Source organism: Oncorhynchus mykiss, chromosome 12 (genome assembly GCF_057628025.1).
Source record: "Oncorhynchus mykiss isolate SJ-2025 chromosome 12, ASM5762802v1, whole genome shotgun sequence".
NCBI classification, from domain to species: Eukaryota; Metazoa; Chordata; class Actinopteri; order Salmoniformes; family Salmonidae; genus Oncorhynchus; species Oncorhynchus mykiss.
Window position 1 is genome coordinate 17,348,977 of NC_143033.1, and position 118,941 is coordinate 17,467,917.

At 42.1% G+C, this 118,941-nt stretch overlaps 9 protein-coding genes across 50 annotated transcripts; 6 read left to right on the top strand and 3 right to left on the bottom strand.

The window, feature by feature from the left end:
* Nucleotides 1-390: 390 nt before the first annotated feature.
* Nucleotides 391-1,286, top strand: LOC110537063 (trypsin inhibitor ClTI-1). The gene is made up of 4 exons (XM_021622786.3): nt 391-520; nt 611-636; nt 776-885; nt 1,150-1,286. The coding sequence occupies exons 1-4, from the start codon at nt 469-471 to the stop codon at nt 1,193-1,195; spliced, it is 234 nt and encodes a 77-aa protein (XP_021478461.3). The 5' UTR covers nt 391-468; the 3' UTR covers nt 1,196-1,286.
* On the bottom strand, nt 1,284-9,014 carry LOC110537062 (COP9 signalosome complex subunit 4). Of its 2 annotated transcripts, XM_036937045.2 has the most exons (10): nt 8,496-9,014; nt 7,855-7,934; nt 7,552-7,703; nt 7,337-7,440; nt 6,905-7,209; nt 6,541-6,711; nt 6,322-6,437; nt 5,887-5,931; nt 2,997-3,081; nt 1,284-2,792 (listed from the first exon to the last, which is right to left on the bottom strand). In XM_036937045.2, exons 1-10 carry the CDS (start codon nt 8,759-8,761, stop codon nt 2,659-2,661), a joined length of 1,458 nt encoding a protein of 485 aa, XP_036792940.2. In that variant the 5' UTR covers nt 8,762-9,014; the 3' UTR covers nt 1,284-2,658. The 2 variants fall into 2 exon arrangements, with proteins under 2 accessions (XP_036792940.2, XP_036792941.2); XM_036937046.2 differs by lacking the exon at nt 5,887-5,931.
* Nucleotides 9,015-14,807: 5,793 nt separating this feature from the next.
* On the top strand, nt 14,808-30,613 carry LOC110537065 (protein lin-54 homolog). Of its 4 annotated transcripts, none has more exons than XM_021622790.3 (14): nt 14,808-15,085; nt 17,382-18,147; nt 18,633-18,744; nt 18,963-19,075; nt 20,483-20,611; nt 20,836-21,037; nt 21,241-21,314; nt 21,459-21,653; nt 21,732-21,823; nt 22,026-22,097; nt 22,254-22,356; nt 22,554-22,691; nt 26,245-26,447; nt 27,181-30,613. In XM_021622790.3, exons 2-14 carry the CDS (start codon nt 17,413-17,415, stop codon nt 27,374-27,376), a joined length of 2,364 nt encoding a protein of 787 aa, XP_021478465.3. In that variant the 5' UTR covers nt 14,808-15,085; nt 17,382-17,412; the 3' UTR covers nt 27,377-30,613. The 4 variants fall into 4 exon arrangements, with proteins under 4 accessions (XP_021478465.3, XP_021478466.3, XP_021478468.3 ...); XM_021622791.3 differs by having other exon boundaries at nt 14,896-15,026; XM_021622793.3 differs by lacking the exon at nt 14,808-15,085 and adding an exon at nt 16,178-16,450.
* Nucleotides 30,614-43,816: 13,203 nt separating this feature from the next.
* Nucleotides 43,817-50,118, top strand: LOC110537070 (transmembrane protein 150C). Of its 3 annotated transcripts, none has more exons than XM_021622819.3 (9): nt 43,817-44,187; nt 44,987-45,032; nt 45,223-45,304; nt 45,401-45,454; nt 45,549-45,581; nt 45,670-45,737; nt 47,722-47,849; nt 48,522-48,699; nt 48,954-50,118. In XM_021622819.3, exons 3-9 carry the CDS (start codon nt 45,231-45,233, stop codon nt 49,160-49,162), a joined length of 744 nt encoding a protein of 247 aa, XP_021478494.1. In that variant the 5' UTR covers nt 43,817-44,187; nt 44,987-45,032; nt 45,223-45,230; the 3' UTR covers nt 49,163-50,118. The 3 variants fall into 3 exon arrangements, with proteins under 3 accessions (XP_021478494.1, XP_021478498.1, XP_021478492.1); XM_021622817.3 differs by having other exon boundaries at nt 43,980-44,187; nt 44,677-45,032; XM_021622823.3 differs by lacking the exon at nt 44,987-45,032 and having other exon boundaries at nt 43,944-44,187.
* Nucleotides 50,119-50,256: 138 nt separating this feature from the next.
* On the bottom strand, nt 50,257-64,831 carry LOC110537069 (enolase-phosphatase E1). Of its 11 annotated transcripts, none has more exons than XM_090191859.1 (8): nt 64,379-64,792; nt 62,464-62,605; nt 58,201-58,296; nt 57,206-57,307; nt 52,525-52,727; nt 51,871-52,003; nt 51,649-51,772; nt 50,257-50,887 (listed from the first exon to the last, which is right to left on the bottom strand). In XM_090191859.1, exons 2-8 carry the CDS (start codon nt 62,491-62,493, stop codon nt 50,748-50,750), a joined length of 828 nt encoding a protein of 275 aa, XP_090047985.1. In that variant the 5' UTR covers nt 62,494-62,605; nt 64,379-64,792; the 3' UTR covers nt 50,257-50,747. The 11 variants fall into 11 exon arrangements, 8 of the variants coding, with proteins under 8 accessions (XP_090047985.1, XP_090047987.1, XP_090047986.1 ...); XM_090191861.1 differs by having other exon boundaries at nt 58,201-58,283; nt 62,475-62,605; nt 64,235-64,564; XM_090191860.1 differs by having other exon boundaries at nt 64,235-64,486.
* On the top strand, nt 58,229-63,659 carry LOC110537068 (heterogeneous nuclear ribonucleoprotein D-like). Of its 4 annotated transcripts, XR_002475564.3 has the most exons (9): nt 58,229-58,935; nt 59,687-59,855; nt 60,021-60,182; nt 60,416-60,547; nt 60,767-60,887; nt 61,127-61,288; nt 61,963-62,069; nt 62,482-62,585; nt 63,333-63,659. XR_002475564.3 is itself a non-coding variant. In XM_021622811.3 (8 exons), the coding sequence occupies exons 1-7, from the start codon at nt 58,847-58,849 to the stop codon at nt 62,031-62,033; spliced, it is 906 nt and encodes a 301-aa protein (XP_021478486.1). In that variant the 5' UTR covers nt 58,240-58,846; the 3' UTR covers nt 62,034-62,069; nt 63,333-63,659. The 4 variants fall into 4 exon arrangements, 2 of the variants coding, with proteins under 2 accessions (XP_021478486.1, XP_090047984.1); XM_021622811.3 differs by lacking the exon at nt 62,482-62,585 and having other exon boundaries at nt 58,240-58,935; XR_016484903.1 differs by having other exon boundaries at nt 58,255-58,935; nt 61,963-62,585.
* Nucleotides 64,112-69,226, top strand: hnrnpd (heterogeneous nuclear ribonucleoprotein D). Of its 17 annotated transcripts, none has more exons than XR_016484898.1 (9): nt 64,112-64,530; nt 65,271-65,439; nt 65,802-65,963; nt 66,103-66,234; nt 66,451-66,547; nt 66,710-66,862; nt 67,238-67,337; nt 67,690-68,180; nt 68,608-69,226. XR_016484898.1 is itself a non-coding variant. In XM_021622798.3 (8 exons), exons 1-7 carry the CDS (start codon nt 64,370-64,372, stop codon nt 67,306-67,308), a joined length of 945 nt encoding a protein of 314 aa, XP_021478473.1. In that variant the 5' UTR covers nt 64,112-64,369; the 3' UTR covers nt 67,309-67,337; nt 67,690-69,226. The 17 variants fall into 17 exon arrangements, 10 of the variants coding, with proteins under 10 accessions (XP_021478473.1, XP_021478474.1, XP_021478476.1 ...); XR_005034887.2 differs by having other exon boundaries at nt 67,690-67,791; XR_016484899.1 differs by having other exon boundaries at nt 67,241-67,337.
* A 675-nt stretch (nt 69,227-69,901) lies between these two features.
* LOC100305243 (vesicle-associated membrane protein 8 (endobrevin)) lies at nt 69,902-71,363 on the bottom strand. The gene is given in 3 exon segments (NM_001165148.2): nt 69,902-70,229; nt 70,409-70,570; nt 71,134-71,363. Coding segments are annotated over 3 exon segments (309 nt in total). The 5' UTR covers nt 71,137-71,363; the 3' UTR covers nt 69,902-70,085.
* Nucleotides 71,364-75,386: 4,023 nt separating this feature from the next.
* On the top strand, nt 75,387-117,935 carry mat2al (methionine adenosyltransferase II, alpha-like). Of its 7 annotated transcripts, XM_090191852.1 has the most exons (14): nt 75,750-75,979; nt 79,174-79,251; nt 79,389-82,223; nt 83,222-83,507; nt 83,621-83,818; nt 96,324-96,451; nt 96,577-96,685; nt 97,033-97,120; nt 112,036-112,148; nt 115,242-115,385; nt 116,421-116,639; nt 116,970-117,152; nt 117,303-117,436; nt 117,655-117,935. In XM_090191852.1, exons 10-14 carry the CDS (start codon nt 115,248-115,250, stop codon nt 117,755-117,757), a joined length of 777 nt encoding a protein of 258 aa, XP_090047978.1. In that variant the 5' UTR covers nt 75,750-75,979; nt 79,174-79,251; nt 79,389-82,223; nt 83,222-83,507; nt 83,621-83,818; nt 96,324-96,451; nt 96,577-96,685; nt 97,033-97,120; nt 112,036-112,148; nt 115,242-115,247; the 3' UTR covers nt 117,758-117,935. The 7 variants fall into 7 exon arrangements, with proteins under 7 accessions (XP_021478470.1, XP_090047978.1, XP_090047977.1 ...); XM_090191851.1 differs by having other exon boundaries at nt 75,751-75,979; nt 79,389-83,507; XM_090191854.1 differs by lacking the exons at nt 75,750-75,979; nt 79,174-79,251 and adding an exon at nt 82,507-82,623 and having other exon boundaries at nt 80,026-82,223.
* Nucleotides 117,936-118,941: the final 1,006 nt, after the last annotated feature.

A 118,941-nucleotide genomic window follows, 5' to 3' on the forward strand; every position in this document is an offset into this window, starting at 1 on the left:
TGTGGACAGGATGAAGCTGTAGAGAGCCCTTTAGAGATAAATTAATCATTGACTTGTCAAACAGAGCCCTACCATGCAGGTCTGTTTGAAATGTTCCCCTCTGTTGTGTGTGATTTGTGTTCCCCTGACATGATCATACTCAATAAGTACAAAACTATGGTTTGTCCTTCTGAATATTGCCTTGAAGAGACATCATAACAGCTAGCTGAATGAATGAACAGGGAGTGTGGTTGTAACAATAGCAATGTTCAACATTGGTCTTCACAAGAGCTTGGATATCTGCATGGTGCTACTGTTTGACATTTTGTTTTAAGACTAGAGCCAAAAATGTGTGTCACTGTCAATAGAACCGAAGGGGGACTTTGGCCAGAAATGAGGTCATTGAAGTTTCCCAAAAAACGAATAGAGTATATAGACATTTATTACTAGGAGAAACACTCACTGTAGCGAACTACTGCAGTTGCCAATATGCCTGGAAAACCTACTTTTTTCCTTCTTCTCATCATATCTTGCCTCTCAAGTAAGCATACTTCTCCATCATTGAAATGTACTTTTAGTATGTATGGTTAATGTTATGTTACTATATCAATGACAATGTTTTGTCCATCAGATGTGCAGGGGGCAAATTTTAAGAAGGTAATGTATCCAGTTATTCACATTTTGACACAAAGAGTTAACTAGTTTTTCTTGTGTAACTGATCATAATGGTCCATTCAAATGGATTAAAACTGGGCGGAAAGACAAAGCTCACAACACTTAAACATCTTTCCTTTAGCCAGCGTGCTACAACTATCAGCAGCCTGGCTGTCCCTTCCACTTTGAGCCTGTGTGTGGATCCAACGGAGTCACTTACACCAACGAGTGTGTGTTGTGTGACACAGTAAGGTACAACAAAGAAACACTATCAGTCATTGTTGTTATAAAAGGAGTTGTTTGGATCCTGGATGCTGATTATAAAGAGGGACTGGAGATGGAAAGTACATGGTTAAATCTAGTTGTAAAACCTTACGTTACCTGATTACTATATGCAAGTCATCATCTATAAGCTGACTATCTCTATCCTGCTGATTCCAATCAAACTGGTGAGAGTACAATGTCATTTATACTGACAGGGTCTAAGGAAATTGCAATTCATTTTTTCTCTTGCAGAGAAACCAGGAAGAAGATACTTATTGTCAAACATGGACCTTGTTGAAGAAGTCAGATACGGCAAATTCAACAGTATAAACCATGGCTGAAACACAAATAGAGCTGATTATTCAGAAGAAATAAAACATTTACACTGACTTCTTTTTTCATTTATTCATCTCTTTGTTGAAGTTGCACTCCAGGTCTGACAAAATGTTTCCAAACAGAATGTAACAAAATCATTGTACAAGAATACAGCAACAAATTAAGTGGCGGTAGGCATGGCCTGTGTGTCTTTCACATTTCAAATAGAAATCACTAACACCTTCGTTGTGGGACATCAGTGTTTACGTTCTCTGGTTTGTATTACATGAAATCAAAGTATATATGAGATTGCAACCACTGGTAACTTGATGAGCCTATGGATTCAAGTATCCATTTATTAGTCCTAGAAAGATGAATGGTAAACTCCAAGCATAATATACAGCAGACTTCTTCTGAGAAACATGCTAGAGAAGTACCAGATTGGAACATGTCTCACACTTAAATGGGCGAGACAGTGAGAGAGAGAGAGAGAGAGAGAGAGAGAGAGAATGTGGGGAGGAGTGGCCAGTGTTTCCCCTACCACTACTAAGGCCAGGCGCTCGGCTAAGCTCTATTAACCCCTGCCAAAATACAACAGAATTTGGCTTCAGCTGGTTTCAACTGAACAATTTCGTGTTTGCAGTCTTCAGTACAGTACGATCTTACAAAACTTCGCACTTAGCCCAGCCACCCAGCCAAAATCGCACCCTCCATAGTGAATAGGGAGTAGGGTGCCATGTGAGATGTGCCCTGGTGTGTGGGGTATTCCAGGCCAGGTGTGCCCTGGTGTGTGAGGTGATGTGAGATGTCCTAGGCCAGGGGGTGTGCCTGGTGTGGGTGTTCATGTGAGATGTCCCAGGCCAGGGGGTGTGCCTGGTGAGGGTGGTCATGTGAGATGTCCCAGGCCAGGGGGTGTGCCCAGTCATGTGAGATGTCCCAGGCCAGTGGGTGTGCCTGGTGTGGGTGGTCATGTGAGATGTCCCAGGCCAGTGGGTGTGCCTGGTGTGGGTGATCATGTGAGATGTCCCAGGCCAGGGGGTGTGCCTGGTGTGGGTGGTCATGTGAGATGTCCCAGGCCAGGGGGTGTGCCCAGTCATGTGAGATGTCCCAGGCCAGTGGGTGTGCCTGGTGTGGGTGGTCATGTGAGATGTCCCAGGCCAGTGGGTGTGCCTGGTGTGGGTGATCATGTGAGATGTCCCAGGCCAGTGGGTGTGCCTGGTGTGGGTGGTCATGTGAGATGTCCCAGGCCAGTGGGTGTGCCTGGTGTGGGTGGTCATGTGAGATGTCCCAGGCCAGTGGGTGTGCCTGGTGTGGGTGGTCATGTGAGATGTCCCAGGCCAGGGGGTGTGCCTGGTGTGGGTGGTCATGTGGAGTGTTCCAGGCCAGGTGGTGTGCCTGGTGTGGGTGGTCATGTGGAGTGTTCCAGGCCAGGGGTTGTCAGTCAGTCTACTGGGTCATCTGAGCCTCCATGGCCTGGGCTGTCCACTCAGGAGCAGCAGCAGTGATCTTTTCCAGCAGGTTGTTCACCTGAAAACATAGAGACTGGATCTGCTTGTCCCAGGTGGGCAGGGGCTCCCGTGCTGAGAGACAGAGAGGAAGGGAGAAAGAGGGTTAGGTATCTAATTTAAAATAAATAACATTTAAAAAAGCATAGAATTACATTAGCTAGAAAAGCAGAAACTTAAAAAGGAACCAGGCCCTAGCCTAGAGAGAGAGGCATTTCATCCTCCTAGAGCTAACTGAACAGTGGGTATAGCCTTCTGTAAATACGGCTAAGTACTCACTCTCAAAGTGGACAATTCCGTCTATCTGGTCAATAAAGCCGTTCATGCGTCCCTCTGTTATCATCTGGGAGGCGATCTTCTCAGCCTGGGGACAGGGACAGACACACAGGAATAGTTCACTGGCATCGCCATGGCACACACACTATACTACCAACTACACATAGGAACATGTCAGTAACAAGTTAACAGCCCTGTCCAGAAACAACCGTAGCCTCATGTGCTATTAGCCATATTGCTAAGTAGTGTTTGGTTTTTCTTCGGGACCCAAATTGAATCAGGTTGTTTCAGTCTTGACCCAATTTTTTGAGGTTCAAAATACAATCTGAATGTTTGTATTTTTATGCTATATTGATAGTAAATGTAGCAATTATATGACAAGGGAAGAACATTCCCACCTTTTTTGTTGTCAATAATTACATATTGAAATCAACTTATATTTTGTTAAATGCAGGTTCATGATCATTTCTACACACCTTCTACCTGGTTTTAGTTTTTCTTTTTACTCAGACACCCCTGACCAATCAACCCAAATTTGGGTCACAACCCACCAGTTGAGAATCACTGGCTTATGGTACAATCCTTTCAGGTCCCCATGAAGTGGGTAGTGGTAGGTACTAGGGGTTGTTTCTGGATCAGGCCAGTGAAACATGGTCAGATTCATTTCAGGCCAATACGACAAGTGTTGTTAAGTGCTAGTTAGTCTGTGTACATAACTACTGTAATATTTCACAATACAGCCAACATGTACAGGTAACTGCCAAAATACAGGAAACATGAGTAAATTAAATATATTGAGAAAAAAAAAATTAAAAAGGCAACATGCAACAATTTCCACGATTTTACTGAGTTACAGTTCATATAATCTACATCTTTCACACCTGACAGGCGCAGCCATGGGTGGGCATAGGCCCACCCACTGGGGAGCCAGGCCCAGCCAAACAGAATTATTTTTTTCCCCACAAAATGAGCTTTATTACAGACAGAAATACTCCTCAGTTTCATCAGCTGTCCGGGTGGCTGGTCTCAGACAATTCCGCAGGTGAAGAAGCCGGAAGTGGAGGTCCTGGGCTGGCGTGGTTACACGTGGTCTGCGGTTGTGAGGCCGGTCAGACGTACTGCCAAATTCTCTAAAATGCCGTTGGGGGCGGCTTATGGTAGAAAAATTAAAATTCAATTCTCTGCCAACAGCTCTGGTGGACATTCCTGCAGTCAGCATGCCAATTGCACGCTCAATCAAAACTTGAGACATCTGTGGCATTGTGCTGTGTGACAAAACTGCACATTTTAGAGTGGCCTTTTATTGTCCCCAGAACAAGGTGCACCTGCGTAATGATCATGCTGTGTAATCAGCTTCTTGATTATGTCACACCTGCCAGGTGGATGGATTATCTTGGTAAAGGAGAAATGCTCACTAACACGGATATAAACAAATGTGTACAGAACATTTGAGAGAAATAAGCTTTTTGTGCATATGGAACATTTCTGGGATCTTTTATTTCAGCTCATGAAACATGGGACCAACACTTTACATGTTGTGTTTATATTTGGTTCCGTATCTATTGAAAGCAGGTGTTTCCACACACGTTTCCTTAGTTAATTAAGAAATGAACTTCCCATCATGCTTAGGGTCATGTATACCATGGCTAGAATAGATCTCAGTGACTTTGAAAGCGGGTTCCCAAAGGAGCATAGGGGTTTAAATTGTGTACGTGTGTCAATCACCAGATTTCAATCTAATTGAACACTTATGGGAGGTTCTGAAGCGGCAACAAGACAGTGTTTTCCACCACCATCAACAAAACACCAAATTATGGAATTTCTCGTGGAAGACTGGTGTCGCATCCCTCCAATAGAGTTCCAGACACTTGTAGAATCTATTCCCAACGCCCTTAAAGTTGTCGTTTCCTTTATTTTGGCAGTTACCTGTATGTGTCAGCAGTAAATGTATGCATTACCTACAAATTACAATGTCTTTTGGTCTAACCCAGCCCAATGGAGAACTGTAGTGTAGTGTCTCACTCCCGTTATAATTGACTAACACCATCCCACTTTTCAATTCAATATGTACACTAAGTCCACTGTAACCAGACATGCAGTTCACAATCTTTCAACAACAAATATCTCATAGGTTTACTCTTTATTTGGACGTTGTAACCTAGTGCACTAACACACAAACCAATGAGTAGTTCACATAGCTAACTCTACAATATTTTCAATTCAGCAGAGTTGAAAAAGTCATACTGGGGAGAATAGCAACAGAAACGTTCTGTACTTGAAACATACTGTGGGATATAAGATATGCATGCAATAAATGACTGGGTAATAAGAATAAACTAAATATACAATAGGGTGGAATTCAGTTGGCGCTGTTCCATGATGATAGAACAGAAATACTAAGCTACCTTTCTAATGCCTGTATCATTAAACTTTAACAATCATTGCAACACAGGCTATTTATTTGTACAGTACAAGGTTTGTTTTCAGTAGAAACCTAATTTACTACTTACCACAGAGACAATAAATTACAAGATCAATGTCTTAACTAGGTGCCCCTTATCAACTTGATCATCAAATAAGACCACAATTTCACATGGTTCTGAGTAATGTATCCCCAATCCCACTACCCGAAGTAGCCTACTTCCCTAAATATGACACAATATGAGTCTTTAGGAATTACAAGGACACCCTTTACGTTAACAAAAACATCAGCCACAGCATTTAGCTGGTATTATAAGGGGAGTGCACATTCCGTTCTGATTACCTCTATCTTCAACCAAGAAGTTGCGAGAGAGAGAGAGCGAGCCAACAAGGCTTTATTTCACTGTATTTTAGTTGTGTATTTTTGGTTTCACACCCCATTCATTAGTAAAGTAGTGATTATGTTCCCTACCAGACTGCATCTGTAACCAGGGACCTCACCATGGAGATAATCGTCCTGCACAACAACATGTATATTCAAAATACAAGCCTTCTAGGTAATGCTGCTGCTTTAAAACTGACACTTCAACTTTCATAATAACAGACCACAAAATATTGGTTATGCCCTCAAACGCTACATTCATCATAAATTACATCCCGAACTCTTTCCCTGAAAAGTGATTTTCTCCATCAGATACTTAACGTCTTGAGGAATAAGATGATATGCATACACCAACTGTCAATCTTGATAACAAATTAAAGAATACCTGATTTTCAACATTTACAAATACACTAAATTAAAGGACGCATTACCAAAACCCTAGACCTACCTACCTACACCCCTCCGGGAAAAAAACGTACGCCTGTGAAAGTGCTGCTGAGTCTTGTATGTTGAAATCCATCTTACCTTAGCGGGAGGGATCTCCAGAAGCGCCCCTAGCTCTTCAAACGTGATGTTGTTGTAAAGTTTGCTAGCAGACAGCAGGTTGTGTTCAATAACAGCTCTGTCCAATATGCTGGAGCCTAAAAACAGAATCCCACAGTAATGCAGCAGAGCATATTTTCTTATTACACAATCAATGAAATAACTAGGGACTATGGAGAGAGGCTGAGTTGGGAGACTGACCATCCCCAGTGGTGGCTTTCTGGTGGGGCATAAGCATGGCAGCAAACTCCTGCAGCTGGTTCCCCCTGATTATGCGGTCCAGGTACATCTTCTCTAGGATGCCGTAGGCCGCCAGCTGCTGACAGCGCTCGTCTTTAAACAGGGTGGCTAACATACGGGAGCGCTGCTGGCCTGAAGAGAAAGAGGAGAGGGAGGGAGAAGAGAGAAGGAAGAGGGAGAGTGAACTTTACTGTTAATACCTTGCAGTCCAAATATAGTGCAACAAAAAACTGGAGCCAAAAAAGCAACGACACAGTTAGAACTGCTTTGACTACACGCCTTTCACAATGTTGTGAAAGACAATAGACAAACCAGTGGCAGGTACCTGCTGATGCCAGGATGGTGCAATGAAGAGCGTGCTTCAGGGCCTCTAGACGCTCTGTCTCGTGGACGATGGACTTGTAAGAGAGCTCGTTGTACCGCTGTGCAGCCTCGATAAACTTCCTCCTGTAGTCCAACACTCTGGCGTAGCACACTTTGTAGTGGACCTGTAGCTGTTCGTTGGTGGACTCGTTCTGGAGCAGCGAGGCTCTGTTGATGTAGGCCTCGGCCTGAACAGGGTCATCATCCTCCAGGTACAGACGGGCGATCTTCAGGTACGTGTCCAACTTATAGTCTACGTTGTACTGCCTGACCAAGAGGACAAGAGGGTTTATAAGTTGAATCAGACGTGTTAGTGCTCAGCTAGACCCAAATTGTACACTCCCGGCGAGTCGCGCAACATTATATTGGGAAACACTGGAGTAAATTGACTTACTTCTGTCCTGTCTCCAGAGGAATGCCCACTAGAACCTGAGCAGCGTTTCTCCAGTCCTCCTCCTTCTCATAGATGGTGGATAAGTGCTGTCTGATGGAGGCCACCTGGGGGTAGACATGGGATTTAAACATAGGGTAGACATTTGTAATTTATTTCAAACCAGTCTCTAGGCTAGATCTGGGAAACCAGGTGTGTGCAATGTACACAGTACTCACCTGTTCTTCAAATGAGATGACCCTGGGCTGTATCTTCTCTAGTGTGAAGTGGTAAACTGACTTGGCTGTGCTGTCAGGAAGACTGGGTATGTTTGTGCAGAAGTCTGTCAGCAGCTGTCTAGAGATCACTAAGCTGACATTCTCATTGACCACTGCAGGACAGGAGAGGATTAGTTAGAAAGGATATACAGTAATGTGATTTATGAGTAATGATTGTACAAAGGAAAAGGGGGACTTTATGTAACAGGTGAGTAAATGGTAAGCAGGATTTATTCCATCCTGTACTTTATACAGAATACGTACTTGCTTCGACGAATGCTTTTAATGATTCCAATTGTTCTGCATCTGTGAATTGGATGGCCTTCTCCAGAATCTGTCGATATCTACAATTGATCAAACAAGGGGAGTATTAGCTAGTTAGCTATCTTAAATGAAAAATGATATTCATGACTTGAGAATTCACAATTATTTTCAATTACAATGGAAATTGAATAGTAAGCCTGCAATACCAAATGCAAATCAATACACACATCAAATCAAAAGCCAACTACAGTTAGCTAGCTATATTTAGTTAGCCATCTACATTACTAAAAGCCATAGCTAGCTGACGTTAATAAACTAAACTGTAGCTAATCGACTAGTGCACACTTTTGACAACACAATATATTTGGCAATCATTTTATCCAGACACTGTCTAGCTAGCTTGATGATAATGTACATTAGCTAACATACCGGTAGATAACGTTAGATACATACAGTACCGGTAAAACGTCTAACCTATGCTAGCCGCAGTGTGATGCTAATAGCTATTGCTAGCTAGCATAACTAGCATCGGCGGGCTGCTCATTGACACTTTTATAATTCACTGTAAACGTCACACTCAGGTCTAAAGTAATGTATATCTCCACGCACATATATTTTCATCCATTTTGGCCAATACATACTTTCCAGCGAGATCTTTGTGAGATCCGCTTGAATTCATAAGTTGTGCAAGCTCCTGTCTCACTCCAGCCGCCATTTTCTCCGACGAAGTGTCAACGAGAATTATCAGCCGACAAGAGGGTATGCTGTCCACGCTACACAGGGAACGCCTAGAAGGTCCTCCAAGACTTGTAACAGATCTGTACAGCAGATTTAGACGTTGGTCTCTAAAACAGATATTCGTTTGCTCTTTAGACTTTTCTGATATTACTACGCAACAGCGCAACATTTAACAACGTTTTACTGAATAAAAAGTTATTTTCGTGTCTGTATTTTCCAAAGAATTAGACTCGTGTGCCTTGTCACGTTTTATGCTTAGGCAGCTGTCACTTTATTATGTTAAATAACACAGGTGTGATTTAAAAATATATTGGTCAACCTTGACACAACACACCTTAAGATAGATAGAGCCCATACAGTATCTGAACAACTAAATGAGACATGAGAAAAGAATGACTGCATGCCAAAACAAACAATGTGACAAGGCACAAGAGTAATTGCCAGCTGAAAGGTAAAAAGTTAGCTCTTAAGTTATAACCCAAATGGTACCATATTCCCTATGTAGTGCACTACTTTTGACCTGGTCATAAGTGTTGCACTTTATAGGGAATAGAGTGCTATTTGGGACAGACACTTAGATCGGGTGGCAGGTAGCCTAGTGGTTAGAGCATTGGGCCAGTAACCAAAAGGTTGCTAGATCCAATCCCCAAGCTACCAAGGTAAAAATCTGTCGTTCTGCCCCTGTACAAGTCAGTTAAAACGCTGTTCCTAGGCCGTCGTTGTAAGAATTTCTTCTAAACTGACTTGCCTAGTTAAATAAAGGTTTTAAAAAAATCTAATCAAAATGTATTTGCTGAATACAACCTTAACCAACAATGCAGTTAAGAAAAATATGGCAGTTAATAAAATATTTACTAAATAAAAATAGTAACACAATATAATAACGAGGCTATGTACAGGGGTACCAGTACTAAGTCAATGTGCAGGGTACAGGTTGAGTGTGGTAATTAAGGTAATATGTACATGTAAGGGTAAAGTGAACAGATAAACAGCGTGTAGCAGTGTGAAAAAAAAGCAATACAAATAGTCCAGGTAGCCATTGGATTAACTGTTCAGCAGTTTTATGGCTTGGTGGGTACAAACTGCTAAGAATCCTTTTTGACCAAAGACTTGGCACGCCGGCACTGTTTTCCGTGCGGTAACAGAGAGAACAGTCAGTCTATGACTAGGGTGGCAGTAGTGCTTGACAATTTTTAGGGCCTTAGATGAAATAGAACAAAAGAGGGGCATCTTTGGACAATATCATAATCCATAATGCTTCAGGAAGTGTCATATTTCTGGACAACACAAGTATTACAGTATAGTGCTCAACTAGCAATAACCATAGTTTGAATTTGACAAAAGCATATTCCCTGTGTTCTTTGTCTGAAAATGTCTTGTTGCATTTCAGCAGAATACCATTTTTTTTATAAACTAAAACCACACACACACACACACATCTGAACACCCTCCCCATTCCCTGTATTTTCTAAAGAATCATACTAGGACGGACAAAATACATGCCTATGTGAACCCTATGTGCCCTGGTAAAGTTTTACTAGAGGCAAGAAAAAGTATGTGAATCCTTTGGAAATAGCTGTATTTCCACATAATTTGATCTGATCTTCATCTAGGTCACAACAATAGACAAACAATCAGCTTAAACTAATAACAAACAATTTAATGTTAATGTCTTTATTGAACACACCGTGTAAACATTCCTAGTGCAGGGTGAAAAATGTATGTGAACCCTTGGATTTAATAACTGGTTGACCCTCAACCAGCAGCAATAACCTCAACCAAATATTTTCAGTAGTTGCGGATCAGACCAGTACAACGGTCAAGAGGAATTTTGGACCATTCCCCTCTACAAAAAAACTCAGTTCAGCAATGTTATTGGGATGTCTAGTGTGAACTGCTCTCGAGGTCATGCCACAGCATCTCAAATCGGGTTGAGTTCAGGACTGACTGGGCCATCTCAGAAGGCATTTCTCTTATGCGTTTTGGGTCATTGTCCGGTTGCGTTTTCCGTCAATGATAGCAAGCTGTCCAGGCTCTGAGGCAGCAAAAGCAGCCCCAAACCATGATGCTCCTTCCACCATCCTAGGGCTGTGGAACATCCAGGTGTAATTTTGCAAACTTCTGACATGCAGCAATGTTGTTTTTTTTGGACAGCAGTGGCTTCTTCCATGGTGTCCTCCCATGAACACCATTCTTTTTTAGTGTTTTACGAATTGTAGACTCAGAGAAGTTAGCATGTTCCAGAGATTCATGGAAGTCTTTAGCTAACATTCTATGAGTCTTCTTAATAACCTCATTGAGCATTCTGCACTGTGATCTTGCAGTCATCTTTGCGGGACGGCCACTCCTAGGGAGAGTAGCAACAGTGCTTTCTCCATTTATAGACAATTTGTCTTACCGTGGGCTGACGTCAAGGCTTTTAGAAATACTTTTGTAACCCTTTCCAGCTTCATGCAAGTCAACAATTCTTAATCTTAGGTCTTCTGAGATCTCTTTTGTTCAAGACATAATTCACATCAGCCAATGCTTCTTATAAATAGCGAACTCAATTTTGTGAAAACATTTTTATAGGACAAGGCATCTCTAACCAACATCTCCAATCTCTTCTCATTGATTGGACTCCAGGTTAGCTGACACCTGACTCCAATTAGCTTTCGGAGAAGTCATTAGCCTAGGGGTTCACATACTTTTTCCAACCTACACTGTGAATGTTTAAATGATATATTCAACATAGACAAGAAAAATACAATAATATGTGTGTTATTAGTTTAAGCACACTATGTTTGTCTATTGTTGTGACTTGGATGAAGATCAGATCAAATTTGATGACCAATTTATGCAGAAATCCAGGTAATTCCAAAGGGTTCATATACTTTTTCTTGCCACTGTATATAAAGGGAATAGGGTGCCTGCCTGTAAATAGCCTCATTATAGTTATTTTATTGTGTTATTTTATTGTGTTACTATTTTTTTTAAATATTTGTTAATTTGTATACTTTTTAACTGCATTTGTGGGAAAGGGCTCGTAAGTAAGCATATAACGATAAAGTCTACACTTGTGGTATTCGGCGCATGTGACAAATACAATTTGATTTGAGACGTGGCCCATCTCTCTATCTTTGTCACAGTAGCAGTGTGGTACAGAGAGCCTGCAAGACCATGAGGGCAGAGGCCCCAGGGCCCCAGCCTGGGAACGCTAAAGATGGTGTTTAGCCTATACTGAATTCAGTGTTTTTACATTGACTACTGTATGTACATGTTGTTACATCAGCGGTTAAATGTGACCAAATAACTAATTATTGATTTATATTCCAAAATTGTTATTTTTGTGAACTGTTCAGCCTTACTGCTCTACAGGTAACTGCCAAAATAAAGGAAACACCAGCATAGAGCGCCTTAATAGGGCGTTGAGCCACCATGAGCCGCCGGAACAGTTTCAATGCGCCTTTAAGACCCTTCTTTCAAAGTCACTGAGATCTCTTATTCTAGCCATGGTAGCCAAAATATTGGGCAACTGTACATTTTTATACATGATACTAAGCATGATGGGATTTTAATTAACTAAAACCACACCTGTGCAGAAGCTCCTGCTTTCAATATACTGAGGGGGTTAGATTATCTGTCCCAGGTTACCCTGGTGGGAGGCTAAAAATCAATACATATTTATTTGTCACATGTGCCATAAACAACAGGTGTAGACTAACAGTGAAATGCTTACTTACATACAGGCCCTTCCTAACAATGCAGAGAGAAAAATAGAGAAATAATTTAAAAATACGAATTTACGGAATAAATACAGAATGAGTAACGATAACTTGGCTATATACACAGGGTAGCAGTACTGAGTCAATGTGCAGGGGTATGAGGTAATTGAGGTAGATATGTACATATAACCAGGAATAGGGTGACTATGCAACAGGATAGCAAATTAACAGTAGCAGCAGCATATGTGATGAATCAAAGGAGTTAGTGCAAAAAGGGTCAATGCAGATAGTCCGGGTAGTTATTTGGTTAACTATTTAACTAACTATTTAGCAGTCTAATGGCTTGGGGGTAGAAGCTTTTCATGGTCCTGTTAGTTTCAGACTTGGCATGACATTTCCACCTTTAGATTTTGTGGCATAGAAAGTTAAGATATCAGACAGGGGAGGAGATATTAATAATACTCTGAGTAAAAGAGAATGTTTTTGGATTTTCACCCTCCAGACATTATTTCCTAAAGGACTTAATGATGAAATGCCTATGTATGTTATGTTGTGAATTTGCACATGAAATATGTGTCTCTTGTAGATTATTCTGACGTTTTTCGTATGATGTACCCTATGACTAATGAAAACTTGCTATGTCCTCATTGAGATTTTACAGACGTGTTTAATACGCCTTATTCATACACTTTTGTAATATTTATGAAATGCATATTGTTATATTTGGTAGCACTTATTTATTTTTCCTTTGCCTCCAACCCCCTTCGATGTGTAGAACGGATGTGGGTGGGGCCAGATCCACATAATGATGTAACTTTCAAAAAATCCCAAAAGCTCTGATGAAGGCCGTGTGGCTGATACGTAAGCTTATTAAAGATCGGTGATACTATCAAGAGCAGTGTGCTGTTTCCTTTTTCATTCAGTTTCAGACTTGGTGCATTGGTACCGCTTGCCGTGCGGTAGCAGAGAGAACAGTCTATGACTTGGGTGACTGGAGTCTTTGATAAAAAATGTTTTAGCTTTCCTCTGACACTGCCTGGTATAGAGGTCCTGGATGGCAGGAAGCTTGGCCCCAGTGATGTACTGGGCCGTATGCACTACATTCTGTAACGCCTTGCGGTCAGATGCCAAGCAGTTGCCATACCAGGCAGTGATGCAGCCAGTTAAGATGCTCTCAATGGTGCAGCTGTTTGGGGACTTTTTGGGGATCTGAGGGCCAATGCCTAATATTTTCAGCCTCCTGAAGGGGGAAGAGGCGTTGTCGTACCTTCTTCAAGACAGTGTGGGTGTGTGTGGACCATAATAATTCCTTAGTGATGTGGACACTGAGGAATGTGTTAATTATATTACCACCCTACCTTAAATTATTGGGCTTGAGTTACTGTAATGATGTTTTCCATACTGTTTAATTAGCATATTAACTACCTAATTTGCATAATACCGCATATTCATTTAATACATTTTACTTGTATTTGAATCATCTCTGTGTTCTACACCAACCCTGAAAATGTCATAACAATATGACCACCCTATCTTGAAATATTGGACAAAAAGTGTTGAATTTAAGATTTCAGACAGGTGCTTTATTGATAACAGATTATCAATGACCTGTCCGCAACCTTTTCGACCTTTTCCGATCACTTCAAAAAAATCTCAGCAATGGTAAATCCTATCCTCATGAAATGCGGAATTGCTGTGTTCACAAGAAGCTGCTCTTACAACATGGAATACAAAGTATCCCCCTGTGAACACACTGGTTGAATCAATGTCGTTTTCACTTCATTTAAATGACGTTGAAACAACGTGGAATAGACCTTGATTTGACGTCTGTGCCCAGTGGGATAACACAATAACCACATTGAGTAGGATTATGTTTTCACATGCAAATGTTATTGCTTTTGATTAAAAAAAACGCTTTTTCTGCCTTCCCAATGAAAAAAGGCAATAAGACAATAAGAACATATGTTTGATGGAAAATACATGTTTGTTTCTGGACGATGCATCATTGCTACCTTGATAACAGCAGATTACTGTTCGATTTGAGGATGGCCAACTCCCTTACCGCTTTTACCCGTTTGCGTCATGGGTCTAGACTGGTAACCCTATGACGTATGTAATCCCTGAATTGCCGAAGCTGTGTATTGGCTTTGGAGCCAACGGTCGGACATATTGGCACTCCCTAGTAAGAGTAGTTCATATTTCAAGGACAAAATTACATGTCTTTTTTTGTTGCAGTTGGGCCTGTAACATTAGTCATCTCTAAAAATTATACTTATATTTTTTCTGTTTAGCTCACATAATATCATTTAACAGTATGCATGAAGGTGTCTGTAATATAATAAATGTGGCAAAAACGAATGTAAACGTTAACAAATGATGACGGCTCATAGCGCCCCTTATTAGAAATATAGTGTATATATACATAATTTGGTGCACCGCGGCTCAGGTTAATTAATACAATTTGCCTCGCTCTATAACCCTCATTTACTCAAGTGTTTCCTTTATTTTGTCAGTGCCTACAGAGTTGTTGTGTAGATCTATCACACGCTGAGAGCGAGGCCGGAAGTACTTCGATCAATGACGCGCCATGTGGTTGTCAAGGAGTGCGTGACATTATTATGGGATGTTGGGGGTGAAATGGCGCTCGGCGCGGTATTTTGAACAATCGTCTACATTTCTGTGCTTTTTACCGATATGTTGCTCCGCCTGTATGGACCGGTGAAAGAGTATGTGAGTTAAGGCGTTTCGAGACACTAAAAATAATAGCTTCAAGGGGAAAAACAAACCACGTAAGAATCTGTTCGCTGTGTGAAAGGGGCAATACTTTGTGTTGCTGCTGGCTAGGCTTGCTAGCTAGCTAACAGCTGATGATATCAATTTGGCCAGTTAGCAGACAGCTAGCAGCATATGAAGATACAATATATAGTAACGTTACTTGTAGTATGTACTTACAAACTGTGGAAATACCTTATTCTAGTTAGCTAACGTAGCTTTGTTATAGGATTCATGTTGTTGAAGCAATATGAAGTTGGAAATATGCATTAACTTTATTCACCATTCATTCGGATAAAGGAAACTAACGTTGCATATATTTCATAGATAATTATTATTTTATTGATGTTTGAGAGTTACATTGATTATTCAGCCTGTAGCTTTGTGTGACTATAATTACCTAAAATTCATTGCAAATGCAGCCCTCTAGATAGTTTCCAGCACTCCGACAGATGGACAGCAATTTCTGATTTTGCTAAGCCAGTTTGCCATTCGGGCCTGTCATTGTTTAGCTTCCAGAGGTTAATGCCGCTGTAGTAATCCTGTCTATTCAATATTGGCTAGACGGAAAAATACCTTCCTAGTATAATCTGTGTGTCTGCTTTGTGAAATGACTTGAAGGCAGCTGGGGCTTTGACTGTCAAATAGTCAGATGATTACGTCGAGGGTTCCTCTCAAGGTTTCTTTCTTCCAAAAGGAAATCATATCCCCATTTGATTTAGGTCTCTGGGGGTTTGTTATTTGACAAATGACTATTAAGTGTTGGTCTAATGAATGTTCTTATTCTACATTTGAATAGGTTTACCAAAAACACATAACAGAAAAGTTTTCACATGTGGACATTTGAGAGAATTAAGATGTATTATTCGTGACGTTATTTACGTAAGTTGTATAGTTCTACACAGTACACAGAGTATCATGCAAGTATTTACATGCTCATAAGGCTTGTTACAGTATGTGACACAAGGCGGAGAACTCTTAATATTATTACTGTGTTGCACTACCAGGTAATCAATCTATCGCAAGCTGTGACCCCATTACTTTATTGGTAAACAAGATTCCTGACATGGGCGTTCATATCTATTGCTCGTTCTTCCTCTCATCTCTTTAGTTGAACTCATGACGAGGTGAAAATGGCGGATATTTCGAAATCCAACCCGGCCTGAAAATAGAAACGTAGCTAGCAAGCTATAGCTGGTCGTTTTCACAGTGCTGCTCCTGTCACAAATTCATGATTTTGACAGGCTGCTTAATAGTTGAGAACAAAAAGCAGGCCCCGATCATATATCCTATCGAAAATTGAGGGGATGAACATCGACCCCCTCCCCCTAGTTTATCAACTTGTATATTATCCTATCTGTCTTATTTTGCGTATGCCGGAGGTAGGACAAAGATTCATTTTCTGGGATGTCCAAAGCGGCCTAGCCAAGCTAACTAACCAGCTATCTACACCTCCGCTATGCAATCCATGACATGTTAGCCAAACTATTTAATTGGCACCGTTCGAGATTCGGCGGATTGTGTTGCAAAGTAGGCTTTTGATCTAGTTGTGTTGCAATCAAAGTTAGGATCATAACGTCGTTGCATAAACATGTTTGTTATTGTTCTTGGTGGCTAGCTAAACTAACGTTAGCGTATTCAGCTTCGTTTAGCTAGCTAGCTAGTGTTAACGACCATAGAAAGCACTGTTAGTTACCGCTGCAGAGCCATTGCAACACTGCTAATGCTAGCTAAACAGATTATTTATGAATTTATATTGTAACGTCAAGTACTTGATTTTCTATTGCCTGTGTGTGTGTTCTGTAACACCCTTTTCATTGCTTATGAATTCATCGCTGTCTTTGAAACTATTTGGTGTATTTGCGCTTGTGTTTTTGATAGTAGATGTATAAATCTAATATATTCACTAATGTCACACACTGCATGTTTTGGCTGTATATTGTGAATAACATCATTCAAATCCATGGTGATTTGCGCCTTCCATTGTCTTTGCAGTGGTGTGTGTGTGCAACATCATATGCAGGAATTGGTCATTCTGTTTTAGGCTTCTCACTGTATTTTGGTCACATAGAAAATACTTTTGTAATTGTTCTTGGTTGCCTAACAATTGCTTATGGGCACTAACCAAGAGGTATAAAAGCCTATTGTTAGAAATGCACGTTTTTAGCCCAAGTAGCAGCTATCTATATCTGTTTTATAATGTACTGGTACTTTCCTGTCAGTCATTCTACTGAAAGAACAGTTGTTTAACACATCCAATGGCTTGGTGGAGCTATTGGACTGACATTCTGATGCTTCCTGTTCTGTTTCCAGTAGTGACTGAGCTGAGTGTAAACCTGCAGACATGGACGTGGTGTCGCCAGAGCTGAACAGTCTGCTCCCTGATGAGATCATGGACACAGAGGCCATCATCATGGATGACGACCCCCCCGCCGAGTCCCCTGCAGCCTCTGGCCAATCACAGCCTAGTGACGACTCACCAGTCCCCATGGAAACGGATGTGCCCGCTGTCCCAGAGATCGTAAGCCTGTGTTCGGACGCCCCTCCAACCCAGCTGACCCAAGCCGGGACCACCTCCACCCCCACAGGTTCCACCCTCTGTAGCACCACCTCTGCTACCCAGCTCCTCCTCACCTCTTCTACGGTTTCATCCTCCTCCCTCACCTTGCGACCCGCCACAGCCTCCACCCTAACCTCAACCACCCCTAAAACCACCAGCAGCCTCTCCCGGGTTAGTCTCACCTCGGGGAGCTTACAGAAGCTCTCAGCCCCCTTCACCCTCTCAGCCAACCACCAGATCATCCTCAACAAGGTGGCCTCTTCGTCAGGCGCAGACACCACTAGGTCCCAAGGCACCACCACCACTACCACTACTCCAGGGGGCCAGCAGTTCATGGTGACGGCCATAGGAAAGTCTGGCCAGCCTATTGTCCTGCAGCTGCCCCACACAGGCTCCAAGTCTGCCTCAGTGCAGGGTCTGGGGGAGGCCAAGGCCAACCCGCAGCATTTCAAGGTGGTGACGGTCAGCTCGGCCAGTCAGGTATCCACCCTGCAGGCCCAGCAGCTGAAGACTGTACAGGTGAGACCTGTTTGTTTACTTGTTTATTGACTTGTTTACCTTTTTGTCTCAAGGGTCTGGATTCTTTGCAATTCATCAGAAAGTAATTCAGTGTCTTTAGAAAAGCTGTGCTCACATTGTGTAGTGAGGAGATTCATTTAGCTATGTGTTGTCATGAAGAGCCTTATAAGGCTGGAAATCAATCCCCAACTGTAACCCCTCCACAAACACCTTATGTGATCATCTTCATTTCAAGTACACTCCCATGCATTTACTTGGTTGGTGAAAGGAGGGGTTACAATTCCACATCATTGCTATTTACATAGAGAAAAAATACATTTATTGGCATGTCCAAACCTAGGTATTGAAATTACTAAATAAACATTCTGAAGCAAATACTATAACAATTTTTTATGGTGGATGATGTTGACGGGCTTTATAGGTCTGGGCTTGATCTCTAAGCTGTAGTTTGTGCAGTGAAGGTAAATGAACATGTTTCTCAATAGATTGCTAAGAAAACTCAGGTGTCTTCGGCTGGACCAATCAAGTTTGTCTTCACTAAAGCTGTCAACAACAAAGGTCTGACTGCCCAGACATCAGTATCCAATGTCATTACAGGTAATCCCCCTGACATGCTCTTCATATTGACATCTTCATAGAAAGAATGCTTGGTTTCCAATGTGCCACACACACCCATGGATAGCTGTGTAATTGAAAGTTCAGACTATTATAACTGCTTTGAGCCATAGAAATGTATATAGACTTTGATCCCTGCCCCAATTGTTTCTGACCTTATCGTTGTGATTCTGTGCCCTTCCCTAACCCCACCCACCCAGGTCGGGTCCTGTCCACAGGCAGCCCGGTGACCCCCCCACGGACCATCACCCTCTCTGAGACCCTCGGCTCCAGCAGCAAGATCGCCATCTCCCCCCTCAAGTCGCCCAGCAAGGTCAGACATGCTGCCACTCAATCCCTCTGACCCCACTTTGAGTGAGGGAGAGAGAACCAGTGCAGTTTCAGGGTCTGACATTAGAGTGGCCTCCTGGCCCGGGGCCAGTAAATGCATTTCCAGTCAGTGGATCTCCTTTTTGCGTTCCAGTTCAACGTATACTTGCTCTGTCGCAGTCTACCATTGAAGACTACATACGTAAAAGTCATGTTATTTCTATTTGCGCAATATGATTATGATTAGCCATTCACTAAAGCACCACCACGCTGCCGTGAGTCACAACGTCTTGAGAAGTACAAGAGTTCGGCACGCGCAAGCACGGCACAGCGCAAGCTTTCCAGAGCAAAAACAAGCACCCATCAATCTACTCGCTCAGCTTATTTATTTTAACTAAGGAAAGTGATTTGAAAAAGTGAACATACTAGCAATATACTGGCTACTGTTGATAGTCTGCAAAAGACACTTTAGCATTTGTCTTGGCTAGTCTACCGTAGCCAGGTCAATATCTTTTGAAGCCAATTCTCTTAAAGGAGCATTGTCCTATTTTGAGATGATACATTTTTTTTTAGAAAATCATCTCAAAAGGACATACTTTAGAAACAATAATGAATGCAGTTAATACATTTTAAATTGTAAATAATAGAGTAATGACTTGCATTGTACAAAACGTTAGGAACACCTTCCCACTATTGAGTTGTGCTCAGAACAGCCTCAATACGTTGGGGTATGTACTCTGCAAGGTGTCGAAAGCGTTCCACAGGGATTCTGGCCCATGTTGACTCCAGTGCTTCCAACAGGTGTGTCATAGTTGGTTGGATGTCCTTTGGGTGGTGGACCATTCTGAATACACACAGGAAACTGTTGAGTGTGAAACCCAGCAGCATTGCAGTTCTTGACACACTCAAACCGGTGCACCTACTACCATACCCTATTCAAAGGCACTTAAATATTTTCTTTCCCATTCACCTGCTAAATGGCACACAAACACAATCCATGTCTTAAGGCTTGAACATCCTTATTTAACCTGCCTCCTCCTCTTCACCTACACTGATTGAAGTGTATTTAACAGGTGACATCAATAAAGGATCATAGCTTTCACCTGGATTCACCTGGTCAGTCTGTCATGGAAAGAGCAGGTGTTCCTAATGCTTTGTACACTCAGTGAATATTACACCACTATTTAATACATATCATAATAACCAAATCTAGCATATTTAATAGCTGCATATAAAGAGAAAGCATGCCAACCTATAGGTCCCGCATGACCCCAATCCATTTAGAAACTATACCATGTCTGGGTCAGTGAGTGGGACCCTGAGTTTTCTCCCATTTTGTGTTTGGATGACAACTTGGAGCTATTGACATGTATTAGTAAACATATCATTCTGTTTTCTCTTTGTGTGACAGTTGACGGTGGTGTCGGTGGCCTCACAGGTCCCCAACTCCCCTCAGAAGTCAGTGTCTCTGCCTCTCAACATGGCCCACCTGGGACATCAGATACTATTACAACAGTCTACAGCCACCTCCCCAGCCAAGGTAGTCTCAACCCATTCTACTGCGCAGCTACAACTAGCTTTTATAACATTGTTTCTCAACTGTGGTCCTCCTCTCTGACCCCCAGAACTGCACATTTTTTGTTTTATTCAAACACTGGAACACCTGATTCAACTAGCCAACTAATCACCAAGACCTTGATCATCAGGTATGCTACTGCTGATGCTCTTGGGAATAATCTTGACTGTTTTCTCCCCTCCTCGCAGACCATGAAGCCTGTGCAGACTGTGACGGTGGGAGGGGTGGGCGCCCCCCAATTTAAGACCATCTTTCCCCTGTCCACCCCATCCAACGTGCAGCAGATCCAGGTGCCAGGCAGCCGCTTTCACTACGTCAGGCTGGTCACTGCCACCACGGGCAGCAGCACGGGACATGCCGGCAGCCCCATCACTAACTCATCCATGACAGGTAGGAGCCAGACTCCCAACTCACCATCCATACAGAGTGGCAGGGAAAGGATTTTAGGTCCAAACAGTGCCATAAATATATAGTGTATATACAACAACAATTTTTTTTAAGAAAAAAAAATACTAAATTAGTAAGGGCATAAATCAGAGAACATGTTTTTGTTCCATTGGGTGTGAACATTTAAAGGTTTTTTCCTTCCACAGCCAAGCCCATGGTGGTCAACACAACCCAAGTCAGGATGTCTGTCCCCATTGTCCCAGCACAGACAATGAAGCAGGTAAAACACACGTGACACGAACACACTACTTACTTACAGATTGAATTGCTCCCCTAATCATACATTCACTCAGCCACGACAACATGCACTATCAATAAGGTGAGTGTAATTGAACGAACCTTCATTGTTCTCCTCCTCTCTCAGGTGGTGCCTAAGCCCTTGACATCGTCAGGCCAGGTGCTGACCACTCAGACCCAGCAAAGGTTGATCATGCCCGCCACATCGCTACCCCATATTCAGCCCAACCTCACCAATCTACCCCCGGGTACTGTATTGGCGCCTGCCCCTGGCTCTGGGAACATGGGCTACGCCGTGCTGCCCGCACAATACGTCACACAGGTACAGGGCTGGAATGTGTGTTGAATGCATTTTAAACGTGTGTGTTTGTGCTCTCACAGTTCTCTCTCCCTTCTCCAGCTCCAGCAGTCGGCGTATGTGACTCTGGCCAGCAGCTCTGGGTTCTCCACCCCTACAGGCATCCAGACTCAGGCCAGACTGCCTCTCAATGGGTAAGCACACCACACAGGAAATTCCCAGCTGGAGTATGATCTGTGGTTTGATGGCAAAGAAGTCCTTGCCAGTAGAATAAGTCAGTACAATAAAGCACCTTTGTTTGAAGGTTTTAAATTCCTTTTGATATGAAATGTTATGACAACGTTGTAATAAACTCACTGCCCTGACTAATTATAAGCATATTCCCTTCTCCCACAGCTTATCAACATCAGGCGCTGCCTTCAGACCACGGAAGCCCTGTAACTGCACCAAATCTCAGTGTCTCAAACTGTACGTACTATAATAACTTACAGGGAACTCAACTATTGATGTTTAACAGGATTCCTGCTTTAAAAAGTAAATGTCCTGTATTTAGACGTGTAGACGTCATTTGAGATGGGCCTAACCTCTAGCTGTCTATGTTGTGTCTGAATGCTCTCTCTGCAGGTACTGTGACTGTTTTGCCAACGGGGAGTTCTGTCAGAACTGTAACTGTACCAACTGCTTCAACAACCTGGAACACGAGACGGACCGAGCTAAAGCCATCAAGGTGAGGAACAAGACCTCAGATTTGACTCAACTTTATTTGTCTCACCTTATTCTTCCTTTGTGTGAAAGAAAAGCTTGGTGTGACAAATGTGCTCTTTGATTCGTGATATGATTTGGCCTTGTGTAATAAATAACTGTCTGTTATATCTGACTCCTTGTGTACAGAGTTGTTTTAAAAGGAGTGTATCATTTCCCCAGGCATGTCTGGACCGTAACCCGGAGGCGTTCAAGCCCAAGATCGGTAAAGGTAAAGAGGGCGAGTCGGACCGCAGACACAGCAAAGGTTGCAACTGTAAACGCTCAGGCTGCCTGAAGAACTACTGCGAGTGTTACGAGGTGGGTCTCTCTCTCTCTCTCTCTCTCTTTCTCTTTCTCTCTTTCTCTTTCTCTCTCAAGTGAAATGGTACAATCAGTAAACATTACACTCACAAAAGTTTCAAAGCAATGGAGATGTCATATTATGGCTGTGAACAGTGTTGTAATGATGTACAAAAGGGAAAATAAATGAACATAAATATGGGTTGTATTTACAATGGTGTTTGTTCTTCACTGGTTGCCTTTTCTTGTGGCAACAGGTCACAAATCTTGCTGCTTTGATGGCACACTGGTATTTCACCCAGTAGATATGAGTTATTTTCAAATTCTTTGTAGGTCTGTGCAATCTTTATTTTTTTTTTTTTATTTAACTAGTCAGTTAAGAACAAATTCTTATTTACAATGATGGCCTACCAGGGAACAATGGGTTAACTGCCTTGTTCGAGGGCAGAACGACAGATTTTTACCTTGTCGGGATTCGATCCAGCAACTTTTCGGTTACTGGACCAACGCTCTAACCACTAAGCTACCTGCCACCCCAATCTTAGAGAAATATGTGTCTAATATGGTCAAACATTTGGCAGGATGTTAGGAAGTGCAGCTCAGTTTCCACCTCATTTTGTGGGCAATGTGCACTATGTGCCTACGGCGGTCTCTCTCAATAGCAAAGCTATGCTACTGTCTGTACATAGTCAAAGCTTTCCTTAATTTTGGGTCAGTCAGTTTAGGGCCAAATAGCATTCTAGTTTGTTCTCTTTTTTTGTAAACTCTTTCCAAATGTGTCAAGTAATTATCTTTTTCTTTTCTCATGATTTTGTTGGGTCTAATTGTGTTGCTGTCCTGGGGCTCTGTGGGGTGTGTTTATGTTTGTGAACAGAGCCCCAGGACCAGCTTGCTTAGGGGACTCTTCTCCAGGTTCATCTCTCTGTAGGTGATGGCTTTGTTATGGAAGGTTTGGAAATCGCTTCCTTTGAGGTGGTTGTAGAATTTAACGGCTATTTTCTGGATTTTGATAATTAGGGGATATCGGCCTAATTCTGCTCTGCATGCATTATTTGGTGTTTTACGTTGGACATGGAGGATGTTTTTGCAGAATTCTTCATGCAGTGTCTCAATTTGGTGTTTGTCCCATTTTGTGAATTATTTTTGTTGGTGAGCGGACCCAAACCGCAGAGAGCAAGGGGTTCTAAAACTGAGTCAAGTATTTTTTTTTCCAGATCCTGACTGGGTTGTTGATTTTTATGTTCCTTTTGATGGCATAGAAGGCCCTTCTTGCCTTGTCTCTTAGATTGTTCACAGCCTTGTGGAAGTTGCCTGTGGCGCTGATGTTTAGGCCGAGGTACGTATAGTTTGTGTAAATTAGGGTGTGCAGGGTGAATACGTGGTCTGTTGTAATTGGAGAGTCCAGTTGGTTCTGGTATTCTTTAATAGCTTATTCTAAGATATGTATTTGATCATGGACATGTTTTTTGCTGTTTGAATTTTGTTGTAGAACCAAAAGGATTGGAGAAATGGTTATCCATACATCTCCATTTTGAATAGATGCAGTGCATTCCGAAAGTATACAGGCCCCTTGACTATTTCCACATTTTGTTACGTTACAGCCTTATTCTACAATGGATTCAATTGTTTTTCCCCCCTCATCAATCTACACACAATACCCCATAATGACAAAGCAAAAACTGTTTTTTAGAAATTTTAGCAAACTTATAAAAAATAAAATGGAAATATTACATTTACGTAAGTATTCAGACCCTTTACTCAGTACTTTGTTGAAGCATCTTTGGCAGCGATTACTGCCTTGAGTCTTCTTGGGTATGACACTACAAGCTTGGCACACCTGTATTTAGAGTTTCTCCCATTCTTTTCTGCAAATCGTCTCAAGCTCTTTCAGGTTGGATGGAGAGCATCGCTTGTCGTATAATATTCTAATCAAGTGAGGGAGACTCATTTCTTCAACAATCCCCCGATTGAGGCCACTGTGTTCTTGGGGACCATCAATGCTGCAGACATTTTCTTTGTACCCTTCCCCAGTTCTGTGCCTCGACACAATCCTGTCTCTGAGCTCTATGGACAATTCCTTCCACCTCATGGCTTGGTTTTTGCTCCGACATGCACTGTCAACTGTGGGACCTTATATAGACAGGTGTGTGCCTTTCCAAATCATGTTATAAAAACATCTCAAGGAAGATCAGTGTAAACAGGATGCACCTGAGTTCAATTTCAGGTCTGAAAGCAAAGGGTCTAAATATTTATGTAAATACGGTATTTCTGTTTTGCAACAACAACAAAAAAGTCCATAAACCTGTTTTCGCTTTGTCATTATGGGTTATTGTTTGTAGATTGAGGATTGTATTTAATCCATTTTAGAATAAGGGTGTAATGTAACAATGTGGAGCATGTGAAGGGATCTGAATACTTTCTGAATTAACTAACTCTTCGTGTTTGTTCCAATTTTCCCGGAAGTGGTTAGATTCCATGGATTCTTGAATTGCATTGTGTTGATTTCTGACGTGATGTTCCTTTTTCTGTAATGTGTCAATGATTCACCATAGTGAAGGTGTAGGCTCAGGTTTTCTGCATCTGTTTTTGGTTGGACAGGTTTCTCAATTTCTTTCGTAGGTTTTGCATTCTTCATCAAACCATTTGTCATTGTTTTTTTTATTTTCTTAGGTTGCCTGCTCTCAATTTTTAGGTTTGATAGGGAAGCTGAAATGACAAATATACAGTTTAGGCTTTCTACTGCCAAGTTTACACCTTCACTAAATACAGTGAAATGTTTTGTCCAGGAAGTTATCTAAAAGGAATTGAATTTGCTGTTGCCTAATTGTTCGGTTTTTTCCCGGTAGGTTTCTACACTACTTTCATTCCATCTATAGCATTTCTTAATATTATTCAGTTCCTTTGGCTTTGATGCCTCTACTTGAACAGAGCAATATTCAATCATAACTATGATTTTGCTGATAGGGGTGTCAGTGGGCTGACTGAACACTCTGAGAGACTGGGTTGAAGTCAGTGATAAAGTAATCTACAGTACTACTGCCAAGGGACGAGCTGTAGGTGTACCTACCATAGGAGTCTCCTCGACGCCTACCATTTACTATGTACATACCCAGCGTGCAACAGAGCTCCAGGAGTTGTTTTATTATTTGATTTAACTAGTTGTGACTGGGGGGGGGTAAGGGCTGTGATCTGGGTGTATGTCCTCTTGGCGTGGCTTCTCTTGATGCAGGTCCTTCAGGAAGGGGTCTCGCAGGTCTGGGATGGTGTCTTGGCGGGATATCTGTTGCTCCTGTGTGAGGTGCTGGGGCTGCGGTTGAGGGTGACTTCCTTCAGGGTCCTGGCAAAAGTTGGGATTGCTGCCTTGTAGAGGTGGACCTGGTCGTAAAGACTGTTCAAGTCCAGGGTGGACTATAACGTTGTACTCTGTTCTATTATATGTTGCACGCCACTTTACATCAGGGGTGGCCAGTCTTATCCCTGAAGTGGTGGGTGCAGGCTTCTGGTCCGACCTACTAGTAGCACACCACGTTCTTGGTCACGCCTGCTTATTTATTGAGACTCTCTCTGCCAGGCCAAGATCATGTGCTCGTCTACCTGTAAGTGTGTGGGCTGTAAGAACTTTGAAGAGAGCCCTGAGAGGAAGACTCTGATGCACCTGGCCGACGCAGCTGAGGTCAGAGTTCAACAACAGACGGCAGCCAAGACCAAGCTGTCATCACAGATCTCAGACCTGCTTACACGGACCACTCCCGCCATCACCAGCGGAGGGGGGAGGTAAGACTCCCTCCCTCTCTACACTCGCCCTCTCCAGCCTCACCCCTTCTCTACTCACCCCCTCTCCTCAACGCATCTTCTCTAGATTTATTTTTTCTATCCTTAACGCCACCTCCCTCTCACCCCCCTCTCCAGCCTCGGCTCCCCATCTCTCCAGCCTCGGCTCCCCCTCTCTCCAGCCTCGGTTCTGTACTCCCCATCTATGTTGTATCTTGTTCTAGAGCAGTGGCTAATCTCCCTCATTTATCTCCCTCACCAACTTCAAACATCTGCTATCTGAGCAGCTAACCGATCGCTGCAGCTGTACATAGTCTATTGGTAAATAGCCCACCCATTTTCACCTACCTCATCCCCATACTGTTTTTATTTATTTATTTTTCTGCTCTTTTGCACACCAATATCTCTATCTCTACCTTTACATAACCATCTGATCATTTATCACTCCAGTGTTAATCTGCATAATTGTAATTATTTGCCTACCTTCTCATGCCTTTTGCACACAATGTATATATAGACTCCCCTTTTTTCTACTGTGTTATTGACTTGTTAATTGTTTACTCCATGTGTAACTCTGTGTTGTCTGTTCACACTGCTATGCCTTATCTTGGCCAGGTCGCAGTTGCAAATGAGAACTTGTTCTCAACTAGCCTACCTGGTTAAATAAAGGTGAAATAAAATAAATTAAAAAAAATAAAAATAAAAGTGGCTAATCTCTTCATCCTCTCTCAACCAGGATGCCCTATACGTTTGTGACGAAGGAGGTGGCGGAGGTGACATGCGAGTGTCTGCTGGAGCAGGCTGAGCAGGCAGAGCTGAACCAGCAGCCCCAGGCCACCGCAGAGAGGATGATCCTGGAGGAGTTTGGACGCTGCCTCATGAGGATCATCAGCTCGGCGGGAAAGACAGACTATCCCTCCATCAACTGCTAGGCTAGGTCCAAGGGCTCTCTCGATTTGCCTCTCACCCAGCGCAGAGAGAACTCGTTCCTGGGAGACTGAAAGGGTGGCCCCCTTTCTCCCCAAGCCCCAGAGCTAAACATTGGTACTGGCGAGTGGTGGTGATCCCTGGAGGTCCTTGGTTTCTCGGTCTCCCAGGCTAGCTATCCCCATAGACATTGGATTGGGAGGAGAGTGGACTGCCCCGTCAACTGTTACCTAGCTAGACCCAGCACCAGGAGGCAAGGACAGCCCTGTGCAATGCTTACCCAGCCTCAGAGCTCTAGCATTGGGAGAACTAAGGGACATTAATTGCTATGGCGCTGGTGCTGCTCCTTCTTCACAGTTAGTGGGAACAGCCTTGGTTGAAGGGAGGGGCTGTCCCCATGCCTGCCTGAAAAAACAAGGATTGTGGGAGAGACTTGGCAGAGAAAGAAGTGCAAGGGTAGAGCAAACGAGCGGGACCAGGATTTGGGTTTTAACCAGTTCTTGGTTTCGGTGCACCCTCTGACTGAGTGGAATAGCACAGTTTGTTTGTGTTTTTGGAAGGGGGTTGTTTTAGACTTACCGTGCACACTTTTTGATAATAGCTATTTTTACATGTTTTGTTTTTTCTTCTAATGTATTTTATTTCTACCATCATATCATGGCTCTGTTTGTCCCTCTCCTCTCTGGTGTGATATTAACATGTTTTAATCATTTCTGATGATTCTTCAGTTAGTAGCCCAGGTTCTAATCATGATGCTGATATCTCTACAGTTGCTAGCTTTTACTGTAGCCCACAAGATACCCCCACTATTTATTTTCCTCAACCACCGTTTCAACTTGTGCTTATAAAAATGTCTAAGAACAAATTCTAAATTCCCACTTTTGATTTTATCATGGATATGGATTCTATTTACCATTTTTAAACAAATAATTGGTAACTATTTAAATTTGCATTCGCCAAACTGTGTTTTGGGGTAGCATACAGTCCTGTTTCTGACACTTTCAGGTAGGGTAAAGTTCCACAATATCAAATCCAAGTTATTTGCTCTGCTAAAGTGCTTATGGTACTCTAAACTCGAAATTAATTGTGAAGTTAGGAAAGTTGTCCACTTATTAGATAAATAGGAATATTGGAATCTAAGTGACCCTACTTTAACTTCTTTGTGAATAACAAAGATGTAGAGTAATGTATGTAGAATAGTGTTGGATCACTGTCAAGGGACAGATTGTTTGATTGGATAATGAATCTAGCCATAGTATCACTGTATGTCAGGAGCACTGCAACTATTTTAGCATAGCAGAGTGCCTTTAGTCTACAGTGAGCTGATGATTGGGCATGGTAACATTTTTCTACAATGTCATCATGGATTAGGCTACCAGGTAACACATGATTTGGCATCTGTGTGTCACACTAACTCTGCCCATCAAGTATGTATTCAACAGCATCTGGGTGGTGTTTCTAAAACCCGTATTATCATGTCCACTAGTCTGGCTAACACACAACTCTCAAGTCCTCCTGACTTCAGTCTGGAATGGCTCCTCCATGTTGGCACAATGCGTCGATAATGAAGAGGGCTGTGTTTTTACTGGTTGGTTCTCTTCTGTATTATTCTCACTCAAACTCCAACATGCATGGCCACACAGCCCCCTGAGCGCTGCCCCTTCCATTACAATGGTTTTATTTAAAAAACAACGAGAGGTCTCAACCTCTGAGGGGGAAAAATCACATTTGATTGAACCAATCAAAGCCATCGCTCAATTTCTGAGTGAATATTGCATTAATGGCCTTCTTTCCAGACCAGTGTACGACAGCTGTCCCTGTGCTGTGAGTCATGTGGGTCGTGCCAGCCAGGCTACATTTCCCCCTCACAAAGCCAATCCCTCTCTGTTTTTGTATTGGGGTGAGTCTTGTGTGTGTTTGGGTGTTGTTTTTTAAATACTGTTATTAGTAGATTTATTTCCCCCCAGGATACCTTTGCCTTACGTTCCCCAGTCTGCTCAGGGCATTGAAGGACTTTTACTACGTTGTCAATTGTTTCCCCCAATGTTGTTGAAGACGCACACATACTTATTAAAACACGTTCAAGATCTATCAAAAAGCAGGCGTTTGTTGATATAGATTGCCCTTGTCCAAAAGAGCATGACCATGTTATACACCATCACTCATCCTTTTTACAGTTGTAATCATCCCTATGCACTGAAAACTTTGTTTATTGTATGGCTGATCTTGCTGGATGCTGAGGTTATTACAAAATTGCTGTACAGGAGCATCAACAATTGGTTTGAGTAGCGTGATGCATCCCTAATAAAACACATTTCTCTAGGCCCTGTTCAGGAGGGTGCAATGTTACAGAACGTTCAGATAGAAATGTATTGTGTAGAACTAATAGTGGTATTTCAGGTAGAGGATTGGAATTATTGGCACTATGTTACATTTCTATTTGTAACATTTGTTGAGTCTCCCCTCATTGAATACAGCCCTAGTATCCATTGTCAACCCACAAAGTGGGATGTTTCAAAGGGCTTCCAATAGTTGAGCACAAACAGAAGGCTGCTCTGAAAGTGCTCTGCCCAGCTCACTCCCTTAATCGGATGTTGAAGGGTGGTGGGAAATTGCTTTTAGATTGTCTTCTAACAGAGAGAAATGTAACATCAAAAATACATTTATATTATCAATAAAACTAAACAGCAAAGTTGTGCTCTGTCTGTGAACAGAAAAGTTCCTATCAAATCTATATATTTCAGGAGAAACCTAGCCTTCTATCAGGTAACCTAACCCATGGCATCTGATAGTGCTCTGTACACTAGACAAAACAATAAACCTTTGTACCTTCTCAATGTTTGCAATATCAGGCTTTTTTCACTGAGGGAATCTCTGTACTGAACTGATCTGTGTAAATCTGTTACCTGCTGCCCCTCCATGTATAAAAGCCCCTGTGCAACAGCTCAGTAGTACTACTTGGTTGTTTGATTGTATATCGTATGTTAAGTGACCATTGCCTGTATTACTTTTTAGGTGAAATCATGTTTGTCTTTTTTCTTATGTCACCATTCTTGTAAACATCTCTTTCTGTCTGGAATTATTTATCTCATGTTATCCTGACTATAACACAGTATCACCAAAATTAAAGTACTTTTAATTATTTTCAGATTTATATTGAGTAAAGCCTATGTAAGATGTTGTGACTGTAATGTAAGCAAAATACAAAGCAAATAAAATTTATACAGTTCTGTAAAAAAAAATGTTTTCTCAATCTTTGCACTAAATTGCATTCATTTTCTGATTTCAGATGTCTGATTGTTTTAGACAATAACAAGTTGATTTGTACGTGATTGATGCTATGCATTAACACTACACTGTAATTGTAACACTTGGATGTGTAAAATATTTTATAGAAGTCCCGCCTTGTGTTTTTCCTACATTGCTTTGCTGTGTATATAATGCGCATGCGCATTAAACGAGAGTTTTTGCCGCTTCCCTTTCATGAAGAGAAGAGCGAGTATCTGGCGAGTTATATGAACATAACCTGAAGATTGTCGCCCTTATTTTGCGAGATAACATAGGATTTGAGGCATATCTCCGCTTTATAGTTCAGTAAGTTTTCTTCCGTGTCGTAACATAGCAAGCTAGCTACAACAATACACTCACTGTATGTATGGTACGTGTGTGTATTTGGATGTATATGCAGTACCAGTCAAACGTTTGGACACCCACTCATTACATTTTTTAATTAAAAAAAAAATATTCTCTACATTTGTAGAATAATAATGAAGACATCAAAACTATGAAATAACACATGGAATCATGTTGTAACCAAAAAAGTGTTAGTCCCACTAAACTCAATCTGAGGTGGGCTGCAATCTGAGGTGCAGTTAACTCTAATGAATTTATCCTCTGCAGCAGAGGTAACTCTGCCTTCCTTTCCTGTGGTGGTCCTCATGAGAGCCAGTTTCATCATAGTGCTTGATGGTTTTGTGACTGCACTTGAAGAAACTTTCAAAGTTCTTAATTTTCTGGATTGACTGACTATTTTTAATTTAACTAGGCAAGTCCGTTAAGAACAAATTATTTTCTACAATGACTGCCTACCCCGCTCATGGCTTAAGGTAATGATGGACTGTCGTTTCTCTTTGCTTATTTGAGCTGTTCTTGCCATAATATGGACTTGGTCTTTTACCAAATAGGGATATCTTCTGTATTCCACCCTTACATTGTCACAACAACTGATAAGCTCAAGTGAGTTAGGAAGGAAAAAAAATCCACAAATGAACGTTTAATCAGGCCCACCTGTTATTTGAAATGCACTCCAGGTGACTACCCCATGAAGCTGGTTGAGAGAATGCCAAGTGTGCAAAGCTGTCAAGGCAATGACTGGCTACTGTGAAGAATATAAAATACATATATTTGTTTTAATACTTTTTTTGGTTGCTACATAATTCCATGAGTGTTATATCATAGTTTTGATGTCTTCATTATTCTACAATGTAGAAAATAGTACAAATAAAGAAACCCTTGAATGAGTAGGCGTGTCCAAACTTTTGAATGGTATTGTCTATGTATATTTGTGTGTATATGATCTGGTGGTGAGAGGAGCTATAGGACGGGCTCATTGCTACTGGAATGGAATGTGGTTTATCGTGGATTCCGTATGTTTGATACTGTTCCATTCCAGCCAATACAATGACCCTGTCCTCCTATAGCTCCTCCCACCAGTCTCCACTGATGTAATCCTTGGGTTTATTTGATCTGGGTCAATCATCAGATAAAATCACTAAATCTAACCCAGTCTTCCATCCAAGTCTGGGAGGGAATATTATTCAACTTGATTGATGTTGCCGTCTCCAATGTTTTTGGCTGCATATTGTTTATCTTTTTTAATTTAGTGCTGACATCCCTCTTCACACTAACGACGAGATTGTGTTTTTCTCCAGGCTTTGCAATAGGAGTGCCCTGGGCACATGTTTTCATGGTAAATTGACTACAAACTTGTCCAATGACAAGTGTTTGTGGAAAACACTACAAAGTATGTAATTTTGAGTGACTGATTATTTCAGAAATGTGTGATGTCTCAGTGTTGTCTTGAATAGAACATTATGAAATTACATTTCTTGTGCCAATGAAGGTTTCACAAACTCAATTGAAATGCATCTAGGGAGTTGTATTGTTAAATTCAGTTGCTTTGCTAGTAAATCTATTTAACTTTTTTCAATAAAAAAAACGTAACTATGGTAGCATGAGAAGTTGAGTGGCCAGGACCAAAGTTTGCATACATACAATACTGTGCAATGAGTGGAAATGCAAAATGCAGCTTTCCTTACAATGTTACTATGGCCGGATTCACTTTATTCAGAGACTTTTGTCTGATACAACATGGTGAAATGTTAAAACATATAAATCATGTAGATTCTAATAAGGAAGTTGGCACGGATGGCATAGTGCACCACTCTAATGTGAAGTATGCAACCAATTGTGCTTGCTACACAACGTACAGTAGGCCAACAGCGAATGAGTACATGCATGTGAACATATGGTCTACATACAGTACAGAATGGTCAAGCCACGTTCACCGGAAGTGCCTGAAGAAGGGGGAGATTATATTGGTCCCATGATTATTTGTGGGTGATTGTGCCTCATTGATGGAGCCGAAGCTCAATTAGCGTCACCGCAGCAACATTAAGACTTCCGCTGTTACGATTTTGTCTTCAAAATAAAAGTGGAAACGTATATGAAGCGAAATCAATCATTTTTGCCTCTTTGCGTAATGTTAAATTACAACTACATCGTATGAAAAATCTCAACTAAAGACATTTACTATACAGTGCCTTGCGAAAGTATTCGGCCCCCTTGAACTTTGCGACCTTTTGCCACATTTCAGGCTTCAAACATAAAGATATAAAACTGTATTTTTTTGTGAAGAATCAACAACAAGTGGGACACAATCATGAAGTGGAACGACATTTATTGGATATTTCAAACTTTTTTAACAAATCAAAAACTGAAAAATTGGGCGTGCAAAATTATTCAGCCCCCTTAAGTTAATACTTTGTACTTTGTAGCGCCACCTTTTGCTGCGATTACAGCTGTAAGTCGCTTGGGGTATGTCTCTATCAGTTTTGCACATCGAGAGACTGACATTTTTTCCCATTCCTCCTTGCAAAACAGCTCGAGCTCAGTGAGGTTGGATGGAGAGCATTTGTGAACAGCAGTTTTCAGTTCTTTCCACAGATTCTCGATTGGATTCAGGTCTGGACTTTGACTTGGCCATTCTAACACCTGGATATGTTTATTTTTGAACCATTCCATTGTAGATTTTGCTTTATGTTTTGGATCATTGTCTTGTTGGAAGACAAATCTCCGTCCCAGTCTCAGGTCTTTTGCAGACTCCATCAGGTTTTCTTCCAGAATGGTCCTGTATTTGGCTCCATCCATCTTCCCATCAATTTTAACCATCTTCCCTGTCCCTGCTGAAGAAAAGCAGGCCCAAACCATGATGCTGCCACCACCATGTTTGACAGTGGAGATGGTGTGTTCAGGGTGATGAGCTGTGTTGCTTTTACGCCAAACATAACGTTTTGCATTGTTGCCAAAAAGTTCAATTTTGGTTTCATCTGACCAGAGCACCTTCTTCCACATGTTTGGTGTGTCTCCCAGGTGGCTTGTGGCAAACTTTAAACGACACTTTTTATGGATATCTTTAAGAAATGGCTTTCTTCTTGCCACTCTTCCATAAAGGCCAGATTTGTGCAATATACGACTGATTGTTGTCCTATGGACAGAGTCTCCCACCTCAGCTGTAGATCTCTGCAGTTCATCCAGAGTGATCATGGGCCTATTGGCTGCATCTCTGATCAGTCTTCTCCTTGTATGAGCTGAAAGTTTAGAGGGACGGCCAGGTCTTGGTAGATTTGCAGTGGTCTGATACTCCTTCCATTTCAATATAATCGCTTGTACAGTGCTCCTTGGGATGTTTAAAGCTTGGGAAATCTTTTTGTATCCAAATCCGGCTTTAAACTTCTTCACAACAGTATCTCGGACCTGCCTGGTGTGTTTCTTGTTCTTCATGATGCTCTCTGCGCTTTTAACGGACCTCTGAGACTATCACAGTGCAGTTGCATTTATACGGATACTTGATTACACACAGGTGGATTGTATTTATCATCATTAGTCATTTAGGTCAACATTGGATCATTCAGAGATCCTCACTGAACTTCTGGAGAGAGTTTGCTGCACTGAAAGTAAAGGGGCTGAATAATTTTGCACGCCCAATTTTTCAGTTTTTGATTTGTTAAAAAAGTTTGAAATATCCAATAAATGTCGTTCCACTTCATGATTGTGTCCCACTTGTTGTTGATTCTTCACAAAAAAATACAGTTTTATATATTTATGTTTGAAGCCTGAAATGTGGCAAAAGGTCACAAAGTTCAAGGGGGCCGAATACTTTCGCAAGGCACTGTACACCCTGGCCCAAAGGCACAGGCGAGGCAGCACAAAGCACAATCACGGTAACATGAACCGGATTAAACAAAACAGGTTTGAAATAAACCTAGCGCAAGCCAGCCTGTAGCGTAACACCCTACACAAAGAACAATTCCACACACAGACATGGGGGAAACAGAGGGTAATGTACATTTAGTCTGATGAGGGAATGTGAACCAAGACAAAACAAATGGAAAATTAAAGGTGGCTAGAAGACCGGTGACGTCGACCACCGAATGCCGCCTGAACAAGGAGAGGGACCGACTTCAGTGGAAGTCATGACAGTACCCCTCCCTTGACGCGCGGCTCCAGCTGACCGCTGACACCGGCCTCAGGGACGACCCGGAGGGCGAGGTGCAGGGCGATCCGGACGAAGACGGTGGAACTCCCGCAGCATAGAAGGTTCCAAAACGTCCTACACCGGGACCCAGCATCTCTCCTCCGGACCCTACCCCTCCCAGTCCACGAGGTACTGAAGGCCCCTCGCCCGACGCCTCAAATCCAATATGGAGTGAACGGAGTACACCGGGGCCCCCTCGATGTCCAAAGGGGGCGGAGGAACATCCCGCACCTCAGACTCCTGGAGCGGGCCAGCCACCACCGGCCTGAAGAGAGACACATGGAAAGAGGGGTTAATGCGTTAATCGGCGGGAAGCTGTCTCCTCAGGACTTTAAATGTCCCCACAAACCGTGGCCCCAGCTTCCGGCAGGTCAAGCGGAGGGGCAGGTTTCGGGTTGAGAGCCAGACCCGGTCAGACCCGGGCCTCACTGCGGTGACTGTCTGCGCTGCCCTTCTGGTGCAGCACGGCCCGCTGGAGGTGAACATGGGCGACGTCCCAGGTCTCCTCCGCGCACCTGAACCAGTCGTCCACCGCAGGAGCCTCGGTCTGACTTTGATGCCAAGACGCCAGAACCGGCTGGTACCCCAGTACGCACTGGAAGGGCGAGAGGTTAGTGGAGGAGTGGCGGAGCGAGTTCTGAGCCATCTCGGCCCAGGGCACGAACGCCGCCCACTCCCTCGTCCAGTCCTGACAATAAGACCGCAGAAACCTACCCACATCCTGGTTCACTCTCTCCACCTGCCCATTACTCTCGGGGTGAAAACCCGAGGTAAGGCTGATCGAGATCCCCAGACGTTCCATGAACGTCCTCCAGACCCTTGAAGTGAGCTGGGAACCCCGATTAGACACTATATCTTCAGGCACCCTGTAGTGCCGGAAGACGTGTGTAAACAAGGCCTCCGCAGTCTGTAGGGCCGTAGGGAGACCGGGCAGAGGGAGGAGATGGCACAACTTAGAAAAACAGTCCACAACGACCAGGATTGTGGTGTTACCCTGTGAGGGAGAAAGATTGGTGAGGAAATCGCCCGACAGATGTGACCAAGGCCGTTGTGGAACGGGTAAGGGGTGTAGCTTACCTCTGGGCAGGGGCCTAGGAGCCTTACACTGGGCGCACACCGAGCAGGAGGAAACATAAACCCTCACGTCCTTTGCCAAGGTGGGCCACCAGTACTTCCCACTCAGACAGTGCACCGTCCGACCGATGCCTGTATGACCAGAGGAGGGTGACGTTGGGGCCCTATAGATCAACCAGACAGCAGACAGAACGTACAGGCGCCCAGCGGGACACTGGAGGGGAGTGGGCTCTGCACGTAACGCCCGCTCAATGTCCGCGTCCAGCTCCCATACTACCGGTGCCACCAGGCAGGAGGCCGGGAGTATGGGAGTGGGATCCATGGGCCGCTCCTCTCTGTCATACAGCCGGGACAGTGCGTCTGCCTTAGCGTTCTGGGAACCTGGTCTGTAGGATAGGGTGAAAACAAAACGGGTAAAAAACATGGCCCACCTTGCCTGGCGAGGGTTCAGTCTCCTCACTGCCCGGATGTACTCCAGGTTGCGGTGATCAGTCCAGATGAGGAAAGGGTGTTTAGCCCCCTCAAGCCAATGTTTCCACGCCTTCAATGCCTTCACCACAGCCAACAGCTCCCGGTCCCCCACAACATAGTTTGGCTTCGCCGGGCTGAGCTTCTTCGAGAAGAAGGCACAGGGGCGGAGCTTTGGTGGCGTACCCAAGTGCTGAGAGAGCACGGCTCCTATCCCAGCCTTGGACGCGTCCACCTCCACTGTGAACGCCAAAGAGAGATCTGGATATGCCAGCACGGGAGCCGAGTTAAACAGAGCCCTTAGGTGACCAAAAGCCCTGTCCGCCTCAGCCGACCACTGCAAACACACCGGTCCCCCCTTCAGCAGTGAGGTACTGGGAGACGCTACCTGACCAAAACCCAGAATAAACCTCCGGTAGTAATTGGCAAACCCTAAAAAACGCTGCACGTCCTTTACCGTGGTGGGAGTCGGCCAATTACGCACGGCTGAAATGCGGACCCTGAGGTGGAAATGCGGTATCCTAGGAAGGAGATGGACTGCTGGAAGAACAGGCATTTCTCAGCCTTGACATAGAGGTCATGCTCCAACAGTCGACCAAGCACCCTCCGCACCAAGGACACATGCACGGCGCGTGCAGCGGAGTATATCAGAATGTCATCGATATACACCACTACACCCTGCCCGTGCAGGTCCCTGAAAATCTCGTCCACAAAGGCTTGGAAGACTGACGGAGCATTCATCAACCCATACAGCATGACGAGGTACTCATAATGCCCTGAGGTGATACTGAACGCTGTCTTCCACTCGTCTCCCTCCCGGATACGCACCAGGTTGTAAGCGCTCCTGAGATCTAGTTTAGTGAAGAAGCGCCTCTCAATCGCTGTGGCTATGAGAGGTAGCGGGTAACTGTACTTCACAGTGATCTGGTTAAGGGCTCAATAGTCAATACACGGGCACAGACCTCCCTCCTTCTTCTTCACAAAAAATAAACTAGAGGAGGCGGGTGAAGTGAAGGACCGAATGTACCCCTGACGCAGGGATTCAGAGACATATGTCTCCATAGCCGCCATCTCCGCCTGTGACAGAGGATACACGTGACTCCTGGGAAGTGCGGCGTCTACCTGAAGGTTTATCGCACAATCCCCCTGACGATGGGGTGGTAATTGATACATCTTTTTCTTAGAGAAGGCGAGAGACAAATCGGAATATTCGGGGGGAATGCGCATGGTGGAGACCTGGTCTGGAATTTCCACTGTAGTAGCACCAATGGAAACCCCCAAACACCTCCCCGAGCACTCTCGCGACCACCCCATGAGAGCCCTCCGTTGCCATGAAACAGTGGGGTCATGACAGGCTAACCAGGGAAGGCCTAGCACCACGGGAAACGCAGAAGAGTCAATGAGGAAGAGACTGATTCTCTCCCTGGGTCACCATGACAAAAGGAATGGTGGCCTCCCTGTTAAAGCCGGACCCTAATGTTCGAGTGTCCAACGCGTGAACTGGAAAGGGCCTAACCACTGGAACAATGGGAGGCCCCCCCTCCGGCCTCCTTGAGCGCAGCACCTCCCATCCCTAAACTATGGGCGAAGCTGCAGCGATAGTGGTTGATCAGGGCCCTGTTGTTCCATCCCACTCAGGCTGCCTGGGTCCGGAACTCCTGGGCACTCCTCGTCCCCTGCATCAAGTGGAAGAGACGTTCACCCGCCGCTCTACCCTCGGGCGGGTGGTCGAAGACTGCCCGGAAGCGGCAGGTGAACTCCTTGAAGTGGTCCAGCACCGCATTTCCTTCTACCCACACGGCGTTAGCCCACTCCAGGGCTTTCCCCGAGAGGCACAAGACGAGGGCGGACACCCTCTCACGTCTCGAAGGAGCCGGGTGGAGCATCGCCGCGTGCTCCCGGACACGCTCCTCTACAACAGGTGTGGAATTCTGTAACGGGGTGAGTGACTGGTTGCCAGGCGCAGGAGAGCAGAGATGGGTGATAACAGGAGAACTTTAATATACACCCTGGCTCAAAGGCACAAGCGAGGCAGCACAAAGCACAACCACGGTAACATGAACCGGATTAAACAAAACAAACAAACCTAGGATTGAAACCTAGCGCAAGCTAGCCTGTAGCGTAACACCCTGCAGAAAGAACAATTCCACACACAGACATGGGGGAAACAGAGGGTAATATACATTTAGTCTGATGAGGGAATGTGAACCTGGTGCGTGGGAAAACAAGACAAAACAAATTAAAGGTGGAGCGGCGATGGCTAGAAGACCGGTGACGTCGACCGCCGAACGAACAAGGAGAGGGACCCACTTCGGCGGAAGCCGTGACAAAATGATATAAAGTAAAAATATAAAGTAATAATATAAAGTAATACTATAAAGTAAACATGAGAACGCAAGCTACAGTGGCAAGAAAAAATGTGAACACTTCGGAATTACCTGGATTTCTGCAAAAATCAATCATAAGATTTGATATGATCTTCGTCTTAGTCACAACAATAGACAATCACAGTGTGCTTAATAAACTGATAACACACAAATTATTGTATTTTTCTTGTCTATATTGAATACATCCTTTAAACATTCACAGTGTAGGTTGGAAAAAGTATGTGAACCTAGGCTAATGACTTTTCCAAAAGCTAATTTGAGTCAAGAGTCAGCTAACCTGGAGTCCAATAAATGAGACGAGATTGGAGATGTTGGTTAAAGCTGCCCTGCCCTATAAAAAACACTTACAAAATTTGAGTTTTGCTATTCACAAGAAGCATTGCCTGATGTAAACCATGCCTCGAACAAAAGAGATCTCAGAAGACCTAAGATTAAGATTTGTTGACTTGCATAAAGCTGGAAAGGGTTACAATAGTATCTCTAAAAGCCTTGATGTTCATCAGTCCACGGTAAGATACATTGTCTATAAATGGAGAAAGTTCAGCACTGTTGCTACTCTCCCTAGGACTGGCCCTCCTGCAAAGATGACTGCAAGAGCACAGTGCAGAATGCTCAATGAGGTAAAGAAGAATCCTAGAGTGTCAGCTAAAGACTTATAGAAATCTCTGGAACATGCTAACATCTCTGTTGATGAGTCTACGATACGTAAAACACGAAACAAGAATGGTGTTCATGGGAGGGCACCACGTAAGAAGCCACTGCTGTCCAAAAAAAACATTGCTGCATGTCTGAAGTTTTCCAAGTGCACCTGGATGTTCCACAGCGCTTCTGGCAAAATATTCATTGGACAGATTAAACTAAAATTGAGTTGTTTGGAAGTAACACACAACACTATGTGTGGAGAAAAAAAGGCACAGCATGCCAACATCAAAACCTCATCCCAATTGTAAAGTATGTTGGAGGGAGCATCATGGTTTGGGGCTGCTTTGCTGCCTCAGGGCCTGGACAACTGGCTATCATCGGCGGAAAAATGAATTCCCAAGATTATCAAGACATTTTGCAGGAGAATGTAAGGCTATCTCTCTACCAATTGAAGCTCAACAGAAGTTGGGTGATGCAACAGGACAATGACCCAAAACACAGAAGTAAATCAAGAACAGAATGGCTTCAACAGAAGAAAATACGCCTTCTGGAGTGGTCCAGTCAGAGTCCTGACCTCAACCCGATTTAAAATGCTGTGGCATGACATCGAGAACAGTTCACACTAGACATCCTAAGATTATTGCTGAACTGAAACAGTTTTGTAAAGATGAATGGTCCAAAATTCCTCCTAACCGTTGTGCGGGTCTGATCCGCAACTACAGAAAACGCTTGGTTGAGTTTATCGCTGCCAAAGGAGGGTTAACCAGCTATTAAATGCAATGGTTCAAATACACTTTCCACACTTCACTGTGAATGTTTACACAGTGTGTTCAATAAAGACGTAAAAACGTATAATTGTTTGTGTGTTATTAGTTTAAGCAGACTGTGTTTGTTGTTGTGACTTGATGAAGATCAGATAAAATGTTATGCAGAAATCCAGGTAATTCCAAAGGGTTCACATACTTTTTCTTGCCACTGTATATACAGGCTCAGTGTCAGTACCAAAATTACAATGTGCAGGGGTAGTTGAGTAACTGTTGCTTCGATGGTGATGAATTCATCTCCAACAATAATTTAAAAAATGAATATTTTTAACAGGTGCCCTTATACTTATAGATGTTGTACTTTCACTCATTATGGAAAATAAGTTAGTTTATCTACTCTGTATGCTGAATGTTCATTCTCCATATTTACTTCAGCTTGAAACGGGTTGACAACTTCACATTCTTAAATTCTTTGCACTAATTGGTATTTTTTTTGTAATCAGATCAAATCTGCAATAGATCTGATGTGAAACGATCTAATGTTATTGGTCAAAGTACCAATTAGTGGAAAAAATATCTGAATTTGTCTGCCTGCGTAAACGCAGCCATAATGGGGTTAGATTGTGCTTGGAATATTCTCAGAAGCTATTCGTTTTTATCCAACTCTTCATGATGCGTACTGATATAATAGAATGTTAATACGGTTTCCCTGTTTGAATCAGTTTGGTTTCCCTGTTTGAATCAGTTTGGTTTCCCTGTTTGAATCAGTTTGGTTTCCCTGTTTGAATAACACAAAACCGCACCACTACTCTCAGGAAGACGTGTCTGTCACTCTGTCATGATGTACTTTATAGTGGGAGTAATTCAGATTTAATTAAATGCAAGACAGAATGTGACAAAAAGCTATATGAGATATGAGAGCATCTACCAAACTTTGAATCTATCCATTTGATTCATTGGAAATATTAATTTCACTCTACTGTTATGTATAGTGAGAGTTAGCGTTGCCGTAGTGATACTAGCTATTTCAGCGGTACTGTGTTTATATCAGAGTATCTTTGACAATTGAGCTTGTGTTATATGCTTGTATTTTCCTCTCAGTTGTGGAAGGACTGTATTTGTTTTGGTTGTATTCTGTACCTGTCTTCTGCAGGCTTTATACTGGGTCTATATCAATAGCCTAAACTGTATATTTCTGGTTAAGTTGTTTTAGCTGTTTTAGTTGTTTTAGCTGTGTGTCCCCCCTTACAGTTGAAGTCGGAATTTTACATACACCTTAGCCAAATACATTTTAACTCAGTTTTTCACAATTCCTGACATTTAATCGTAGTAAAGATTCCCTGAATGTGAAATGTCAGAATAATAGTAGAGAGAATTATTTATTTCAGCTTTTATTTCTCTCATCAAAGTGCCAGTGGGTCAGAAGTTTACATACACTCAATTAGTATTTGGTAGCATTGCCTTTAAATTGTTTAACTTGGGTCAAACATTTGGGTAGCCTTCCACAAGCTTCCCACAATAAGTTGGGTGAATTGTGGCTCATTCCTCCTGACAGAGCTGGTGTAACTTGAGTCAGGTTTGCAGGCCTCCTTGCTCGCACATGCTTCTTCAGTTCTTCCCACAAATGTTCTATAGGATTGTGGTCATGGCTTTGTGATGGCCACTCCAATACCTTGACTTTGTTGTCTTTTAGCCATTTTGCCACAACTTTGGAAGTATGCTTGGGGTCATTGTCCATTTGGAAGACCCATTTTCGACTGATGTCTTGAGATGTTGCTACAATATATCCGCATAATTTTCCATCCTCATGAATCCATCTATTTTGTGAAGTGCACCAGTCCCTCCTGCAGCAAAGCACCCCCACAACATGATGCTGCCACCCCCGTGCTTCACAATTGGGATGGTGTTCTTCAACTTGGAAATTGCTCCCAAGGATGAACCAGACTTGTGGAGGTCTACAAATACAAATTGAAATGCATCCACAGGTACACCTCCAATTGACTAAAATTATGTCAATTAGACTATCAGAACCTTCTAAAGCAATGACATCAGTTTCTGGAATTTTCCAAGATGTTTAAATGCACAGTCAACTTAGTGTATGTAAACTTCTGACCCACTGGATTTGTGATACAGTGAATTATAAGTGAAATAATCTGTCTGTAAACAATTGTTGGAAAAATGACTTGTGTCATGCACAAAGTAGATGTCCTAACCGACTTGCCAAAACTATAGTTTGTTCACAAGAAATTTGTGGAGTCTTCTGACTTCAACTATATGTAGGTATGTGTATCATCATCATTATTATAGCTAAGATAAATTATTTTATAGATATACTTCATGTGTGTGTTAGTTGACTTTGTGCTATTCATTAGAGAGGGCTTTTTCAATAATAAACTGTTGGATATGAAAGTTTGGTGTTTATGTTTATTGCCTGGAAAATAAGCAGATTTTCCTCCCAATTCCTGTGAGGGTCGAGCTACATTTATTCATTTGCTTTTTCAGTTGAATCACAGAAGATCCATTATGTTTTTCTTCTATGAACAACATGCCAACGTAACATGATGCTATTATAGTAGCATTATTTCATTAGCATAATTGAATAAAGCATAATTGAATAAACCAGAAATCCAGATACAGTGCATTCGGAAAGTATTCAGACCCTGAATGAAGCATGGTGGTGGGAGCATCATGCTGTGGGGATATTTTTCAGTGCCAGGGACTGGGAGACTAGTCAGGATCGAGGGAAAGATGAACAGAGCAAAGTACAGAGAGATCCTTGATCCTTGATGAAAACCTGCCCACCTTCCAACAGGACAACGACCCTAAGCACACAGCCAAGACAACGCAGTAGTGGCTTCGGGAAAAGTCTCTGAATATCCTTGAGTGGTCCAGCCAGAGCCCGGACTTGAACCCAATCGAACATCTCTGGAGAGACCTGAAAATAGCTGTGCACTCCCCATACGACATGACATAGCTTGAGAGGATCTGCAGAGAAGAATGGGAGAAACTCCCCAAATACAGGTGCCAAGCTTGTAGCATCATACCCAAGATTCAAGGCTGTAATCCCTGCCGAAGGCGCTTCAACAATGTACTGAGTAAAGGGTCTGAATACTTATGTAAATGTGATATTTCAGTTTTTTATTTTTAATACTTTTGCAAAAGTGTCTAAAAAACTGTTTTTGCTTTGTCATTATGGGGTAGTGTGTACTTTGATGAGGGGGGATTTTAAAAAAATAAGGCTGTAATGTAACAACATTTGGATAAAATGAAAGGTTCTGAATACTTTCTGAATGCACCCTACCTCTTAGGGAAGTGTCCACAGCAGATCAGCTACAGGTTGCCTACTATCATGTCACATAGGTTATAGTGTAGGATAGGACAGTTTACATGCTGGAAACGAGGCTTACTGCTATTGCTCTTTCCTACGGTAGAAGGCTCTTTCCTCGCTCGCCTAAATATTCAGTGCTGCAAAGAAAAGGTTCGCCCATGGCCACAGTGTATGATCGCGACTGCACACTCCATTTCACTATCTCCGGATTTAGTGCTCTCAGGCACATGTTTATATGACCATTTGTGACTACGACTGATAACAAAACTGCGTGTTTCAGTCAATTATGAAATTAGAAGACGGAATCTAAATCCAACAGGCGCTGGCTGGCAACGAGGTATTTCATTTTTCTGTCTGACGATTGATCAGAGACAGATAGAGGGGGGGATATTGGGATTGGGGAAGCCAGTTAGGGAAGGGAAGGTATCCTCCATTTTAAAGGTTGAGGGGAACAATACAATAAAACACTTTTTGGGAAAGTGAGCTGTTATCAGTGACCTACATGTCAATCTGTCGCTGTTGTGAAAGTATCATGGTAGAAATTACATAACATATTGACAGGGTAGGTGTTAAATACCTAACCTGCCCGCGGTAGAATGTAAAATGTAGGCCTACATGCTCGCTACATCGTTTTCATTCAAGGCTATGCACTAGGCAAACACATTCACCTATCTTTGCAATCATTACAAACATATACATTTTCTTGGCTCAATCTGATGCACGTGCAAATTGACTGTCAGTGAGTGATTGTTGTTGCTGTTTCTGTACTGAGTGGCTGTAATAAATAGTGTTTTATTGGTCGTCCTTGGCAATTTGCATTCCCCAGCTTTGTAGACACGGGAGCTGTCCAGTCGCAGTGGTGCTGAAATCAACGGCTGCAGAACATTGGCCCAATGGGCTTTTCGCCGCTATCCAGTGCTGAAATTATTCTGGTTCTAGATACATACACCTTTCCGTTTACATGTCAGTTAATTCAAGGTTTTAATAAGTGCAATTAATTACACGAGCCTTACGTTAACTAATTGTTGTAACAGCCTAGCAAGCTACTAGCCATTCAATGTTAGGTTAATCCGGAAGAGGTAACTGCAGTCTCAAATTGTAAAAACAGGTCACATAATATTGTTTTTCTTCTGTAGATTAACCCCCGGACCTGACTTTGGCTTGGTCTTATCATATACATTCGTAAGTGTGGCATTGGAACAGAACAGCATTCCTGTACTTCTATTTTGAGTTACAGTAATTCCCTCAAACATCTCAGGACAGGTTTTACATGTTCTGCCGCAGGTGGTTCTAAAACAGTTCTACCTCCTTCCATTTCCTGTCTCACCATTGCCAGGGAGTGGAGATGTTTAAAATGTTTTTTTGTTTATAGGAGACACCATGAGGAAGTGCAGTCCCTGGACGTTTCTCCCTATCATGTACTCTCTCTTCACAGCCGCTGGACTCTGGGTTGTGTAAGTGTCTTATTTTTCCAGATCTTTTCAGTTATCTCACGCACCATTCGGCTTTACAGCTGTGTGTGACTTTAACATAAATTACTTTGGTTACAGGTATTTTATAGCTGTTGAAGATGAGAAGATAACACCCCTGAGTTCAGAATACAAGTAAGGTGGAATATAAATGAAGAACGAAGAAATATGTTATTCCAGTTATTATGACCATGCACTATTTCTAAACATTAAATGCAATTTTTCACAGGCGATCTGGAACTAAATCCCCTCCATATATAAGGTACACAGCCTATGAGTACCAACCTAATTGGTTAGTGATCTTTACCTAGGATTCGTGCTTCCTGTCAATACAATTCTCTCTCTCTCAGCATTGCAGGCAATGCTCCCCCAGCCAGCTGTGTTTTTAGCCAGGTCATGAACCTGGCTGCCTTCGTAGGTAAGCCTGATGCATGTTCTCCTATCTTCTATCATATAAAGTTCACATGTACAGTGCCTTGCGAAAGTATTCGGCCCCCTTGAACTTTGCGACCTTTTGCCACATTTCAGGCTTCAAACATAAAGATATAAAACTGTATTTTTTTGTGAAGAATCAACAACAAGTGGGACACAATCATGAAGTGGAACGACATTTATTGGATATTTCAAACTTTTTTAACAAATCAAAAACTGAAAAATTGGGCGTGCAAAATTATTCAGCCCCTTTACTTTCAGTGCAGCAAACTCTCTCCAGAAGTTCAGTGAGGATCTCTGAATGATCCAATGTTGACCTAAATGACTAATGATGATAAATACAATCCACCTGTGTTTAATCAAGTCTCCGTATAAATGCACCTGCACTGTGATAGTCTCAGAGGTCCGTTAAAAGCGCAGAGAGCATCATGAAGAACAAGGAACACACCAGGCAGGTCCGAGATACTGTTGTGAAGAAGTTTAAAGCCGGATTTGGATACAAAAAGATTTCCCAAGCTTTAAACATCCAAGGAGCACTGTGCAAGCGATAATATTGAAATGGAAGGAGTATCAGACCACTGCAAATCTACCAAGACCTGGCCGTCCCTCTAAACTTTCAGCTCATACAAGGAGAAGACTGATCAGAGATGCAGCAAAGAGGCCCATGATCACTCTGGATGAACTGCAGAGATCTACAGCTGAGGTGGGAGACTCTGTCCATAGGACAACAATCAGTCGTATATTGCACAAATCTGGCCTTTATGGAAGAGTGGCAAGAAGAAAGCCATTTCTTAAAGATATCCATAAAAAGTGTCGTTTAAAGTTTGCCACAAGCCACCTGGGAGACATACCAAACATGTGGAAGAAGGTGCTCTGGTCAGATGAAACCAAAATTGAACTTTTTGGCAACAATGCAAAACGTTATGTTTGGCGTAAAAGCAACACAGCTGAACACACCATCCCCACTGTCAAACATGGTGGTGGCAGCATCATGGTTTGGGCCTGCTTTTCTTCAGCAGGGACAGGGAATATGGTTAAAATTGATGGGAAGATGGATGGAGCCAAATACAGGACCATTCTGGAAGAAAACCTGATGGAGTCTGCAAAAGACCTGAGACTGGGACGGAGATTTGTCTTCCAACAAGACAATGATCCAAAACATAAAGCAAAATCTACAATGGAATGGTTCAAAAATAAACATATCCAGGTGTTAGAATGGCCAAGTCAAAGTCCAGACCTGAATCCAATCGAGAATCTGTGGAAAGAACGGAAAACTGCTGTTCACAAATGCTCTCCATCCAACCTCACTGAGCTCGAGCTGTTTTACAAGGAGGAATGGAAAAAAATTTCAGTCTCTCGATGTGCAAAACTGAAAGAGACATACCCCAAGCGACTTACAGCTGTAATCGCAGCAAAAGGTGGCGCTACAAAGTATTAACTTAAGGGGGCTGAATCATTTTGCACGCCCAATTTTTCAGTTTTTGATTTGTTAAAAAAGTTTGAAATATCCAATAAATGTCGTTCCACTTCATGATTGTGTCCCACTTGTTGTTGATTCTTCACAAAAAAATACAGTTTTATATCTTTATGTTTGAAGCCTGAAATGTGGCAAAAGGTCGCAAAGTTCAAGGGGGCCGAATACTTTCGCAAGGCACTGTACATGAAAACATAGTCAACCTTGGACATTGTACCATAATAATGGCAGGATATGAGATGGACGATAGAGACAAGAATAGAAACAACAGGATGCATATTATAAAATGGGGAAGTACTGTCTATTGATTTTGATGGATTTACAGTCAGCAGTTCCAGCAGCAGAACATGTAATGCTCATTACAAACAGTTATTGATGAGGTTAGTATTGAGCAGTAACAAAAGCCTGCACACCCTGTGGGTCCCCAGTACAAGGAATGAAATGTTTAGAGAGACTACCAGACCAGAGAGATCCCTTATGGGTCTTCTCCTTTCAGGGTTCATCATTGGTGTCCTCAGATACCTGCAGCTGAAGCCCCGGGTCCATAAACCCTGGCTCAATATTGGCAGTCTGGTGGCCCTGTCCCTGGCCTGCTTCGGCATGACCTTGGTGGGAAACTTCCAGGTAGGAGTCGCTGGCTCAGCCCCTAGACACTTCCCCTAGTCCCTAACTTCCCCTTTCCCAAACTTGGTCCTTGGGACCCAAAGGGGTGCACGTTTAGTTTTTTGCCCTAGCACTACACAGCTGATTCAATCAATCAACTAATCATCACGCTTTGATTATTTGAATCAGCTGTGTAGTACTAGGGCAAAAACTAAAACATGCACCCAGGGCGGGCCCCAGGACCGAGTTTGGGAAACACTTCCTTAACCGCTAGACCAGGGCTTTCCAACCCTGTTCCCAGAGAGCTATCCCCCTGTAGGTTTTCGCTCCAACCCTGTTCCCGGAGAGCTACCCCCCTGTATGTTTTCGCTCCAACCCCAGTTATAACTAACCCGATTCAGCTTTTCAACCAGCTAATTATTAGAATTAGGTGCACTAAATTTGGGTTGGCACGAAGGAGGTTAGCTCTCCAGGAACAGTGTTGGAAAGCCCTGCCCTAGACTGTCCCTGGCGTACTTCGTAGGAGTCACTAGTCTTACACAACCCTTAGCCCCTACATCCAGACCCAAAACGTTTGAGAACCACTGACAAAATCTACGAAAACCTCATCTTGGTTTGCAGTGATAATCAGATTTTTATCAGTGTGTGTAGCAGGGCCATGTCTGTCATCTGTCTGTAATGTGTCTGGTCCAGCTGTCAAATGACGAGGAGCTCCACAACATTGGGACGTCCATGACGTTTGGCCTGGGGACGTTGTTCTGCTGGGTGCAATCTGTCATCACCCTGAAGGTCAACCTGAGGAACGAGGGCCGAAGGGCGGGCATCCCTCGCTTCCTACTGTCAGGGGCTGTCACCGCCTGCATGCTTCTCTGTATCCTTCCTCTGGCTTGCACCAGGGACTCACTCTGTCACTTAGCAGGCGCTTTTAAACAAAGAGACTTACGGTACAGTGAGTGCATTACTATGGGTATGTTGGCTGGATACATCTGTAGTGGTGGAAACCTTTCTTTCACTTATTCAGCCATGTTAAATCAGTGTTTACCATGAAAGAGGAAGCTAGGAATTACGCATTTTGAAAGTACATTTTGTAGTGTTTGTTTGACCCTTAACCCCCACCCCGTTCAGACTTTGCCCTGATGGCGCAACGTCTTCACATGCACGCGGCGCGGGCGCAATGGGCGCTGGTCATGTTCTTCCTGGGCTTCCTCGCCACTTTTGCCATCGAGTTCAGACACTACCACTTCGAGATTGTCTGCACCGACGACCGCGATCCGCCGCTCAGCCTCTCAGAAACCTTCTCCGAGGTGTCAGAGTACCAGTCGGACCAGCTATAGGGCGGCTCCAGAGAACAGAACCAGCTATAGGGCAGCTCCAGAGGACAGAAGCAGCTATAGGGCGGCTCCGGAGGACAGAACCAGCTATAGAGCTTTGGCGTACTACAAAACAGTTAGCTTGCCTGTGGTTGTCAGTTGGGGGTCATTTACAAATTAACATATTTGTAAGGGTTCCAGTTTGTCTCTGTTAGTTACTGAAGAAGAGTTAGTCAAAAACTACTGCATGTCTGCCTGTTTGAACACAGCCTGTGAACGACTGTCTTTCTACTACTACTGTACCTTGAGGTGATCTTTCAAAAGCAACAAACTCTTTCCATGAGCACAAAGAAGGCATCATTATCTTTGTCAACTCATCAACAGTAACAGGGATGTTCGCTAAAAGTTGCTAAATGGTTTAATTGAAGATGGATGTGCATGAAGATGGCTGTTTTATGTAGCTGTGAGTTGTAGAAGGATAGATAACTCATCTCAGATTGATAGTGACACTACCCCACTGACCTTCCTTTCATACAAATGCAGCCAAATCCTCAATAGAATGTGTGATGGGAGTCATCACCACTCCCATTTTGAGTCTTCTCATTCTATCGACAGAGGTATTCTGCTGCGTTCTCTCTATTTCCTGTCCGTCTGTCTACCTCCCTCTATTTTCAACCTGAATTAAGACAGACAACAGTTTGTGATGAAGCCGATCTCAGCTTCTCTGTGAAGATGAGTAGTACAGTAGTATTATCATCCAGGTACAATGATGCCATTTTGAACCATATCACTGTTGCACCCATTAAACACAAGTCATGGGAACCTTTTTCAGTGTTCTCTCTATTTCACATTTCTTAGTACAACACTAGGCTTTATCATTACCATTCAAGCATAACAGACAAATGCATCTTAGTGTTGTACTGCTGTTTGTTAGAACATTACAATGATATTTTACAATAAAACTTGTCTTTGCATTCTGATTGATGGACTTGTTGAGTATAGCCCAATCCTGTACATGTTTCAAAGTGACTCAATGTACAAAAACCCGCTGTGCAGTGATGTAGCACTCAACTTCCAAGAGCCTATTTAACCATATTACAGTTAAAGAAACAAAGTGATCAACTTAAATAGTTTTTTATTTAAAATGTTAAAAAAAAAGAAAAAAAAGGAAGCCCTGTCATGGCCCTTGAACGCGCAGTCTGCAGACTGGTACGGCTCTTAGTGCTTGTTGCCCACCACCCACCCTGTGCGTAGCCTGAATACCCGACAGTTCCTGTGTTCAACAACAGAGGAGCGTCCATCACGTCGCTTTTACCATTCCAGTCCTTTCATTAGACCTAAGGGCAGCAGGTGCTAGGGGAAGCAGGAACTTGATAGAACAGGGTTGTGTTCTGTTTCTCTACCCTTCTCCCTGAAGTGTGCATTCGTTACTCCCCCTCAGATTTAAAAACAATGCAAAGGTGTAAGATATATGGTGAAAACTCCCATGTGAAGACCAATCATTTTTTATATCCCCAAGGGGGAGTCAATGAGCATACACCTTGGGGAGGTGAAGGAGAAAATCAGACGGCAGCATCTCTACCCCCTCCCCCTACCCTCTTCTCCAGTGTTAAGCGCTGCCATTCACTTCCAGTTGGCTGAAGGTTGTAATGAGGTTATAGTGAGACCTTTCTTCCTCTGTCAACTCCATGTTCCCTGGACGCACCACTACAGCCACGTTCACACCAGCATCCTCCGCTGCCTTGGCCTCTGCAGGGAGGAACAAAACACACTACTGTAATAGCCTCCTCTCAGTCATCCATGTTCCCTGAGCTACACTAGGATCTCACAACAGCAGGCTTACTCAAGTCCCAGTCGTGGTTTAACAGAGGCCCTAACCCTTGGTTTTAAGTTAACATTCTACAAAACAAAGGAAAGTAGAACATGTGACATGGAGGCCTCATGGTGGTTGTGGTCCCAGCCCCTGAGGTAACTGTATGACTCTCTATGCATTAGCGCACCGCTACACTAACATGATGGCATCTGCATTCCCTGAGGGGGAGGCCCTCGCTGCAGTGCAGTGCAGCAGAGCACTAATACAGTACTGATTTAACTCTGATACAACAGCCTTTCCAAATGCTATTCTGGATTAGTGCAGGGCTAGCTACATGGCTTTGGATATAAACATCTGGTCAATGTATTATTTATCTTCCTTCATGTTAACCACTAGGTTATTGGGAACATGTGTGTACATAAAACAGTTCATAATATAGTCAAATAAAAAAAAGTTCAAATATGCCTAATTGATATTCTATAAGAAGCAGCTCTACTGGCCTAATGCTGGCTGGGTTGTTGTAGTTCAGACAAGCCCTTTGACTAGCTAGTGGAAAAATCCACTGTTGAATTCAGAGTAACAGCTAAGGCTGGCAAGGCTTCGGAGGGTGATCCTGCTAGGTAGAAAGGCTCTGGCTCAGTCTGATTTATGTAAATGACATTCAGTGTTAAACTAATCCGCCTGCTACAACACTTACCTCGTGTGACATCTGTCAGGAACATGATTTCTTCAGGTGGGCAGCCCATCCTCTCTGCAATCCTCACATAGCTTTTGCTTTCTACTTTAGTGCCTATGTTGGTGTCGAAGTGGCCATCAAATAGCTGAAAGGAAGAGAGAAAATCTGAATTTAGCTGGGAGTGTATTACAATGAAGATTAGTGTGTGTTCTAAACAGTGTATAAAAGAGAAGAGTTCCTTACATCTAGTACGTCTCCCTCTACAGAGTATCCAAACAGTAGTTTCTGAGCCTCCACACTGCCAGAGGAGTAGATATAAACCTTCAGGCCCTGCCGTCTCCACCTCCTGATGGATGGAACCACGTCCTGGTACACCCTGGTTCACACACACACACACACACACACACACACACACACCTTAGTAATCCTGTGTTTTCATCGGGATGAGTCATCAAGTTTGAAGGTGACATTTGGAAGAAATGCGACAGTACAATAGGACTTGATCCTCCCACAGGCGGTTTAGAAGCCATCACCTTGAGTACAATAACATAGGGCTACACATTCATGCAGGGAAGAATCTAATCTTGCAATCTGTGCACACATATCTCTGACTTATGTTAACCATGAAGTGAGATTTGTACTAAGATTGATTAAGGATTCATCCCTCCTACAATAGTGCCCTAAGACAGTAGTAACCTTTAGTCATTTTCAACAGATGCTCTTAGGTTAAGTGCCTTGCTCAAGGGCACAGACAGATTTTTCACCTAGTTGGCTCAGGGCTTCGAACCAGCGACCTTTAAGTTACAGGCCCAATGCTCTTAACCGCTAGGCTACCTGCCGCCAGTAACCTCCTACATCCCCATCCGTCCAATAGAAGGAACACTCCCAGCTACTTACTCGCCTTTGATTCTCCCGGCAGCGTAGGCCGCCCTCCACATGTGTCCCTGCAGCTGTTTCAGAGCTGTGGACTTCCTGTCCGAAGCCATCTGCCACAGCACGTTGTCCACCACCTCCCTGATGGCTTTCTCCTCGTCCGTGTGCCCAGACTGGTCCAGGGAGTGCTGCGCACAAGCTCGGTGCAGACGCAGGTCCTCCTCAACCTAACATGATGACCGGGACAGGACATGGTCAATCAGGTCATGTTCATTAGGAAGCAGGGTTCGATTACACATTGACAGCGCTTGGGGTTGTCCAACATAGATATATTGACTGACATTTCTGGGGCTTGTTTGGTGCATTGATATTTCAAGGCTGGCCTCTGCCCTCCATAAACCACCCCCATCAAGGACGGAGACAGGCAGTTCCTGGCAGACAGGAAACTGTTCATTCCAGTCAATTACATATGGAAATCACCATGCTATAATGAGAACTGATCATCGTTCTGCCTTCTCCAATTCAGTAAGCTCATTGGAGAAAATATCTCATAGCTCAGACCTCCTGGCTGCATATCTTATTGAGGAACCTAATAATGTTCACTAATTTACTGTAAATCGGTTTGTCTATGAATGTAGATAGTTCCATCATAGTGTCCATCAACCCCCTGGGTCTGGTCCCCCAGATGACCAATCTAGTCAGCTTGATTTTAGGCAAGTTGTCCTTAAAAGGAGTTAAGCACCTTAGTTTGCCAGTCCTTGGTGAAAAAAAAAGCAGCATCCTGTAGTAGCCAGTGAATATGAGTGCAGCTCTGAAAGCTTGTCTCATCTCCTGCACTCACATCATCCTATATGACTTATATGGTCGGTAGCTATCAAATACACCCATTATCTGTGACCTACATAGCTATATACAGTGGGGCAAAAAAGTATTTAGTCAGCCACCAATTGTGCAAGTTCTCCCACTTAAAAAGTTGAGAGGCCTGTAATTTTCATCATAGGTGCACTTCAACTATGACAAACAAAATGAGAAAAAAAAAATCCAGAAAATCACATTGTAGGATTTTTAAAGAATTTATTTGCAAATTATGGTGGAAAATAAGTATTTGGTCAATAACAAAAATGCATCTCAATACTTTGTTATATAGCCTTTGTTGGCAATGACAGAGGTCAAACGTTTTCTGTAAGTCTTCACAAGGTTTTCACACACTGTTGCTGATATTTTGGCCCATTCCTCCATGCAGATCTCCTCTAGAGCAGTGATGTTTTGGGGCTGTTGCTGAGCAACACGGGCTTTCAACTCCCTCCAAAGATTTTCTATGGGGTTGAGATCTGGAGACTGGCTTCAAGGCCACTCCAGGACCTTGAAATGCTTCTTACGAAGCCACTCCTTCGTTGCCTGGGCGGTGTGTTTGGGATCATTGTCATGCTGAAAGACCCAGCCACGTTTCATCTTCAATGCCCTTGCTGATGGAAGGAGGTTTTCACTCAAAATCTCACGATACATGGCCCCATTCATTCTTTCCTTTACACGGATCAGTCGTCCTGGTCCCTTTGCAGAAAAACAGCCACAAAGCATGATGTTTCCACCCCCATGCTTCACAGTAGGTATGGTGTTCTTTGGATGCAACTCAGCATTCCTTGTCCTCCAAACACGACGAGTTGAGTTTTTACCAAAAAGTTATATTTTGGTTTCATCTGACCATATGACATTCCCCAATCTTCTTCTGGATCATCCAAATGCTCTCCAGCAAACTTCAGACGGGCCTAGACATGTACTGGCTTAAGCAGGGGGACACGTCTGGCACTGCAGGATTTGAGTCCCTGGCGGCTTAGTGTGTTACTGATGGTAGGCTTTGTTACTTTGGTCCCAGCTCTCTGCAGGTCATTCACTAGGTCCCCCCGTGTGGTTTTGGGATTTTTGCTCACTGTTCTTGTGATCATTTTGACCCCACGGGTGAGATCTTGCGTGGAGCCCCAGATCGAGGGAGATTATCAGTGGTCTTGTATGTCTTCCATTTCCTAATAATTGCTCCCACAGTTGATTTATTCAAACCAAGCTGCTTACCTATTGCAGATTCAGTCTTCCCCTGGTGCAGGTCTACAATTTTGTTTCAGGTGTCCTTTGACAGCTCTTTGGTCTTGGCCACAGTGGAGTTTGGAGTGTGACTGTTTGAGGTTGTGGACAGGTGTCTTTTATACTGATAACAAGTTCAAACAGCTGCCATTAATACAGGCAACGAGTGGAGGACAGAGGAGCCTCTTAAAGAAGAAGTTACAGGTCTGTGAGAACCAGAAATCTTGCTTGTTTGTAGGTGACCAAATACTTATTTTCCACCATAATTTGCAAATAAATTCATAAAAAATCCTACAATGTGATTTTCTGGATTTTTTTTCTCTCATTTTGTCTGTCATAGTTGAAGTGTACCTATGATGAAAATTACAGGCCTCATCTTTTTAAGTGGGAGAACTTGCATAATTGGTGGCTGACTAAATACTTTTTTGCCCCACTGTATATATTAGAGGTCGACCGATTAATCGGAACGGACGATTAATTACGGCCGATTTCAAGTTTTCATAATCGGAAACTCTGTATTTTTGGACACCCATTTGGCAGATTCTTTTTTTTTTTTTTTACACCTTTATTTAACTAGGCAAGTCAGTTAAGAACACATTCTTATTTTCAATGACGGCCTAGGAACGGTGGGTTAACTGCCTTGTTCAGGGGCAGAACGACAGATTTTTACCTTGTCAGCTCCGGGATTCAATCTTGCAACCTTACAGTTAACTAGTCCAACGCTCTAACCACCTGCCTCTCATTGCACTCCACGAGGAGCCTGCCTGTTACGCGAATGCAGTAGAAGCCAAGGTAAGTTGCTAGCTAGCATTAAACTTATCTTGTAAAAAAAAACAATGAATCAATCATAATCACTAGTTAACTACACATGGTTGATGATATTACTAGTTTATCTAGCGTGTCCTGCGTTGCATATAATCGATGCAACGCAGGGGGATGATTTAACAAAAGCGCATTTGCGAAAGAAGCACAATCGTTGCACGGCTGTACCTAACCATAAACACCCATGCCTTTCTTAAAATCAATACACAGAAGTTATATTTTTTTAAACCTGCATATTTAGCTAAAAGAAATCCAGGTAAGCAGGCAATATTAACCAGGTGAAATTGTGTCACTTCTCTTGCGTTCATTGCACGCAGAGTCAGGGTATATGCAACAGTTTGGGCCGCCGGGCTCATTGCGAACTAATTTGCCAGAATTTTACGTAATTATGACATAACATTGAAGGTTGTACAATGTAACAGGAATATTTAGACTTAGGGATGCCACCCGTTAGATAAAATACTGAACGGTTCTGTATTTCACGGAAATAATAAACGTTTTGTTTTCGAGATGATAGTTTCCGGATTCGACCATGTTAATGACCAAAGGCTCATATTTCTGTGTGTTATTATGTTATAATTAAGTCTATGATTTGATAGAGCAGTCTGACTGAGCGATGGTAGGCAGCAGCAGGCTCGTAAGCATTCATTCAAACAGCACTTCCGTGCGTTTTGCCAGCAGCTCTTCGCAATGCTTCAAGCATTGAGCTGTTTATGACTTCAAGCCTATCAACTCCAAAGATTAGGCTGGTGTAACTGATGTGAAATGGCTAGCTAGTTAGCGGGGTGCGCGCTAATAGCGTTTCAAACATCACTCGCTCTAAGACTTGGAGTAGTTGTTCCCCTTGCTCTGCATGGGTAACACTGCTTCGAGGGTGGCTGTTGTCGATGTGTTCCTGGTTCGAGCCCAGGTAGGAGCGAGGAGAGGGACGGAAGCTATACTGTTACACTGGCAATACTGAAGTGCCTATAAGAACATCCAATAGTCAAAGGTATATGAAATACAAATGGTATAGAGAGAAATAGTCCTATAAATACTATAACTACAACCTAAAACCTCTTACCTGGGAATATTGAAGACTCATGTTAAAAGGAACCACCAGCTTTCATATGTTCTCATGTTCTGAGCAAGGAACTGAAACGTTAGCTTTCTTACATAGCACATATTGCACTTTTACTTTCATCTCCAATACTTTGTTTTTGCATTATTTAAACCAAATTGAACATGTTTCATTATTTGAGGCTAAATTGATTTTATTGATGTATTATATTAAGTTAAAATATGTGTTCATTCAGTATTGTTGTAATTGTCATTATTACAAAAAAACAAAAAAAAATTGTCCCATTAATCGGCATCTGCTTTTTTTGGTCCTCCAATAATCAGTATCGGTGTTGAAAAATCATTAAAAAATCATATATTTTTATATATATTTATATTTGTGCTAAACCAAACCCACTGGATTACAGCAAACAATGAAAACACAGTAAATCTAAAATCCATGTAGGCCTAGCTCTTTAGAAAAAATAAAAATATTGTTTAAATATTTTAAAACAGGCGACAATAATAGTTAGCTACACGAGATGAGGTTGCTATGACTGTTGACACCAGACTCTGAACAGCAGTCGTTTAATGTACTAATCTGTACTAATCATACCACACAAGCAATCATTAACTGGTTCAACAAATCCAAATGTACAGGTTTTCAACCTAAATTAATGCATGGGTGTTGCATATTCTGTCTGAGATTGTGTGCAGTCACTGCTGCTGACTGATCATCATTGTCCACAGTTTGCAACAAACCAGTTACCTGTTTCTTAAGGAGATGCACGTCTTGTTTGCATTCATCTTCTTCCCAATGCGCCGACAGATACTCCTCGAGATGATCTTTGATGTATGGGAATAAAATGTCCTATAGTAGAGAAATAGCACCGTTATCATGTAGCTAGCTAACAGTCAAACCATCAGTCTACCAAAAAAACACCACAAAAGCCATGCATTTGTCTCGGTTTGTTGTCCTAGCTACCTTTACAAACGTTATTGGTGTCGTAGTTCCTTCAATATCCAGCAAAAGTGCGGTAGTGTTTTCAGGGATTGAAACACTGGCCATTTTCCTGTCTGAAGCCGTCTACTGTAGTTAGTAGCTAACTGTTAGCTTGGCTATCTAACGTTACCCCGCTACCCAGGCTGGAGGATGGCGAGCAAACCCTAACAGGGGATTGATTACCAATTCCTTTCCAAATATATATATATATTTTAGGTTACTTTTCAATTAGCTATCGTTGGGTAGAGCAGACTCGTCAGCACACATGAAGCAGCCAGACCCATTGAATGTGCTCAAGAGCAAAGAAAGTCTTCTGTTTCCAGGAAGGCGTGATAATGACGACCAAGAGGGTAAAGCACTGCTACACATAAAATGTTAAATGACAAAACCAAACATTTAGATAGGTTAGGAAAATAAAAAAGGACACAGTGTGCTGCAATATCATAACATTGCTCATTTCGCTGCAATAGTTGTATTTACTGGTGGGTGGGGCACAGGCCATGCGCAGTCGAATGTCCCATTCCACATATTCTAGAATGTGTGAAGCGTTGCATAACCATATCAAGAGATTCTCTGCTCTGTCGTAGATCATTTTAAGGCCAGTGTTTGGGCACAACATGTGTACAGTGCTTTCAATGTCTTTGGCTGGTACTGTATGAGTATGATCGGTGTGAAATGGCTAGCTAGTTAGTAGAGCGCTAGTAGTACTTTATAAAAAAAAAAACTTCGTTAGTAGCGTTTAAATCGGTGACGTCACTCACCCTTGAGACCTTGAAGTAGTTTCCCTTGTTGCAGACCGCGGCTTTGGTGGCGCCATAGGCAACGATGCTTCGAGTGCCACTGTCTGAAAAGTAAACCTAGATGGCGACAGAGCCACATGCGTTTGCGCAGATATCATACTCTCCTGGGTAAATATTACAGTATCTGACAGAAGTGTTTGCAGAGATGTTTGAAACCTCTGTTCAGTCTCTTTGGTGTTTGTTGATAATAATGGAAACCATATGCAGTATTTCGTTTTGAGGCAACAAAAAGGTAATTTACTGGTGTTGCTTTTAATTTTTGAACAAGAATGAAGAAAGTAAAATCAGAGATTTTAGAATAATTGCCATTGGTAAAATTTTATTAAACCCAGGAAGTTGTTTGTAATGATGATAATCTGTGATCAGCTGTAACATTACCAATCAGTCATTTCCGTAAAAAAATGTGTGTAGCAAAGACAACAGCGCCTCCCCCACTGAGCCGCCGCAAACAAACAACATCATCTGCGTCACTCCCCGCAACCCAGTCCGCCCTTGATGTCAGCCATTTTACATAGCAATCGCAACTGAATTCGTCCCCAAAAGTATTTAGCAATCAGGCCTAACGTTAAATACACATTTCTATTTAACAACCGGGTGACATTCGAAAATGGAGACCGAAGGCCAGGTTGACTTCAGTACAGACGAGTTTCCAGAGGGCTCCAAGATAAATGCAAGCAAAAACCAGCAGGACGACGGGTAAGCGGCTTGACGTTAGCCTAGCTAGCTACTTTCAGCAAGAGTAGCTAGCTAGTAGGTGTAGCTAACCAGCTACTGTTATTTCTGCCAGCTGGAGACAACCTTTGATTCAAACGTAGCGTGTTATTGGAGTGGTAACACGCTAACGTGCATTAGGTTACTAGCCAATATTAGCCAGACCCTGTTGTGAGCATGCATGCATAGTTAGCTAGCGTTAGCAAACTAACTGGCGTCATGTCATCAGGCCAAGTTCCCTAAGTGGCTAAGCGGGGTTGGCTATGTGCTGTGAAACATGTTGCCACCGCGTTATTTGTAGTTAGCTAGTTTATCATCAGATTGACGTCGTGTTGGTTATTGGCGCTCTTTTTTTCTCTTGCACTACGTTAACGTTACTGCTGGTTTTTCGAATACTGACAGATAGAACAACAATAGCTACACATGTCCTGTACATGCACTCAGTGGCCACCCAAGCTAGAATCAGAAGTGTGTGTGTAGTATCTAGTTAGATACAGTTCACTGATCTAGCTGTTGCCTTTATAGCTAACCGTTCTATACAGTTTGAATCGTTAGGCCTAATCAGCTTGCTGATGACAATCGCTTGACCTAAAGTAAATTAGGCATTTATTTAACTAGGCAAGTCAGTTAAGAACAAAGTCATAGCTAGTGACTCAGGTTGTTAGGGATGTATAACAAGGACGTAGTTATGACTGTCTGATAGACTGCATTTGTCTCCTTGATTCTCCATTCACAGCAAGATGTTCATTGGAGGGCTCAGTTGGGACACCAGCAAAACAGACCTCACGGATTACCTGTCGAAGTTTGGAGAGGTTCTGGACTGCACCATCAAAACAGACCTGATGACGGGCCGGTCCCGGGGCTTCGGCTTTGTTCTCTTCAGAGACTCAGAGAGTGTAGACCGGGTAAGCACTAGAACAGACTCAATGAGCAGAGAACAGGACAGGCTCTCTTCTTGTCTTGCTCTCTTAATTCTGAACAAAATAATTTCAAGACATACATAGTTGGCATCCACTCACATCACTTGATCACACACACCCTGTTTTACTGACACATTATCCTGTATGCAGGTGTTGGAGCTGAAGGAGCACAAGCTGGACGGGAAGCTGATCGATCCAAAGAGGGCCAAAGCCATGAAGGGGAAGGAACCGCCCAAGAAGGTGTTTGTTGGAGGCCTCAGCCCAGACACCCCAGAGGAGGAAATCAGAGAATACTTTGGCGCTTTTGGAGATGTAAGAGTGACAGAATGAGTGCATTGTCAACGTATTCATATGTTTTATTCTACGTTTTTAGATATGGTAAACCCACACTTTTTTAGGAAGCTGTAAGTCCACTGAGCGAGTGTGGCAATGGAGCTAGAGCTGATGCTATTGTATAATTTACCGCCTTCACATGGTACAAAGACTGAGGTACGCAGAATATGATTACTGTCTTCATTAGACACTGAGAGAAACCTTGTTTCCAGATTGACAGCATCGAGCTTCCCATGGACACCAAAACCAACGAGCGACGTGGGTTTTGCTTTGTGACCTACTGTGAGGAGACTCCTGTTCAAAAGCTGTTGGAGTGCAGATACCACCAAGTTGGGAGTGGAAAGGTAGCTGGATTCTGCTTATTCACAATGACCATTTGAATGCTGTTACACATCTTGCGCTGATAGGCAAAGCTATTATTTCTATGCTATTTAACCAACTTAGTTTAGACAGCCATTTTGAAGAATGTTGGCAGTCAAATAACATGTGACTGTAGGTACTTGAAGAAAGTGTCATCACTGTTTTCCACAAGTGTCTTGGTTAATGGGCTGATTTCTCTGCAGTGTGAAATCAAAGTGGCCCAGCCCAAAGAAGTGTATAGACAGCAGCAACAACACAGAGGAGAGCGGGGAGGCTACGAAGGAGGGAGAGGAGGTGGCGGATACAGGGGCCGGGGACGAGGAGGTACATCTACCCTATGACACTGAAGAATGCGCATCTTTTTTCTCCCCCTCCCCCCGTATCATTATTTATTCTTCCAACAAGGAATTTCTTGTGTGGCATTTGACACATGCAACAATGATAGTACTGACAACTGAAAATGGCATGCATTACAGTACATTGAAAAGAAAATCAAGACATAAATGCCTTTGAAACTACAATATAGGCTTGTCACACTGAACCTCTCCATTGTCTCTGTGCAGGTCAGAGTAACTACAACCAAGGTTACAACGGCTACTACAGCCAAAACTATGGTAGCTACGGCAATGGATACAACCAGGGCTACAATGGCTACGCGGGCTATGACTACTCTGGCTACAACTATAATAGTTATGGTTATGGACAGGGATACGACGACTACAATGGTAAGCTACACTATTGATGCCAACTATCGAAACAAGCAGTGCCTTTCAGCCCCCAACAACAACTCATGTACTTCTAGCTAAGACAACAACAGGCGGAAAAAATTCTCCTTGTATGTAATCAATAGCTCTGGAAAAAAATAAAACAGATGTCTGTAATGCTGCCTGCCTTGGGTCTCTTTGCTCTGGTGCATGTTTGAGGGGTCCTCCATATCCAGGCAATGCACTTTTATTTTACGGGGAACACTTGCAACATTAATGATCATTCAGCCCATGTAAAGTTCTAAGATTACATTTGTATTGCACACACTTCTGAGAGTACTTGTAGTTCACTTCCTGGGTATATAAAATAAAACACAGCTGAGCTTAGAGTTTTTGGTACATATGTCTTGACACATGATTGTGCATCTCAATACTGATACAATAACATTCAATTTGAAAGTCCAAGCAAAAATAACACAACTGGGTTAACAAACACTGCAGACTACATCCCACTGATATGTGATTACTGCTGCCCCAAAAAAGAAGAGTTAAAAAAAACTCCCATGCACCGTGACTGCCATGTCAACTAAACTAAACATTGATAAAACCTTGATAGGATTTCCTTTTGCTACGTTTTTGTTTAGTTAGCCTGTGACACTCATCTTCCTGATCTCTAACCCTTGACCTTCCCATAGGCCAGCAGAGCAGCTATGGGAAGGCCTCTCGAGAGGTCACAACCCACCAGAACAACTACCAGCCTTACTGAGCTGATCTGATCCAACAGGACCTGCTTAGAATTCTGGTAAGACAACACTCCCACCTAAGGCTTGACTTTTATAACAAAACTTCAAAATTTAAAGATCAATAGACACTAAACAATTACTCAAACCTATCATGAGAGAAAGCAAGTGGTTACTATTACGATGCACACCCCCATTTTGAAAAAATTAAAAAGTAATGTCTATAGATCTTTAATTGCAAAAATGTTTGTGCAGCGTTTTATTTTTATTAAGCTCTCCAGAAAAAAACATATGCTTTTTTTCTGTAGATTCTCCTTTTTCCCTTGCTTTTTAACAGGTGTTCATAAGGAAATAACATAAAGAGACTTGATAGCATTGTTAACAGGTAAAGTACTGCTAAGGGTACAGAGTAAGGACCTATCCTTAGTTTTCCTTTTCCTAACTCTGATGTTGTACCTTGTTTGTACCTGCCAGCGGGGACTTCATTGCAGGCCGTGTGTCGCCTGATCACGACAATCTCTGGGCGACGCACATAGCGGGCAGAGAGCACGGCATGCACAAGAAAACGCTGTCCTGTGGTATGGTCTCTTCACACTTCCTGTAACCAGCGATAAACAAAAAGAAACATAAGAGAAAGGAAATTAATCTCTTTTAATCTCGTTTTTAAAGTGTTTGCTATAACGATTTGTCTGAAATTGATTTTTTACAGGATATTAATATGAAAGTGTAAAAATGTACTTTGACTTGTATGTGTGTTCTCTTAATTTTAGTGGTCTTTTTTCAGTTCTGGACCAACAGTGTTTTTTCTATAATGAACCCCTTTCTTAAATTGCTAAAACTCATAATGATTGCTTTTTCTTTATAGCCCTTAGAGAACTTCACTTGATAAACACCAAAAAACGTTTTATTTTATTTTTTACTTAGGTGTTAAAGATCATATGTAAACCAGCTTTATGGTGCCATAAAAAGCTGACAACTCAAAATATATTATGAGCTATGTGCATCTGTCTTTAAATGTCCACCAAATTTGTTATCTTTTAGTTTAGATAGGGTCACATTTGGGCTTGCTCCTTAATGGTGAAATTTACCCACCAATTCATTGGAGCTGAAGCTTTTGCTGGCCGGTGAGCTGTTACAGGACAGGTTACAGAACCTTGGTGAAGCTGAGTTCTACACATGATCTTTAAAACGGAATGGGGAAAAATAAACTTAATAGTTTAAGTTGACGACACAAGCAGAAGTTATGGACGTGCAAGGTTCACTGTGCCCTGCAGAGCTCCAAAGTTGGTAACATCTACTGTGTTGTGTTGTGTCCTTGTTTGCAGACGGGCTGGCTGGAGAATGACCCTGTACCCAGGTGGAAGTTTTGGGGGCTGAATCCTGTCCTGTCCTCAGATCAGCTCATGTTTTAAACACCAGGCCCATATTTCGTTGTCCTCTTCCTGAGTTGAAGCTGGCATGCAGTGTGTCTGACTTTGTAAATAGCGAGGTTGCAGCTTTTTGGTTCCAGTCCCCCCCTTCCCTTCATCTTGTAGGTTTCATGTAATGTGTTCTTATCACCTTGATTTTCAACCTGTCCTGCTTTTGTTTTAAACGTGGATTTTCTGCAGTTTTTTGGATAAAGGGATTATTAAAGAGGGTACAAAACTCAAGAGCTTGACTTTGTCGTACTTGATATTCTGTTTTGCATTTCATAACACCGAACTATAGCTGCCGCGTCATTCTTTGACTTGAACATTTAGGCCTGTGGGTACTTCAGCCTAGGTGCAGTCATCGATACACACAACAGTAATGTACTAAGAGTTTATTTATCGTGACATGAGAATAAACCCTGCCATATTTTCTAGATCTGTTTAGCGATATTATTGCGTATGGAACCTGTCAAATTCAGTCAGTGCGAAAAAGATCAACCTGTTGTCATACAAACCAGATGGTTATATAACACTGCAGTGCAATACGTTTCAAAGCATAGCAAAAGTTGTTCTATTTGAGAATTGCTTTCAATAGTCTGGAAATACACCTCCCTGAAGCTAGTCCCACCATTTTATACATGACGCCATTATGTTTACGTAGCTGGCTAGCAAAATAGCAAGCTGCCAACAACTGGTATCTTGCAAACATATACTAGATAAAGTAGTACAGTTGGTAATTGTCAGCAAAAAGCAGAGTGGGTGGTTCTGTTGTGACAGTTTTATGCCTAGTGTCTGGTCTTTAGCAGCCTACTAACCTGGGGCAAAATAGAACGAGTCCCATTTCGAACGCAAACGAGACAGATAGCAGCTGTAGTACGATCGCGTTAGCACGCAACCTCGACAGCAGCTGATTAGCTAGCTACCTTTAGCAATTTGTGCAACATAAAAAAATGTCGGACCTTGAAACCGGCGAAGATCCAACTGTGGTGAAAATGGAGGAGGACGGAGAGGCTAGCACCGAAGAGCAGACGCCGACTGTTGCAGAGGGCGGCCAGGCAGGAGAATCCGAGGGATCAAAGATTGATGCCAGCAAAAACGAAGAGGATGAGGGGTGAGACCGCTAACTAGCTAGCCTAACGTTAGATAACTGTCGTTCCCTATATGGCTAGCTAGTTAGCTCAGTTTTGAAGAAGGGACAAGTAGCTAATTGTTATAATTTTGACATTTCCTCGCATCGTTGGCAAGCTTAAATGAGGAATAACTTGAGTTGAATGCCGATACCTAAATATTACAGACAGGGTACTGATGATGGAGGGATGGATGATCCCTTCAGGACAGGTCAGTCAGGTCAGCAGCATCACTGTCTCTGTTGTGGCTGTCATCCTTCAGCTCTCAGGCGACCAGAACCTTCCATTTTGCTAACATAGACAGACGGTGCTTGCTGGATTTAGAGTTGTGTATGTGAGAAATATGTAGAAATAGGATACTGCTAGGCAGATGCTGGGGTGGCCTAGGGATGCTGTCTCTGGGTAAGTTTTAGTGGCGACCTGGGAGATGTTAGTTAAATCATCCACTAGAAACATACAGCTTGTAAAAGCTACAGCATTATCAAATGATGTCTTTGCTAATTGTCATAATCATAGCTATAATGATAACGTTGACCCTTAACCAGAACTTTGGCTATGTTCCCTCTCTAAAGGCTTTAACTCTTTCTTTCCTTTCCTTCTTTCCTACTGACTGGTGAAAGGAAAGTATATGAGAAAAGGACATTATTAGAGAGAATTGGAACACAGCTGCAGTCTGAGAATTTGTATGCAGAATGGAAATATCCCTATCTGTCTCAACATGCAGGAAAATGTTTGTTGGTGGTCTGAGCTGGGACACAACAAAGAAGGATTTGAAGGATTACTTCTCCAAGTTTGGGGAGGTGGTAGACTGCACCCTGAAGCTTGACCCCATGACAGGCCGGTCCCGAGGGTTCGGCTTTGTTCTGTTTAAAGCAGCTAACAGCGTTGATAAGGTATTCCTGATTGTGTTCAATGGTATTGATCATGCTGGATGATTGTGATAGATTATTTTATATCTAGCTCTCTTATATAGTGTGAATATGGTATTACGTTTACATTTTAGTCATATAGCAGAAGCTGTTATCCAGAGCGACTTACAGGAGCAATTAGGGTTAATTAGGGTTAAGTTCCTTGCTCAAGGGCACATCAACAGATTTATCACCTAGTCAGCTTGGGGATTCGACCTAGCATTGTTCTTGTTACTGTCCCAGCACTCTTAACCTCTATAGCATGGCAGCAATGGGATGGGAATCTTTTTTTGCTCTATCAGTTTCTTTATTATAATGATGTTTTATCTGTGGCTTGCCTCTGGTAGGTGGTTTTACAGAAGGACCACAAGCTGAATGGGAAGGTGATCGACCCTAAGAAGGCCAAGGCCATGAAGAACAAGGAGCCCATCAGAAAGGTCTTTGTAGGAGGTCTTTCTCCAGATACTCCAGAGGAGAAGATCAGAGAATATTTCGGTGCCTTTGGAGAGGTAGGCTACTACAGTAGACTTAAAAATATATATATATATTGTGTTTCCTCACAAGTCGACAAGCCTTCTAAACACTTCCAAACTTCCAAACCTTGCTGAATAAGAGGTTATTATATTCCTGTGTTGTCTGTGTGAACAGGTGGAGTCCATTGAGCTCCCCATGGAAACCAAAACCAACAAGAGACGAGGCTTCTGCTTCATCACCTTCAAAGAGGAGGAGAGAGTGAAGAAGATCATGGAGAAAAAGTACCATAATATAGGATTAAGCAAGGTACAGTACATCATGGCTTGCCCTGCTAATACTTCCCACAGAATATGTTTAGTAGCTCAAAACTTTGCCTTCAATGCATGTTTTTCAGATGGCATTTCCTTGCCAGGTCCAGTTGGTGATCTATTAGTATTATTAATGAGAATACACTGCAGTGTAATGTCAGTCAGTTTGAAGCTTTAAAGCATGGTTATTGAAACGTTTTATTCCTGTCTTCAGTGTGAGATTAAAGTGGCCATGTCCAAGGAGCAGTACCAGCAGCAGCACTGGGGGGGGGGAGGCAGGGGATACCCCTCCAGGCCTCCCGGCAGACAGGGTAAGTTGGCTGGATAGAATAGGTTGTTTCCTGCACCAATACTTTGGATATGTTTAGTAGTACTGTATTACATTTGAGTAATGATATGTATGATGTTGTTTGTTAAATCATATGTTTTTGGTCAATTCAATAATACCAAATGGACAATTTGTTGTATTTCAGGACCCAATCAGAATTGGAACCAGGGATATGGCAACTACTGGAACCAAGGTTATGGCAACAACTACGGCAACTATGGCTACAACAACCAAGGCTACGGTGGCTATGATTACTCTGGTTACAACAACTATTACGGCGGATATGGTGACTACAGCAGTATGTAATCTTTTTGGTGAAGGCACACTAAGAAAACAACGTGTATGTATGGATAATTTGACAATGGATTTTTTTCTCTTTAATCTTATTGATTAACTGTATGGTTTATATTTTAGTATTTGAGTGAAATTCCATCATGCTGTACATGCTGTAAATAAATATTAAAAAATGACATTAAAACCAACAATATTGTTAAAAACGCATTACCTTTATTCATTGTTTTCTGTTTCCTAAATTACTAAATATTCAACACAACAAAGGAAATATGTAATGAAAATCACTGATTTTGAATATGTACTACTATCTTATCTCAGAGCTAGAACTATCATTTACTCATATAATTGTTTTTTTCTGTGTGTGTTTGTGTCCAATCAGCAGACCAGCAGGGTGGTTATGGGAAGTCCCCCAGGCGAGGTGGTCACCAAAACAATTACAAGCCATATTGATGTAACAGAAGTACCACACCCACAGACAGGTATGTTTTATAAGTCACCTACAACAAACCTAGATAAAGTGCAATGTATCGACCTCTGTATAATAATAATAATAAACCCTCATAATGTTTTTCTCTTTATAGTTTTTCACAGCACCTGAAAAGTGCTTTACAGTAGTCTTAACATAGAGGCTACAGTCTTTTTTTTGGTGAATTATTTCTGCTGCCTCTTATGAGCCATTTTGTAACTGTAAAGTTAACAGGTATAGTACTACTATTACTACAGTAAAATGGATACCAAGAGTTAAGGATTTACAAGGGAAAAGAGAGTGAAAGAGAGAAAATAATAATGTTGTCTCCTAACTCTGACATATACCTTGTTTGTACCTGCCAGCGGAGCTTCCTTGCAGGCCATGAGCTGACCTCCCCGGTACTCTCTGGCCCGCTCAATGCGGACCGGGTACGAGAGGCGTACACTCTCGAATGCTGCCATTTGGTATGGTCTTCCAACATCCTGTCTCAGCATTGTAAATAAAAACTAAGTGGGACATGTCCGGCTTTGTCCACTTTTTTTATTTTCATTTGTTTAATTTCTGTAATGTGTTTTTTTGTAATGTAAAACTTAAATACAAATTATGTAATTTTAATGCCATTTTTTACAGGCCCTTACTCTCCCGTCAAGTAATGGTAAATTACAACATGATACTGAGAAAATAACTATTTACTTTTCAAAGGACACGGCTTTCTCTGGACTTTCCAGTGTCTTTTTCATTCCTAATCATACCTGTAATTCTTGCTTTTCTTTATTTAGCTCTTGTAGCAGTAATAGCCAGTAGTCCATGAGCTAAAACCTGGTTTGTACTTGGATGCTACTGCGTTGGAGAAGTGCGTTATTTTTGTACTTGTATTGTTTGCTTGTGTTACTGACAGCGGTGGGAAAACTTCTCCTTTAAACGTTAATTTTCCTCTAACAAAATTCTCTTTTTAACCTTTTGAGAAAGTATCAAAGTATCTCTACGTTTCCTGGAAATTTGCATGTAATGCTTTCTTTAATGTGTATCTTTTTGACCAATAGAAGGCTTTACTCATTGGTTTTGTATTTGGGCTTTGAACTCTTTAATTTGTCACACTTCAGGATTTCTAGCTTATGGACTAACTTGTTTTTAATTCTTAATTGTAAGACATATTTTTATCTATTGTATTGTGTTTTCTTAATGGAAATGGTAAAGACGGGATTCCTTTGACATTTAGTTGTAGCCCTACTAGTAGTAACCTTCATCATTAACAGTTTGACTTGTTTTGTCTTTTTCAGGATGGAAGATTGAAGGATATCTTGTGAAGGAGCGTTGGCAGACGAAGTGACAGGTTTCAGTCAAGAGTTTCCTTTATTATGGACGGCTTGAGACAGGACACAGTCAGAGTATTCAGTTGATCTACGCACATTGAATTTATGTTCAGTGTTGTATTTCGTTGTTTCTTCTTGCAAAGCTTTTAAAAGTTTCCTATTCGTCTTGTATTGAGTTACACTGTGTGAAAGGAAAATATGCAGAATTATATTTAAGAGTTGATTGTTCACTTACGCTCAGTGTTATCCCTTTTGTTAAATGTGTGTAATATTCTATGTAAATTGCTTTTTTGTTAAGGCATAAATTACCATTATTGAAACCCAAATAGGACTAGGATACTTAATTGTCCCTGAGGTGGAAATTTGTCTTCGATAAATAAAATTGGATTGGTCAGGGCCAGAAAATAAATGATTTATATTGCGGTCAAAAGCAAATGCAAATGGGCCCTTAAATGAATCTACATCCTTTATCGCAGTTATCACAAGTAAACATTTTGTTAATATATATTTGACATGGTACACAGAAATATAGAACATTCAGAAATCATCAAAACATTTAAATAAAAAAATGTATCTGAAATTGAAATGGATTGTTTTTTTACAGTGTGAACTGTTTGTTACATTAAGCTTTGCCCTTGGACAGTATTATATTGCTAGTGGAGTGTAACTGTATACTGAAGTGAACTATTGTGGCCACCATTTCTAAAGCAGTAAATCAGCAGTTGAAACAATAACAAAGCGACTCCCCGCCTCTGTTTCGGTTAAAAGTTGAGGGATGGGGTTGGAGATATGTAACTGCTCAAATTCATAGACGGTGCCATGGATGAAAGGACTGACTATCCATGATCTAGCATTTGTAGTTTTAACCATGGTTTGAGGATATAGTGTTTGTTTACATTTACTTTGTTTACAAACATTGAAGTAAAACAAGCTAATATTTTGGGTTCTGATGGGGTACGACAGTTGAACTAAGCTCATGAGGCATTTAGAAGTTATATTCTTCAAGAATCAATGGGTATAAATCACTAACTTATAAATCAGAAAATGTATGTAGCAACTGCAGATTGCCCCTTTAAGCACAAATATAAAGCATTCAATGAACCCTAATGCTGTGGGAAGAGGCTCCTTACCTGTAATGTTTCTCTTGGGACAAAAATACACAATCAAATCTATCTACAAAAATGATGAGATGTATGTTATTAAACATCAAATTAACAGATATAATCTAAAAACAATCAAACAAATTCCAGGACGCTTATTTACAGAAGTCATAATGTGAAATGTTATATTTTGTCACGATACTATACATAATCCACCTTGAGCCTTGGGGAGAAGACCAGAATGAAACCACAGTTTCATCAAATTCAAAACATGACTGTTGGTGATTGTGGTTCATCCTATTCCTTTTAGCGAGAATGTAGTACTGTAGGAGTCTGTGAGGCAATTTAACTGGGGATGACACCTGTAGCAAACAGGATGATGAGGATGAGGATGATCAGAACTATCACTCCAATGATGATCATCATCTTGGCGTTCTTCCACCAGTACTTCCGGGCTACCCGCGTGGATGTCCTCTGAAAGGAGTCTGCCTGAAAATTCAAGGAATTATGGAAGGTTAAGTAAAATATAATTGGGTTTCAAGCAAGTTTAAGCAGAAACAGACATGCAAACCAGAGGCATATTGGCTGTTCAACACCTTTCTCTAGACTAGAGGGACCACTACTTATCACCTCAAAAAATACTATTGTCTTTCTCTTATAATACTTACGGTTGCTTGTAGGTCATGTGTCTTGTCAACCAAGTCATCTAACCTCTCTCCCCTCTCCAGTACTTTGTTGATGTTGTCTTTGAGTATAACTTTAACTTCATTGACTTGGCCCTGCACTGAGTCCATCTTAGAGGAGGCTGGCTGTTGAGAACTGTAGTCAGCCTACGGAGAGGAAGAGGAGAGAATCTGCTCTGAATATTATCAATATATTAGGTATGACATACTGTAACCATAGTTTTCAGAATAACATGACACTTTGCTACTGTATGATGGGGAAATGTTAATCTGACTCATCCATATCAATTCACACAAATACAGGAGCCAATACACAGGGCAGAATGCAATTCAATAACACCAGGATATACAGTATAATTTGAACATATTTGAAAGCAGGCCAAGCAAATATTGCTCTATCGCTCAGCCATTCCTGTATTGACACATTCCCGACTAGACAGTTTTTTAAAACTTCCTACAAAACAGCTAGGTCACTGCTTTCTTTAGTCCCAAAGGTTATTGGACTGTCAGACATTTACTTACACGGAAGTCACATGTAAATAACTATATTCACAGCCTAGCCTGCCTGATCCTGTTGTTTATAGTCTTTGTTCCTTTAATACCACTGCTCTACTCACTGTAGTGCTAATAGTTCAGATCATTAGTGTGCCCTCAAGGCATATGACTGCCTCACATTCACAGCTTCCACATGACAAAGTAAATACACTTACCATGTCAGAACAAGTTAATTTATCCACAAACTACTCCACTTCAGAGGGTAAATGTTTCACAAAGATGTATTATCCAGACGAATTACTAGCATAGTAAATAAAGTAGAGACAAGTAAAGTATGCTTCAGACAGCTGTAGATTGAGACACAGGCGAACAGGCAGATACAGACACAGGTTCCACACAGCGCTGCCCCTCCCTGTAGTTACACATTAACTACTTCTGCTGCACTGGAGCTCTACCATTGGCCTGACGTTAGTCACTCATCTCTTTACATAGAACTAGGATTAGTAGAATTGAGATTGCTCTGAAACTCCCCAGATGTCCATGGTCCACCCCATAGTGCACGTATAGCACTTGAGATAGAAACAAGATTTGGAGAAATTACATGACAAGCTGATCTTCTGAATTTGAATGCCCATTCTACTTATTCTGATTCTATGTGTCTTTGGGACATACCATCAGCTGTCCTAGCACCTGATGCAGGTCAGCACTGGGCAAAGGTCACTTTATTTATCAGGGGGCTGTTAGCAAAGGAACTGCAGATCTTGAAGGCAATAAAAAGGGAAGTCACTTGCTTGCTACATAAGTTACATCTGATTTCATAAGAATGCTAAATAGTTAGTTAAATAGTTACCCGGACTTTCTGCATTGACTCTTTTTGCTCTAACTTTTTTGATTCATCACACTCTGCGGCTACTGTTTACTATCTGTTACTTTATTCCTATTCATATGTACATATCTACCTCAATTATGTACCTTGTAGCCTTGCACATTGACTCTGTACTGGTATCCCCTGTACTGTACCTTATCGTTCCTCATTTTGTATCTATTATTACGTGTTTTATTTTATTATTTCTCTATTTTCTTTCTCTCTGCAATGTTGGGAAGGGCCCGTTAGTAAGCATTTCACTGTTAGTCCACACTTGTTATTTATGAAGCTTGTGACTAATACAATTTGATTTGATTTCCATGGCTGGCCATGTTGTTTAGATCGCTCTGTTCCAAACATGAGGCTAGTACCAGGAAGAGGAGGGCATACACTTTATTTATGGAAATAAGCTCCACTCTTGTTATTTTAAAGAGACAGATATTTCCTCCCTCAAAGCAGTCTAAATGTTTTGACATGTTTGAGTGTTACTGTATTTTATAGTAAAACTGAATCACTCTTCTTCTCTAAATAGGGTATAACTTGAAGAAAATAAACAATTTCACATGAAACGTTCCCCTTTCTTTGGCCATCAAACAGTAGGAAAAGACTACTGTAGGTATGTGTAACCCATACGATATCTCCTTGATTTGTGGTGAAATCTGTCCTTGTAACTCCCATCTATTCCAGTACAGTATTAGGTTGTAAATGGATATTGTTAAGAAATTGATGGGCCCTACTGGACTCATACTGTCGCTGAGCTCTGTGACACAGATTTAGGACACCCCATCCTCTGACAGGATGTGGTATCTGAACCTGATTGCCAGCACATGGAATTACACATACTGTAGTGTAGTAATAGTTTGCTCACCCATCCAATGGAATGGTTCTTCGATACAGAGCTCCAAACGGCAGTTGGGTTAGGAATAATTGACCCCTACCCCCCCCCCCCCCCCCTTCTCTCTCACACACACACACATAAAATCTTGCACCTCTGACAGCAAGGATGATCTAGCTTCTAGCTACAATGCAGTACACTATTGGCATGGTCTTGGTTGATAGGCTACAACAAGTTAAAACTGCCGTATTTATGCTGCAATAGTTTGTGTCGGGGGGCTAGGGTCAGTCTGTTATATCTGGAGTATTTATCCTGTCTATCTGGTGTCCTGTGTGAATTTAAGTATACTCTCTAATTCTTCCTCTTTCTTTCTTTTTTTCTCTCTCTCAGAGGACCTGAGCCCTAGGACCATGCTTCAGGACTACCTGGCCTGATGACTCCTTGCTGTCCCCAGTCTACCTGGTCGTGCTGCTGCTCCAGTTTCAACTGTTCTGCCTGCAGCTATGGAAGACCTGCTGTTTTCAACTCTCTAGAGACAGCAGGAGCGGTAGAGATACTCTGAATGATCGGCTATGAAAAGCCAACTGACATTTACTCCTGAGGTGCTGACCTGTGGCACCCTCTACAACCACTGTGATTATTGTTATTTGACCCTACTGGTCATCTATGAACATTTGAACATCTTGGCCATGCTCTGTTATAATCTCCACCCGGCACAGCCAGAAGAGGACTGGCCACCCCTCATAGCCTGGTTCCTCTCTAGGTTTCTTCCTAGGTTCTGGCCTTTCTAGGGAATTTTTCCTAGCCACCGTGCTTCTACACCTGTATTGCTTGCTGTTTGGGGTTTTAGGCTGGGTTTCTGTACAGCACTTTGTGACATAAATTGATGTGGCAGCGTAGCCTAGTGGTTAGAGTGTTGGACTAGTAACCGAAAGGTGTGCAAATTCAAATCCCCGAGCTGGTAAGGTACAAATATGTCGTTCTGCCAGTCATTGAAAATAAGAATTTGTTCTTAACTGACTTGCCTAGTAAAATAAATGTAAGGGCTTTATATATACGATTGATTGGTTAAAATAAATTCTTAATCTGTGCTGTAGTGTTCTTCTTGTTTGGACAACTGTCCTTTTTCGGGAGGAATTATTGCTTGCTTTGTGAGATGATGAACTAACCTCGTATTATGTAGCATCAGTTTGCAGCCATTTCACTCTCACTGCAGTTATCTTTGTCCATCTGATACAATGTTGCCCCTACCTTGAACAAGTGTGCCTGACATTGCTACTTTGTGACAACTCAATACATCGAGGCCTATGTTGGATTAGAAAACCTATTTATAGATTTATACAGTTTTAATATATTATTGTAGACTACATTGTGTTAGCTAGCAAAATGGCTAGGCCGTTAAATTGGTGGTGGGGAGTCGACTCCTCTCGCATCTTTCACAGCAAAGGAAGAGCTAGCTAACGAGAGGGGAGGAGCACAGACATGCATAGGTAAGGGACGTCGGCCACCATGCAGAGTTGCAGACATTCAGAACCGTGCATCGGTCATCAGATATCAGAAGAAGTATAGGCTATCGCAATGCTGTATCTCCCAATTTCTTGGCTTGAAATAACTCGCGCAAATTCACTAAAATTGGGTATATCAATGAGTAGGCTGAGCTACTCTACACGCAACAGACGGAAGACCAAACACACACCAGCGTTTTTCATAGTGAAGAGAAAGCATGTGAGCCAGCGAGGATCGGTGGAACCTGCTGGAACCGTGCGCATAGGCTATATCTTGGTAATCAGTATCTCGCAGTGTCTTTTGTCTTGCAATGCCTCGTAAATTCACCAACAGTATATTAAAGTACATGTTTGGCTATCAATGAGTACGGCTAAGCTACTATCCACAGTGCCAGTGAATTGAAGTTAAACTTCGCCAAATGCATCAGTTTAATTACGTTTAAAAGTGCAATAAAAAGTATTGTGCCTATCTATAGTTTATTTAATGAAACCCTGTTTGGCTGTTGATGTCTTAGGTCAGGGTTCTCAAATCCTGTTCTTGGAGAAATAACCTACAGGAAGGTTTCGGCTCCAACCCCAGTTGTAACTAACCTGACTCAGTTTATCAACCAGCTAATTATCTAACCAGATGCGCTAGATTAGGGTTGGAGTGAAAACCTACAGGATTGTGGCTCTACACGAACAGAGTTGATGCAGAGCAGGGCATCCAGCCAAACTTTTTGAAAATGGCTAGTTCACTTTGTTATTAAGAAGGACGTCTACCACGTTACAATAATTATTCTTATCACACTTCAGCAATTTAAATATTATGGGGACACCTATACATTTGGCAGCCAAGCACGAGTTGTCAGTATAGGCTATTATCGTCAAACGGTGAAATATCTTAACGCCTAGAATAAAACCTCCAGGCGTCCATCATAATTGTCAATTCAATTAAAAACAAATCCGAATTACAGGGAGTAGTTTGGAAAAAGGATTGGATAATTAAGCAATATGACGGGGGGGGGGGATAAGGCCAATATACCATGGCTGAGGGCTGTTCTTATGCATGACACGGAGTGTCTGGATGCAGCCATTAGCCGTGGTATATTGGCCATCAAAGCAGTAAAAATACATGTTTTGTCATACACATGTTATATGGTCTGATATTCCACGCTGTCAGCCAATCAGCATTCAGGACAGGACTCGAACCACCCAGTTTATAATAATTGCATAACCAACATCTCTAGTAATAGCTGTCCAATAGGGCTATAACATGGCACATGGGTTATCAGCGTGGAATGCGCCGGGGGATCAGTCAAGGCTGAACAGCATGAATGAAACTGAGATATTGTAGTTCTTACACATCACCTTCTATATTCAAACAGGATAGGCCTTGTATAGACTACATTGATGAGCAAATGTGCAGCATCATGCACATGTCAGTCCTCCAGAACGCAAATTGTAGTCTTCCTAGTAGGACTCTGCAATAATGAAGTGGTGTGTACGTGTTTGCACAACCGTTTCAACGTGTTTTGGGAGTCGAGCAAGAGTCGATTCCTTCGATTCCAACCAAAGGAGTCGGAGTCGACTCCAACAATCCTGGAGTCGTGCATCATTATACATTTCCAGTAGGCGGCGCTAGATCAGAAGCAGAACTTAAAATATTGTCGCCTACTGTAGGTTAATCATTAGTCGATACGATAGTAAGTAGCCTATATATATAGCATCTGTTTTTCAGTTCTAACTTCAAATTCAACAAGCTTTTGACTGTAGCACTTGTTCAACCGAACAACTGAAGATGAATCCCAGCGGCAACAGACCCAGTGGGAAAACATTCCTTTTTACATCGGAGTCAGTTGGAGAGGGACATTCTGGTTGGTGGTTACTTTCCATGCGTTTGTAGGCTATATTGTATCTAACGTTGTTGTACGAGTGTAGCACATTTAGCCGACTGAACTATCACACGTAGCTTTACTCGTGCATGACATGTGCTCTTTCTCTGTTATGGATGTCAGTTTGAGGGCTAATACCAGCATTGCATACTGTTAAGCATGGATAGTAGTGTCTGTTTTTATTATCGGATCGTGCTTACTGTTTAAACTGGGACACATTCTTTTCACGCCACCCCGATATATGGAGGATTATTGCTAACCCTTAACCTAATAACCCTAACCTGCTACGAAAAAGTCACTTCCGGTCGTAGCTGTATCGAAGTGTCGTGAAGCGAGTGTTTCTCGCGTAAACTTTCACTTCTACATGCGCATATGCAGTAGTAAACTCGCAAGACTTTCAGATGATTGTACGATGTTACATAATCTGCAGGGTTTTGGAAAAATGTCTGTCAACCCACTTCAGCTGGGTCCATACTATCCGGGAACCTTGGGACGTTCCTAACCTTAACCCTACCCCAACCTTAACCATTTTAAATGTCAACTTCAATGGGGGTAGGGAGGTCCTAAGGTTCCCAGATAGCATGGACCCTTCAGTTTTGGGTGGATTCACAATAGTTTTAAAGCTAATTTCCTGCAATTCTACACATTTTGCCATGACTTATGTGAGAGTGACTAACAAAATCAATGGGGGGGCCCATGGAGGTCATAGCACCTGTACGTACTGTGTGCCTGGTTGGTATTTGGCCATGATTACTACAAGTTTAGATAAATAAAAAAATTGCTTCGCTGACAATGCTAATTGAGTGACTGTCAGTGACTAAAATAACAAGAGAAAAATTGCTGATGCACAACTACATTTCGAGCTTGCACCTTGTGTATTCTACTATTCTAACTCTCAACAGTAAGTTGAGACCCCGACTGAGTTCCTAAAAAAAATATATATATTTATATATACACTGCTCAAAAAAATAAAGGGAACACTTAAACAACACAATGTAACTCCAAGTCAATCACACTTCTGTGAAATCAAACTGTCCACTTAGGAAGCAACACTGATTGACAATAAATTTCACATGCTGTTGTGCAAATGGAAAAGACAACCGGTGGAAATTATAGGCATTTAGCAAGACACCCCCAATAAAGGAGTGGTTCTGCAGGTGGGGACCACAGACCACTTCTCAGTTCCTATGCTTCCTGGCTGATGTTTTGGTCACTTTTGAATGCGGGCGGTGCTTTCACTCTAGTGGTAGCATGAGACGGAGTCTACAACCCACACAAGTGGCTCAGGTAGTGCAGCTCATCCAGGATGGCACATCAATGCGAGATGTGACAAGAAGGTTTGCTGTGTCTGTGAGTGTAGTGTCCAGAGCATGGAGGCTCTACCAGGAGACAGGCCAGTACATCAGAAGACGTGGAGGAGGCCGTAGGAGGGCAACAACCCAGCAGCAGGACCGCTACCTCTGCCTTTGTGCAAGGAAGAGCAGGAGGAGCACTGCCAGAGCCCTGCAAAATGACCTCCAGCAGGCCATAAATGTGCATGTGTCTGCTCAAACGGTCAGAAACAGACTCCATGAGGGTGGTATGAGGGCCCGACGTCCACAGGTGGGGGTTGTGCTTACAGCCCAACACCGTGCAGGACGTTTTGCATTTGCCTGAGAACACCAAGATTGGCAAATTCGCCACTGGCGCCCTGTGCTCTTCACAGATGAAAGCAGGTTCACACTGAGCGCATGTGACAGACGTGACAGTCTGGAGACGCCGTGGAGAACGTTCTGCTGCCTGCAACATCCTCCAGCATGACCGGTTTGGCGGTGGGTCAGTCATGGTGTGGGGTGGCATTTATTTGGGGGGCCGCACAGCCCTCCCATGTGCTGCCATTAGGTACCGGGATGAGCTCCTCAGACCCCTTGTGAGACCATATGCTGGTGTGGTTGGCCCTGGGTTCCTCCTAATGCAAGACAATGCTAGACCTCATGTGGCTGGAGTGTGTCAGCAGTTCCTCCAAGAGGAAGGCATTGATGCTATGGACTGGCCCGCCCGTTCCCCAGACCTGAATCCAATTGAGCACATCTGGGACATCATGTCTCGCTCCATCCACCAACGCCACAATGCACCACAGACTGTCCAGGAGTTGCGGATGCTTTAGTCCAGGTCTGGGAGGAGATCCCTCAGGAGACCATCCGCCACCTCATCAGGAGCATGCCCAGGCGTTGTAGGGAGGTCAAACAGGCACGTGGAGGCCACACACACTAGTGAGTCTCATTTAGACTTGTTTTAAGGACATTACATCAACGTTGGATCAGCCTGTAGTGTGGTTTTCCACTTTAATTTTGAGTGTGACTCCAAATCCAGACCTCCATGGGTTGATAAATTTGATTTCCATTGATCATTTTTGTGTGATTTTTGTTGTCAGCACATTCAACTATGTAAAGAAAAAAGTATTTAATAAGAATATTTCATTAATTCAGATCTAGGATGTGTTATTTTAGTGTTCCCTTAATTTTTTGGAGCAGTGTATATATGTAGGTGGTTTGTTTTTTGGTCAGAGGGCCCCCCTAATGGCCTAGGGCCCTAAGCGACTGCTTATGTCGCTTATGCCTGTAGCCGGCCCTGCTATAGAGAGCCATAGTAATGGTGTATTTTTGTAGGCACTAACTCCGTCACGTCTTGTTGCCCAAAGCCTATGGAGAAATTAATGGGATTTTGGGATAGACGCCCAAAATAAGGTCTGTGGTAAGCACAGGCTTAGGAGATCTTATACGTTTTGTTCCATGAGCTAATCTTCATCAGCTAATGTCCCTTTTTTGTGCATTTTGAAGCATTTATTCAATCAAAACAAGCACATAAAGGCTTCATAGTTTATTAAGGTCATGTTAACTGACTGATATGATCTCATAGAACAAAATGTAGATCTCATAAGCCTGTTTGAACCTCAGACCTAATTTTCGGCATTTATCCCATAACCCCATTCTTTCCCCATTAATTTTCCCCATAGGAATGACTGAACGAACCAGAGGTAACTAATTTCAGTTTTTTAGGACTACAAACTGGCGACCTCTCAAGTAGTTCTGTATGAATGCAATTGACTTTACATTAATTACTGTCACACAGAATATATATATATATTTTAGCACATAGGATATCAATATTTATTAAACCATATAATTTTTCCCCAGACAAAATGTGTGACCAAATAAGTGATGCTGTCCTTGATGCATACCTAACTCTGGACCCTGACTCCAAAGTGGCTTGTGGTAAGTTTGTCCAGTTTTACATTCTCTAAAGCTCTTATATGTTAATAGACAAACAAGACTTTATCTATAGTTGTTTTTCATTATTTCATATCTGAATGACCTTTCACCTCAACATTACTGAACTCTTTCTGCACTAGAAACTGTTACGAAGACTGGTATGATCATGCTGTGTGGAGAGGTCACCTCCAAGGGTGTAGTGGACCTCGTGGAGGTGGTCAGGAACACCGTTAAGAAGATTGGTTACGATCACTCCTCCAAAGGTACAGTCACTCACAGAGCAGATTTAGCCTCAGCCAGGGTTACCAGCCTGTTCATGCATTTAGCAGTGGTACATCTAATCTGTGCAAGAGAACATCCACAATTTAATTAGAAAATACAGTAATTTGGTTTTGACAGATACAGCATGAGGTAAAAGACTAAGTGAAAGCGACTTCTATGTAGGGCTGGTGTTTCTTCCAGGATTTGACGATATGATGCAACTGTGTAACTGTCTGCTTCTATTTGACTACTGTCTCCTACACTACATGTTGTGACTTACAATGTAGGATCTTAATATGAGCCAATTTGCTACAGCAAGTTAATTGTCCTGCAGTAACAAGAAATGTGAATTATTATGTGGAATATAATTAATGGATATTTTTGTAGGTGTTGATACATTTTTCATTGGGGCAAATAAATTCTGAAATTTTGAAAGTGGAAATTAAAACTTTAGAACCTTTTTTTAAAGCTAAAATACACTACAAGTTTGCAGCAACAAAATAGTGATCAAATGAAGATACTACATCTGTAAGGTCCACGTGCTAATGGATAATTCCTATTTATTTTTATCTTGTCAAGGCTTGTGCTTGTCAAGGCCAAACAAGGAAATTAATAATTCTAGTTGAAAACGGAAATCGGATATCAGCTTATTTTTTCGTTTATGGTGTCCAATTTCGGCATCGAGTAACAGAAAACTAATAACATTTATCCCATTTTTCGTTTAATTCATACCTGGAAGTACACGCCGCCTAATATAATATTCACAGTGCATAGCAGGTGTTTGCTTAGTCTGGGTTGAGCTGCAGTGTCGGCAGCAGAGTGCTGGGGACGAACAACATCTGAATACAAGCTTTGGGTGGATAGGCAATGGCATGGCGAGAGAGCTTGGGGTTGTTTGGGAGGGAGTTTAGCCCCTCAGTGGTTCTTCCTGCTATTCTACCTTGGTTTCTCCCTCAGCCAGTGATATATATATATATATAGGGTTGCTTGAGGGGCTAAGAGTTGAGGAAGAAGTAGATTCAGTTGTAAGTGAACATTTAAGAACACAGTACTATGCTTTTTAAATCCACCCAGATGGATCTAAGGACCCTAAAACAGGGAGGACCGGTGCAGCTTTTGGTGTTCCTGAGTTTAAGGTGGCAGTGACAAAAAGAGCCACGGATAATTTATCTGTTTACACAATATAGTTGTTGGCCGTACTATTGGCTGCAGAGGAGGTGAGGCCAGACAGAGTAGTCATCTGCTCTGACTCCTGTGCAGCATTGATTTGTGTCTCAGAGCAAAGACAGGATGTGTTGTATGAGGTTTTGCAGTGTTTGTATAGGGTGAAACAGATTGTGGTATTTGTGATGTTCCTCTGGGTACCAGCTCATGTTTTATTTTTTTATTTTTTATTTCACCTTTATTTAACCAGGTAGGCAAGTTGAGAACAAGTTCTCATTTACAATTGCGACCTGGCCAAGATAAAGCAAAGCAGTTCGACACATACAACGACACAGTTACACATGGAGTAAAACAAACATACAGTCAATGATACAGTATAAACAAGTCTATATACGATGTGAGCAAATGAGGTGAGAAGGGAGGTAAAGGCAAAAAGGCCATGGTGGCAAAGTAAATACAATATAGCAAGTAAAACACTGGAATGGTAGATTTGCAATGGGAGAATGTGCAAAGTAGAAATAAAAATAATGGGGTGCAAAGGAGCAAAATAAATAAATAAATAAAATACAGTAGGGAAAGAGGTAGTTGTTTGGGCTAAATTATAGGTGGGCTATGTACAGGTGCAGTAATCTGTGAGCTGCTCTGACAGTTGGTGCTTAAAGCTAGTGAGGGAGATAAGTGTTTCCAGTTTCAGAGATTTTTGTAGATTTGAGGAATAATGGGGTTAAGTGAACTGGGGAAATCTTCAGGGGCTGTAGTATTTAATTATGTATTTCGTTTCCTTAGGTAGATGAGATTATTGGGTATGATTTAGACCTTCACTGTCTCTGGTCCAAACTCCAGTCAATTTTGTGACAGCCAGGAAGATACAACTTTGAATGTTAGCTAAAATGCTTAACTAATCATGAAGTTAGCATGCCAATAGGACGAACTCCACAATAACTGAACATAGTTGCTTGCACCACCTGGATAGCTAGCATTAGCCGGCTAACGTTACTGCTGACTGGTAGCAAGCTAGCAGGCTGGCTACTGGCATGTTAGCTAGTAGTAGCTAGTGGAAGTAAGTTAGTCCCTCGACCAGCTACAAGATGAAGCTGCCCGGCCAGAGGTACCTGCTGCAGAAAGGTGAGATTTCTACAGTACTTTCTGTAGCTAATTTAGCTAGATAGTCTGTCCGGCTGGTGCTTATTGAATGAGTAGGCTAATAATGAACTGCAGTTATTGTGAATGGTTACCCATCTGGCCCTTTGCATAGCTATTTCTTACACATTCAATACAACTATATCCATTTAAGCTACAGTCAATGCTGATATTGTGTGTGTGTGTGTGTGTGGGGGGGGGGGGGTCAGAACGTGCCTGCAAAAGGACAGACCGCGCCTGCAAAAGGACAGACCGCATCTGAGCAGATCATCAACTTCATCCAGTTACATCAGCCAATACAGTAAGTTACAATCGGGGTCTGCCCTGACAGTCCTGAAGAACGACGGAGAGGACTACATCTTCACCACGGCAAACAGATCCCTCTGTCCAGACCTTCAGTTCTGCTACCGGTAAGTTAGGGAAGGTGCCTAAGAAACTGGGTGATATTTTTAGAATTCAGGACAGTCTTGTGTTATGATGATTATCATAATTTCCTTTTGTATCGTGGTACGTTTTACAGTATTAGTAGTGAACTTGTGGACACATCATTGTGCTACTTTTACTTTTTGCACAGATTGTACCACAGTGTGTTCAGGCAGGCATATGGGGAACAGAATGGGCCTGAGAGGCATGTTGAGGAGTATAATCTTAGGTGCTGGCGATATCTGTACCAAGATTGAGAACCTCTTGTAGGAACACCTCGCGTGGCTATCTACTCCCCACTGATGAAGCGTGTCCATCAGGCCAGACACAGTGAGGAGCTCTGCTTCATTGATTTCTCTGGGAACATGGAACAAGAGAACTGCAGAGGTTTACTTTTTTTCTTCTCTTACCCACATCTGTGCTGGCGGTCTCCCCCTTGGGGTTTCCTGATTCAATCTGAGGATGAGGCCACAATCCTCCTGGAGTGTCTTCAACTGTTGAAGGACATCCTTAGGGAGGATGCCTTTGCAGGGAGTGGTCAGGCTGATCCTCACCTCATTACAGATGACTGCAAGGCAAAGAGGGGAGCATTAGGGAGGCCATTTCCAGGGTCCAAACTGCTCCTCTGCACCTTCCACCTACTCCAGGCAGTGTGGCTGTGGAGAGAGGCATAGACCTGAGAGACAGGCAGACCCTCTTCGCTGTCCCAAAGACATCATGTATGACAGGGAAGAGATAGTTGAGCCCCTCTATCAGCAGGTAGATCAAAACACATTTGTAGCCAGGTTAGTGTAGTATAACAGTATAATGAGGTGCAGTCTACTAACTTATGCTTTATTTTCAGTAACTTTTCAGTTTTAGTATTTTCTAATTGAAATTTACCCAGTCCTTGTTTGGGATATGTTGTTATTTGGGATACATTTTCCCTTTTATAGTTTGTAACCAGTATGTGATAGTTCAAGTACATATTTTACTCTAATTACAGGTACAAGAAATTCACGACCTACTTCCATTGACTGTTCACTCGTCTAGAGTGTTGGGCATTCAGCTATCGGGAGGAGCTGCCAACCTGAGGGAGTGACACCAATAAGGCAGCATGCGGATCCTTAAGGGTAAACTCCTCCAGAGGACGAAAGTGTTAAATCTCCCTGCGCCTGAAGGCTTACTATGAGGCACGGGTGACTGGCATTGTCCTTGGCCGCCGGGAAATGTTCCAGCAATCACATTTTCTGGCACAGGATAGTAGCGTCAACCCATCTGACATTGAGCAGGTAAATAGTGATGAATACAGGTTTGTAATAAATGTTTTAATAATGTGGTCTTTTATTATTTGTTGTATCTTCTATTATAAGCTGTCTATCTTCTCTCTCCTAATGTCTGTCAGGTGTGCGGAGAAGCAGTACAGGGTGAAGGGCACCACACCAGGCCAGATCTATACTGTGGACATGCATTTGTTCAGTAGGGCACACGGGAGCTCCATGCAGACACCAGGCTGCTGTGGTCAAGATATACGAATGCCTGTCCAGCAACTTCGTCCTGACAACATTGGAGATGAGGGATGAGTTGCTGAAGACAATAGGAGGTAAAATGGTGGCAATTTTATTGTTGTTTATGGTTACACAATCATTTTCATGTGAATATTTGATGTACCAAAGCAGAGTGCTGAAGTTGATTAAATATCTCTGCAGCCACTGAGACAGCCCAGTCAGTCACTAGAGGGCGAGGACAGCCCAGTCAGTCACTAGAGGGCGAGGACAGCCCAGTCAGTCACTAGAGGGCGAGGACAGCCCAGTCAGTCACTAGAGGGCGAGGACAGCCCAGTCAGTCACTAGAGGGCGAGGACAGCCCAGTCAGTCACTAGAGGTCGAGGACAGCCCAGTCAGTCACTAGAGGGCGAGGACAGCCCAGTCAGTCACTAGAGGGCGAGGACAGCCCAGTCAGTCACTAGAGGGCGAGGACAGCCCAGTCAGTCACTAGAGGGCGAGGACAGCCCAGTCAGTCACTAGAGGGCGAGGACAGCCCAGTCAGTCACTAGAGGGCGAGGACAGCCCAGTCAGTCACTAGAGGGCGAGGACAGCCCAGTCAGTCACTAGAGGGCGAGGACAGCCCAGTCAGTCACTAGAGGGCGAGGACAGCCCAGTCAGTCACTAGAGGGCGAGGACAGCCCAGTCAGTCACTAGAGGGCGAGGACAGCCCAGTCAGTCACTAGAGGGCGAGGACAGCCCAGTCAGTCACTAGAGGGCGAGGACAGCCCAGTCAGTCACTAGAGGGCGAGTGAGATCACAGACACCATGATGCATATGAGGCGACAATGCAGAATGTAATCTTATTATTTGATTTATTAATCTATTTAAGCATTTCACAATGAGAACATGCAGCTGGTTTGAAGAGTTTCATATCTCCATTTGAATAATTCATCAGCATCTGGACAATTTGGTGATGTCACACCCCAGCTGGTGACTGAAGTAGTAACAACGAGTCCTTTTTTTACTTTAGCATTACCACAGCTATGTTACTTATTTGCTTTATGAAAGAGTATTATAAGGTACAACATTCGTTTTATTTATTATTGAATATATACAGCTACAGTTTAGGTGACGCAATGACTTCAACAAGAGGACCTTGCAAACGGTTCGTTAACAGATTAATAATCTAATCATCTCTACATATCTAGATTATAGACCAGGGTTCCCCAACTAGCAGCCCACAGTGATTTTATTTGGTCTCCCAAATACTCTGAGCAAAAAATATATACAATTATTTATTTTTTGTTTTTATATTGTTGAACATAAAATACGATAAAAACACTAGCAAATCAGCTCGAAGTGATTTTAATTGAGGAAATATGTTCCAAAGTATTCCCACGCATATTAGAGATACAGTTCCTTCGGAAACTGTTCACACCCCTTGACTTTTTCCACATTTTGTTGTTACAGCCTGAATTTAAAATGGATTATATTGAGATTTGTTTTGTCACTGGCCTACACACAATACCCCATAATGTCAAAGTGGAAGTATGTTTTTCGAAATGGTTAACATTTTAATGAAAAGTTAAAGTCTTGAGTTTAACTTTTTGAATGAGTACCTCATCTTTAGACCCCACACTTACAATTATCTGTAAGGTCCCTCAGTCAAGCAGTGAATTTCAACCACAAAGACCAGGGAGGTTTTCCAAAACTTCACAAAGGACACCTATTGGTAGATGAGTAAAAATAAATACATACACCCAGTCACTACAAAGATACAGGGATCCTTCCTAACTCAGTTGCTGGAGAGGAAGGGAAACCACTCAGGGATTTCACCAAGAGGCCAATGGTGAGTTTAAAACAGAGTTTAATGGCTGTGATAGGAGAACTGAGGATCGATCAACATTGTAGTTACTCCACAATACTGACCTAATTGACAGAGTGAAAAGACAGCCTGTACAGAATAAAAAATATTCCAAGACATGCATCCTGTTTGCAACAAGGCACTAAAGTAATAATGTAAAAAATGTGGCAAAGCAATTAACTTTTTGTCCTGAATACACATGGTTGTGTTTGGGGCAAATCCAATACAACACTTTACTGAGTACCACTCTCCATATTTTCAAGAATAGTGGTGGCTAAATAATGTTATGGGTATGCTTGTAATTGTTAAGGACTGGGGAGTTTTCCAGGATAAAAAAAATAAGCACAGGTAAAATTCTAGTGGAAAACGTGCTTCAGTCTGCTTTCCAGCAGACATTGGGAGATTAATTTACCTTTCAGCAGAACAATAACCTTAAACACATGGCTAAATCTACACTGGAGTTGCTTGCCAAGAAGACCGTAAATGTTCCTGGGCAAATGTTGCACAATCCAGGTGTGGAAATCTCTAAAATTTACCCAGAAAGACTCACAGCTGTAATCGCTGCCAAAGGTGCTTCTACAAAGTATTGACTCAGTGGTGTGAATTATTGTCATTATGAGGTATTGTGTGTAGATTTTGAATTCAGGCTGTAACAGCAAAATGTGGAATATGTCAAGGGGTATGAATACTTTCTGAAGGCATCGTATTTATGATTATGTACAAATATAAGCAAGGCTTGAAAATGTATTATTATTGATTATCATCTTGTGGTCAATTTGCAGAATACAAATTATTTTCAATTATGTTCCGGTCCCCTGACTATCCTCTGAAGAACAAAAAATTATATTCCCACAGCTGACTCTAGTTGATGATCCCTGACCTATTTTGTTAGTATGTCACACTCACAGTTTACAGACTGACTCGGTTGGAGTTGCACAAGTGCAGCTTGCGTTTGTTGTTGGAAGCTGTTAGAAAGACACCCATTGGCCCACACCACAGAAGAAGTACAAACTTCCTCTTCGGAGTTCATACTGTTAGGTGACCTAAACTGGGATATGCTTAACACCCCGGCCGTCCTACAATCTCAGCTAGATGCCCTCAATCTCACACAAATTATCAAGGAACCTACCAGGTACAACCCTAAATCTGTAAATATGGGCACCCTCAGAGATATTATCCTGACCAACTTGTCCTCTAAAAACACCTCTGCTGTCTTCAACCAGGATCTAAGCGATCATTGCCTTTGTCCGTAATGGGTCCGCAGTCAAAATACCACCCCTCATCACTGTCAAACGCTCCCTAAAATACTTCAGTGAACAGGCCTTTCTAATCGACCTGGCCCGGGTATCCTGGAAGGATATTGACCTCATCCCGTCAGTAGAGGATGCCTGGTTGTTCTTTAAAAGTGCTTTCCTCACCATCTTAAATAAGCATGCCCCTTTCAAAAAATATACCTGCTGGAGCGCGTGCTGCTATGGTAACCAGTGAGATGAGATAAGGCGGGGCTTTACCTAGCAAAGACTTATAGGTGACCTGGAGCCAGTGGGTTTGGCGACGAATATGAAGCGAGGGCCAGCCAACGAGAGCATACAGGTCGCAGTGGTGGGTAGTATATGGGGCTTTGGCGACTAAACAGATGGCACTGTGATAGACTACATCTGATTTGCTGAGTAGAGTGTTGGAGGCTATTTTGTAAATGACATTGCCGAAGTCAAGGATCGGTTGGATAGTGGTTGGATAGTTTTACGAGGATATTTTTAGTAGCATGCGTCAAGGAGGCTTTGTTGCGAAAAGGAAGCCGATTCTAGATTTAATTTTGGATTGAAGATGCTCAATGTGAGTCTGGAAGGAGAGTTTAGTCTAACCAGACACCTAGGTATTTGTAGTTGTCCACGTTAGAGGTTGACAGATTAATCGGAATGGCCGATTTAATTAGGGCCGATTTTCAAGTTTTCATAGCAATCGGTAATTTTGGACGATTTAAAAAAAAAAAAAAAAAAAAATATATATATATATATAATATTTTACACCTTTATTTAACTGTGCAAGTCAGTTAAGAACACATTCTTATTTTCAATGACGGCCTAGGAACGGTGGGTTAACTGCCTTTCAGGGGCAGAACGACAGCTCAGGGATTCAGGGGCAGAACGACAGCTCAGGGATTCAATCTTGCAACCTTACGGTTAACTAGTCCAAGGCTCTAACCACCTGCCTCACGAGGAGCCTGCCTGTTACGCGAATGCAGTAAGAAGCCAAGGTAAGTTGCTAGCTAGCATTAAACTTAATAAATCATAATCACTAGTTATAACTACACTAGGTTGATGACTTTACTAGTTTATCTAGCGTGTCCTGCATTGCATATAATCGATGCAGTGCGCATTCGTGAAAAAGGACTGTCGTTGCTCCAACGTGTATTTAACCCTAAACACCAACGCCTTTCTTAAAATCAATACACAGAGGTATATATTTTTAAACCTGCTTATTTAGCTAAAAGAAATCCAGGTTAGCAGGCAATATTAACCAGGTGAAATTGTGTCACTTCTCTTGCCTTCATTGCACGCAGAGTCAGGGTATATGCAACAGTTTGGGCCGCCTGGCTCATTGCGAACTACGTAATTATGACATAACATTGAAGGTTGTGCAATGTAACATGAATATTTAGACTGATGGATGTTAGATAAAATACGGAACGGTTCCGTATTTCACTGAAAGAACAAACGTCTTGTTTCCGGATTCGACCATATTAATGACCTACGGCTCGCATTTGTGTGTTATTATGTTATAATTAAGTCTATGATTTGATAGAGCAGTCTGACTGAGCCATGGTAGGTACCAGCAGGCTCATAAGCATTCATTCAAACAGCACTTTTGAGAGTTTTGCCAGCAGCTCTGCTGTTTATCACTTCAAGCCTATCAACTCCCGAGATTAGGCTGGTGTAACGATGTGATGTGAAATGGCTAGCTAGTTATCGGGGTGCACGCTAATAGCGTTTCAAACGTCACTGGCTCTGAGACTTTGAGTAGTTGTTCCCCTTGCTCTGCATGGGTAATGCTGCTTCGAGGGTGGCTGTTGTCGTTGTGTTCCTGGTTTGAGCCCAGGTAGGAGCGAGGAGAGTTACGGAAGCTATACTGTCACACTGGCAATACTAAAGTGCCTATAAGAACATCCAATAGTCAAAGGTATATGAAATACAAATGGTATAGTCCTATAATTCCTATAACAACTACAACCTAAAACTTCTTACTTGGACTCACTCATATTGAAGACTTGTGTTAAAAGGAACCACCAGCTTTCATATGTTCTCATGTTCTGAGCAAGGAACTTAAACGTTAGCTTTTTTACATGGCACATATTGCACTTTTACTTTCATCTCCAACACTTTGTTTTTGCATTATTTAAACCAAATTGAACATGTTTCATTATCTGAGACTAAATTGATTTTATTGATGTATTATATTAAGTTAAAATAAGTGTTCATTCAGTATTGTTGTAATTGTCATTATTACAAATATTTAAAAAAATTAATCGGACGATTAATCGGTATCGGCTCTTTTGTCCTCCAATAATCGGCATCGGCGTTGAAAATTCATAATCGACCTCTAGTCCACATTCTAGGTCAGAACCGTCCAGAGTAGTGATGCTAGGCGGGCGGGCGGGTGCAGGCAGCGATCAGTTGAAAAGCATGCATTTAAGGGCCACCCGGGTGGCGCAGTGGTTAAGGGCGCTGTACTGCAGTGCCACCAGAGACTCTGGGTTCGCGCCCAGCCTCTGTCGTAACCGGCTGAGACTGGGAGGTCCGTGGGGCGACGCACAATTGGCCTAGCGACGTCCGGGTTAGGGAGGGTTTGGCCGGTAGGGATATCCTTGTCTCATCGCGCACCAGCGACTCCTGTAGCGGGCCGGGCGCAGTGCGGTTGCCAGGTGCTAGTGTTTCCTCCGACACATTGGTGCGGCTGGCTTCCGGGTTGGATGCGCGCTGTGTTAAGAAGCAGTGCGGCTTGGTTGGGTTGTGTATCGGACCTTCGTCTCTCCCGAGCCCGTACGGGAGTTGTAGCGATGAGACAAGATAGTAAAACAATTTGGATACCATGAAATTGGGAAAAAAAGGGGTAAAATTCAACAAAAGAAAAGCATGCATTTAGTTTTATTAGCAGTTGGAGGCCACGGAAGGAGAGTTGTATGGCATTGAAGCTAGAGGTTTGTTTACACAGTGTCCAAAGATTTTATTGATGTATTATACAGAATGTATTATACAGTCTGTGTAGAGGTGGATCAGAGAATCACCAGCAGCAAGAGCGACATCATTGATATATACAGAGAAAAGAGTCAGCCTGAGATTTGAACCCTGTGGCACCGCCATAGACTACCAGAGGTCCGGACATCAGGCCTGCTGATTTGACACACTGAACTCTGTCTGAGAAGTAGTTGGTGAACCAGGCGAGGCAGTCATTTGAGAAACCAATGCTGTTGAGTCTGCCGATAAGAATGCGATGATTGACAGAGTCTAAAGATTTGGCCAGGTCGATGAAGATGTCTGCACAGTACTGTCTTTTATCGATTGCAGTTTAGGACCTTGAGCGTGGCTGAGGTGCACCCATGACTAGCTAGGCCCAATCTCAAAGAACACCTAGACCCTGTGGAGATCTGTGAGGATTTGATTGGTATAAGCAATATGGTGAAGCTTCAACTTTGCCTATCAGAGGACAACAAGGTGGAAACATTATCATATTGATTGCACCTGTCAAGTTTATATGGTCTGGGGGTCCATTTGGGATTGTGCCTTAGTCTGAAATCAGTCTCTCCAATTGTGGACTCAGGTGCTCTCTATACTCCTACCTCTAAAACGTTGTGGTAGGTTTGATCACACACAACTAAACGTTTGGTAAACCTTTCTACATAATATTACAGTTACATTTGTCATGTTAGGAGGCGGAAGGTGGCCTAGTGGTTAGAGCGTTGGGCCAGTAACCAAGTTCTAGTTTTAATCCTGGAGTTGACAAAGTGAAAAATCTGTCTGTGCCGCAAGGCACTTAACCGTAATTGGGTCTTTCTATAAATAAGGGGGCCGATGTGTGACATCAGGGTCAAAATGGTTTGATATACATTTTAAAAATGATTTTTCTTGCAGTTTCATATGTGTAGTTAGGCACAATGAGACCATAACCACCTAGCATCAACAAAACATCTACATGTCATTCAAAGTGGCACAGACTGTTTTGATGCAAAGCAACTTCATGGTGCCAGGCACTTGCTTCAGACTACGGTGACTTTGGTTTCTTTCAATGACCTCACTGGGTGTTGCGTAGCACTCTCGTGGGTCCAAAGTGGGAATCATTCCCTGTAGTTCTCACACATAATGACACTGCTGAATGCTTACACCCCTTTTATGGTTGGTGAATGTCTGCTCACCAGGTGGCCATTCGCTGTCTGTAATTTCAGTTTTGATATTTTCACAGTATTCGTAGAGGCAACCCACAAGTGTTGCACTTCTCTGTGGCTTAATGGTTCTTGGTCCAAATCTGTGAAATATAGCAGCTCCTATTGAGATACCATGGTTGGCTTTGAGACATTTTTAGTGCAGTGGAGGGGTCAAGAAAGCTGTCTGCCTTCCCAGTCTTGCTCACCTTTTTCTTATCTGGCATTTTTCCACTGCTGAGACTCTGTCAATCTCTTGTTTTTTTTAAGCTTACCTTTAAAAGTTTTCTACTGACCCCAAATCATTTTGCAAACTGTCTCTGTAGTTTGTATTTCAAGATCATATTCAGTGAACAAGCCAAAGCCTTTCTAGTTGGAGATTGTCTGAACTCTGACAGGCCATTGGCTACTGCTTCAACAACTGCCACTTCCAACTTCCCCTCTGTTGTGGTTCTGATGTTTTTCTGACAGAAAATAGCTGCTTTGTCAATAAGGGTCCATGGTAGTAGTGACATACTGTGCTACCTGTTTTGGAATACAAGCTTTAGCCCTTTTGAAGGTTCATCCTTCTGGCAGATGGACCCCGTACATCTTGCTCTGCTGTCTACAAGGCTCTTTCAGGATGTTCAACTTGCTTTCTCTGTTCCTCTTTATTCTCTAGTTCCTTGAGACGAATCCTCTCTGCCTCCAATTTCTCTTGTGCTTTCACCTGCTTTGCCTGTTCTTTGTTCTGACCATATTTTCCCTGTCTTTTTTATTTCTCTTTCATGCTCTTTTGACCTAGCTGCTCTCTGTTCACATTTTTTTTAAAGCTGTCTTTGCATTCTTCTTTTTCTGCTATTCTGTTAAGTGTTTTCTTAACACATTTCTGGTTTCGCTTCCTCTCCTCGCTTTGCTCTCATCTTCCGCATTTTCTGGGAAAGGCTTTTCTGCTTTCTCCCTTTCTTTGCATGAATGTTGTTCTTTTTAAGGATACTATCAGGAAGAGACATCATGTCTGTTTTGTCCTTTGTTAAATATTCCACACTTTAATCTTCATGCTGGTTCTCCAACTTGGCTTTCTAGTTCCACTATCCTCGGAGAGGATGGGACTCGTTCTTCTACCTTAATGCATCATATGTATAGCATGTACAGCATTTTTTAAGGAGCCATTCTGCAACTTTTTGAGCTTTGAACCTGTAAAAATCTAAATAAAATGTGATTGTAAATACCACACACAATTACATCAAATGCAATAAAAAGTGTATTTTAGAGCTGTCTAACTTCTGTCACATTATTTTTTAAATGATGTCATAGATTCATCATAAAGGACAATGAGTAGACCTACAGGGAAAACTGCAGATTTTAGAAAATATTCCATTTCTTTTTTCTCACAATTTTTTTTCTCTATAAACTAGAACATTGGTTGTTCTATATCCACAACAATTCTTAAACCACATCAGTAAAACATTTATAAAAAATTGGTGTAGTTCTCTTTTTATTCAACTGTGCACCTCAGCAGAAAATGCTGTAGTTCCCCTTTAATTCAACTTCCCACCTCTCAATTAACCATTGTGTTTGGCTAGGTTGTTTCTGTAGGCTACTAGACATGTGATGGGAGAGTTTGCAAAACAAACGAATGCCCACCCGATTGATATAAACCATCATATCATTCTGCTAGGTATGTTTTCTTTGCAGTCAACATTTAATTGGGGAAGTTTTGGGGGAAAGCCTTTAGAAATGAATTATGTTTGTGCATGGCACTCATGTTGTGCACGATGATGGATCTATGTAACACAGTGTTTTTCAAGCCAGTCATAAACAGTTACCACACATTATGTTTGTACATTTCCAAACAATAAGTCAAATTAAAAGCTAACACCATTAACAAAAATGTGGGTACTTGAATTAGTTAAATTGCATTTTCTCTAGTATTTTGATGCCAATCTCGGCACGCGTCGCCTTCTTTGATGGGGTTTAATGGCAGTTGGCATCAAATATTAATGGTGCATTACCGCCACCAGCTGGACGGGGTATTGAACGAGAAAATAAAAATCCATTGCGGGAGAGGGAAAACGACATCATACAAAAAAGACATGTTAGCAAACACAATCCATCACACTTATTCAATCAGTCCATTCCAAGATACATCCCTACACAGGCTAAGGGGTCTGTGAGGGTGGAACATTCAGCAACAGGATTTCTTGCAAGGCTTCTGCTGTGAAATCCTGAAGTCCCAAGAAACGTTCAGCTGCATTCACAATTATTCAAATGTCTCTGCTTGTGCTGTACAGTTTCACAGTTTGCAATGAATAATACAAGGTCCACCTTGTTAACATGCAACATTTCACAGTCCCTCGGTTGATGGAAAAACCTTCACTGGTCGTGGTGGCTCTACCAGTGGCGGTCGGTGCCGTTTTAAGATGAGGAAGGACTTTTTCCTTTTTAGCATGGCCTTATTTCTATTACAACTTATTGGATGACTGCCATTCATATTCCATTGGAATGAATATACCCCTGATCACACGCAAACACAGAACTAGCAGCCACATACAAACAGAATGATCATTTTGCTCGTTGTGTGTGTGTGTGTGTGTGTGTGTGTGTATATATAATTCCTTTTCGCATCTACATGCTCGCTCACTTTTTTTCCCTATGCTTGTGGAGTTCAGTGCACAATACAACAGTTGTCTGTGACCAGGCAAAACATTTTTTCATTGTCACCATATTACCTAACGTCATAGTCAACATAGTTATAGTAGCTAACGCGCTAGTCAACCCTCTACAATCATGCAATACAGTGTACAGCAAGCAGTTTTGTCAACTACTCACCACGTTTTATGCACTACAGTGCTATCTAGCTGTAGCTTACCATGATGCTACACCAGAGTGCTATTGAGACTACTGTAGACCTTCATTGCAAAACAATGTTTTATCAATTTAAAATACATTTGAATATACTTACCATAGTTTTTATCTTAAAATGATAACTTTTTATGTTTCACAATTTTTATTCTTCTGAAATTCACTGAGTAGGATGGTCCTCCCCTTCCTCCTATGAGGAGCCTCCACTCGGCTCTACTACCAACTAAGGGGCCTAGCCCGAGCCATAAACAGCCCCAGACCATTATTCCTCATCCACCAAACTTTACAGTTGACACTATGCATTGGGGCAGGTAGCGTTCTCCTGGCGTTCGTCCGACTGCCAGATGGTGAAGCTTGATTCGTCATGTTGGTGAGATTTACAACACTCCAGCCGACACTTGGCATCGCGCATGGTGATCTTCGGCTTGTGTGCGGCTGCTCGGCCACTTGGTATTGAGTGTTATGACCGAGGATAGACTATTCAGCACTCTGCGGTCCCATTCTGTGAGGTTGTGTGGCCTAACACTTCGCGGCTGAGCTGTTGTTGCGCCTAGAGGTTTCCACTTCACAATAACAGCACTTACAGTTGACCGGGACGGCTCTAGCAGGGAGGAGATTTGACTAACTGACTTGTTGAAAAGGTGGCATTTCATTACGGACACACGTTGAAGGTCACTGAGCTCTTCAGTAAGGCCATCCTGCTGCCAATGTTTGTCTATGGAGATTAATGGCTATGTACTCAATTTTATACACCTGTCAGCAACGGTGTAGATGAAATAGCCAAATCCACTAATTTGAAGGGGTGTCCACATAATTCTTGCGCCACCCCAGAAATAACCCCCTTGATAGGCACCATGCTTTGAAAATCCAAACAGAAAACATTCCACTCTAATATCTTTTTGTCTTAAAACATGCTTCTTCTCTGCCGCAGACACACAAATCTAAAGACCACTTCTTTTGACTCCACACTTTCCTCCAACACATTCCCGATTTTCCTCGAGACATTAAACAGATTTTCAGGTAGCATTGGTCCAACATCCTCACCCCCCGACTAAAAACGAGTGTAGGGGTTACCTAGTTTCCACCACAACTTTACTTCTCATTTCCTTTCTTCGCCACGGTAACACATTCTCTCACTATGCTATTTTCATCACCCGACTCACTAGCAGTTTCAAACTGCTTTTCCGATAAGCACCTTCACGGCAAGCGCCTGCTTTTTCCCCTGTCTTTTGACAGGCGTGCGCTTGGCTGAGGCTCTCTGAATCCATCCAGTCACCGCTCTAATGCTGTTGAACAATTACGTCGAATTTGGGGGGGGAACACATGCAGCATCCTCATGCTTATCAAACTTTGTGGCTGTGTTAGCACAGCAGGCTCTGGGGCCTTCTTGCCATGGGCACAAAAGGAGAAAATCATACCTGCTTGATATAATTGTGTAGTACTTGGTCTGTTCTCCTTTTTGTTTTGTCAACTTTTCTGCATTTTCTCTGTGAAGTGGGCTACTGGACTTTTGTTTCTTTTCCCACCTTGGCTTAGTATTAGCACGCGAGATATCTGACGTCTATCTATTTTAGATTTTTCTCGCTATAGCTATTAGATTTTCCTCATTCTCCCTCAGCCTGGTGAATTGCATCCCTCCCCCTTGCTTTGGTAGCAAACTCAGCCTGCACTCTTTAAAAAAAAAGTTTTCCCATCGGATGGGCCCCAGCAATTATTCTGTAAGTTTCTGCTCTCTCTTTGCTTTTGATCTGCGGTCATGTTTTAGTTGTGTTCTAGCTGGTTTCCAGTTGTTGGGCTTTGGCTTGCCGACCAAAACCGTGGTGGTTGGCTAGGCTAATAGCTAGTTGTCTAAATGGCTAACGGTAGCTGGCTGGATAACTTCATATAGCGATCATTATTTGATAACTGGTTAATGGTATTTCCAAAACGTTGGTTTACTTTAATGTAGCTTTAAGCTAGCTGTTGATATTAACTGGCTGACTTATGCAGTGGTAACTTAACATTAGCAGGCTGGTAGAGCTACCGTTAGCAGGTAAGTAGGACTAATGTTAGCAGGCTAGTTGCTAGCAACCTTGCAAGTTGATTTGTAAATAAATTCATAGTCTTTGCTTGTAAGTTGGCAGAAAATGTAATTGAAACCAGACAATTTGGTTTAATTTGAAGTTATACATTTTGAAGTTATTTCTGTTTACATTCTAGGGAATTGTCTGGCTTGCCGGGTCTTCCATATTACATTACACCCAGGCAAAACATTTTCTGACATGACTTCGTCATTCTCATTGGTTTGATGTAGCTAATAACTTAAAGTCGAAAAGTGAGAACTTTAACTAGCTAGCTAACTAATGATTTGCCTAAACACTTAGCTATATATTTGGGGTGAATAAGTTGCTGTACCAATAACATGCTGTCAATATGCTAGTGTAACTATTCAGAAGCATGTTAGTTAGCACAACAATATGAGCTGACTTGACATCAAAGCAAAACTTCACTTTTGCAGATGGATACCCTTTCACTACCTGTGGTGTGGGAAAAGGATACATCAACACCCTGGAGAGATGTTTGTGGTGCACTCACTCATAACACGTTTTTGAGTGATTAATGAGTATCATCTTCAAGGTTGATAAGGTAAGCAAATGCATGTATTATTCTCGTAAATGTAGTCTATATATGAATTTGTAACAATTGGATCTTTCATTGCTTTAAACTAGTAACTAGCTCATCCTGATCATGTGTTGTTCCTTTCTTTCTAGAAGCAATCAGTTACAAGTCAAAAAGACAGATTGAGGCCTTCAATCGAACTGAGGACAGAGAAATATGTGTGCACCGGGTCAAGGCTTCTTGCATGCATAACTTTTAGATGTAAGTTCTTTAATTAATTTTGGAAAAATAATATGAATTGCCATATTATTTCTTCTGCCCAAGCCTCATATACCTTAGTCAGGAAGAAGAGAATACTATTAGACAACTGGCTCTTAATGATTAAGTCTAGATTGAAGATCATAATTAGTTGATTAGTTTGAATCAATTGTGTTGAGGCTTGGCTGTAGAAAAATATTGTATGTGGCTCTCTAAGACAGGGGGCACCAATGTTTTGTGGGAGGGTGCAGGACCTTCCCTGATTTGAGGGAACAATATATTTTTTACGAATAATTTACGTTTTGGTTATACCGATTTTTAAAACAATGCATAAATGTGCTATGCTTTAGGTTGAAAACAGGTGGTTAAATGCCTGAAGAAGATGTGACTCTGCACATGGGAATATCTTTGGTATGTTCCTGACATTCAGAAGCTGAGGTAAGACCTTCTGAAGTCGAGGAGTCAAAGAAATTATATTTATACAATGTGTGACTGTCGCTATCAATTGTTCGATTGATCTGTATTAAAAATGGTGCCGGAGAAGAAGGCAGACGTTTTACGTGTCTCCAACCGATTTTGTTTTTTTGTTTGTTTATTTGCGTTGTTTGTAACTTATTTTGTATGTAATATTACCGCTACCATCTCTTATGACCAAAAATAACTTCTGGACATCAAGACTGCGATTACTCACCACGGACTGGCAGAATCCTTTTTTTCCTTTAACGAGTCTGATGAGGCCGACTCGAATTATATACTGCTTTCTCGGGAACAGGCCCAGATCCCGGTGATTTGCGTGAAGAGGAGAAAGAGAAAGGGGCCAGAGGGCAGGCGGCCTTCTGAAAATTCATAGGTGATCGAATAAACCCTCACTTCCTTCCATTCTGCTAGCAAACGTGCAATCTTTGAAGAATAAAATCTATGACCTACGTGGGAAGATTAAACTACCAACGGGACATATCTTATGCTTCACAGAGTTGTTGCTGAACGACGACACTATCAACATACAGCTGGCTGGTTAAACACTGTAGATAGAACAGCAGTATCTGGTAAGCCAAGAGGTGGCGGACAATGTATTTTTGTAAATAACAGCTGGTGCACAATATCTAAGTAAGTCTCAAGCTATTGCTCGCCTTAGGTAGTGCGGTCTATAGCTTATGAGATACTCTATCTACCTAGAGAGTTTCAATATGTATTTTTCGTAGCTGTTTACATACCACTAAGACAGTGTTGCATGAGCTGTATTCTGCCATAAGCAAACAAGAACAAGGCCCTCCTAGTAGCTGGGGACTTTAATGCAGGGAAACTTAAATCCATTTTACCAAATTTCTATCAGCATGTTAAATGTGCAACCAGAGGGGGGAAAAAAACTCTGGACGACCTGTACTCCACAGACAGAGACCCATACAAAGCTCTCCCTTGCCCTCCATTTGGCAAATCTGACCATAATTCTATCCTCCTGATTTCTGCTTACAAGCAAAAATTTAAAGCAGGAAGCACCAGTGACAAGATCAATAAAAAAGTGGTCAGATGAAGCAGATGCTAAGCTACAGAAATGTTTTGTTAGCACAGACTGGAATATGTTCCGGGATTTTTCTGATGGCATTGAGGAGTACACCACATCAGTCATTGGCTGTAGAAGCCAATGACGTCATCCCCACAGTGACCGTACGTACATACCCCAACCAGAAGCCATGGATTACAGGCAACATCCACACTGATCTAAAGGCTAGAGCTGCCGCTTTGAAGGAGCGGTACTCTAACCCAGAAGCTTATAAGAAATCCTGCTATGCCCTCTGATGAACCATCAGACAGGCAAGGCGTCAATACAGGACTACGATTGAATCGTACTACACCGGCTCTGACGCTCGTCGGATGTGGCAGGGCTTGCAAACCATGACAGACTACAAAGGGAAGCACAGCCAAGAGCTGTCCAGTGACACAAGCCTACCAGATGAGCTAAACTACTTCTATTCTCGCTTCAGGGCAAATAACACTGAAACATGCATGAGAGCACCAGCTGTTCCGGAAGACTGTGTGATGACACTCTCCACAACCGATGTGAGACCTTTTAAACAGGTCAACATTCACAAGTCCGCAGGGCCAGACGGATTACCAGGGACGTGTACTGTGAGCCTGTGCTGACCAACTAGCAAGTGTCTTCACTGACATTTTCAGCCTCTCCATGTCCGAGTCTGTAATATCAACATGTTTTAAGCAGACCACCATAGTGCCTGTGCCCAAAATCACTAAGGTAACCAGCCTAAATGACTAGCATTCACGTCTGTAGCCATGAAGTGCTTTGAAAGGCTGATCATGGCTCACAGCAACACCATTATCCCAGAAATCTTAGACCCTCTCCAATTTGCATACTGTCCCAACAGATCCACAGATGATGTGATCTCTATTGCACTCCACACTGCCCTTCCCACCTGGACAAAAGGAACACCAATGTGAGAATTATATTCATTGACTAGAGCTCAGTGTTCAACACCATAGTGCCCTCAAAGCTCATCAATAATCTAAGGACCCTGGGACTAAACACCTCCCTTTGCAACTGGATCCCGGACTTCCTGGCGGGCCACCCCCAGGTGGTAAGGGTAGGCAACAACACATCTGCCACACTGCTTCTCAACACAGGGTCCCCTCAGGGGTGCGTGCTCAGTCCCCTTCTGTACTCCCTCTTCACTCATGACTGCACGGCCAGGCACGACTCCAACACCATCATTAAATTAGCCTATGACACAACAGTGGTAGGCCTAATCACCGACAATGATGAGACAGCCTGTAGGGAGGAGGTCATAGACCTGGCCATGTGGTGCCAGGACAACAACCTCTCCCTCAACATGATCAAGACAAAGGAGATGATTGTGGACTACAGGAAAAAGAAGACCGAGCGCACACCCCCATTCTCATTGACGGGGCTGCAGTGGAGCAGGTTAAGAGCTTAAAGTTCCTTGGTATCCACATCACCAACAAGCTATCATGGTCCAAGCACACCAAGACAGTCATGAAGAGGGCACGACAACCTATTCCCCCTTAGTAGACTGAAAAGATTTGGCATGGGTCCTCAGATCCTCAAAAGGGTCTACAGCTGCACCATCGAGAGCATCCTGATGGGATGCATCACTGCCTGGTATGGCAACTGCTCAGCCTTCGACCGCAAGGCACTACTGAGGGTAGTGCGAACGACCCAGTACATCACTGGGGCCAAGCTTCCTGCCATCCAGGACCTCTATACCAGGCAGTGTCAGAGGAAGGCCCTAAAAATTGTCAGACTCCAGCCACCCTAGTCATAGACTGTTCTCTCTGCTACCGCATGGCAAGCACTACCGGAGCGCCAAGTCTAGGTCCAAGAGGCTTCTCAACAGCTTCTACCCCCAAGCCATAAGACTCCTGAACATCTAATCAAATGGCTACACAGACCATTTGCATTGCCCCGCCTCTCCTCTTTTACTCCGCTGCTACTCTCTGTTGTTATCTATGCTTAGTCGCTTTAATAAATTTACCTACATGTACATATTACCTCAACTAACTTGTGCCGCACATTGACTCTGTACTGGTACCACCCTGTATGTAGTCTCGCTATTGTTATTTTACTGCTGCTCTTTAATTACTTGTTACTTTTATTTCTTATTCTTATCCATATTTTTTGTACTGCATTGTTGTTTAGGGGCTTGTAAGTAAGCGTTTCACACCTGTTGTATTCGGCGCATGTGACTAATAAAATGTAGATTTTATTCACTATGTTAGAAAATATGTATAATTAAATTGAGAGTTCATATAAATTATCATAATAAAAAATATTTGGTGGAATAACATTTCATTTGGGGAGATTGTGTGTAGATTTTCTTTCTTTATTGTTATTATTATTAAATGGAATTGCAGGAAATGGGTGTCAAAACATGACATTTCTCAAACGTTAAAAGGGGGAGTGGGGGGTTGGGGAATCCCTGCTCTCTGAATAGTTTGCTATACATTCACTTGAAGTTAGGCCTACTAAATCTATGTCCCAGTTTATGCTAGCTACATCATTTGTTTTTATATATTTATAACTGGCAGAAACATTGTTTCCTTGCTGAAAAATACTGTATATACAGTTGAAGTCAGAGGTTTGCATACACTTAGGTTGGAGTCATTAAAACTCGTTTTTCAACCACTCCATACATTTCTTGTTAACAAACTATAGTTTTGGCAAGTTGGTTCTACTTTGTGCATGACACAAGTCATTTTTCCAACAATTGTTTACAGACCGATTATTTCACTTATAATGATGTCATGGCTCTAGAAGCTTCTGATAGGCTAATTGACATCATTTGAGCCAATTGTAGGTGTACCTGTGGATGAATTTCAAGGCCTACCTTTCAGACTCAGTGCCTCCTTTGCTTGACATCATGGGAAAATCAAAAGAAATCAGCCAAGACCTCAGAAAAAAATTGTAAACCTCCACAAGTCTGGTTCATCCTTGGGAGAAATGTCCAAACGCCTGAAGGTACCACGTTCATCTGTACAAACAATAGTACTCAAGTATAAACACAATGGGACCACGCAGCCGTCATACCGCTCAGGAAGGAGATGCTTTCTGTCTCCTAGAGATGAACGTACATTGTTGGAAAAAGTGCAAATCAATCCCAGAACAACATCAAAGGACCTTGTGAAGATGCTGGAGGAAACGTGTACAAAAGTATCTATATACACAGTCAAACGAGTCCGAAATCGACAACCTGAAAGGCCTCTCACAAGGAAGATGCCACTGCTCCAAAACTGCCATAAAAAAGCCAGACTACGGTTTGGAACTGCACATAGGGACAAAGATCGTACTTGTTAGAGAAATGTCCTCTGGTCTGATGAAACAAAATAGAACTGTTTGGCAATAATGACCATCATTATGTTTGAAGGAAAAGGGGGAGGCTTACCTGAAAAGTTTGACCCAAGTTAAACAATTTAAAGGCATTGCTACCAAATACTAATTGAGTGTATGTAAACTTCTGACCCACAGGGAATGTGATGAAATGAATTAAAGCTGAAATAAATCATTCTCTCTACTATTTTTCTGACATTTCATATTCTTAAAATTAAGTGGTGATCCTAACTGACCTAAGACAGCGAATCTTTACTAGGATTACATGTCAGGAATTGTGAAAAACTGAGTTTAAATGTATTTGGCTAAGGTGTATGTAAACTTCTGACTTCAACTGTATAATGCCAGTTTCAGTGAGAAGCATAGCAACATCAAGGTAACTTTGTAACAGCTGACCCCATTTTTCCAAAGCCAAACCCGACCATTAGCCACGTAGTACCTTTTTTAAGATGCCAAAATAGAAAATGCTTTCAGTAACCATAATGTTGTTTTTGTTTTCTGATTGTTTCAGTGCATGTATTCAAAAATCTTTGGACGACGTACTTCCACAGGGCTGCCATCTACAAAGTTCACTCAAAAAGGCTATAGTTCTGAACCAAGTTAGATTTTTAGTTTTAATTCACATTCTCATCTCTTTTAAGCTTCAATTGGTTAATGGCTAATTGCTCCGTTATCACTTGGCTCATGTAAATTCTGTAGTTTCCCCTCTAAACATCCTAAGTTCAACATCCTCATAGTGTTCACATATTTCTCATGGAAATGTTGTTGCTACATAAAAATATTAAATAAACAATTTATTTGGGAAATATTCAGTCTTTGCTTTTTTCTTAATTAGCATGCTGATGATTTGAAGTTGTGTTGGATTTATTTTGTTCTGTTAAGACATTGAATGTTTAGTACATTTTGTATGTTTAGTTTTCGGTGAGAAGCAAGATAATTCCAAGTTATATATGAATTGGTTCGTGTAGATATGGCATTTCAATGTTAAAACACAAAGTAACTAAAAAAATGTAACATTAGCATATTCATAAGGAGTTTACAGCAAATTTGCACAAGGATTGTTTGCCAGATGTTCACAAGTCGCTGCAAGACTCCTTTGTATGTGAAAATATGAGCTTGCCGCTGTCTGTTTCTACAGGTTATTACTGACGTGTAACTGTATACAGTGTCTTCAGAAAGTACTCGCACCCCTTGACTTTTTCCACATTTTGTTGTTACAACCTGAATTTAAATTGAAAAACAAGTGTCACTGGCCTACACATAATACCTCATAACGACAAAGTGGAATTCTGATTTAATAATTTAACAAATTCATAAAAAATGAGCAAGCCTAAATTATTTCAGGAGTAAAAATGTGTTTAACAAGTCACAGAATAAGTTGCATGGACTCACTGTGTGTTCAATAATAGAGTTTAACATGATTTTTCATTGACATCTCTGTACTCCACTCATACAATTATCTGTAAGGTCCCTCAGTCGAGATGGGTGACAATACAAAAAGCAGACATTAAATATCCATTTGAGCATGGTGAAGTTATTAATTACACTTTGGATGGTGTATCAACACACCTACTCACTACAAAGATACAGGCATAGTTCCTAACTCAGTTGCCGGAGAAAAAGGAAACCACTCAGTGATTTCACCATGAGGCCAATGGTGACTTTAATAGTATTGGATAGAAAACTCTGAAGTTTCTAAAACTGTTTGAATGATGTCTGTGAGTATAACAGGACTCATATGGTAGGCAAAACCCTGAGAAAAATCCAACCAGATATCGGGAAATCTGAGGTTGTAGTTTTTCAACTCTTTGTCATTCCAATATACAGTGTAAATGGGGTCATATTGCACTTCCTAAGGCTTCCACTAGATGTCAAGTCTTCAGAACGCTGTTTCAGGCTTCTACTATGAAGTGGGGGCGAATGAGAGCTGATTGAGCCAGGTGTCTGGCAGAGTGCCACAGTCTGATGCGTGGTCACGAGAGTTGGCTCTTGTTCCATTGCTTTTCTACAGACATAGGAATTCTCCAGTTGGAACATTATTGAACATTTATGATAATAACATCCTAAAGATTTATTCTATACTTAGTTAGACAAGTTTCTACGGGCTGTAATATAACTTCTTGAACTTTTCGTCCGACGTTCAGCTGGACCTGAACGCTTGTTTGGATTTGTTTACCAAACGTGCTAACAAAATAAGCTATTTGGACATAAATTATGGACATTATCGAACAAATCAAACATTTATCGTGGAACTGGGATTCCTGGGAGTGCATTCTGATGAAGATCATCAAAGGTAAGTGAATATCTGTCGCAGCCGGCCGTGACCGGGAGGTCCGTGGGGCGACGCACAATTGGCCTAGCATATTCCGGGTGAGAAAGGGTTTGGCCGGCAGGGATATTCTTGTCTCATCGCGCACTAGTGACTCCTGTGGCGGGCCGGGCGCAGTGCACGCTAACCAGGTCGCCAGGTGCACGGCGTTTCCTCCGACACATTGGTGCGGCTGGCTTCCGGGTTGGATGTGTGCTTTTTTAAGCAGTGCGACTTGGTTGATTTGTGTTTCGGAGGACGCATGGCTTTCGACCTTCGTCTCTCCCGAGCCCGTACGGAAGAGTTGTGGCGATGAGACAAGATAGTAACTACTAACAATTGGTTACCACGAAATTGGGGAGAAAAGGGGGTAAAATTCCCTCCCAAAAAAGGAAAAAAAAGTTTCCGACTAATGTTGACAACACAATATGGCGGATATCTTTTTGGCTGGTTTGTTGTCTGAAAGCTGTACTCAGATTATTGCATGGTTTGCTTTTTCCATTTTCTTAAATCTGACACAGCAGTTGCATTAAGGAGAAGTATATCTAATTCCATGTATAACACTTGTATTTTCATCAACATTTATAATGAGTATTTCTGTAAATAGATGTGGCTCTCTGCACAATCACCGCATGTTTTAGAACTACTGAACGTAACGCGCCAATATAAAATGAGTTTTTTTGATATAAATATGCACTTTATCAAACAAAACATACATGTATTGTGTAACATGAGCGTCATCTGATGAAGATCATCAAAGGTTAGTGACTAATTTTATCTCTATTTGTGCTTTTTGTGACTCCTCTCTTTGGCTGGAAAAATGGCTGTTTGGTGTTTTTCTGTGAGTTGGTGGTGACTGAACATAATCGTGGTGCTTTCGCTGTAAAGCATTTTAAAAATCAGACACTGTGGCTGGATTAATGAGAATTTTATCTCTAAAACGGTGTAAAATACTTGTATGCTTGAGGAATTTTAATTAGATGTTTGTTGTTTTGAATTTGGCGCCCTGCACTTTCACTGGCTGTTGGCGAGGTGGGACGCTACCGTCCCACATATCCCAGAGAGGTTAATAACCTCTTGAAGCTAAGAGGCACTATTTTTATGTTTGGAAAAATAACGTTCCCAAAGTAAACGGCCTATTTCTCAGGACCAGATGCTAGAATATGCATATAATTGACAGATTAGGATAGAAAACACTCTAAAGTTTCAAACTGTCCAAATTTTGTCTGTGAGTTAAACAGAACTGATATTGCAAGCTAAAACCTGAGGAAAATCCAATCAGGAAGTGCCCCTGTTTTTGAAACCTCTCTGTTCTTAAGCATCCCTATTGCCCATTTAAAGGGATATCATTTTTCTATGGCTTCCCTAAGGTGTCAACAGCCTTTAGACATAGTTTCAGGCTTTTATATTGAAGAATGAGCGTGAACGACCACATTGCGTAAGTGGATAGGTGAGGGCTTTCAGAGTGATTTGTGCGCAAAAGAGAAAGGTGGCCATTGTTACTCCCGGTCCTAGTGAAAAGCCAACTGTCCCGGTTGATATATTATCGAATAGATATTTGAAAAACACCCTGGGGATTGATTATAAAAAACATTTGACATTTTTCTGTGGACATTATGGATATAATTTGGAATTTTTGTCTGCGTTGTCGTGACCGCTCTTTCCGGTGGATTCCTGAGCATAACACACCAAACTAACGGAGGTATTTGGATATAAAAAATATCTTTATGGTACAATAGGAACATTTGTTGTCTAACTGGGAGTCTCGTGAGTGAAAACATCTGAAGATCATCAAAGGTAAACAATTAATTTGATTGCTTTTCTGATTTTCGTGACCAAGTTACCTGATGCTAAGTGTTCTTATTGTTTTGTCGAGCGATCAATAAACTTACACAAACACTTGTATTGCTTTCGCTGTAAAGCATAATTTCAAAATCTGAGACAACAGGTGGATTAACAAAAGGCTAAGCTGTGTTTCGCAATATTGCACTTGTGATTTCATGAATATGAATATTTTCTAGTAATATTATTTGACTATGGCGCTATGCTATTCAGCGTTGCTGATGACAATTATCCCGGATTCTGTATGGGTGGTTCAGAGAGGTTAATAATATGCATAAATTAGCATCTGACAGAATAGCAGGCAGTTTGGGCACCTTATTCATCCAAGCTACTCAATACTGCCCCCCTGTCACCAAGAAGTTAATGCAGTTGGATTTTAATGGCTGTGACAGGAAAAAACTGATGCAATTTTAAAAACATAACAATACATTCACAGATTTCACAACACACTGTATTCCCTCAGGCCCCTACTCCACCACTACCACATATCTACAGTACTAAATCCATGTTATCGTGTGTGCGTATGCATGTGTATGTGCCTATGTTTGTGTTGCTTCACAGTCCACGCTGTTCTATAAGCAGTGGTGTAAAAGTACTACTTAAGTCATTTTTTGGGTTATCTGTACTTTATTATTTATGTTTGACTACTTTTACTTAACTGCATTCCTTAAGAAAATACTGTACCTTTTACTCCATACATTTTCCTTGACACCCAAAAGTACGTGTTACATTTTGAAGGCTTACCAGGACAGAAAAATAGTCCAATTCACACACTTATCAAGAGAACATCCCTGGTCCTCCCTACTGCCTCTGATCTGGCAGACTCATGAAACACACATGATTTGTTTGTAAATGATGTCTGAATGTTGGAGTTTGCCCGTGGCTGTCCGTAAATAAAAAAACAAGAAAATGGTGCCATCTGGTTTGCTTAATATAAGGAATTTGAAATTATTCATGCTTTTACTTTTGATACTTAAGTATATTTGAAACCAAATACTTTAAGACTTTTTCTCAATTAGAATTTTACTGGGTGACCTTTACTTGAGTCATTTTCTATTAAGGCATCTTTACTTTTACTCAAGTATGACAGTTGGTTACTGTTTCCACCACTGTCCGTAAGGTGCATTTTTATATTTTAAATCAAATTTTACTGCTTGCATCAGTTACTTGATGTGAAATGGAGTTTCATGTAGTGATGGCTCTATGTAGTATTGTGCACCTCCCATAGTCTGTTCTGGACTTGGTGACTGAAGAGACCACTTGTGGCATGTCTTGTGGGGTATGCATGGCTGTCCGAGCTGTGCGCCAGCAGTTTAAACAGACAGCTCGGTGCCATGTCAATGTCTCTCATAAAAACAAGTAGTGATGAAGTCAATCGCTCCTCCACTTTGAGCCAGGAGAGATTGACATGCATGTTATTAATATTTGCTCTCTGTGTATATCCAAGGGCCAGCCGTGCTGCCCTGTTCTGAGCCAATTGCAGTAGTTTACTGAAAGTCAGTGGCATGTCATTAGTAAAGATTGAAAAAAGTAATGGGCCTAGACAGCTGCCCTGGGGAATTCCTGATTCTACCTGGATTATGTTGGAAAGGCCCACTGTGTTCTGTTAGACTGGTAACTCTTTATCCACAATATAGCAGGGGGTGTAAAGCCATAACACACAAGTTTTTCCAGCAGACTATGATCAATAATGTCAAAAGCCGCACTGAAGTCTAACAAAACAGCCCCCACAATTGTATCATCAATTTCTCTAAGCCAATCATCAGTGCTGTGCTTGTTGAATGTCCTTCCCTATAAGCATGGTGAAAGTTTGTCAATTTGTTCACTGTAAAATAGCATTTTTAAAACACAATTTTTTCCAAAAGTTTACTAAGGGTTGGTAACGGGCTGATTGGTCGGCTATTTGAGCCAGTAAAGGGGGCTTTACTATTCTTTGGTTGTGGAATTACTTTTGCTTCTCTCCAAGCCTGGGGGTACACACATTCTAGTAGGCTTAAATCAAAAATGTCAAATATGAGTGGCAATATCGTCCGCTATTATCCCCAGTAATTTTCCATTCAAGTTGTCAGACCCCAGTGGCTTGTCATTGTTGATAGACACCAATAATTTTCTCACCTCTTCCAGACTCACTTTATAGAAGCAAAATTACAATGCTTGTCTTTCATAATTTGGTCAGATAGATATCTCTCTGGATGTGTAAGTGTCATCATTTGTTGCTGGCATGGCATGCCTAAATTTGCTAATCTTGCCAATGAAAAAAATCATTAAAGTAGTTGGAAATATCAGTTGGTTTTGTGATGAATGAACCATCTGATTCAATGAATGGAGCTGAGTTTGCCTTTTTACTATCATTCTTTGTAATTTATCTTTGTTTCATGTGCCTTTTGCTGAGGAGTGGCTTCCGTCTGGCTACTCTACCATAAAGGCCTGATTTGGTGGAGTGTTGCAGAGATGGTTGTCCTTTTGGAAGGTTCTCCCATCTCCACAGAGGAGCTCTCAAGCTCTGTCAGAGTGACCATTGGGTGACCAGGTCTTGGTGACCAGTTTACAATCTGTGTTAAGGAGAGAGATTGGTCTATAGGAGGCCCACTTTCGCGGGTTTTTCCCTTTCTTGTGGATTACAGTAATCACTGCTTGAGAGAGAGACTCTGGAAAGCAGTTGTCTTCCCTGGCTTTTTTAAGCACCTCCATAAGGTAGGGGACCAACAGCTCCCTAAATTCTTTATAGAACTCTGGAGGGAAGCCATCCTCCCCAGGAGATTTATTAGAAGTTAAGGATTTAATGGCCTCCGACAATTCAGGAACTGAGAAGTGTTCACTCAGGCGCTCTCTGTCTTCCTCTGACAGGCATGGGAGGTTGATCATCGCTTGATTGGGAAGTGTAGAGGTTGTTAAGAGAATTTTGTTCTCAATGTTCATAAACTGAACTTCAATTAACTTCTCAGTCTGTAACCCAGTATTTGTAAGATACTGGTTGAAATGAAAACAGACAGAGGCCCAGCCTACAATAGTCAAATGTTTATTCACGAGAACGTTCTGAAGTCCACAATACAAAGACATCCATTTTATAGCGGCGCACATACTTCACACAAACATTAGGTATCCTATGCACACACTGTCCTTCTACCCAGCCGACAAAGTTTAGGGGAGGCCGTGAGAATCACTCCCCGTTCTCCCTCAAGATAGGGAGACCGTGGGAAGTACTTCCCGTTCTTTACCCAATCTCTGAGGCCCTAGCCAGGTCGGCACCGAATTCTGCTACTACAGTCTGTGTTTAAGATACTGTAGAGACATATTTGTACAGACATATTGTTTTACTGACTAAAACTACACCCATCATTGATTATTTATGATTCTAATCAATTTCATACAATTATATGGTTTCAGGGTGGAGTATTCTAATCATTCATTTAAACCTATAAATTCCATCAACAGAGGTCTTCATAGTATTTCTTAAAAGTATTATTAATTTCAGTAGGGTCGAAAGATATCTCATTAGTAAGAGTTTCTATAGCATTAATTGTCCTCTTATTTTCCTCTGCTTTCAGTTCCCATGCCAATACTTTGTGAGCTTTCTCTCCAAGCTCGTAATAACACTGTTTTGATTTAGTGATGGCCCTCTCAGCTTGATATGTGTTCATATTATATATATAATATTACATATTATATTTCAGTTTTTTATTTACCAAAAGCCTGTATAGATCTTTAGTCGGGCCTCATTGGTAGGTTTTCTATAGCTCTGAGATTTCAGATTCAAAGAATGGTCACTAAGCAATCTGGGGAGATACTTGATATCTAACACTATGAAATAGTTGGGTCGATAGTAAAAAGTTATCTATGCGTGTGGGTGTGAATAAAAAGAGTAGTCCCTATCCTGTGGGTGCATCTGTCTCCAGATGTCTAGCAAATTGAGATCTTTCATGAATGACATGGTGAGCTTGCCGGCTTTGGTAAGAAGTGAGGGTTTATCAAAGGACCTATCAAGAACTGTATCTAAACAAAAATTAATATCTCCTCCAACCAGTAGCCATCCTGGTGGTGCTTGAGCGACCTGAAGGAAGACATTCTATGACATATGGTCATCGAAGTTAGGAGCATAAATATTCAATAGGGTCCAAGACTCTGAGAACATATGCCCCTGCACCAAAGCAAACCTGCCCGAGGGATCTGAGGTGGTGTTGTTGACGCAGAAGGGGATGTGTCTACTTATCAAAATTGCAGTTCCTCTTGCTTTGGAGTTAAAAGAGGATGCAAAAACTTGTCCTACCCATTCCCTCTTCAATTTCTTGTGTTCACTGGCTGTAAGATGTGTTTTTTGTAAAAACACAATGTCAGACTTTTATTTCTTAAGGTGTGTATAGACTCTTTTCCTTTTAATCGGGCTGTTAAGAACTTTTACGTTGAATGTAACATATTTTAGTGGATTAAGCATAGGTTGGGTTTCAAATATGTAACCGAATGGAAATCTCTCGTGTAAATAGTTAGGAAATGTGTCAACTTTGGTTTGAACACAGAATTGACCTATGTGTCTCTTTAGGACGGAAACAACAATAGAAAAAAAAAGAAAGGAAAAAAAATCCCGCCCACCCCGATTGTCAGACTAAAACAACAATCAAACATGAATACACTTGTAGAGATACGTTGCTGCTCGCTTTCCATCTTGCTCTTACTAGCTAAACCTTGGCGTAAACTAAAACCTGCGAGCTCTCTAAGTTGAAAACAAACGTTGTGAATAGACATTTATGGCTGAACATTTACTGCCCACGGTAAGGGCTGCTTGAGTCTCTTTTCGGAAGAAAAACATAAATTGGGGGGAAAGCAGTGGGCCTGAGCCCACTTATTTGCTTCGCCCAGTGGATATTGACTAAACCAAAATATACTCTCCTGTAAATGTAATAGAACACCCCGGGAAAAAAACGGTTAGTTGAAAATGTACAAATCAATTATAGCGACCGGATATCGGGGTAAACGGATCCAAATTCCAAGAAGATATCAGCAGTTCATAAGAGAAAACAAACAAACTACATCTTATCCCCCAGAGAGACCGTCCTGGTTCAGACGCGGTTCAGTTCTTTGAGAAAAGTGAACACTTCTCCCGGTGTGTTGAAGAGATGCCTTCAGCCTTTGAATGGAACTTTCATCCGCACAGGGTGGATGTTGTGATGTTCTTCTCCTTCAGTGCTTTGGCGGCAGGTCTGAACTGCTTGCGTCTGGCAAGATCTGCGCTCATATCCGGGAAAAGGCTGACCCTCTTGCCATCAATGGTGATGTCCCCTTTGGCTCTTGCGAGTTGCAGTATCTTCTCTCTGTCTTGGAAACGAAGGAACCTGTTCAGGACGGCCCATAGGGGCTCATCGGGCCGGGGTTTCTGCGCTGATGTTCTGTGGGCGCGTTCGATTTCCAGCGGCTTGGTGAAGTTGATTATGCCTAGGACATCCGGGATCCATTGAGTGAGTAAACGGACCGGGTCACGGCCCTCGCTGTCCTCTTTCAATCCCACCACACGGATATTACTACGTCTGCTCTGGTTCTCCATCTGGTCTACCTTGTTTTTGAGGTAGGCATTGTCCTTCTGCAGTTGTATCAGAACCTGGTCATGTCGAGCGATGGTGTCTTCAACTGTGCTAATGCGCAACCCTGCCTCAGTCGTTCTCAAAAGGAGATCATTCATGGAGGATTTCAGGTTGTCAATGGAAGAATGGAGTTCAGCCGATTTTCTTGTCAATTTTCATAGAAAGACCTTTGTTACCATCCTGAATTTCCCGGAGGAGAGTAGCCAGCATGCGAGCTTGCCGAGAGCAACAGTCTGGAACTATCGTCTGAGTTATGAGGGCTAATGCTAATCTGGCTAGCTGTAGCGTTATCGTTATCTTGGGAATCAACAACGTTTTGGTCATCCTTCTTGCCTCTCGGTCGGAGATCCATGCCTCTTTGGGAAGGTAAGTACTTGACAATTTATCAGCCGATGTTAGAATATTGTTTCAACGTTATTTAGGTAATAATAGAATAACTTTGAAGAGCTCGGATTGTCAACGTCTGCTCAGCTCTGCGTCATCACGTGCTCCTTTTTTACTTTATTTAATCTATTTTAGAATAAGGCTATAACTTAAAGTTTGAAAAATTCAAGCGGTCTGAATCATTTTCGAAGACACTAAAAGAGATATTTCTGTTTTTAATTTTCAATGCATTTGCAAAAATGTCTAAAAACATAGCACTTTGTATTGTGTGTAGCTGCGTGAGTGGTAGGATAAAAACTATTTAGTCAATTTCAGGCTGTAACAACAATGTGGAATAAGTCAAGGGGTTTGAATACTTTCTGAAGGCCCTGTAACTGTCTTTCTACAGGGTTTGACTATAAGACGTGTAACGTGCTGGTGGCCCTAGAGCCCCAGGCAGAGGAGATATCAGTATGTGTGTTTGAAGGCAAGGATCAGGATGACATCGGAGCCGGAGATCAGGTACACTTTAAATTACAGTTCCACCAATTGAGAAATGTAACTTTGTAAATAAAATGTTTGATTTCAACAAATTTTAACATTGTCATAGAGACACATTTTCAACTTCATAAAAAAAACTAAAAACTTTTTCCCATCTCAAGAGGTTAAATTAAAAAACTATATTAAGTGCCAAATAAAGTAACATGGTTGAATGTAAGAGGGTTGATTTTATCTTAAATCGGACAAAAATCCCCTTGTGACGGGGAATGGAAGGAAGATAGCGTTTTTCATTATGAATCTGGCAACTCTGCAGTGGTCACTAGCTGGCACCCAACATGAACCACACTGCTCACCCTAATGCCTAACCTTAAAATAAGACTAAAAAAAGTTACAAAAGTTAGTTAAAAAAATATATATATTCAGATATTTTTACAATGCACCCAATTTTGACTTTGCAGCTGGCCTATCCAATTTGCTCAGTTCTGCCTCCAGGACAAGACTTGTAACAATAAACGTCAACCTCCAATTGTCAGCTTTATGTGTGCAACACGGTGTGGTAGTTAAATCCAAGCTTCACCCCAAATTTTTTTTTGTTAAAAACATTCTAGTCTATCTATGGGTAACAGGGTTAACATGTTATTCTCTACCAACCCTCTCAGTTTTCCACCACAAAACACCAGAAAACGAGATAAAAGAGTAGAACCAGCTCACCTGGTTTTACTCTATGATTTGACTATTAGATGTTCAATGTTTCTTTAGAAAAAAGGGATAGTTTCACCTTATTAAAATGAGAGTTCAGTTCACGTAACAGGTTTGACCTTAAAATGAGGGACAAACGTATGTGAATTACTAATCACATAAAATAAATAATATTCAGAAAGGACTTTCTCAAAGCAGCAAGATAACTAGCTTTACAATGATGGTGAAAACTCAGTGAAATCTTGGTGATGTGGGTTAAAATCTTAGAAGTCAGAGGGTGCACAAATGGGCTTGTCAAAATGCTGAATTTTGGCAATTTAGCAAGTCTTTATTCATACCATATAGTACTAATAGAAGATGTTCTGAAAGAGCTGCAAAACCTGGACCCGTATAAATCAGTTGGGCTAGACAATCTGGACCCTCTCTTTCTAAAATTATCCGTCGCCATTGTTGCAACCCCTATTACTAGTCTGTTCAACCTCTTTCGTACCGTCCGAGATTCCTAAAGATTGGAAAGCTGCCGCGGTCATCCCCCTCTTCAAAGGGGGTGACACTCTAGACCCAAACTGTTACAGACCTATATCCATCCTGCCCTGCCTTTCTAAAGTCTTCGAAAGCCAAGTTAACAACCAGATCACTGACCATTTCAAATCCCACCATACCTTCTCCGCTGTGCAATTCGGTTTCCGAGCTGGTCATGGGTGCACCTCAGCCACGCTCAAGGTACTAAACGATATCATAACCGCCATCGATAAAATACAGTACTGTGCAGTCATCTTCATCGACCTGGCCAAGGCTTTCGACTCTGTCAATCACCACATTCTTATCGGCAGACTCAACAGCCTTGGTTTCTCAAATGACTGCTTCGCCTGGTTCACCAACTACTTCTCAGATAGTGTTCAGTGTGTCAAATCGGAGGGCCTGTTTTCCGGACCTCTGGCAGTCTCTATGGGGGTACCACAGGGTTCAATTCTCGGGCCGACTCTTTTCTCTGTATATTTCAATGATGTCGCTCTTGTTGCTGGTGATTCTCTGATCCACCTCTACACAGACGACACCTTTCTGTATACTCCAAACGAGCTTTGATGCCATACAACACTCCTTCTGTGGCCTCCAACTGCTCTTAAACGCTAGTAAAACTGAATGCATGCTCTTCAACCGATCGCTGCTCGCACCCGCCCGCCCGACTAGCATCACTACTCTGGACAGTTCTGACTTAGAATATGTGGACAACTACAAATTCCTAGGTGTCTGGCTAGACTGTAAATTCTTCTTCCAGACTCATATTAAGCATCACCAATCCAAAACGAAATCTAGAATCAGCTTCCTATTTTGGAACAAAGCATCCTTCACTCACGCTGTCAAACGTACCTTCGTAAAACAGACTATCCTACCGATCCTCGACTTTGGCGATGTCATTTACAAAATAGCCTCCAACACTACTCAGCGAACTGGATACAGTCTATCACAGTGCCATCCATTTTGTCACCAAAGCCCCATATACTACCCACCACTGCGACCTGTATGCTCTCGTCGGCTGGCCCTTGCTACATATTCGTCGCCAGACCCACTGGCTCCAGGTAATATATAAGTCTTTGCTAGGTAAAGCTCCTCCTTATCTCGGCTCACTGGTCACCATAACACCAGCCACCCGTAGCACACGCTCCAGCTGGTATATCTCACTGGTCATCCCAAAAGCCAACACCTCCTTTGGCCGCCTTTCCTTCCAGTTCTCTGCTGCCAATGACTGGAACGAATTGCAAAAAATCATTGAAGTTGGAGACTTATATCTCCCTCACTAACTTTAAGCATCAGCTATCAGAGCAGCTCACCGATTGCTGCAGATGTACACAGTCCATCTGTAATAGCCCATCCAACTACCTACCTTCATCCCCATATTATAGTTTTTATTTACTTTTTTTTGTTGCTCTTTTGCACAGCAGTATTTCTACTGGCACATCATCATCTGCATATCTATCACTCCAGTGTTAATCTGCTAAATTGTAATTACTTCGCTACTATGGCCTATTTATTGCCTGACCTCCAAACTCCATTTGCACACACTGTATATAGATTTTTCTATTGCGTTATTGACTGTACTTTTGTTTATCCCACGTGTAACACTCTGTTTTTTGTCGCACTGATTTGCTTTATTTTGGCCAGGTTGCAGTTGTAAATGAGAACTTGTTCTCAACTGGCCTACCTGGTTAAATAAAGGTGAAAAATACAATTTAAAGGTTACTTAATTTAAAGTAACCGGCTTAAAATTCTATATTGGTACACAAATCCTACTTAAAATGTCAAAGGGATACAAAATGCACTCATTTCACGGAACAACCCATTTACACACACGTGCATTCACACACTGCCTTGGCTTAAGTGAATGTCTAATGATCTAGCCTGTGGTCCTGCCAGGGCCTGATGTTTGGCTATGCTACAGATGAGACAGAGGAATGTATGCCTCTCACCATCTTACTGGCCCACAAACTCAACCACAAGATGAAGGAGCTGTCTGCCAACGGGGAGTGTCCTTGGATCAGACCGGACTCTAAAACTCAGGTGAGCCCTCTAGTGATGAGGCCAGTCTATCAGAATGAGTGACGTAGAACCTAGTTAGTGAATGTCCCCAATCCTGCACAAATCATGTAACGACAGAAATACAAGTGGATTGGAGACAGATGGAGGTGATGCATATTTATCCCCAAGATTAAATTGGTTTGAAATGAGTTTCAGATCAGATGAAATACTAATACAGGGGTCTGACATAATGTATTTTATTTCACGACCACTAATGAGATGGGTGTGCTTGATGCATGTTTTGTCGGAGCATCTCAAAGTCAGGGGGCGTGGTCGACAGTGCATACCTCCTCTCTCCTATCACATCCAACTATGATTGATATTTGTTTTTATTGCAGAGGAGAGCACTGAATTAGCGTACCATGAGTTTTTTTTTTAATGCTTGAAGGGAGATGGCACAGTATTCCCTTTTGAGTCAGGAACCAAAACTCCTCCAAAATGACTGGGGAATGCGTTGTCTGCAGCATTTGGTCACATGACAGCTCCATCAGCTGTTTGATTTCACTTACCAGCATGTCAACTGAGCCAGGATCACAGTCAAACAGATTTTGCTGATTCAGTCACTCATCTATCACATTTTTTTGTATTTCGCTTGTATTCAGTTTGTTCAGTTTCTCAAATAGGCTAGGTTTAGTCATTTTCCTCTTGATTGCCAGCTATAGCATAAATTCTTAGTTTCACAGTGTTATCTGACAAAGGTATTGATGTGAGTTTCTGTGCCTCTGCCTCCCCACACATTGTTTTCATCATATCAATTGTGGCCGGTGAAATCGAAGTCTCTGCAATAGTGTGTGGTTCATAGCGTAGCAGGCCTAGCTATTTCATATCAGTTGTGACCCCTAGTTTGGGAACCGCTGTACTAATACAACTAAACATGAATCATTAAATGTTTTTTCATATTTTTTGCATAATATTTTTGCATACAACTTCAAAAATATTTATTCAGATAACTTCTGTCTTGTCCTCTTGTCAGTTATGACCAAACACTGACCTTTGAACTGTCTCTCTGTCTCCAAGGTTACAGTGGAGTACCGTGATAACAGTGGGGCCATGGAGCCGGTGCGTGTCCATACAGTGGTCATCTCTGTGCAGCATAGCCCTGATGTCAGTCTGGAAGAGATACGCCGTAGCCTGATGGACAGCGTGGTCCGGAAGGTCATCCCTGCCCGTTACCTAGACGACAAGACCATCTACCACCTGCTGCCAAGTGGGAAGTTCCTTCTGGGCGGACCTCAGGTAAGAATGGGGCTTTCAAATAATACACCATTATTCCCTAACCAAGGTAGTTAAATAAAATTAAAATAAATTCCCTAACCAAATAAAATGCCTTATACATGGTTTAAATGCTTGTAAATGTTTATACATGTGGAGATGCTAATTTGTCGATATGTACACATACTGTAACTTCTTTTGTTTATAGATTCTTATCAATTCAAGGATACATATATAGTGTTATAAGGTGTTTCCTTGCAGGAGTGCCGGTTTTACAATGTATGAATCATCTCCCAGGCAATTAGATGCATGGTGTGTGTATTTTATGTTTTGTATTTGTACTCTTCTGGACAGAGTGATGCAGGACTGACAGGTCGTAAGATCATAGTGGACACGTATGGAGGGTGGGGAGGGCATGGTGGAGGGGCCTTCTCTGGAAAGGACTACTCTAAAGTGGACCGCTCTGGGGCCTATGCAGCCCGCTGGGTGGCCAAGTCTCTGGTGAAAGCCAAGCTCTGCCGGAGAGCCTTGGTTCAGGTCAGTCAAAATCGTTAAAAGTATGTACTTAAATTATGCATTCAATATCTGGCTGTATAGTAATAAGAATAAGAAGAATAGTGTGTGACTTTTTTTTAAACCTTGTTAATCTTTTTTGGGAGTGTGAATCTTCTGTTTCTGCTGTCCCAGGTTTCGTATGCCATCGGTGTGGCTCACCCTCTGTCCATCTCTGTGTTCCACTATGGAACGTCCACCAGGCAGGAGGATGAACTGCTGCAGATCGTCAACAACAACTTTGACCTCAGGCCTGGGGTAATTGTCAAGTAAGTACAATATCACTGTCTTGTGATCTGTGGCTTTTTATCAAATTGAGATACTAAGCTATTTGTCTAATTGATCTTGCTGATGAGCTGCTTCTGCTTTGGGTCAAGTTGGGGCATTTGGGAATCACAACGATTATGCCAAAGAGAGGTGGAGAATCTTATGCAGCAGGCTAATTTATGGCACATTCTGATGTGTTAACATATTCCCTCTTCTCCAGAGAGCTGGGTCTGAAGCGGCCTATCTACCAGTCCACTGCCTGCTATGGACACTTCGGCCGCGACGAGTTCCCCTGGGAGAAGCCCAAGCCACTGCAGTTCTGATGGAAACAACCACTCTTATCACCTGGCTGTTTCTTGTAAATCTGACTGCCAAATAACACTATCAGATAAAAAGTGTAGATCCTTTCTCTTTACGATTGAACATGTAATTGTCAACTGTGAATCATGGGCCAAATTCTATCTTTTATCCTACTGAAAATATAAATTGACATTTCAGCAACACTGTGTGACACTTGGTTGTGTAATTTAAGCAAGGTTTGTAATGGCATCCAGAAAAGTGAAAGGCGCAATATTCACCATTATCGCTAGAGGGAAGTAGTAATCTGTTGATTACTCAACGGTATCCGGGAGGGAGAGAAAAAAGTATCAAATCAAAGTGTATTGGTCCGTCACAGATGATCCATTATATTGACCAGATGCTCAAGTGGTCACTCTAACAATGAAAAAAAAAACGTCTGAAAAAATGGAAGGCAATCGACTCGGGAGCAGGCAAGGTCAGATGGGACCATTCTAGCCAATGAGAGGGCAGATATGCTTGTAAAGAACAGGTACAACTCCGATATATAGTGTTTTTTTCAGGGATGTCACGTGTCCTACTTATAACAGGACACTAACAACCTAAGCATTACGCAACTTCTATTCTATCAAATTAGCCCAATATAGAAAATAAGCCTTTACATTTTTTCTTAACCCAATTCGACACTCAATTGACCTCCATACAAAAAGTTATTGCTTGCTGAGCGGAGAAAAAAAAACGGACAAAACACCACGTGCTGGAGGAGACAGGCTTTGGTCACAGTTATCCCTCTGCTTCGCCTCTTACACCGATAGTGTTTATTAATTTCAAATGGAACGTTGCGTCAGCATTGCGTTGCTGAGGCAGTTGCAGTGCGTTCTATGTGGTGCATACGTTGTATTTATCGAACGTATGCTAGACATCTTGACAGAAATGGTAGCAGAAGATAAATGTCCAGATGATTCTGCGTACCATTTTGTGTAATGGTGTGCAACAAAAATGTAACATTCACTTTCTGCTACCATTTCTGTCAAGCTGTTTACACACAGTTTTTGTTCGATAAATCCAACGTGGGCGCTACGGTTTAGCAGATTTTTATAGCAGATATTGCGAAAAGCTTTTTACTCGCTCATAACAATGCAGTAAAAATGTCAAACAGTATACAAACAATAAAAAAATATAAAAAACTGGACGCAGAACTGTTGGTTAA

Coding starts and splice junctions, on each gene's coding strand:
- LOC110537069 (XM_090191859.1), bottom strand. CDS start 62,493: ATGAAGTCCCCGCTGGCAGGTACAAACAAG. Junction 52,728..57,205: donor TGCATCTCCTTAAGAAACAG/GTAACTGGTTTG, acceptor TCATCATGTTAG/GTTGAGGAGGACCTGCGTCT. Junction 50,888..51,648: donor CCTGACAGATGTCACACGAG/GTAAGTGTTGTA, acceptor TCCTCCCTGCAG/AGGCCAAGGCAGCGGAGGAT.
- mat2al (XM_021622795.3), top strand. CDS start 75,904: ATGAATCCCAGCGGCAACAGACCCAGTGGGAAAACATTCCTTTTTACA. Junction 79,252..79,388: donor TGACTCCAAAGTGGCTTGTG/GTAAGTTTGTCC, acceptor TTTCTGCACTAG/AAACTGTTACGAAGACTGGT. Junction 117,437..117,654: donor AGGCCTGGGGTAATTGTCAA/GTAAGTACAATA, acceptor CCTCTTCTCCAG/AGAGCTGGGTCTGAAGCGGC.
- LOC110537068 (XM_021622811.3), top strand. CDS start 58,847: ATGGAGACCGAAGGCCAGGTTGACTTCAGTACAGACGAGTTTCCAGAG. Junction 58,936..59,686: donor AAAAACCAGCAGGACGACGG/GTAAGCGGCTTG, acceptor CTCCATTCACAG/CAAGATGTTCATTGGAGGGC. Junction 61,289..61,962: donor GGGATACGACGACTACAATG/GTAAGCTACACT, acceptor ACCTTCCCATAG/GCCAGCAGAGCAGCTATGGG.
- LOC110537065 (XM_021622790.3), top strand. CDS start 17,413: ATGGACGTGGTGTCGCCAGAGCTGAACAGTCTGCTCCCTGATGAGATC. Junction 21,038..21,240: donor CACTAACTCATCCATGACAG/GTAGGAGCCAGA, acceptor TTCCTTCCACAG/CCAAGCCCATGGTGGTCAAC. Junction 26,448..27,180: donor ATCACCAGCGGAGGGGGGAG/GTAAGACTCCCT, acceptor TCTCTCAACCAG/GATGCCCTATACGTTTGTGA.
- LOC110537062 (XM_036937045.2), bottom strand. CDS start 8,761: ATGTTGCGCTGTTGCGTAGTAATATCAGAAAAGTCTAAAGAGCAAACG. Junction 7,210..7,336: donor CCTCTGGAGACAGGACAGAA/GTAAGTCAATTT, acceptor CCTCTTGGTCAG/GCAGTACAACGTAGACTATA. Junction 6,438..6,540: donor GAAAGCCACCACTGGGGATG/GTCAGTCTCCCA, acceptor TTCTGTTTTTAG/GCTCCAGCATATTGGACAGA.
- LOC110537070 (XM_021622819.3), top strand. CDS start 45,231: ATGAGGAAGTGCAGTCCCTGGACGTTTCTCCCTATCATGTACTCTCTC. Junction 45,582..45,669: donor AAATCCCCTCCATATATAAG/GTACACAGCCTA, acceptor TCTCTCTCTCAG/CATTGCAGGCAATGCTCCCC. Junction 47,850..48,521: donor CCTTGGTGGGAAACTTCCAG/GTAGGAGTCGCT, acceptor TGTCTGGTCCAG/CTGTCAAATGACGAGGAGCT.
- LOC110537063 (XM_021622786.3), top strand. CDS start 469: ATGCCTGGAAAACCTACTTTTTTCCTTCTTCTCATCATATCTTGCCTC. Junction 521..610: donor CATCATATCTTGCCTCTCAA/GTAAGCATACTT, acceptor TTTGTCCATCAG/ATGTGCAGGGGGCAAATTTT. Junction 886..1,149: donor GTGTTGTGTGACACAGTAAG/GTACAACAAAGA, acceptor TTTCTCTTGCAG/AGAAACCAGGAAGAAGATAC.
- hnrnpd (XM_021622798.3), top strand. CDS start 64,370: ATGTCGGACCTTGAAACCGGCGAAGATCCAACTGTGGTGAAAATGGAG. Junction 64,531..65,270: donor AAAAACGAAGAGGATGAGGG/GTGAGACCGCTA, acceptor CTCAACATGCAG/GAAAATGTTTGTTGGTGGTC. Junction 65,964..66,102: donor ATTTCGGTGCCTTTGGAGAG/GTAGGCTACTAC, acceptor CTGTGTGAACAG/GTGGAGTCCATTGAGCTCCC.